Genomic DNA, 144,179 nt, shown 5'->3' on the forward strand with positions numbered 1-144,179 from the left:
TTGATAATTTATAAATATTTAGGATCTTTGAGACAATGAGAAAATGTTATGGGGGTAAATTGATATTACTCTAAAATTTTAGTCATCTCGTTCCTCTTAAAGTCACCCCAATCTATAACCTTTTCTTTGTCTCCATAAACTCATTTAGTAGGCATATATAATGCATCATTATTAAAATCAATTAAGTCTTCCCTAGTAAATCCTTTTTTCACTATACTATCATTATTGCCACCAATTTCTTCTTCTTCTTCTCTTTCTTCTTTTTGTTCTTTGATTGTGGTATATGTAACAAAAACAATAATACATTCTTTGAAGTATTGAGACATGTCAATAAGGCCTTGCACATTTTCATCATTTTCAATCTTTATAAGGTAGTCGAGCTCAATTTTTTTTGGTTTCATACATAGTTGAATGTAGTTTATGATTGGATCAATACGATACTATTCACTCAAAAGTTGGATAAACCCCTCAAGTGTTATTCTAGATGAAATTTTAACCAATTACTTACAACCTCTGTTAACTCAAGGAATCATTATGCTCTTATTTTGATGATAACAAACTAATATGTCTCTAAACATATTGACTAATGATTTTACTTGAGTGTGAGTTTAGATTGCAAGAATTTACCTAATACTCTTGAAGGATTTTCAATAAGGAAATGAAGATAAGACTCAAGTGAAGAATTCTTGAAGATTTGAAGAAAAACTCAAATTTAGGTAGATATATTTGTAATTTGGAGCATTAGTTTTGATTAGAATATTTATTTGCATGCGAAAGCTCACTTAAAAACTTATTCTCATATCTTTCACATTTTGAGTTAAATATTGTTTTTCAAACTTATTGGGTTAAGCTAATTTTTTGTCAAAGTTTATTAACTCATTTAAAATGATGAAGTTTTGTGAACTACATTTTCATATCTCAAAGTTGGTTTTGAAAGAATTTTCAAATATGGGTTAAATTGTCACTTTTCAAAGGTTTAAGGGGCGAATTGCAAGTTTTAAAAAATTCAAAGGGTAAAATGTAATAAAAATTGATTGACCAAATTTGACTAGTCGAATTCTTCAATGGCAACTTCCGAATTATCCAAAAGCCATGCCTTTTGGCTTTCAGAAATTTGCTTGGCCAAATTAAATCTGATCAACCGAATTTTGTTTTGAATGTTCTAATAGCTAGTGCCACATAGACTCCATAAAAGTGTCACATAGACTCCATAAAAGTGTCACATCATATCCGGTTGACTAAATTACATCTCATTGACCGAATTTAACATTTTCTGAAAAACTAAAATGGCTAGTTTTTGTACATAATACTAACTTTTCTCATTTTCCCTTATATAAACTCAATCAAATTTATTTGTAAAGGACTTTTGCCACCAAGAACTATCATATATTTGAGAGTAAATTATTTTTTAGCTATTCACTAGCAAATTCTTTTCTCAATTCAAATCCCTTGCTCATATACTTTGTAATTTCATTTGCATTGGGTTGTACTATGCTTAAACTTTCATATACACTCTTTGAGAGAAATTTTATTTCGAATTTATACTAAAATTCGTACTATAAAAGAGTTCACTCTTAAAGAGATTATAAATTTTTTTAGTGAGAGAAATTAAGCTATAGCATTTGTAAAGGTTAGTAGCACCTTGGAAGCTATTTTATTGTGAAGAAAAGCTTGCTTGAGTTTTTGTCAACCAAGAATTAGTAGAATACTCCAAGAGAGATAGCTTGAAGGAGTGAACGTAGGCCAGGTTGTGCAGAACCACTATATATCGCGTGTTTGATTTTCTTTTCCCTTAAACTTTTACTTTGTGTTATTTTTTTAATTGTATTAATTATTTGAAATATTCTTGTCATTTTCATAAATTGCATTAAAAGTAGGCAATATTCATTAATTTGAATAAATTGGTTTAAATTCTTTAATTTGGTAATAATTGTTTTAAATTGTCTAATTCACTCCCCCTTTTAGACCGTTCGATCCTTCAACCTCCAACATACTTAATTATGTTCTCATCACATTAGATTCATTTTCCGTAGAAACGAACAGTAGCATAACCAACCATTTTAATTATCCTAAAATAAAAAATTTTGAGAAAAAATTAAATATTTATTTTAAAAAATCCATAATAACCATTTATTGATGTATATCCCACCTCTAATTTTTCAACATGTCATTAAATACTCTCATAGAGTATCTAAAACCAAAATAATAATTTTATATATTGTGTAATATCCAAATTACCTTTATATTTTTCTAATATTTTTTTTACTTTCTAATATATTATAAAATATCAAAATACATCATTTTTTTATAATCTATACAAACTTGACATTCTTATAATGTCGTAAATGCCCTCTCATTGTTTTCATATTATATTTAACACTATCATATTTTGTCTAATTTTAAAATACCCCTATATTTATTTAAAATTTCATTTTACCCCCTCAAATATTGTATTATATCGATATGCCTCTATATTTTATCAAAATGTCTTTATATATTCTTAACATTTCATTTAAAAACTTTTTACAATGTTTAATATCAAAATGTCCATAATATTTTTCTAACATTTCATTTAACCCCCTATGATTATCTAACATTTCATTTAACACTTTTATATGTTATCTTGTATCGAAATGCCTCTATATATATTTCTAACATTTCATTTAAAATCTTCTTACAATATTTAATATCAAGATACCTTCCATAATTTTTTAACTTTTCATTTAATACCCTATAATTATCTAAGATTTCATTTAATACCCTCGTATGTTCTCTTGTATCGAAATGTCTTTATATATTATTAACATTTCAATTAAAACCTTCTTACACTGTTTAATGTCAAAATACCTCCATATTTTTTAACATTTCATTTAACTCTTTATAATTATCTAACATTTTATTTAACACTCTCATATGTTGACTAGTGTAAAAATACCTTTATATTTTTTTAACATTTTATTTAAAACCTTCATTCATTATTTAATATCAAAATACTCTCATATTTTTCTAATATTTTTTAATCTCCTAAAATATTATCAAATATTTAAATATCCTCTTTATATAATATATGAACTAAATTTAACAAATTAAATTAAATTTTGAATTAAAATTCGTATAAATATTTTTTTCTTATAAATTGATTTCTTTCGATTCAAATATAAAAATATGAATTTTTTTTCAATGAATCCACAATATTAAATATTAAGTAAAAATTAAAGTAAGAGTAAGTATTTAAATTATGTGAAAAATATATATAAGTGAGGATTTATGTAAAAGTATTGAAAGATAGTTTCAGCATTTTAAAAACTTTTCAGGATACTTGCATTTAAAAGTTTAAAAAGTTAATATTTTTACCTGAAAATAAAAAAAGCTTAAATGGGGATAAAATGGACATTTAATTTAATTCCCCCTCCTAGTATTTTAGAGCAAGGGTTTGGGTTTATACTCTTCCAGAAAACAAATCGATGCCATATTCTCTGTGCAATTCCTAAAAACCTTTCCAAAATAGCAATTATTTTGATTTTTTTGCCATGGGTGTTGAATTAATTTTGTTTAACCGATGAGTTAATAACCTCGATTAGGCGGTGATCACGATGGCACAACCGTCTGTAATACTTGCAACAGCTAGTTATGATCACACAATTAAATTTTGGGAGGCAAAAAGCGGGCGGTGCTACAGAACTATTCAGTACCCTGATTCAGTTCGTCCTTTTGCCCTATAATCCTTTGTTTTTTTTTTTAATTTGTGTTTTTTATTTTCATGATTATAAGTCGCTCTGATTTGTTAATATTTGCCCTCCACATACGGGGAACTGGGTGAACTTGCAATCTGAATTGATTTTAGTGCATTTAAGTGTTCATGCATATTCAATGATTTTATGCTAGTCATTTTTTTGGTATACTCATGTAAACATTGTATTAGGGGAAGTTTCTTGATATAGATGTTTCATATATAAAAACAACGACAAAGCTGCAAAAGAAATATGGAACTTCGAATTAGAATGTCAAACTTTTAGTATTGGATGTAAGATAGGTAGTCATATGGACTATGAGATAGAGCAGCAGACTTGTAACTTTCTTGTACAAGTATAATGTTAACCCTAGATGCAGACACAAAATTTTAGTCATATGCAAGTAATAGACCCTAGTTGGATTCTATGTTTCCAATTTGCACGACGTTCCCTTAAATTTTTCAGCTCTTCCGATCAAGTTTTACTCTCTGTTTTTTTCATTGATTAATATCAAATTTGTTTTGTGGCATGAATGTATACAGCAAGTTAATCGGCTAGAGATAACTCCAAATAAACAATACTTGGCTGCAGCGGGCAATCCACATATTCGATTGTTTGATGTTAACTCAAGCACTCCTCAACCTGTGGGTTTCATTTTGTTTCTGAAGTCTATCCTTTTATCATTTTTTTTTTTTTTTTTTCTTCTTTGACTGATGGGATTGTTCTTTTGCAAAATTGCAAGGTAGGTGCTGAGCTATGATCAGCACACAAATAATGTTATGGCAGTGGGGTTTCAATGTGATGGAAACTGGATGTATTCTGGTTCTGAGGATGGGACAGTAAAGATCTGGGATTTAAGGTAAAGTTATATACCCTACACAGAGAGTAGATGTATCTTTTGTTAATTTAATCATGGTGTTTCTATGCTCAATTTTGGAAGTTATTTGGGCTTATTTGCATCTTAAGTCAAATGCAGGGCTGCAGGTTGTCAAATGGAATATGAAAGTCGCGCTGCTGTTAATACTGTTGTCTTACACCCAAATCAGGTCAAGTATCACTTAATCTCTCCTCTGCCATTGGATTAATTTTTATCCAATTTGTTATTGGTTTCTGGTGGGTGCTAAGAAGTTGTAAAAGAATTTATATATTCATGAGAATGTGGATTATTGTTGTAGTGAGAATTTGAGTATTGTTTCCTGGTAACAAGTTTTCTTTGTTCTGTCTGTTCTGACTGGCTTGCAATCATTTTAGTGGATTACAGTATGTTCTTTTGAAATTTTGATTCAATTCATCTCATGTTTGAAGGGTAAAGTGCCAAATTGGTTTCTCATAGTGTAGTTGTTATGAGGGACATTGGAAATGTAGCTTATAATAACATCTTTGAAATCATACCAAGTAAATGTCAGTAAAATGTACTTGTCAAATATCTTTGAGATGATGATTTTTCTATATTGCTTTGTTTTGATATATGTGAATTTGAATTAGCTGTCACTTCTCTTTAGATCTCTGAACTGTCCTTTCTTTATATTAAGGGGGACTGTCATATAAAAGAAACAAAAGAAAATTCCCCTATATCTGCCTTTCACTATGTTAGAACTTATATTTAGTTAGCCCACAATAGTAGAGAAGTGGGTAGTCATGAAATGAATAAGTGGGCAGATATGAGTAAGAATAAGTGTGAGAAACATGAGTAATTATGAAGGCAATTTATGTAGGTGGTTATAGGCAAGTATAAGCAAGGGATTTCAGAAGGAAAGAGGCAAGGAAAAATTGAGAAAAAATGCAGTGGTAGGGAGACTTCTAGCCTCTCAAAAGCTAGACAAATTAGGGAGAGATTTTGGCCTCTTGAAAGCTAGTAGAATTGTGTTTGGTTTCTGTTTTTGTTCTTTGTAAACATTGTCATTTTTTAGTATAAAAATCTTATTTTCTGTTCCATTTTGTTTGTGTTGTTTGGATTGGTTGTTTGAGGTTAAAAGATTTTTGTGTTTCTAACAAATTGTTATTAGAACAACAATCTAGAGATGGTAAAATCCTAAATGGAGGGAAGAATTGTGGAAACGGAAAATGAGTTAGAATTGGTTAAGAGTGGAAATGTGATGGCTGGAAGACTGACCAATTTGGAAGTGGGATGGACACTGTGAAGGATTACTTAAAAGAGAAGGGAGATGATGGTGAACCAAGAGGTGAGGAGAGACGACAATAGGAGAAAAGCACCTTTGGAACAGTCACAAATGTAACAAAATCATTGCCAGTGAGAGGCTACATCACCTCCTTTGACGAGACAAGAGGAGCATGCAACTGGAGAAAAATGGGTTGTTAGTGAAAGAATGATGGTTATGGCAGTAATGACCAACGATAACATAAAGGGTGGCCGACATGACATGCCTCCCCTGCGTCTGGAATTATCAATATTTATTGGAGAGGATCTAATAGGTTGGATTTTAGAGCAGAATGGTACTTTATGATGAGCAAAATTTTTGATCTAGAGAATTTGACGTTAGCGGTTGTGTTTGAAATGAGCAGCTTTGAACTAGATGCAATGGAGAGAAGATCAATTTTCGTTCACCGATTTGGAAAATCTGAAAAAGGGGACTACTGCAATGTTTTTGTTCTTCATAAGATGGCACACCTCTTGAGGAATTGATGTCACTCCAACTGAAAGACTCAGTGGCAGTTTATAGATGCCACTTTGAACTACTGTTGACGCCATTAAGGGACAGTTCAACGAGCTTCTGTTAAGAGCATTTTCAAATAGGTTGAAAGAAGACATCAAAGTTGAATTGAGGTTGTTAGGGCTAAGAACATTGGAAGAATCCATAGAGCGAGCCTAGAAAATTAAAAAAAAAAAATTGGGTTTAGACAACAAAGCAAGCCCAAAGCCCAACCACTTAAATCCAAAGTCTTACAATACAAACACAACCCACAATCCAATCACAGCCCACTTTACATCCTCCTTTTCAGACAAACCCATATAGCTCTTACCCAAACCAAAATATTTATCACACAAACCGAACTTATCTATCCAAACCTGAGCTCATTTTTCAGTCAAACCATAACATAAGCCAACCCAACCCAATGATTTCAACCCACCCACACCAATTGAAATTGTCAAACCACCATTTGAAAAATACAATCGAGTTGCAAGCCCCAATGAGTCAGTTTTAAATGCAAGGGAGGCATTTTGAAGAGGTTGTCAAACACCAAAATTCAATCAAAACAGAAGAAGAGATTACGTTTTGAGAACTAGGTGGTTTTCAAAAGGGTGCATAATGTTATATATAACTCATATTTAGGTGACCCCACAAGAGAAAAGAAGTGGGCAGTTATAAAATGAGGAAGTAGGCAGTTATAAAATGGGGAAGTGGACAATTATGAAGGCAGTTTTGGGCAAGAAGAAGAGTGGGAAACATGTGCAATTATGAAGACAATTGATGGAGGTAGTTATGGGCAAGTATAAGAGAGGGATTGAGGAAGGAAGGAAGCGAGGAAAAATTAAAAGAAAACACAGTGGCCGGGAGAGTTATAGCCTCACGAGAGCTAGGCAAATTAGGGAGAGATTTTGGACTCTAAAAAGCCATTAGAATTGTGTTTAGTTTTTGTTTTGTTTTTTGTAAACATTGTTATTATTTAGTATAAAAAATCCAATTTTAACTTCCATTTTGCTTGTATTGTTTGGATTGGTTGTTTGAGAGTAAGAGATTTTTGGGTTCCTAGCACACTGCCCCAGTTTTGATGTTTGGATCAAGAATTTGATTCTATTGACTAGGTGTACATTAACTTGACAAGATCTTGATAGCAATGTTGATGTCAGTCATGATGTAATATAGGTTCACTAAGATGTGGCATATGTTTTTTTTTTGTTTCATCATACTATTTTTTTTTATATAAATGTGTATTTATGTCTTTCCGTAAATTTACTTTTTATATAAGTTGTGCTTTTGCTTATTAGTTCAATGTCTTTATATAGGTTTATTTGTGTGGTTTTGCAGACAGAACTAATATCAGGAGACCAAAATGGAAATATTCGTGTGTGGGATTTGACAGCAAACTCATGTAGTTTCGAATTGGTAATTTTAGTTCTTTTATTTTAAACAGTTTTCAAATTCATTTGAGAATCACAGTGCTAAACAGTCAGTACCATATTTAAACTAGGTGTAAATTTCGCAGCCTCTTCTAATAACTTTACAAAAAGAAAACAACTTATTCTTCAATGAAACTTAATACAAAAAAGACAATATGCCCTAATAATGAGTAGTAATTTATGTACTAACAATGATATGTTGTCATGTGATTGGTTGTTATATTATCTCTTATTTAAAATCACTCAATCACAAAGTGATTACTTATCGTTAGTACACAAATTAGTCCTCATTATTAGTACATATAGTTTTACTGAATACAAAAAGGCAGAGGTGGGTGGATCTTGTGTGGATGAGAAACAAATCCATGTGGATTGAGGATTTTTATTTTATCTTCCTGATGTATCTATATGTGTACTGCTATCATATCTTTGGTTCACTGGAATGGATCTCCTCCCATGCAAGAGCCTGTTTACACTAATTTGAATAGGTGTTGAGGCTTGTTGGCCCGTACTATCATTTAGAAAATGGCCCTTAGGTTTTGGGTCTGCCATTGCATTCTATCCTTCTCTAAATAAACAAAAACCAAAAACAAGAATCAGGTATGTAAACACATTTAATAGTAGTATTATTTTCTTCTTTCAATCATTCACACAGCCCAAACAATCATGCACCCTGAAAATGGGATCTACTTGGTAAATATATTGTTTTATTTTATTGGTGTACGTTTTTATACTTATGTATGCTGCTAACCCAGGTGCCAGAGGTGGATACAGCTGTAAGGTCTTTAACAGTTATGTGGGACGGGAGCATGGTGGTTGCTGCTAATAATCATGGAACATGTTATGTTTGGCGCTCGATGCGAGGGACCCAGGTAGTATTTTCATGCAATCAAACATGTGGTATTACCCTGTATATCAAATTTGACTCCTACGTCTCACTATTTACTTTTCTGGCAGACTATGACCAACTTCGAGCCACTTCATAAGCTGCAAGCACATAGTGGATACATTCTCAAATGTCTCCTTTCTCCTGAGTTTTGCGAGCCCCACCGGTACTGTCTCATCATTGCCCATACATTTACTTCTGTCCTATTTAGTTATCTTGCTGTGATTCATTATCACTGTAATAAATGTTTATGTTTCATTTCTAGATATCTGGCCACTGCATCCTCCGATCGCACTGTCAAGATTTGGAATGTTGATGGTTTCACATTAGAGAAAACTTTGATAGGTATTCTTTGAAGTCATTGTGATATAGGGTGTACTCAAGCCACCAGATTTGTTTCTATATGGCTAATATTAAATGTTGATTTTGTTACATCTGTTATACAGGACATCAACGATGGGTATGGGACTGTGTTTTCTCAGTAGATGGTGCCTATCTCATTACAGGTATTTTGGTTGCTTAAATAAAATTTATAACTTGAGTTACTACTAATTATTTAAGCAACTTTCAGTCAGATTAAATCTTAGTAATTACTGTTTTTCTTTCAATTAAACCACACAATGAAGTCTTCCAGTTCTACTGTGTAAACATCAATTAGAAGGAAAGGAAATTAGTTCAGAGTTCAATGTTCTAATGTAACTCTAATCTTTGGGAATGCACTTCCCCTTTTTATTGCCCTTTCTTCAATTTCTAGAAAGTTTTTCATCCAGAGTATAATATTTTGTAGAATTATCAAACCACTCAGGTTCATACTGATGTGGACCTCCACATTGAGAAGGGAGTTTTCAAAATTACAACTATGATATCTACTTCGCGTGTTGATCATTTTGATAAAATGCTTGTATCCTTAATTTATGCAGCCTCTTCTGATACAACTGCAAGACTTTGGTCCATGACATCTGGTGAAGACATAAGGGTGTATCAAGGGCACCACAAAGCAACCGTATGTTGTGCACTCCATGATGGAGCTGAACCCTCTGCATGTTGAACATCATATCATGTTTAGGTTTTTGGGTGGGTCCACATTGGTGATAACAAACTGCACAGATTGTCTGTAACTTGTATTAAAATATCTTTGCTGCAACTGATTTTTTAGTGTTGTTCTGTTCCCTTGTCCGTTCCACCTTCAAGAACTGCACTTTGAAGTTCAATTCCTCCAGTGTACATCATTTGTGATTACAGATTTTACTAGATATGCATATGTGCTGTTCTTGTTTTTGTTATGCGTCTGTTGAATAATTGTGTTTGATTTATTCAGTTGTGTACTACCAGCTTAACAGTTGGACTTTAGGATACTTTTATATAGCAGACAATAATGAGTAGTTAATGGTCAAGCTTTTATTGAATGGAAAGGTAGGAAAATTTGTTTGTTTCTGCTTAAAATTGGAGTGCATTTATCATTGGAACCATCTATATAGGTATCATCATCTACATCTTTGGAAGAAGCATATACAATATGGAAAGGGGTTTTGATTGATCAAAAAGACAAATATACTTCAACTAATATGCTCTTAGGCACGACCATACATAACATGGAAATCACACTAGGAAATAGTGGACAATTAGCTAGAACAAGTGTTTTTGTGAAATTGATTGCAAAAGAAAGAGAAATTGGTCACATTAAAATTACCTTCTGGGGAGGTCGTAAAGTCAAGCGAGTTGGTGGCCTGATGATAGGAGAGTCGATAACTAAAATTTGAATGAATGGCGGTCATAATTATAACGGCCAAAAGATAGTAAAATTCATTGTCGAATAAGTTATGATCTGCATGAAAGGTGTAATGATTTGGGTACTATCTTAGAGAGGCTTGATGAAATAGACATGTAAGCGAAAATGCGAACTATTCGCATCTAGACAAAAAAGACGCTACGAAGCTTTAATGTTCTTTAGATTGGCTTTGGGTGCATTTATCATTGGATCTTTATTTTATCTAGGTTGGTCAAGTTGGGAAATTCTGTTGGAAAGTTCTTTATTTCATAATATTGTTTTTTATTTATTTATATTATCTTGTTACTACTTTAGCTGAGGCCCTTATTTTGGAGTAGTTATAGGATGATTATTTTGATCATCCTATTCTTTAATTTTTTGGTGTTCTTTTCCATGTTTACTGGAAGTCTTTTGTCAGAGAAAACATTCTCCTGATCTTAGTGTTTACATTTTTTTTTTTTGGACATTTTTGGTAACGGGAAATTTTATCAAAGTTAGATTATTTTTTTAAAATTGAATCAATTATATTAAATAAGATAAATTTTAGGTTGAATGATTGTCTCCACAATTTCTTAATTAAATAAATGAAAAGTTTGATTTTAATATATCATTAAAAGAGGGTAAACTCATATATTTTTATATATAATATTTTTTTTAAGTTACCTTGCTAGGAGTTGTCCTCCTAGTTGCCACAAGCAATCTCGCGAGCTCTCAACTCTGTCTTTTCTCAGTCTACTTTTCTTCTTTTTTTCATTTAACTCTGCCCAGAGCACAAAACTCTAATTCCTTTACCCTATTTCTTTCTGCCCGACATTTTTCTCCTGGTTCCATCCATTTTTCGATTCTTTTCCAGTTTCTTCTCCAATGACAAGAATCACTCATGAAGGAAATTCCAATGGTTCTCCTGCTTCAACTATTTTGTCTTCCTCCTATGTTTCCTCTGTTGTGCTGAGTCCCACTCTTCGCAGATTATTCAACATAACATGCATATTAGTCAATATTTTACACTACTTATTGGCTTCTTGTGAAATTTCATTCATTAATTCCTAAAATTTATTAATTTTGTTGTAGTGTGAAGCAAGTTCGTGAGGAGGACACATATCTCTCCGAATAAAAATAAATTATATGGGTGGGTACGAACTGCGAAGTTTCTATATCTCCTCGTCTAAAGTAGAACTATAATCATATTCTAATCTTGGATTTACCAGAGATTTTGTTCAAATGTTGGGGAAAAGGATTAAAAGATATTATAAAAGGTAAAGAAGCTAATCTCAACCATGCATCCTCGTTAATAAACTGTAAGTATATTATTATTCCAAATATAAAGTACAAGATTTAAATACATTGTATAATTGAATTTATATAACTTTGATTTTTCTATTCTAATAGATAGTTTTGTGATGTAATTCTCTAAGATTTGTATCATTTTGGAGATATAAGATTTATAAAACTTTTGGGGTGTGGCTACAAAACTATAGAAGACAACATAAGTTACACAAGCAAAAATCAACCGAACAAAGGTTGTAAATTGACATATCAATAATAGTTAATAACAATTACAATAGTATTGATTTTATTAAGAGAAATTAATTAAAATAAGCAAATATGTTGTCATTTATACGTTTTTAGATCAACCTTTTTATTTTTTACCTTAAGCAAAACCATATTTTTATTCTAATAATACCTTTTTTTCACTTCACTTAGCTAATTTTCTTTCATCGTTTTCATCTTATTTTCACTATTATTTTTTTCTCAACACTCCGACGGTAACACATTTTAGCTGTTTTGTTTGTCATTCATCATCATCATATACCAAGTAAGTTTATTTTATATAAATAGTCATTTGTATTAAAAAAAAAACTGTAAATCAAATAATTTTTTTAGGATAAAAGTCAAAAAGCTTTAATGATGATTTTTTAAAAAGGTTGAATTTTTTTTAGTTAAACACTTACATTATTTATACAGTCAATAGTTTGGGTGTCTAGATCTAAGAAAAATGGAAATCGATGTATTTTCTGGTAAATTGTGAGGTTGGTGGGGGGGTCTGCATTTGCGGGGTTCGCATTTGCTTGGTTTTCTGTTTTTTGTCTCTTTCAAGTTTAAGTTTCTATTTTTGTTTTTGTCTATTATGTTTCTGGGTTACTCAATTAATTAAAATTTTTTGTAGAGGAAAAAGGGTAAGCTAATATATTTGCTTGGATATGGTGGATATGGGGTTAACGGAGTTGATAATAGTTTGAAATATGTTGGTGGAGTTCAAACATTTGTATCAATCAATAAAAAAATAAATTATGATGGATTCGTAGAAGCAATGTGTTCTCGTTTGTGCATTAATTGAAGTTGCAATATTATAAAAATTTATATGCAAAATCCGACCACCTTCAGTGATGTACCATATTTGTTAAAAGATGATTTTGATATTCAGATTATGATGATGTTATCTAAGAAACATAAAAAGGATCCATTATTTTTTACAGTGTTTTCAAGGCCTACAGAAGTCAAAACCAACATGCAACAACAGCAAACGGAACCACAGCCAGGGGTTCAATCATTTGAAGTCATGGATGATGCGGTTAACTCTTTGGATAATATATATGGTGAGACATAACTAAAAAGTATGTATGAAGGTGTAGTATTAAGGTTAGGGTACATGATAAAATAGTAAGACAACAAGAACCTTTGTGGGGTACACCAGACAAATGTTATAAGATAGGTGAAGTTCTAGTAGATAATTTCCAATTGAATGAAGAAGAATATGAAGCATGATGATTAAGATGATGATGTTGGTAATGATGGTAGTGGTAGTAATGATGGTGGTGATGATAAATGTGATGATGTTGATGATGATGATGGTCATAACAGAGGTGATAATAGGGGTGGTCATGAAGCAACAGTTGGTTCAAATGGGTTAGCTGAGGGAAGTTCATTTCATAACACTCCAACAATGAATGGCGAGCCCATTCTTATTAACATACAAGTTCTAAATCCATTTTTTGGTGGTTTAAAGCCCTAAAACGATATGAAAAATGAGAGTATTGCATTACATTCAACTCCACCATGGAATGGGAGAATCAAAGTGAATGATCAATTTACATGTAAACAATTCAAGGTGGCAAGTTCAAACCAAAAAATATGGGATATCAAATGTGCATATGCTCAATATAAATGGAAGACACAAGGAGTAAAATTACAAAACACTGACATTTTTATGTTACAGAAGTTGGAAAATCACACTTGCCCTCAGGATGTCATAATGCCTCACCATAGACAAGTAGATAAACCGGCACTTGGAAAAATATTGTAGTATGTGCTTACTGCAACTAAACAAGTCTATAGGCGAAAAGACATTATAACAGACGTTGTTAATAGGTACAAAATAGATATCTCCTATATTCAAGCTTTGCGTGCTAAGAATTGGGCATTAAATGAGATTAGAGGCTCCCTTGAGGAGTTGTTCAAACAATTGCCAATATATTGTTACAACTTGAAATGAAGAAACCCTGACACTATTACCCACATTGACACCGATATTGATAATCAATTATATTTTGTCTTTATGGCTTTAAGATACTTGATTAGAGCATTTTGGGAATATTGTCATCCCGTCATTTGCATTGATAGATCCTTTTTAAAAAGACGATACTAGGGTACACTATTTGTTGTTGCACGCAAGGATGGAAACAACTAAGTCTATCCTTTGGCATTTGGTATGAGAGGAAAAAAAAAAACAATGACTTGAACCCCTTTTCTGAGAGCGTTATATAGGCACATAGATGATCTTCTAGATTTAGCCATCATTTCCAATAGATATCATGTTATCATTCACTCTATGAGAGAAGTATTCCCAAATACACACCATAGTTAGTGCAACCATCATATAAAAGGCAATATGCATAGTAGGTATAAACAAACAAAACATATAGATATGTTATTTTAGAGAAAAACAAAAGCTAATGGGATATTAGATTTTGAGGAGGCAATGTGTATGATTAATGATGAAAATCTATCAGTGGGTGCTTATTTGCACGGTATTGACTATCGACGTTGGGCTCGTGCTTACTCCTCTGGTCTCTGATATAATATAATGACAACAAACATTACAAAATCGTTTAATGTCTTGGCACGGCAAATGCAAAAATTATCAATTATGATGCTATTTAAGTTTCTACATTCACCATGTAGAATTGGTTTTATACCCGACACAACTTGGTAGGTCCATATAATTTTTCAAAATTTAATTTCTTAACTTATATGTATGTGTACAATGTTGAATTGTATACTTATAATGTTTGTTTGATCATGCAGAGGCTTGCATTAATCAACTCACTTCATGGGCAGAGGAGAAATTAACAGGTCATATCCTTAAACTAGCTAATGTGGTAGTCAAACTAATTACCATGCACAGATATAAAGTGCACAGTGTGGGTCAATCAGTCGTTATGGTGAATCTATCTACTAGGGAGAATAGTTGTAAGAAATTTCAATTGTCACATATTTCATATATACACGTTGTAGGCATGGCTACGTTCTAGAATATTTCTGATTGTTACCAACAAACAAGCAAGTACTATTCAACTGAGTATTAAAAAGTAGTATACAAAGAGTGTATTGATCTATTAGGAGATCCTTTTAAATAGGTACATCCAAAGGAACTTTCATCGTCCTTTTACCCTCAATACAACGTCGACATTCAAGTCAACCATAAGAACACAACAAGAGGCCATCGCAAGGGGAGGAAGTTCATCAACCTATTTGTAGTCAGTGTCACGAGTATTGACATATTCAAAATACTTGTATGAACCCTTTATCTGAGACAAGTAAAGGATGAGAGACATCACGAGCTATTCCTGCATAGCCATTCAAGTATTAATTTGTTTATTATACATTGAATTTGAAATAAGATTGTTTTAAAACAATTATGTTTTATTTGTGTTGTTGCAGGTGTTAAACGTGTGCAAGGATGGGAGAATTTGTTATCCGCCATTGTTATCACCTATATATATAGAGAACCGTGACAATGTGTTGGTTTTTTTTTTTTTTTTGTATTATAAACTTGTTAAACATTCAATGATTATTTGATTGTATATTAACGTTTAAAAAAAATTGGCATAGTTTCCCTTATATTATTTATATTATCCCTGGTATATCTTATTCTTATTTACATTGTATCCAAAAACACACTCCAATATATATATTCAATCCACCCAAACTTCGTTCCATAGCATGATAACATAATAAGCAACAAAATAAATATGCATTGACAATACACCATGAAACAATAAAATAATAATAAAACAATGTATATAAACATCATATATCAATCATTGCATCAATGAGAGAAAATCTTAGACGCGATCATCTTATGCAAACAAATAGTGTCTTTGGCTACATAGTCAAATAGACAACCTGTAGCTAAGTACTTTATCATCATAAGTGTGAAGACTCCACAATCACCTAAGGTCATGCCCTGATGTGGAACATCAGTACATCACACAAGCATGAACGGCCCCATGTTAAGGTCATCACCCCTAACCTCCCAGTAGCTAGTGGCACTAATGATAAATGGGAGGTGTTGATATCATGCCATCATCTCAATGAACCTATCCGTGTAACTTATGAAGTTAACTAAAGAGTTGTATATAGTCAGGTTGCATGTTTTGAGGTTAATTTCATCGAACGCCCAATGTTGACAATCGTAATTAACAAAAATGTATACTTGTAAAAATGATAATAAAAAATTAGTATAAAATAATCATAATTAGAAATGTGTTAGCGTTTGTAAAATGTTGAACATACGTACTACTTTATCAACTTTCATCCACGGGATGTATCTCATATCTTTTATCCGATTTGATACCTATTGACTTATCTCTTCAATGGGATCTAGTAACAGTCGAGGCCGTTGAAAGTTTTCTTGGCTAGTCACATCCTAATCCTATAAAATACGTGATGGCTAACCATCAAAGGATGTATCAACACACGTCTAACTAGCATCTGGGTATGAATGGAACAACATAACTAAGTAATTATCCATATGCTAAAAATACAACAAAAACATATATTATAATTACATTGTTAATAATAACGACACTGCATAAATATAATATATGTTGATAACTTAGTCACCTCATCCATTAGCCTTTTCTTTTTGTGCAAAGCTCATCCTACTAGTCAAGCTTCTTACAATGGCCATGCAAATAAGTTAATGTTATGTCATTACAATTAGCTTTATTATACCACTATCCAAAATTGATATGTGTTCATTGGCTTCCTTCTCATAGTCAGTGTTAACTCACAGGGTCAATAAATGGGTTGAGTAGTAACCGCCCTTTCTTGATAATCTCGTCCTATAATGTCCTATGGGTACCCGACAGAGATTATATTGGTATCTCTACAGGTTTACACTCAGTGACCACCCTATATGCATCTTGACGTGCAACGACATCATTATCACATGGATATACATCATTACTTTGGGCCACCTCAATAATGACCTCAGTCGACTCATCCTATGTTATCATAAAAAATTATTATCATTATCATTGTTACATTTTCAATATTAACCATATGTATATATTTTTTTTACACTAACTTCATCTGTAAGGGTGGCATAAAACATAAGTTGCATTTCTATAACTTTTGTTTCAATCGATATCTATTGTTTTTTAAATTGTCTAAAACGTTGCTCTACTGTATCCATGAACCCGTATAACATTTCCTCAAATTGAACACTTTCAGTAGTTGATATGGATCCAGTATGGGTAAAATTAAGGGATCTTTTAACGGTCTGTCAAAGGGACATCGATGATCAATAGATAGACCAATACTTAGACCTAGCAATTAATGAGGCATTCCATCTAAACATGACTAGACTATGTATAGGTGTGCTTTGACATGTATGGTAAGGAGATTGGATTGCACCGCTAGATTAAATAGGGTTATGGTCATTATTAGATTTTTCTGCTTACCCCATGTATTCCACAACCTCTCTATACCATAATGATTACCTCTCTTTGGTAGATAGAATCAACACAGGAGTGGCAACATCATAATCAATGTATCAATAAATGTATCAATTTTTAAGTTATAACAAATTTATTGCCTCTTTATATTCAATATAAATTAACGTAGCTAAGAAGCCCTAAATATACGGTTAACAAGATCTCACCCTGGCCACTTAAGTGACTTCCATTTCAACATTCAAGGGAACCTATCTTTAGACTTGCAAGCTACGAAACCCCCTAAGTTACTGAGAGTTTCACATATTCATAGCTACATCCATAAAAAAAATATTGTATAATGAAGTACATAATCAAACCAAAAAAGTAAAAGTAATATAACTCTAATTTACAATAATATTTATTTTTAAGGTTACCTAAAATACAATTGTATATCCCATTAATACATAAGTTTGCACTGAAATATTCAGATCATATATTTAATGATCATTCATAACTTCTTCATACCTTTTTTCCACCGTCTGACTTATTGATTCTACTCTCAACTTCTAAGTCATAGTCCCTCATGAAAATCTATTGAATGTATCTCAATCATCAACTAACTGCACACTATGTTCTGATACTACTTTTCGATTATCTGTTCCTAATAATTTATAATATATCAAATTAAATACAACTATTTTAACCGCATCCTCATCATTGCTTCCCCATGACTTAGACATTAAAGTTTTACTGAGAGCACCATAACTCATAGATTTGGCACTTGAAAAGTACTTATCTCTAAAATTTGATAAATCCATTGTTATGTATTTAGTTATACCCGCTTCCCTACTAAACCTTAGTCCAGTCATCATAGCAAACTCAATCGAACTAAATCTACAATCGACCTCATTTAATCTAAACCAAAACACCTCTCCCAACTCACCATTGTTCATTTGCCAAAATAGTACATTATGTAATAAGGTCAAACTATATCCATGCATTTCAAGATTTAAAAAATGTCCAAAACATGTTTGTTTGAATAATATCTTCTGCTCTGAATTTAGTTTTGCCCTTATATGTTTCATCATATCTTCATGACTATGAACATTGATCATAACTCTAAAATCATAAGCATCATGAAATCACCGACCCCTACTTATTCATTAATTAGAAATTTCTACAAAAACAGATTTAAAATGAAATGTTATTCATTAAACAGTAAAGTTTAAAGTAATTAAAATTCACAAGTACAAGAAAACATGACATTCTGTGAACAATGTTGATTTGTGTGACATTACGCAGTTTGCATAGTCTATGTGACATTGCACAATGTGTGATTTTGCACGATTGTGAGACATTGAGCAAATGCGTGATTGTTGGAGATTGTGTAATGCGCGATTTTGCGTGGTTGTGTGACATTGCAGGGTTTGCAGGCCATTACATTGTTTACGAGACTTTGTATAATTTGCTCGATTCCTACAAATTTGCATGATTTTCGACTCAGTTTTCATTCAATCGGTGGCTATACTTTCAGACATCTATGTAACACTATTAATGACAAAACTGCAACTCTAATTACCAATAAATATTATTTATAACATTCAAATACATAAATCAATAAATTTAAGGTTCGAATCTAAAAACCCTAACTGTCACAGGAACCACTACAACCAATGCACATTGTCTAATCCTATTACATTCAATCCAACAACACTTAATGATCAATACCCACAATGGGTTTTTACATCTGTTCAATAAAAATAGGCATAAACCAAATCAACAAAATAGCAAATGCTAACTGACCTCTGAAGCTATTGTCGATGTATTGTCGTTTCCTAAAATTTTACTGCTTGTCGAAAGCGTTATTGCCTGCCCGATAATACTACTAGGATATTTTTTGATGGTTTCTAGTTTGTGGTTTGAGATTTCCGATTTTGGCTTTCACTTTTCCCTTTTTGACTAAAATTACTTTCTTTTTTTAACTTAGTATTTTTAACTTAAGGGTAAAATGGGTATCGAGTTTATTATTTGCTTATATAAGTTAAACTGCTATATGTTGGCCTAAAAATGTATAAACGGCAACATATTTGCCTATTTTAATTAATTTCCCTTTAATTCACCTATCTCAAACCCCATAAAAAACTAAAGAAACTGTATATTGATTCTTCATATAAAAAACATAATAAGTTCTATCAATTTGGATAACAATGATGATAAGGCATGAAGTTATAGTTGTAAACACATTTTTGGTATTACATGAAGCTCTTCAACTGGGAGATAAATAGAATTAGGGTTCGCTTACCAAAATAAAAGAGACTAGAGAGGTTGAATCGTCGTACTTCTATAAAAGCCAAAAGACTTATTCCTACCCAATGATTAGTGTTTTCCCAAATTCCCATCCATTAATTTTGAAGATCTCAAACATCTACTCATTTGTTAATTTTTACAGTTAGTGTCAAAGATAAAATCTTCATTTAACAAAAATATTTAAAAAAATTAAAAATTTATTGCATTTCCCCTTTAAGTTTAAAAATCTAACAATTTTCCCCCTCCTTCAACCCAAGGTTTGAATATTACCATTTTCCCTTTAAGGTTTCGATCTCCTCTCTCTAACAACAATCCTTTCTCAACCATAGGATTTTCTCTCCCTCTCAATCACTCTCGACAATCTCCCTACCCTCTTCATTGGAGACGAAAACAAAATGATCTTTGTCGAAGACAAAGAGCCTTTTTGTCATAGATGAAGATGATTTCATCTTTGTCAAAGATGAAAACGGCTAAGAGAGGGCGATAAAGAGACTAAGAGGGAGAGATCAACCGATCGAGAGGGAGAACACTGATAGTTAGAGAAAAGATTGTCATCGGAGATAGGAGATCAAAACTTTAGGGGGAAATGGTGATTTTTCAAACCTTAGGTAGAGGAAGGGAAATTTTTATATTTTAAAATTTAAGGGGAAATGCAATAAATTTTAGCTTTTTTAAATATTTTTGTTAAATAACGATTTTACCTATGACACTAACTTCAAAAATGAATAAATAGGTAAGTATTTAAAATTTTCAAAGTTAATGGGTAGGAATTTGGAAAAACACTAATCTTTGGTTGGGAATAAGTCATTTGGCCTTTTATAAATGTAATTAATTCGTATTATATCCATAACATAACCAAATGGATTCCTACAACTTTTGGCTTTTACATATAGGCAATAAATAGTCACAAAATGATGAATTTATGATACCTTTAAGCAAATCTCACATTGGCAAAGCACGGGAGACATGTTGGATCTGTCTATACTCTGTTTGTACATCCCACATTATTTAGGGATGAAAAGATTTGATTGGATAAATAGCTTGTGAGCTCCTTAAGTTGTTAAAATATAGTTTGGATTACAAAACTCAAAAACAAAACCATAATGGATTGTGCGTCCAAAGTGGACAATATCTTAACGGTAGGTCAAACTATTAGACCAAGAATGTTACTAATAGTATCAGAGCTGCTCCACGTGTCCTCTTGAACGATGGTAGGGCAAACCTCAACAAGGATAGTAAGTCCTATAAAAGGGGTGTATGTGATACCCTTAGGCAAATCTCACATCGGCAAAGCATAAGAGAAATATTGAGTTAGTTTGTACATTGTCTATACATCCCACATTGCTTGGGTTTGAGAAGATTTGACTGGTTAAATAGCATGTGAGCTCTTTAGGTTGTCAAGATGTATTTTAGATTACAAAGCCCAAAAACAAAACCATAATGGATTGTGTCCAAAGTAGACAATATTTTGACAGTAGGTCGGGTCATGGACTAAAGATATTACAGAATTTCTCTAAACCAAATCCAAAACATAATTTCTCAATCTCTCTCTATATTTCCTTCATTCAATTTCAATATCAAACTCTTTCAAATCTCAATCAAATTTTAATTGTCTAACAACTTAGTTCCATTTGTTTAACAATTTTGTATTTTTTTCAATTATTCTATTTCTTTAGAATATTTTGTTAATGAAGAAATTTAATATATTCTAAATGGAAAAAGTGTTCAAACAATTAGAACAAATTCATTTTTGTAGGTTCAAATAAAAAGGAACAGGTTTAATATAAATACTATATGAGAGGCCTTGTAAAAACAACAGTGAAATTAGACATCTAATTCTCATACATCATTATAAAGATACTCTGATTTAAGAAATTCGAATGGACTAATAAATAAACCAAAAGTCATAAGTGACATTTCAAATCATTTAGAGTGACACTTCCAACTTCTACTTTATCTGCAACTTCACTTGAATTTATTAAACTAAAGCATCTTTGTAATAAAGTATAAGAATTAGAGGTATGATTTCTCTCTTACTTATTCCTACAAGGTCTCTCTTATAATATTTACACTACACCCATTCTTTTTATTTGAGTCTACAAAAGTGAATTTGTCCCCATCGTTTAAACACCTTTTTCATTTAGAACATATTAAATTTTTTTTGTTATCAAGCTATCATAAAGGGAAAAAAAAGTAATTAATGAAATTATAATAACAAAATGGAAACTAAGTTGTTTGACATTAAACGAAAGGTGGAGTAGCAGATAAAGAAAAATTGAGAAGTGAAATTGTTTGACAACCATGCACATGAGTTTCTCAGTGCTTAAGTTGGTGAAGCATATGAGTCCTAGTTGTCTTGGATTAAACATCAAGTAAGTCAAGAAGATATAATTTAAATAAACAAGTCCCAGTGCAAACTAATAATCTAAAAGGAGAGAAACTTCACTATTTTGAAAATTATGAATCAAGAAGGTGACCATGGTATACCTCAATCATAAGTGAAGGATTATCAATATAATTTTCAAGGTACTTTTTCTTGGTTTTGGTAATGTGAAAATAAATATTATTTAATTTTATATAATAATTAAATTAAAAATAATATTTTTATTATTTAATTAATGAACTGACCCAATAAAGGCCTTCAAATTGACCTGACCTACAAGCTCATTATAATAGGACCTTGGCCTAACACAGCTTGCATGTCAGAGTCGTCTTAGCCCAACCTGACATGGCTCATCGTTATCTCTAAAACCAGTTTATATACATAAAGATCTTTATTACAATCTATTCTTCTATGAAGTTTCCTACATAATTCACAAACTTGATGGGCAAGCATCTTTATCAAAAATTGTTGAGTGATGCATCCACTTTGATAAATACTGTGAGTTCTATTGTTAGACCACCTATAATTTTGACAGACTTGTTTTTGTTTTGCCACCACAATGCCACTTGGTTATTCATTATTTTTTCATGTTCCCCCATAAACTAAATTCTCTAGGAAGGACTTTGAGTTTGTTTCACATGTACTCAAAGTGTTCTCTGGTGCTTAGTTCCGTATATACATTAGCTATTTCCTCGTTGGATGGTATGTAGTTGAATTTGACTTCTCCATTGTTCACAATGTCTTTTATGAAATGAATATCCACTTCAATGTGTTTAGTTTTTTTCGTGAAAAATATAATTGAAAGCTAATGTAGTTGCACTTATGTTATCACACCAAATTTATGGAATTGAGCTCTATTTGATTTTTAGTTCTTTCCGAAGTGAGTTAAGCTATGCAATTTCAACTCAGGTTTGTGCTAAAGCTCTATATTCACCCTTGGTGCTTGATTTGGATACCCCTCTCTATTTCTTTTAGCTTCATGCCACTAGATTTCCATTAAACATGATACAATAGCCTTTTTTAGATTTTCTATCTTTTACACCACATGCCCAATCTATATCAGAGTAGGCTTAAATTTCAAACTTTCCCTCAAAGACCAAACTCAATTGTTCCCTTCAAGTACCTTAGCACTTTTTTTTCTCCTTGCCAATTATCCTCACTAAGTTGTTGCATAAATTGACTTTATTTATTTACTAAGTGATGTCAAGTCTTGTGATAGTTACATATTGAAAGGACCCAATTATGCTCCTATATAAAGAAGGATTAGAGAGTTACTTTCCTTCTTCTTGTGTATACTTGTGTCTAGTGCCCATTGGAGTGAGACATGAGTTGCTTAGTTGTTGCATATGAGATCTTGTTAGTTAGTCTTGAATATAGTTACTATTAAACCTCTCGATGTTTTGGTGATAACAAAAACCAATTTAAATTGACTAATTTTTTCAAAGGCATGACTTTAATCATAACCAAATAGACAACTTCTAAAAAATAAAAGTATAAAGCCTATGTATGACCATACACACATAATGCATGTCTATGCATAGTGCAGAATATATCCACGCACGAAGATGATAGAATCATGCATGACTCTGTTCATAAAACAATAATTATAGGCTTCATTAGATGGGTCATGTATGCCCGTACACATTTGTTGTGCACTAGTACATAGTCCATTTTAGGCTATTAACGAAGAAAGGCTTCCCATGCATAATGCCCCCGCACATTTCAAGTCTAAGTCAACATAAGTCAATGTCAAAGCTTTATGCATGTCTGTGCATATGAAAGTTGCACACTTATGCATAGGCTAAAATGAAGACTCATAAGCACGGTCTTTTGAACATCATCACTTTGCATCATCAAAGTCAAAGTCAAGCTTGTTCAAAGTGAAAGTTTCATGCATGCTCATGTATCTAAAACGTGCACACCCATGCACTATTCACATAAGTAGTCATGACGAGTTTAACCTATAAATAATGATGTTGTGCATTATTGTCGAAGTCAAAGTAAAGTCAATGCACGCCTATACAAGGGCTATGTACACCTATACATAGGTGAAAATTTAGTCGTGCATGTCACTATTTATACTCAACATTCATGGTTTGGATTTCTTGAAGGCTTGTTCATATAAAGCTATGTATGGTTGTGTATGAAATATGCATGCATTTGGCACAAGAAAAAATTGAACCGTTGGGACGTCTAACCAAGGTTGACTTCATTATAAAAGCCAGGTTTTTAAAATCGAATAAGTGATTGAACCTATTATCTTACTAGTTCACAGTTCAACTTATTCTCAAATTATTATGAATTTATTGAATATTACCAACCATTTAATACATTTTTGGTACATAAACTATATGAAGTTCATTAGAAGCAACTTTGTAGAATTATCAATAACAACCAAGTATATTTGCTTCCATGAAACATATATTTCAATTTAGTAAAAAAAAAAAAAACCTTCAAAAAAGCAAAAAAAAAAATTCAAATATGTTAATCAAACAATTCGCACTCCATTACAAAGATAAACAAAAAAATCATTTATAAATTTATCATTAATTCAATTAGAATCTTAGTGAAGGCTCCAACCACTCATCATCATCACTATGCTCATCAAGTGTAACCATTTCATCGTTTATAAAAAAGTAATAAAGTTATAATTTAACATAAATTTGAAATACATACGAACTTAAGAAACCCTTTTATTTCAAACCAACCTTTAGAAGCAAGAAAACATGACTCTTCAATATCTTTGGGATATTATTCATCAAGCATATTTTCTGGCTCATCATTATTAAGTTCTCCTTCTTCCTCTTCCTCCACAATCCAAAACTCAATTTTATCAATTGATTGTTAATCTATAAGATATCATATGACTTCTCAAACAATGTAAGGCAATACATTGATATAAAAATATTATTCTCACTAGTAAAATTAATATAAAATATAAACATGAAAAAAGAAATTAATTGTTTATACCTATCTTGCAAACATAATTTGTAATGAACAAAGACAACATCATTAAGCCTTTGGTGTTTCTAGCCTATTTCTTTTTTGCGTGTGGATACGTTCAAATACACTCTATTTTTGTTCACATCCGACAAAAGAAGTTGTGTGGCTTACAATTTGTAATAACTATAACACCTTTCTCCAAAAGTATTATCCTCTAAATAAAGATGCCACTAAATTGAATATTTAAGCATACTTTTATTTCAAAACATGTGGTAAAACTCAAAAATCTTTGAACAAAAACTCATTTATTAATTTTTAAAAAATTACTAAAATGCCCTTTTTTAACAAACATCAGAAGCATACAAAAGGTGTCCCAAACTTAAAAGTCATAGTGTGCATAGCCAAACACATAAAATCAATGGTAATGTAAAAATTGATAAAAAGATGAAATGATGGAAATGCCCTTCTTGACTCTATGCCTATAGATCATCTCTTGTCTTGTAGTCATCATGTCCACATATACCTACACACATAAAAATAGGGGAATGAGTGATAAAACATTTAATAAGTATGAGACTCTATTACTAACTCTTATTTAATCTCCAAAATACCTTTGATCCAAACTATACTATCTTTATCATTCGAAGCTGGTATTAAGCTCTCATATAGATGATGGTATAGTAAATTCTCAAGAACATCTAGGCTACATATCTTAATTCGCGGATCAAACTATGTCCTACTCGATCACTAAGAAATTATTCTTTGAATTCCTATCTAACATGACCATAACTTTACTGAATGAAAACATCTATATCCAGAAGTTAAACTAAAACTAGATAGTAGGTCGATTAGACTGAATCAAATACAAGGATTTGATACATTGGTCATGTGAGTTATCTCTTTGTTTTACTACACCAAAATTGTGTTTCAATTGGGTTTTTCTGCGAGTAAATACCTATTATGGGTATATTGTCCTACTATGAACGTACCTTATTGTAGGTGGTCTAAGAAATGTATGCTCACAATGCCTTCTCGTAATGCCCCTATAATGTCTAGCATGCATGAATCTTGAGTCTTCACTTCGTTCAGCTCATTCTTGCTTCCACCTAAAAATATATCTCGTGTCTTACTAAAACTTATCTCTTAGACACATAAGATATTACTACATAACCGATATCTTTATACTATCACTCGGGATGACCTTTTAAATTCTAGCCTAGTTCCTTTGCTCTTTTTTTTCTTCTGTCGTTTTTAAACGGGCATGTATTTCTTGATACATGAGAGTGTATCCCTTTTTTACTCATACACAGCCATCTTTCTCTTGGTTTTTCCTCATACATTGCTTTTCTATATATATGAGCGTGTAACCTTAATAACACGGGTGTGTGCCCCAATTTGAAGTTATTACACTTTCTTTTTCTATTCTTTTCTTGACCACACTACTTTTCAAGAGTATTTTGCTCATTTCACCTTACACACGATTATGATAAAGATATACATAGGAAGTCCATGTGTTCTAGTTGATCATTAATTGGTCAACAACATTTAACAATCATTAATTTGTCAAAAAACTTGGTCTAAGTTATGGGTGTCACATACAAAGGCATTTGTCACTTATCACACGACTATGTGGCGAATCCAAAAACCAAACCTTGTTCGCTTTTTAGTCTGGTTTATATGTATCCTATTAATACTTTTGCAGATTTGGCACAAAAAAACACTTATACTAATACCATATCTTAGTAATGATCCTTCATATCATGTTTTTAATAATCATTAAACGAAAACTCATTCAAACATATTCATAAACTCATAAGCAATATCATAACTACTGGTGCATATCCATCAAGGCAATGCAACAATTCATAAACTCAAATCTGGAAATTAATGTTCATATGGCACAACAGCACTTTGTCTTCCAATTTAACCAATCAAATGACCTCCAAAACATACAAAGTATAGATCATTGGAAAGGGTATTCAAAGAGCTTTCTAATGGTATATTATAGCAATCACAACTCAACCAACAAGGCATTCAAAACTTGTTTCAAAGTTTGATGACAAAATCTGAAAATGGCAAAATCACACACTGTGAACAGTATCCAGGCATACAACACACATTCACACTTTGGATTTCAAGGGTAACAAGAAAGTTAACCAAGGCATAAAGGAAATTTCCACCAACCTTGGGGTCTTCCACCACCAATTCTTCCTCCAAGATGAATTGGATAAAGGAAAAAGCAACTAAAGAAAAGCTACAAAGCTTTACTTGAATATTTCATTATCAAAGAAGTCTAGCATTTACAAGTGAAAATCCACTTTCATATACCATAGCAAGTGGCGGCAAAAATTGGGTATTAATTTGACATTGAAGCTTTTCCCTTCATTTGATCTTAGCCATTAATTCAATACTAAGGTCATATCATATTAATTGAAGAAAACAACAAAAGGGAATAACTTTTCCCTAAAAGGTGGAACTATGTCCACCAACTAAAGTTACTTGCTTCCCTTTTAGTTGCAATCCAACTAAATGGGCTTCTTGGTATCTTGGGCTTCATTTAAGTGATGGAGGATTGCCTTATCTACTTGGGCTTTAAGTGGGCTTGTAGTTAGCTTCTTGGACTCATTTAAGCTTCCATTTCATTAAGGCCTTGGATGCAAGTAATGAGATTGCACCCAAAAGTAAAGTTGGGCCAAAGTGGAAAGAGCAATGAATCTTTGGGCTTGCATGGAGCTAATTCTTCATTCTCAATGGTGGCTTGAGCCAAATGGAGATTTGATAGAGACTTGGAAGCTAGGGTTGGAGAGGTAGCCGAAAATACATCAACTACGAATCATTTGTCCCTATCTTCAATGTAAATCAACTCAACAAGAGTCATCATGCCATTAATCATTCACTAGTTTATATATATGCTTCATAATCCCATTTCAGTTATAATAAACAGGAATAGATATTGACCAAATAACAACTATCATTATCATATACAAAAATCACTATAAATACTTATACACAATAATGATTAATATTCATATATAATTAACATGATTATTGCAATAACAAATATCATCATCTGAGCATATGGAAATGGTAAGATAGCCTTAACTAAAGCCATAAAATAGTATGCCCTACTTACCTCAAATTTGCAGAAATCAGAATGCTCAAGTAGACCTCTTTCTCTCTAGTTTTTCTCTCACCATAATGCTAAAAACTTATCATCAGATCTGCCACCACAAAGCTGGATGATAAGGCTGGGGTTCTTTTTATCCTCTTTGGGCAACTTATGCATTTAGGGTTGGGAAATAATATTTCGAAAATGCAACAAACATATCTTATAAAATCAAAAAACACATAACCTCGGACATAGGTGTGTATCCAGTATACACAGTTGTGTATCACTCAATTTAAATTTCACGCAAAAATCTCCTTATTTGATTGACATGGCAATGACACACAGGCGTGGCCTTCTCATACATGGTTGTGTGTCACCCAAAACTTATACTTTAACTTTAAACTCACTTAACAACAAACATGAACATATTAAATGACCATTGTGCCTTTGAGGAACACCTATAAGTGTTATGATTGCTCCCCTCTTAATGGAATTTTGACCTTAAAATTCACTAAAAATAGGTCAAAATGCTTCTCTCTCATGACCTTTTCCAAATCCCAGATAACTTTCTCAACTCTATGTTTCCTCTAGAGTACTTTGACAAAATATATCTATCAATTCCTTAACTATTTGACCCTCTTATCTAGGATCTGAACTAGTTTCTCCTCGTAACTTAGGTTCTCAAACAATTGGATCCCTTTGATCCTTGATACATCGAAAGGATCACTAGTATACTTGTGCAATAATAAGACATGGAACACATCATGAATACAATTCATGCTTGTTAGTAACACAAATTTATAAGCTACCTTACCAACTCGCTCCACTATCTCATATGGGTTGATGTACCTAAGAGTCAACTTATCATTTATTCTTAACCTTATCATACGCTTAAATAAGGCTACTATGATGAATAGACACGTCAATTAGGCTGGGTCAAATGGAGGCCCGACCCGAAACACAAAAAAAACTCGGGTACGATAAAGCCCAGCCTGACACGGGCCAGGCTTTGGGCCTTTATATTATACCCATAGGCTGGCCCGGCTCGGCCCGATACTGTTTATAAAAAATAAAAAAATTTTCCTTGCTTCTGCTGCCTTAAGGCAGAAGCATCTGCATCGCAGAAGGCAGAAGAGAAGCAGCCAGCATCTACGTAATTTTTTTTTTAATTTTTAATTAAATTATTTTTTATCTATAAAAACCTATTAAATTTTTCATTTTCACTTTCAATTACAATTATAAATTGGCCAAACGACTATTTCCCACCCAAGGTTTAGCATATTCTCAAATGTCCCCCCTTTAACTATGGAAACACCAAACACCCACCCATGGCCAGTTAGATTTAACAGAACCCTAACTCCTAAAAATTCTATCTCTTTTTGCCCCCCTAAACTTTAAAAACTAACATTTTTTCCCAACCTAAGTTTTAAAAAACCGCAGTTTCACCCTAGGGTTTGGTTTTGAAATCTTCGACGACCTCTCCGGCTCCGTTGCCGACGGCCTCTCCCTCCCGAAGTAACCTCTCCTTCCGACGATCTCTTTCCTCCCATTTGGAGGTCTGATCGACGCCCGAAGACGCCGTGGGAGACGAAGAACTTCGTCTTCCCAGAAGACGACAGAGCCGTCGTCTTCGTCTGGGAAGACGATCGTCTTCCCAGAGGTCTTCTTCTGGGAAGACCACCGTCTTCCCGACGAAGTTCTTCGTCTCCCACAGCGTCTCCAGGCGTCGATCGGACCTCCAAATGGGAGGAAAGAGATCGCCAGAAGGAGAGGTTACTTCGGGAGGAAGATGTCGTTGGCAACGGAGCCGGAGAGGTCGCCGGAGATTTCAAAACCAAACCCTAGGGTGAAACTGCGGTTTTTTAAAACTTAGGCTGGAGAAAAATTTTAGTTTTTAAAGTTTAGGGGGGCAAAATTATATTCTATTTTAGTTTATTTTTAATATTATAGCAAAAATGACGATTTTACCCTTACCACCGTTAGGTTTTGTTAAATCTAACCGGTCATGGGTGGGTGTTTGGTGTTTTCATAGTTAAAGGGGGGATATTTGAGAAAACGCTAAACCTTGGGTGGGAAATAGTCGTTTGGCCTTATAAATTTCTCAAACTTTCAAACTCTCAATCTCAATTATTTTATTATATTTTTAATCTCATTTTATTTTAATTTTATCATTACAAAATATTACAAATAGATCTAATATCAAATAAATTCAATGACAACAGCTGTTTTCCTTCCTGAGGATCTTATTATATATCATAATTTTATTATTTATGATCAAATGGAGGCCCAATTAAGGTCTGGCCTAACCCAATTAAGGCTCGTTATTATATGGGTCGAGCCTTGGGCCTTTATATTTTAATGGGCATGTCTGGCCCGAAGGCCTATTACTGTTTGGATCTCGTGCCCGACCTGGCCCATTAGCCCAATGGGTTGTGCCAGAGCCAACCTGGCCCGGCCCATTGACATCTCTAATGATGACCACTCTATCACTTATACTAAATTCCAAATCCGCATGTCTCTTATCAACATAGCTCTTTTATCAATCTTAGGTCTGTTTCATCCTTTGTCTAATTGATTGGACATTCTTAATCATTTTTTAAGTCAACTCTAGCCGGAAAGACTGTACTAAAGTATTTCTCTTACTTGATTTATCCCAATGTAAAGAAAAACAACACTTTCTACCATAAAATGCCTCATAAGGTGTCATCTGAATTGTTGCTTAATAATTGTTATTATAGGAAAACTCTACTAAAGGCAACATCTCTACCTAACTTACCTTATGATCCAAGCAATAGGTTTTCAATATGTTCTCTAACACCTAGTTGATCCTCTCAATCTGACTATCTATTTGTTGATGATATGTTGTACTAAATGTCATATTAGTGCCCAATGATCTATGTAGACTACTCCAAAAGGCTGAGACAAACCTCGTGTCTCTATCTAATATTATGGTCTCGAGCACACCAAGCAACCTTGCAGTCTCTCCCACATACAATTTTCCTAACTGATCTGTCAGAGTGGCAACCTTAATAAGTAGGGAATGCATTGATTTGGTCAATCTATCAATTATCACCTAACGTGTATTAAAACCACTTTAGTGTACTTAGAGGCTAAAGCAATTTTGATAATCTTTGGTGTTTAACCTTAATTTGTTGGTAAGACACTTAGCAACACACTCACCCATATCTTTCTTCATGTCAAACCACTAAAAACTCTTCCTTAAATCCTGGTACATCTTTACAACCCTAGGATAGGTAGTGTAAAAAGAGTTGTGAGCCTCTTCAAGAATCCTCTACCTCAACTCAATTATCAGAGGAACATACATTTTGCCTCTAAACTTAAGAACACCATCTAATATTTAAAAATCCACCTCGAAACTATCTTAAATCCTCTAGACTCTCTGTCTACACCTGTCATCCTTTAACTTAGTTTGTATTGATGTCTTCCACCAATATGGATTTGATATCTAGTCTGGCTAAAACCCTAATCACAAACTCAATCTACTCTCGATTCAAATTTGCCTAAATCTTTCTTTGAACCATCAACTATGATAGGAACAACTTTCTGCTAAAGGTATATGTTACTATATTTGTTTTGTCTGAGTGTACTTGATATCATAGTCGTAATCCTTCACCAATTCGAGTCATCTTCTTTGTTTCATTTTAAGCTCTTTTTTAGTGAAGAAACATCTCAAGCTATTGTGGTTGGTGTAAATATTGCATTTTATCATATATAAGTAGTTCCTTCAAATCTTTAGAGCAAGCGCTATTGCTACTAACTCTAGATTATGAATGGAGTATCTAGTCTTAAAATCCTTTAACTGTCTTGAGGCATATGCTATTACCTTACCTCGATGCATTAACACTACTCCCAAACCACTATGACATACATTAGTGTACAGATCATAAGTGACCCTATCCTCTAGTAGGGCCAATGCTAGAGCAAAGGCCAATGTCTTCTTTAACTCTTAGAAACTATTTTCACATGTATCAGACTACTGAAATTGAGTTTCCCCCCTTGTAAGAGCTGTGAGAAACCTTATCAACCTAGCAAACCCTTCCACAATTCTTCTCTAGTACCCTATTAAACCCGAAAAGTTGTAAACCTCTTTGATAGTCTTTGGTCTCTATTAGTCTAGTACTGCTTTTATCTTGCTCGAATAAATTGATATACCCTTTATTGAAACCATAAGCTCCAAGAATGTCACTCTACCAAGTCATAACTCACATTTGGAGAACTTTGCATATAGTTGTTTTTCCCTCAACCTCTGCAAGGTAATCCTCAGGTGCAACTCATGCTCTTCATGACTCCTAGAGTACACCAAAATGTCATCAATGAAGACCATAATAAACTTAACTAGGTAGTCATGGAACACTCTATTTATCAAGTCTATGAACACTGCAAGGGCATTAGTCAATCCGAACAACAATCACAACAAACTCAAAGTGGTCATACTTTATCCAAAATGTTGTCTTAGGTATATCCTATTCAACCACCCTTACCTAGTGGAAGCCTTATCTCATATTTATTTTAAAGAACATAACTACTCTTTTTAGCTAATCAAACAAATTATCATCTATTCTAGGTAATAAGTAGTTGTTTTTCACTATTACTTTGTTCAGGTCTCGATAATCTATGCATATTCTCATGAACCCATCTGTTTTTTTAACATATAGGATAGGCGTTTCCCAAAAAAAGTGACTCGGTCTGATGAATCCATTTTCTATTAACTTTTAAAGCTATTTCTTTAACTCTTGTAGTTTGACTGGGCCTATTCTGTAGGGTGCCTTTGAAATAAGTGTTATGCCCAACATCAACTCAATGTTGAACTCTATCTCTTGCTCAAGAGCTAATCTTGATAACTCTTTTGGGTAAACATCTGAAAACTCTCAAACAACTAGCATCTCATTCATACTTGGGCTTGACTTTACCTAACTCACTACATAAGCTAAGAAACCTGTGCACCTCTTAAACTCATACTTTTGAGAGAACACTTATACTCAAATTGTGTATTCAGCCTTGTAGAGACATTTCAATTTGTATAATCCATCTTCAACCACTCTTTCTAGTAGCGTTCTCCACTTCTTGTCCTTGATGTAACAACAATTTTCATGAAACAAAACGCATAAATTGTCGTCATATGTAAGTTGTGATACACTCTAAGAGACTTTTATTAGTTTGAGGAACTACCATGCAATATATTGTTCAATTTCATTGGCATATGTAGAACTAAGTTTAGGAATCCTTTACCATAATGAGTTATGTTCAAGGTTTGGCCATTCCCAACTATTACTTTCCCTTGCCCATTATATTCACTTTTAAGAATCAAGGTTTGTCCATGTACCATCTAGCTTTTATAATGCACTCCAAGGATTGATAGAAATGGTTTGCAGTAGTTGGATAGACTTGGTTTGAGCTCCTTTGACCTTGCTTGCTTAGTATTGGTGGGAAAAAATTCCTATCATATATGAAATAACATACTTCAGCTAAGTGCCCATATTTAAAGCATAATGGCAGGGTGGCTATCTCCTATATATGTATATACACAATTGTTAGAAATTGTTTGATTTGAGTAATAGTTTATTATTAAAATTAAAATATTTTTTATATCACTTATTATATTAATTGAAAATGAGATTATTTTTATCTTAAAAATTAATAAATAAAAATATAATTATAATAAATTAAGATTATCAATACTTAAGATAAAATTAGTAATTAGATTTTCACCTATATTACCTATCATACCACCATTAGTAATAAAATTATCATCTACATTACTTGTCATATTATCATTAGTAATAAAATATTACTGTAATTTTTTATTACTGACAAACCAAATAAGATAATAAAAATAATAAAAGATATATTATCGAGGGAATCTTTCAAACAGCGCTTATATCTTCTCTTAAAAATAAAATACAGAAACTAAATCATTTCCCTTTTTCCTTCATTTAATGTTTTGAATCCAAACTTACCTACTGGATTCACACAAAATTTATTCAAATTTAAACTCGATTTGAATGAGTCTAAAATGAATTTACCCTTACATTAGATAAAATACCAAATCTAGAATAACAGAATATATTTCATAATGAATAATAGCAAGTAAAATAATTGTATAAATTAAAACAATATTATTTAATAGTAATTTTAAACAAATAAATATTACCAATGAATTTAATATTAATAAAAATTTACATATGCAATGACCAATCAGCCTTTAGTCAATGGTGTTGACCCTTGCTGACCCCCATTGATCCATAGATATTTAAAGGTGTTCGACTGTCGCTGAACAATATTTGATGACCCATCACTGATATCTAAGTCTAACCATAGTTTCGACTTTCATTACTAATTCGTTTAATTTTGACATTTTTTCAAATTTATTAGTCAAACAATAATTGAAAATATATTAGTTTTTTTTTTTAATTATTTTTTTACTGGAGCAAAAAATAATATTATGCAATATAATTCATACACTAGATATAATATAATTTTAAAATAACATAATATAATAGGCCAAATGACTTATTCCCACCTAAAGTTTATTGTATTCTTAATTAGTATCCTTCAACTATTAAAAACTTAGACACCTACTCACTATTAAAATTAACAGACCTAATTAAATTTTAAAGATAAAATCGTTATTTAATTAATAATATATTTAAAATAATAAAATATTATCAATTATTCCTCTAGATTTAAAAAACTAATAACTTTTACTTATAATTAAACTTTGAAATGTTACAATTTCTCCCTTAAGGTTTTTTTCTTTTTCTCGCTCCCATTTTCTAGCACCGAAAACCAGACCAAAAATGTCTTCAATACTGGAATAAAAGGTCCTCAAGGTGCCACAAGAAAAAATGCATTTAGAATTTGATTTCTTCAAAAAAAAATAATGGACAGTAATTTTGAGCCCTGCTACAACAACCAGTCTAGATACAGTCTACAAAATTACCATAGTAACCAGTAACCAATGAATTGTTTGCATACAAACTCAGCCATTACAGTAATCAAAATCATAGTTAGAGCTGAGTTAGAAACAGAAACTTACTGATGAATCAACTGCAGGCAAGCCCTGATTTACTGTTGCTTGTCTTGTCTTGACTCTGCAGCCTCGCTGACCTTCTTGGGCTTGGCTGGGGCAACCTTCGTAGGTGTAGAACGCTCTGACTGAGAGAAGAGAATCAAGATGTGCATAAGAACAGTGACAACGGCCAAACAGAATGCTGACACTGCAATACCCCTCCACGACGATAAAAGTGAAGACCACTGGAGAAATTTCAGCACCCCAAAAATAACCAAACATACCCAAGAGATAGCAACCTGATATTCCAATTTAAGATAAATGATTAGTTCATTGAAAGATTCCCCCGAACCCTGACTAAAAAATGGTACTAGATCATTAATTTACAGGTTTATGAGTCTAGAGTCTCACCAATAGCGGTTTTACTGGGCGGGGAATTTCCTGCAGCTCTTGGCCACTGAAAGTGTCTTCTGCATTATGTTTGTCTAAAAGAGAGTCCTTTTAGGCAAAAATCAGAAAGCAATACGATCAGAAGGAAACTGAAACATATATTACTAGCACAACCAGATAATACAAGTTGTAGACAGAAACATCAAGCAAAAGCATACAGCTTTAAGTTGTATAAATAAGCAGCAACTTTTAGCTTTGTAAATATCACACCACCTATTCCTTCCATCTAAATCACAATTGTTCCAAACATCTACAGCGGCAACACAACAAAGGAAGCTGCCTCTTTGAACTAGTTCAATAACACTAACCTTGGCCACAAATACATCTTTACACCATTGGGCAACAGCATCATCTGATTCAGGCAATTCCTTCATCAGATGTCGCTTGATGTGCACATGGACCTGCAAGAGATAAACAGGGATTCAACTTTGTTAAGGAGAAAACCAGCCATTGTTTTTGTACTTTTAAATCATTCAGGAGACACAGATTATAGCATTTTTAAAGCATTGCACAAATGAACTTTTGATTGACAATCTCTTATCTTTGATGCACTCTCCTACCTCCTGACAGATGAAACAAAAATAAACTCTATAAAGTTCAAAATCGAATCCTATCTTGCACATGTAATGCAATCAAAAAAACAAAAAAAATTGATCACATTTTATTACATTTGACAAATTGAATGTCCACCCAAGGGTAAAACTGAGACCTTTGAGTTTAAAACTACAAACTATCGAAAATGCTACTTGAGTTTAAAACTGAGACCCAATCCTACAATCTGAGAAAGCATGAGATGGCTCTCTGCCAGGTTGTTCCCCCAGATAGAATGGATATGCAAACCTCATAGGAAAAAATACCACAGACCCAAACACTTCAATAACCCCTCACGTTCTTCAAATTTTTGTGTGGAGATGAACACTTTTTGACAATTTTTCTGCTTGCCCCAACCAACATTCACTTCATAAGCAGATATCCAGAACCAGAAAAAATGTTAACAATTATAAGGGGACTCTAATCCAAAAGATCTCCTTTCAGTTCTTGTCAGAGCCATCATCAGTGAACACAATTTATGCCCCAAAAACATTATGTGAATTTCCATGCACTGAATAGAAATATAATCGTAGACATGATGTCATATGCCCATATAAGATAAGGAACAGAAATGACAATTTATTTAAGAATAAAATTTCAAAGGCAAAAATTTTTCATTCTACTGGACTATGTTGTACACAGGCACAACTGGGTCATCAAATTCTTTGCTCAAAGATGACACAAGATGTTGAATTGGAGGTAAAATTGTATCTCATGCGAAGCCATGTCAAATAAAATGTAACTCAAAATCATATGTAAACACAAAAAGTTCCCTAATATTGCTTAAGAAGTCTCAATCACAGATGGCTTACCACAGAAGGTTGTCCCTTGAACATTCTGACCATTGTGGGTGCCGGTGAACTTTTAGGAATAGCTACAGTTACATCATATATGGCTGGGACGAATGATCGCATATGGCTGACTGCTGCAACAAATCCCTGGAAGCTACACACACATTAGGCTATATTTTCTTCTCTTTCTTTCTTTTAAAAAAAAAAAAATAGGGTAACATAGAACTCAGTATTTTAGTGATAAGAAAATATGAAAAAAAAAATGGGAAACCAGTTGTCCACTTTAAAAAATAAAAAACCAAAAAACACACAAAGAGCATAAACCTAAGCCACAACAGAATTTCAATCTCTAAAACTAAATTAGAAAAGAAAAGTATCCAGAAACTTTTATGAAACGAGAGACCATAAAAGGCATAAATTCAACGTTCATCCATAGGAAGTCATCCTTGCCTTCGTTAGCTTCTAATAAAATATTTTTTATTTCTCTCATCAGCCAAAGCACAGCACTTCCACAAAACCTTGTCTTTTTTCTTCCCCACCAAAAGCATGTAAACGCCAATCAACAAAGACCTAAATGAGACCAGAACAACTGAAAGATTCCTGCTTCTCCACATTGATGTCACCACAGCTTCAATGCTTTAGAACAAAGAAAGAGATGATAAACGCTTTCAGAATCTTTCTTACATGATACATACTAGTTATTAGATGAACAAGTGTTAGTTGACCTCTGCTGCATGATATCAAAAGTGTGAATCCTTCCATGAGTAAATGACCAAACAACTCCTTTCACCGTCAGCTTAATCCGTGACCATATAAATTAATAATAACTAACTGAATCATTTCTTGGGCTCCAAACCAAGAATTTTTTAAGGAAATTCAATTTCCATGACAACAAATCCACCAACAGCACCACACCCTTTCTTTTATTGCAAGACAGCTCATCATGAAGTTCATACAGCTAGCAGCTTTCATACAAGGAAAGGCTCGATGCATAGATGTCTAGCAGACCTTGGCCTAGCTGATTGTTAAGTCAAAGAATATATTTTTCATCAATGTAATTAAAATGATAAATAACAAACATTTGATAACAAAATAAGCCATATTGGTATCGACATACACAAAAATGATGCCTTATAATAAGGCTTTGTCTAGTCCTGCAAAAAGTTTTGACAATATATATAATTTTGAAAACACAATAGATAATAAGGATTTGTATAGTCCTGCAAAAAGTTTTAATAATATATATAATTTTAAAACACTATAATTATCACAACTAAGGTCAAACTATTACATCATAGATCTTAAGCCTAAAAATTCACCATGTAACTAATCAGCTTGGATTGCACAGCACCACAACATTACATGGCTAGATGGAGGACTAGGTCCATAATTTTTTTTGTTCGTCGAAGTTGTTTTCCCACTTTGGGTTTGGGAAAACTTAACACTAGCCAGAAAGGTTTTAAAAATAAATGGAGAACAAGAGAATTTATTAAAGATAAAGTAGACCAAATTTGACCTTAGTACGAGGAATCAGAACATTTCTAGGAATGGGCAATCCATTTGACACCGCATATTCCTGAGCAGCGAAAAGCTTTGCCTGGGTAAAGCGAGTTCCTTCTACGAAAAGAGCCAACCAAAAGGGTAGAGGGAAGTCTTTTAGTCGTAGGAGACCTGACTGCAGAATAGTGCCAGAAGATTCAGAGGGCACCAACAGTGGTATTCCATAGGGAACAGGAGACACATAAATCATATATAAACGAAGAGGTGTATGGAAAATAATGTATCTGCAACAAGGAAATAACCATGTATATGTAAAGTTGGAGCAAATTTACAAAACCATACCTTTATCGTGCCTTCATCCTTGGCCCAGCTTCTTTCCAGGAAGAGGTACTCAGAAAACCACATTGACCAACCAATGACCTGCTCATATTTTACATCTTTACAAATGCTATGAAAGAAGGAAATTCTTTTCCAAGTGACATTTATATAAATATAGGATAACAGAGCCACCCAAAAAAAAAAAAAAACCTTGTATGTCAAAATAAAAATTTGAACCAACATTTTAAAAACCAACACTTACTGCCAACAAACAACTTCAGCTGCTTACAAATTAGAATGAGGTAAATGGTACTCAAAAGCAAGTGATAACAAATCCAAGGACACAACCAAGATTTTGAAAGGAGATTCTTTTTGCCATCTTATTCCTAGATTAAAACCATGAATAGTTTAAAAGTGTTTCTCTTTCCATTAAGAAGAATAATGACTCGAAAGTCGAAACCGCAAATCATCATTTGTCCAGAACCCGATATATAATGACAGATTGTCAAATTCAAAATGCAACCCATGGCAGAGAATTGAACATAAACATCAACTCAATACAGTTTGTTTCAGTAACAAACTCAATTAAATTACAATATCAAATAAAAAAGGTGCAGGATTAGAACATACTGGAAGAAATTTTGAAGACTTCTTCATTACAGCCACCGCACTGCCAAGGCAACCTGACCGCTGTCATAAGCAAACTTAACAATAACTAAGCAGTAGATACCTCGTAATGGAATATGAGATCAGAAACACTACTTAAATAAATACCATAAGATTTTACTTTGGACTAAAAATAATCTTCAATGCCAAAATTGTCTCATGAGTAATAGCTTATACATAAATTATGAGCAAAAAGAGATGAATTGCCATATATGACAACTCGTTTTTGAGTGTTTGTCTACGTATCCATGCGTATGTAAGATGCATGTAAGCTCCTGATTGCACTGTATATATTACATACCTGAGCCAAAACCCATCCAACAAGCCAATCAATGTCACTTCTGTGATTGGAAATGACAAGCGCATGTTCTTTACCTGGAAATTAATAATTCACAACAAGAACTTAAAAATATGCTACTCAATAGAACTTAGAACAGAAAATAGTATCATCTCCATAACACTTATAAAAACAAAATATTACTTGGATATTTTGAACAAGCTTTTGAGCCTTACCCATTTTTTTTAGTGTTTCTCGATCTGTGTAAATTTTGACCTGCAGCCAGAACAACAAATAATGAGAAACAGATTCTCCAAAGGATTTATATATGCCTCAAATGGTACCAAATTCATTCAAGAACTATCAAATTTGTACTTGACCTTGAATATAAAAAATGAAAGACCAAAAGGATGATAGATTTAAAAATTAAACTAAAAAATACTGAAGTATTCCAATCTTCTTTTCCTTCTTCATTTTCTCCCAAATGACATGATTTAACTGATGTGGTATAATCCAACCATAATATAACAAACTCACATCAACTGGCATCCCTCATCAGACGTGCCAAGCAATAAGACTGCAATATTTTTTTTTGGAAAAGGCAATGTAATAGACTGATAAAAGACTGCATATAAGGACAGATGCAAGCAGTCACCACAAGATGGCAGCATGAACAAACAAGAAAACCACAGGTCCTTCAACAATTTTATAACAGATTAACTAAAACCAGGCATATTCAATAATACCTAAATTTACAAACAGAATCATGAGCCAACAAATCACAATGACGAGAAATCAGCTACTATGAATGCCAATGTAACCATGTTATTTACTATTAAATAGTTAAAACCAAAACTCTGGGGCATCCTTAGCCATCCTACGGTTCCAGGAGTAACCTGAGATCATGCTATCTCTTTGATTCAAAATCCACTGTCCTCATTCCTTTCTCGCTATCTAAAACAAAGCAAACAAAATCTTTAAGAAGCTCAGCTGTTGATCCCATGCCTACATTCATAGTTCTTCTAGTTAAGAAGAACTAAGCTATAATCACACAATGTTTCTCAATAGCACATAATCCCGAAAAGATGCCTAAACTTCCCCATTTTTCTAATTGTATGATTCACATTTAAGATGATGAGAATTTTGGTTTAGTACATATTTGTTTATCAAATGTGATCTTAAAAATATTGTTTAATACTACTTTCAGCTGAAAAGTATGTATGTTTGGCAAATCAACAAACCACTATGTTTTGCATTTTTGCTTCAAGAAAAAAAATATGTCTAAAAGATATTACTATAAAAATAAATATAGTCTAATCTAATAAAGAGAATAGTATTAGCACTCTTGAATGCTTGTTATTAGGTTCTAAAAGGAAATTTCTAAAAATTACTGTTCAATCTGTAATAAACTATTTACTGTTTAGCATTCAAAGAATAGTACTGTACAGTCACCAACCAAAACGTGGCTTGAATAATCACAGATCATTAAATGCTTTTTCTAGGTTAAGTTCAAACTAAAGAGGTCTGGTATGAAATGATGCCAAGCAAAAAACAAGAAATACACGATAACGTGAATATGGGAATAATACACGATTAATTAAAACAAGTAAGATAATCATACAAATTATAAGCTAAAATAATATGGGAATAAGTTAACACCTTAATCCCTGCCCACCAATCAAAGAGCCATATGAGTTCCAACCACAACAATTCCGCCACCTCTCTATTGATTCTCCTGTACAAGCTCTTTGATAGAGGCTTAATCGTAATAAAGCAAGCTGCCTGAAACAAAACAATAACTTATCCCTTACAATCCATGAAATTTGCAATTATAGTCCTAAAACCTATTGAGATAGAAAGGACAATATTCTCATCCTAAACAATGAAAAGAATAAAAAAATAAGAAAAAAAGGCATAATATTGAGCTAAATTGAAGCTTAATCTCTCCACCAAATGTAAAATAAAATAAAATAAAAGTGGAATTTAGTTACAAGTTCGAATACCAAAACGGTTCCAAACAGTCAGATTTAAATTCAACCAATTAGCTGTCTAATCATCTGAACTGGGACCCATGGAGCCTCGAAATTATCGTTATTTCCCAACCCCACGTTTTCTCGAGAAACAATCATACAAAAACAGGAGAGAAACGAAGTGTCTACATGATCTAAAAACCAACCAATCTATCAACAATGAATTCATATCGAGTACAAATAAACAAATAAAAAATAATAATCTGACACTAGGATGCACAGTAAACCAAATCTACAATCTAAAAATAAAAAATAGAAACAAAAAAAAAACCTGAATAAGATTAACAACAAGGCCTGAAATGAAGAAGAGAAGGCCTAAGGGGACGATGACAGCTGCCGCTGCAATTGCCATGGCCTCGGCTAATTTTTCTTTTTTCGTTTCTTCTTTTGGTTTTGTAGAGGCAGAGAGTGTTTATGCAACTACTACAGATTGACAAAATATTTCTGATAAATCTGAGAAGGATTGAAATAGAAGATGAAAAAATATATAGTAATAAAATAATAATAATAATAATAATTAATGCGAAATGGATGTATTGACAGGGAAGACTGGTTTCCCGTCTGAAGAAAATTGATTGGCCCTTCTGTGTGTCGCTCAATTAATTGTCCGTCAGTATAGGTACTGCTAAGGTCGAATTCGGATCTGGATTCGTTTTCAACAATCGGTTCTCGGATTGAATATCTCTCGAAATTACCCGAACCAAATTGGACCGAATTAATATTTTTTAATATGCATTTCAAAATTTAAATTTGATAAAAACATAAGTTATAAAAAGCCCTTTTTTATCCTGAACAAATACAAAGATTTGATTAATTATTTATAAAAAGGAAAAAAATGAAAATAAGACATTACGGCCACACTTCAGCTTTCTAAATTATTAATTATTATAATAATAGGACATTTAATAATTTAAGTATAACAAGGGATCAACTATTTTTAATTGACTGATTAAGGTTAGATTATATTAATAAGAAGGCCAAAAGACTTATTTCTATATAAGGTTTAGTGTAAAAACAAACTTACATTCGTATAATTTTAAAAATTCAAATATCTATCAATCATAAAATTTATGTTAAAAGTTATTGTTAACTATAAAGGTAAATGTTATTAAATAATAATATTAAAAAAATCAAAATTTTATCTAATTCTCCTTTTATTTTAAAAAATTAATATTTTTTTCTTATCCAAAAGTTTAAAATTTTCACTTTTTCGGTTGTTAGGGTTTATTTTTTTGTCACATTTTTCAATAACCAATTGATTTCAACATCGATCGGCCTTCTATGGGTCTTCATCTGTTATTGTTGACAATACCAGATAAGGCTGACGAAGCTCGAAGAAGAAGAAGAGGCTTCGTCAAATCAGCTTCAAACAAGGAGAATTCATCATGTTTTTTATTGATTTGACTTCTTATTTGGACGACTGTTAACAAGAACTCATTCTTTGGCCACGAACATGACAAAGATATGGCCATAAACATGTTCGACACGCGTCAAATCTAAACGACTCATGACGATCCATCGCATTCATGGCTAGAAAACAATGGTCATGTCTTTGTCTAGGCTACAGGAGAGAGTGCCGACAGATGGGAGGTTGGCTAGAGAATGTTGCCAAAGAAGGAAGAGAAGGAATGAAACTCTAAGGGTGAAAAGATAGTTTTTCAAACTTTTAGGTAGAGGAAAAATATTAATTTTTAAAATTAAGGGAGATAATGAAATAAAATTTTATTTTTTAAATATTATTATTTAATAACAATTTTACCCTTGTAATTAACAATATCTTTTAACAGAAATTTTATAACAAATAAATATTTAGATTTTTGAAACATCGTAAATATGAGTTTGTCTTTACACTAAACCCTAGAGAAAATAACTCTTTTGGCCTAATAGGAAATACAGTCTAGGGCTTTTTAACATGAACTTCATTTATCTACTTAAAATGAAACATTTGTGACACCCAACTTCAAAATTTTCACTTAACAATGCACCCATGATTTTAACCAATGCGTTTTGAAAAAATTATATTAAAAATTTTATAATTTATATATTTATTAATTTTTTATATTTAAAAAAAATTAAATATATAAGTATAAAATTTAAACTTTTAAAGTTTAATAATATTTTATTTGTATTAGTTGTAAGTTTTCAAACTCATAGAAGTAATTAATATCAAATTTGAGCTCAACTCAAGAGTTAAACTTGAACTTGAACTTGTTTTATCTTTAATCAAATTGAGCTTAATTTGAGATGAGCCAAACATAATCTACTTGCGATCAATTCACTTGTAGCCCTAAAGAGAGAAGAAAAAAATGAAAGAATAAACGGAGAAAAAAAAAAAAAAGGGAAAAAAATTGGCCGGACCAACCATGATAATGTTTTTATTTATTTAAAATTTTGGAAAGTTAAAAAAATTATTCATACCTCTTATGTTTTCTAAACGGAATTGCAATTTAGGTGTTGTTTTGGAATAGAATAATTTAAGGTGGAAAATGATGATTTATTTTATTCAGTTGGATACTCCAACAAAATTAAAACTATAATTAATGGGCAAATTTGAATTCTGCACCGACATTTGAAAATAGCCAAAAATGCGTGAATAATGGCGTGCACGACTGCAATAATGTTGATAATTATATATATACACACAATTTTCATTACCCTATGACCAATAGTATCACTCCACCTCCTAATTTTCGTTGCCCACTCCCCCTCTCCATTAAATGTATTCTCAACTTTATCGTATGTGGTGGAAAATCCACTATATATATATATATATATATGGAGAGAGAGAGAGAGAGAGAGAGAGAGAGAACATTACCGTGTGCTATCAAAGGTTTGGCAAATTCACGTTCTCATCATCCTTTGAATTCTTAATTTACAAATTTTCGTTCAAAACCTAACTTTGAAAATGAAAGAGTCATTACACATATTATCTGAAACTTTTTTTTTCGAATTATCATATTGTCCCTAAACCGTAATCATTGATAATCTGATTGAATTTGGTGACTGAAATTACATAAAAAGGATGTGATTTCACATTATCACATCGTATGATTTTCCAATGCCATTGAATAATCTATGTCAGCACTTTTTTTAATTTTTTGAAAAGGAAGTGGTAATCACGGTCTTTTATGATTAATTTTATTCTTAGATAATTAAGTTTGAAAACTCAAATTCTTTACTTGTGCACTATTAAAATTAATATAATCAGTTAGTTTTAAGGGTATAATCGTTATTTAATCAATAATATATTAAAAATAATAAAATTTTATCTCGTTTACCTCATTCATTTAGAAATCATATATTTTTTCCTTGGATAAAACTTTAAAAAGTTATATTTTTTTCTTGTTAAATTTCTATTTCTTTGGCAATTTTCTCTCTCTCTAGTGACTAGACTCCATCTTCTACCCCTTTTTTTGTCATCTTTGTCTCTAATAAAGACAAATCATCTTTGTCATATGTTAATAAGAATCATCTTTATCAAAATACAAAGACGATCTGTTTTCGTTAGAAAAGAAGACAATAGAGAATGGGGAGAAGGCAAAGTCTGATCATCGAGGGAGAGAGTGTTTTCAGAGTAATAGAAAGTTGTTAAGGGAAAAAATATAACTTATCGAAATTAAAAATTATTAGTTTTTTAAAGTAAAGGAAAAAATAAAATAAAATTTTATTATTTTTAATATATTACTAGTTAAATGATAATTTTACCTCTACAATTAACTGATTCTATTAATTTTACCTATTTACGAGTGGAACTTTAAATTTTAATATTTAACTGGTATCAATTTGGATTTTTAACAAACCTTAAGTGGGAAAAAGTTTTTGGGCAAAAAAACAAAATACTTTTTTAGGTACTTATCACTGTTTATGTTGCAGAACTAACCAGATTCCCGAACTTTCGAGGATGCTAAATTTGTTGATTTGGTTAGACAAGTATTATAATATTTCATCAACAAATGTTGCGTCATTTTATATGATTCACAACATATTTTACTAAAAATAAGTTCACATCTGAACTGTGTAGGATCAAAATTTGCAAACATTAGTAAGAGTAATTGCCTAGTTGGTCGACCAACAAGGCAGTAATTTGTGGAAGGTTTCTAGTTTCTCTATTTTAGACTACCTTTCTTATCCAACAATCTTCATTTAATTCAAGCTAGTAAGATGGACTAACCAAACATTAATTGCTTTAAAATTCAACACACAATTTTGACAAAGATTTCAAATATGAAAGGAAAAGTTCAAACTCATTCTGATAATATTATAAGATCAAACTTTTTACTTATTTCGTTAAAACCAAATTTAAAAATTTGAGTAATAAAATAGGAGATTTTATATATAAAAGAATATGAATTCAAGTCTTTATGAGTGATATATCAAGATTAAACTCTTGAATTATTTGGTTTAATGGTTATAGGATTTATCCTACTCGATGTGATTAATTCTGTCCCAAAAGGGTGGTCAAAACAAAAAGGGAGATAATTGATGGTTTTTGAAACTGGTGGTATCGAAACTTACTTGCAAAAATCATAGGGTGGGAAATTTTTTATCAGCATGTCACTAAAGTTTTAAAAGCCAACAACCTATCATGTGTAGATTGAATCTTCTCTTCTAGGGCATGTTTTGCTTAATTGTTTCACCAATGGTTATATATTTAGTGCAATTTATATACTCTCCAACTCATTCACTTTCTACTCATCTTCATCTGTTGCTAACCATTACAATGCGCCAGCTTTAAAGCTACTTATCACCATCAAGTAGCCATGACAAAATTGTAAGTAAAATTTTCATACCTTAATTATATGTTAATTGATGATAAAAGTGTTAGTAAATTAAGAAGTGACACTTTATTTTGGATTAAGCCTCTGAAGAAATAATTCAATATCTTTAAAAATCTTTGATGCGCTTGTGAAATTTCTCTTGTAAAGACTAGGGAGCCGTGTGGTGGATTTGATCAAAGGTAAGATCGATAAAAGTTGACCTTGAACTCAAATTGAATAATCAAACTGGCCTTTTTTTTTTTTTAACTTTGAGCTCACCTTAATTTACAAAATTGAGGCTTGAGCTCAATTTGAAATAACTTAATTTAGGGTTTGATTCAAATTAAATTCAAATTCGAATGTTCGAGCTCAATAGAAATAGCATACACAATAACCAAAGTCAAGTTAAACTGACTCAAGAGCAGTTATCAACTTGGCTCAGTTTAACTTGAAATAAACAGTCAGAGCTTGAGCTCAATAAAAAAAATTATTTAAAAAATAATTTTTAAATTTATGTTTTCTATTAAATGAAAATATGAAAAGGAAATTGAATTGTGATGAAAAAGGAAAAAAGCTTATTCATAAAAGGTGAGGTGAATGGTTAGAATTTTTGTCACCTATGTGAAAATTTTGGAATTAGGTCTTTTATTAGAAAATATAATTTTTTAAATAATAATTAATAAATTTTAAATTAATAATTAAATTTACAAAATACTACATTACCAAATTGCGTTACAACTTGGTTGAACATATCAAACTCGAGTCTAGGCTCAACTTGAATCCACTTCTAACGCATAATACTTGCCACATCAATCACCTAGAGTACTAATCAAATTTGTTAAACTTATAAATATTATTGTTTTAATGATTGTATACTTACATGTTAATTTCAATGATGTTGCAAGCATGAAGGCAAGACTAGAGATGACAACGAGTTGGTAAGGATCGAATATCTTAACCCCTATCCCAATCCCTACAAGGGAAACATTTTCCCATCCCCACCTTGCCTTTGATATGGAAATGACAACGAATCCTTGTCCCTTCCCCACAAGGAAAATTTCTCTCTTGTTTCCCTTCTCATCCTCATAGGAGAAATTCTCCACATTTCCTCTCCCCATCATCACTAAAAAAATAATAAATATTTGTTAGATGTCAAGGTATATTTATAATAGTTTAAAACTTTTAAGGGTAACTTAATATGTAAGGGTTTAAACAATATGTAGAAAAGAAGATGAATCGAGAAGGAGACAGATCGAGAAGGGAATGAGTTAGGAATATATTCATCCCCATGCTCAACTGTGGCGATTTTAGTCATCCTTGTCATGATCCACATCTTATTTTTATTAAGGAATCTTTTCTCCATTCGGGAAGGGATGAGTTGAATACCTGATTTTGTAAGTGAAATTGTCATCTCTAGGGAAGACCAACAAACGTAGTTGATAGATTTCTAAATGTCGTACATAGATAAGTGGTTGCAACATTTTTAATGAAAATGCGTCCTCATATATGACGAAAGACAGGGTAGGACAAGAGTTGATGAACTTATGTTATAATGTTATTTTTATTAGAAATTTCTTAATGTGAATTAACATTAATTATGATTTTGATTTAATAAAATCAGATAATTGAATAGTCTAATGTTAATTTACTAATGAACTTGAGTGATTAATAAAAATTAGTCCTATACATTTAAAAATTATGATTTGAGTGGACAATATAAGTATTGGCTTTGAGGTTTATTAAATTTTGATAGAGGGTCAATTAATATACTATAAAATGGTTAGATCTCTACTTCAAAACCTAATGCAATACGGTTGCAATATAACTTACTTATACAAAACTATTATTTAGGAGGTTTATAGAGTAGAAGATCAAATCATATCGAAAGGTAGTCTTGGCAGATGATTTCAACAAGTTTATGAATTCAAATTATATGACAGTTTGGATATTTTCAAAACTTTGAGGTTTAATTAGTATTTTATAATATATGCATTAATCCTAAAAATTATAATTGCATAATTTTATGTTTGTTCGTGCATAATAAATCTTACAATTTCAATATCTAGATGGAGCACAAATGGTTAGAGAAATTGTCGCAAACTTGACGAAGGTAGATTTCTTTTTTGGTGGCTAAAAGTGTGGGTTAATAAAGTCTTTATTAGCCTAACAACAACTCTTTCAGTTGCACAAGAAAATAGGCATGATCGCGATATTGTGCAAACTAACACGGAAAGCAAAAAAGTGAAACTTATAAGATGCAATGACAAACAACTTTTGTCTCATATCACCAACCTTTCTCTCCTATATAAACTGATTATATTAAATGAAAAAAATCCAACGCACAAAGAATAATAAAAGAGATGAATGAATGAGCCAAAAATAGGGACCTAAACATCTACTTAAGAAGCCAAAAGCAATTGAACCAAGGAAACCTTTGCATTGTTATAAGATTGTATATTGGAAACAAATATCAGTTCAAAGATAAACGATTTAAACATAGATGAAAAGGAAATAGATATTCAAATGTTAGCATTTGGAATCAAAACATAAAGATAAGGTTTAAAATAAGCAACAATCTATGGTATTATTCATAATGCTAGTCGCTAAATAGAATGGCCAAAAGACTTGCTCCCACCAAAGGTTTGATGTAATTTCAAAGTCTTGTCCGTTAACTTACAAAAATCTAAACACCTACTCATGACCCAATTTCTGTTAAAAATCTTAATTAGGGTTAAGGATAAAACTGTTATTTAATAAAAAAATTAAAAAATCAAAGTTTTATCACCTTCTCCCCAGGTTTAAAAACCTATCATTTTCCCCCACTAAGGATTGAAAAATGAATCTTTCCCCCCTATGGTTTATAGTTTTTCCTTGCTATTGCTCATCCGATAACCAGAATCGTCCAACCTCCATACTGGTGCTCCTCTCTCTCCTAGACGATGACGAATTGCCGGCTAACTAAAGGTGGGCCAACGATTCATTAATTGAAAGATGAAACAGATTTATGCATTGCACAAATTTGTTTCTTCTGACCGATCTATCCTTCGATCAATGCACAAATCAATCAGAAAAAGAAATAAAGTCTTCATAATGCACATATTTGTTTCGTCTTCGTACCAATGAATCATCAACCCATCTTCGATTGACCAACAATTTGTCATAGTCCAAGAAAAGGAAGAGCACCGATATGGAGGTTGGCTGACTCCACTCACCGAAGGAGTAGTAGCAAGGCAAAACTACAAACCCTAGGGGAGAAATGTTTATTTTTCAAACCTTATGTGGGGTTGAAATGATACATTTTTAAATCTATGGGGAAATATGATAAAATTTTAATTTTTTTAAAAATTTTATTAAATGATGATTTTACCTCTGACTCTAACTAAAATTTTTAACAAAAATTGGTTTATATGTGGTTGTTTAGGTTTTTTAAAGTTAGCGGATGGAACTTTGGAATTACATCAAACCCTGGGTGGGAACAAGTCTTTTGGCCAAATAGAATTATGTGTATCCACTCTAAATATACAAATGAATACATACAAAATGTATTTCATCAAGTAATTAATAGATTTTGAATTAAAAATAAAATAACATTCAATCACATGATGACATACAAGTGTGTACTAAAAGCAAGTATGCATAGCATTGCCCTTTTCATTTTCTAAATTTAGATATTGCATTGCTGGGCAATGGCTAAAATCAACTGCACAAAAGACCACTCTTATAGTCTCGTTCTTGTCTAAACAGCTACTTAGTATACATCCTGCTTCTAAGTTTTAGAATAAGGGTCTTCTATATCTATCTAATTAAAAGTGTCTAAAGACAGATAATGCTACAATCATTCATCGTGATAGCAAGACATCAAATATTCTTCTTGATTATCAATTCGAAGCAAAGGTAGTAGTTTACAATTTAATCCTAGGCTTTATAATTCTCATCTAAATTTCAAATTGAATTTGTGGGTACATCTTTAACCATTTGTATATTAGATAACCTGGCTTGTATATTGAGAAATTCAATTTGCTTTCATCAACCAAGGAAAAGGAATCTTTGTTGTAATATTTGTTTCCAATGGCTAAAATAAATAGGCCTAGTTTTGATATTTCAAACTTTAAATTGATATGTCTCCTAGACTACCAAGATATGTCTAAATGTTTACTAATTATTATAAGGCCAAAAGACTTATTCCCACCCAAGGTTTAACCCATTCTTAAACACCTACTCATAGGATTTTAAAAACTTAAATATTCATCTATCTGTTAAAATTCTCTATTAGAGTTAAAATTAAAATCATCATTTAACAAAAAAATTTAAAAAACAAAAATTTAATCTCAATTCCCCTACTTAATTTAAAAAATTAATAATTTCTCCTTACCTAAAGTTTGAACAGTTATATTTTTCCCATAATTTTTTTATTCTCTAGCAACGGTCTCTGTTCTAACTAACAACCAATCTTCACCAACTCTTCTTTCATTAGATGTCAACACCCTAATGACTGTCTTCGTGGTCGAACAAGGATGAAGACGTCGTCTTCGTCCAAAAAAGAGACGAATATGTTGTCTTTGTCTCTTCAGGTTGGACGAAGACAATTCATCTTCGTTTGACCACGAATATGGTAGATCTTTGGGCATTTGACTTTAATCTACCGTCCCCCTAACTGGACGAAGAAGAATCATCTTCATTCAGCCTGAAGAGACAAAGATAATCTTCGTCTCTTCATCGAATGAAGATGTTTCATCTTCGTTCGATGACCCTGTTTTGTTAGGAAGGCCAACATAGGAGAAGATGATAGTGGGAAGGTTGGCTGACAATAAGAACAGATTCTGATTATCAGAGAAAGAAGAAAAAACAATAGGAAGAAAAGTGAATTTTTTAAAACTTAATCATATGAGGAAATTGTTATTTTTCCAAACCAAAGGAGGAATTATATCATTTTTAGGTTGCAGGTTTTTGTGGTGAAATGACAATTTTAACCCCTATAATTAATGGTTTTGGTTAAGTTTAACAGTTTATAGGTGAGTGTTTAAGTTTTTGAAACCTCACAGGTGAGTGTTTGAGAATGGCTAAACCTTGGGTGGGAATAAGTCTTTTGGCCGTGTTATAATTGCTAATGAATTTTAGTAATTAGGTTTCTAACTTGCCAAAATGTTGTAAATTACAATACTGATGTGTTCGACCAGAGCAGTAGGTTATAAATCACAATACTCATGTTCTACTTGTGTGGTAGGAATTTTTGGATAAGTCACTTTCTTATACATCTCTTGCAATCGGATCATTCATTAGAGGTCAAACCAATTAGACCGAATAGATAAAATTTTTATTCTTGAAATTTTGTCGAAAGGGTTCTCGAACTCACACCTTCTTAGATATAAAACTATTTCACTATCATTCACACTATCCCTTTGAGACAACGAGGGATCTCCTTATGGTTTTTCAATTCTAAATAGACATTTAAGGCAGTGTGTGTTGTTGCATTTGAAATTGGAATTCAGCTGGTTTAGACAAGATAGACTAAATAAAAGTGTAATTTCCTCCAATTATGTTTAGCAATTAATCAATGAGATTGAATACCTAAGTATATAATATATCTTTTCCTTCGCATCATCTTATGTCTTGGCCTTCCATATTCTCCTTGATAAATGAAGAAAGATCTCCGCCGCTTTTACTAGCTAACCAATTCTGTAATTAAACATTATTCCATTATTTTATTTTTTATTATTAATATTATTTTATTTAATTTATAAGGTAATATATTAATTTAATAATTTTATATTACCAATTATGATATAATAAATCATATATGAGTTATTTTATTTTTGTCACCTTATTTATTAAACTATTATCAAAATAATTTTAATTTTATTGCAATTCTATTTATACTTATTAATTTTATAGAATAAAATACATTTAATATAAATTAATATAACAAGTAATATAATAAATATTTTGGAACAATTATACCTAAGGATATTTAAGTAAAATAATATTTTAGTATTATTTTATTAAATCCAACAAAACACTATAATTATTTATAACTACCAATTTTTATTAAACATATTAATAGTTTATATATAATAATTTTTAAGGTAATTTATTTTATATTAATTTTTCATTTTTGATAGAGGTGTCAATGGGCCGAGCCGACTCTGGCTCGACCCATCGGGCTAATGGGCTAGGTTGGGCCCAAGACCCATACAACAATATGCCTTCGGGTTGGGCTAGCCCATTGATATGTGAAGGCCCAAGGCCTAGCCCATATAGTAATGGCTCTTAATTGGGCTTGGTCGAACTTTAATCGGGTCGGGTCAACCCATTTAAATAATATTTTTTAAAAAAATTTAATTAAAAATTTTAAACACAAATTATTTTTCAATTATTAAACTGAAGACGGTATCCCGAATATCTTATTTATAATCTTTCACTTGTGGCAAAGGAATACCATAGTTACATGATGAAAAATATTATAAATTGATAACATAATATAAATAAATTAATTTATATACTGTATAAATTACAAAACATAAATAAAACATATATAATATATATCATTTATCTACTCATTTTCAACATCTAAATCTTTGAATTCTTCAAAAATATCTTCTACCACATGATTTTATATTTTAAAATCAGTTTTGACCCAATCCTTTATTCACATTATTGTTTCAACCATATTTGAGTGTAAATCATATGGTTTATCATTCAACATGCATTCACATGTACTAAAAGCGGATTCTAATGTTATAGTCGACATCAAAGGTATTAGTAGATCTTGAGTCATAGCAACAAGCATAGGAAAATATTCTGTCTTGTCTTTCCATCATGCTGCAATATCTAATTTTTCAGTATTATATCTTTGAACAATTTCTGGATAATGGTCAATATTGATATAATTATAAAATTGACTATAATTCATACTTTGATTGGCAGGTTGTTTACCTTTGCGCAAAAAAGATCATATGCGTGATTTTTTTTGCCTAAACTACCAGAACTTACCTCTGGTACAGAACTTTGTCTAGTCTTTTCATATATTTTGTTCATAAATATTGTACATATCAAGCAAAAAATCTTGAACATAGTCAATAGAATTAACATTGCTATTAATTAACAAATTTTCATTAATAACATCAAATAAATTTTGTAATCCATTAGTTTTTGCCTTAAGATCTAAAGCAGACTGCAGAGTATAGTAAAAGAATTTCACTCCAATATCTTTAAAATTTTTGTTCCATTTGCATACATATATTCTAGAAAATATGATGAGAGTGATGATACCTATATTCTTTAAAAATATCACTTATTTCTACCATACTATATATTATTAAACAAGTTATCGGATAATACATACCTTAGCAATGATCCATGATTGTCTTCAATGGCTCTAATATATTCATTAGAGTTATAACTATTTCTCAATCTTGATCTGTCAAAAAAAGAGGATCCACCGAATCTTTTAATTAGGTATTGAAGTATCATATTATAGGAATTTCATGCTCTTCACATGCTTTTAACATGAGGTATGTTGAATTTCACCTAATTTTAATATCTATTTTTAATTTTTTCTTCTTAACCCCATTGATCTACATAATTGATGATATGTTTGTACTCGTAATGAGAATGATGAAATATATGCAATGACATGTCTAATTACTTTTAAATGTTTTTTAGCCAAGCTAAAGTCTTCTTAAGTTATTAAATTAAAAATATGGCATGCACATCTAATATGAAATAATTTTCTATTAAATGGAGGAGATAAATGATTATACATATATTCAATAACTTTATCATTATCTTTGATATTATCAAAAGTAATTGAAAAAATAAAAATATTAATTTTATATTCCTTAAAAATATTTATCAATGCACGATAAATTGTAAGACCATCATAGGAATATTTTAAATTTCTAAATACAATAATTTTTTTGGATAACTACCAATCAGAATTAATATAATGTGCAGTTACACAAAGATACTTTATATATTGATTTGTAGTAGTCTATAAATTAGAATTTATTGAAATAACACCATTAAAATTACTTAATTCTCCAATAATTTTTAATTTAATTAATTCATAATTTCTCAAGATATCTGACCTAAGAGTTGACCTAGAAATTCTTTTAAATACTGGTTGAACACTATTTTATCATTTATTCTAAAATTTTATCTTCTACATAACTAAAAGGTTGATCAGAAGCAACTATGTACTTGGTTATGTAGTCTCGCATATTTATTTTATCGTATGCAAAAGTCGACATTTCTCCCATGTCTCTGAAACTGCTTGGGCCTCCTGCTGAACTGGCACCTAGACCAACGGATCACGATCGGATAAATGCAATTTGTTTTTGTCCTCTGAGCTCACGTGAAATTTTTTTTACAGTAATCATTAACATGTCGGTGAATATGTCTCATCTTACTTGTACTTGCACATATTAAACAAAAATCACAATGTTTATATATTGTTTGACGAGTTAATTTTTCTTCTATTGTTTTCTCTATTCAATCGAAGTACTCTCACACTATTGATGTTTGTTTTCCTTTTCTCTCCGTCAAATAATGTGAACTTGTAACTATACCACTTTCACTTATTGGTACCCCACCTATTCCACCTTACACATAATCAATAGTATCATCAACACTAGCATAGTAATATTCAAATGGATTGAATTCATTTATAATATTTTGTAATAATAAAATTGAAATAAAAATGAAATTATAAACACAAATAATTATTATTTGAGAATTTAGATAATTTTTTAAAGAGAGTTGATGAGATAAAATGAGATTGAAAATATAATACGAGAATTGAAATTGGGAGATTTGTAAATAAAATAAAAAATGAAGAAAAATTAAATTGCTTTATATAGAAAAAAATAATTAAAAATTAAAAAAAAATTGAACACTGGACTGGCTATTGGCTTTTGCCACAATTTGCTTCTGCCTGGGAGAAACTTGTAGCAGAAGGAAAAAACATATACTTTTTTATTTTATTTTTTACATAGTATTGGATAGGTCAGACCAACCTTTAGGGTTAATACTAAAACCTTAAATCCGATTTGATAGGCTCATGAGTCTAGTTCAGTACGCTATAATTTTAGATTGGGTCTTTTTGTATCAAATTTCAGTTTTGTTTTGGGTTCGGTTTCTATTTGGTCTGATCCAATTGACATATTTAATTTTTAGTAATAAAATATTATTCAAGCTAAATGTACTAGGTAGTTCGATTTAAGAAAGTCAAAGATTATTTTGATAATTTATCTTTTATTATATATATTATTTTATTTGATTCATTTTTAATAATATTGTAATGTGATAGATAATACACGTATAATTTAAAAGATTGCCAATATAATTAATAATATAAAAATATTTTAAAATAATTAAATACAAAGATATTTAATTAAACAATTTCTTAATATTTTTATTACATCAAATTAAATATGAGAATTATTTTTATTAAATATAGGAATAATTTTATTGAAAATATATATTTATAGTAATTTTTTAAATTTTGATAATAAATAATTTCCAAATGAAACTAAGCTGTGACAGAACCTTTCTCACCCACACCAATCCCACAACCGGCGTCAAACCCATCCCAGCATCACAGGTCCTCAATCCCTTTATTCCATCCCCTGCATGTAACGTTGTCATACCCCACTTCAAACTTATTGGTCTTTCATGAACCCGTTTAATCTGACTCCCTGAAACACTTCGCTTTCAGTCGCACGCTTAGTCAAACAGATGATGAGCCTCTTCTCGCTTAAGCTCAACTGCTCCTCCCGTCCCGTTACGGGCCTCAAGGGGGCCGATCATCCCAGGCCCTTTCTCCACCACCACCACTGTCCCAACGTCGTTGCATTTGAACCACCGGCGGCCTTGTCGTCGTTGACCTTGACGGCCAACGAGTCTGCGAGTCGAATCGAGTCGTTGAGTCAAGTTTCTGGCGTGTTGGGATGCCAGTGGGGTGACGAAGGCAAAGGCAAACTCGTTGATGTTTTAGCTCAACACTTCGACATCGTCGCTCGCTGCCAAGTAGGTATTTTCCGTGGAGAGGCACTTGAGAAGTGCTTTCTGAAGACGTCATTTTCGACGCTTCTAGTAGTGCTTTTTCAGATAGCTGTTTTTGAGTGCTTCTGCGGAAAGCTTATTGCACATATGTTATTGATAAAAAAAAAAATGAATTTTTCATTGGTTTACTGATTCAGTTCTCACGTATACCCGGATGAGAGTGTTTTTGCTAATTTCAGACAATAATTTGTTGCTTTTATTGTTGTTCTGTGGAATTACTTGCCATTGTAGCATTACTACTAAGCATTTTTTAACAAGCACTTGAATACATGCAACCTACTGTGAGTTGAGTGAAGCTGGTTTTGGTATTGGGGTTTTCAGTTGTTGAGTTGTTAGGGAAAGTTTGATAATATAATTATGTTGTCAATTGCATTTTTTTAGCATTTCTCTGGGTTGCTGAACAAGGTTTCGAATCTTACTTGCAAGATTTTGTTGTTTCTAGTTGCTGGAATTTTAAGTTATCTTGTCTACTGTGATGTAATTATTGCTTATCACAGGGTGGAGCTAACGCTGGCCATACCATCTACAACTCAGAGGGAAAGAAGTTTGCCCTCCACCTTATTCCTTCGGGTATTCTTAATGAGGAAACTATATGTGTTATTGGAAATGGAGTTGTGGTGCATCTTCCAGGTCTGTTCAAGGAAATTGATGGCCTGGAGGCTAACGGGGTCTCTTGTAAGGGTAGGATATTGATATCTGATCGTGCTCATCTACTCTTTGATTTTCACCAAGAAGTAGATGGACTTAGAGAAGCTGAGCTCGCTAAATCATTTATTGGCACTACCCGGAGAGGAATAGGACCAGCTTACTCGAGCAAGGTGATTCGCAATGGTATTAGAGTAAGTGACCTGAGGCATATGGATACTTTCCCTCAGAAGCTTGATCTTTTATTATCAGAAGCTGCTTCAAGATTCCCTGGTTTTAATTATAGCTCAGACATGCTCAGGGATGAAGTTGAAAATTACAAGAGATTTGCAGAGAGGTTGGAGCCTTTCATTACTGATACCGTGCATTTCATGAATGAATCAATTTCAGAGAAGCGAAACATTCTGGTTGAAGGTGGTCAGGCAACTATGTTGGATATTGACTTTGGAACTTATCCCTTCGTAACTTCCTCTAGTCCATCAGCTGGTGGGATTTGCACAGGTCTTGGCATTGCTCCAAGAGCTGTTGGTGATCTAATTGGAGTTGTAAGTTGATGCTTCATTGGTCTATTATTTTTTGGTTTCTATTACATTTTCAATAGGGAAATGTTTCTTCTCTTCTATGGGAATGACTTCAGCCCAGAATTTATAGATCTATAGCTAGGTTGAAATTGCTGCTTAACCCATATTTCTGCCTTTGCTTAATACCATCATCCTTGTGAAATTGTCAACCGTGTGAAACTTAGAGCGTGTTTTCTCTTCATTAGATTATTTTTGTGAATGTCCTTAATATAAAAGCTGTTTGTATTAACTGTTGTTTGGTTGAGTGCATGATGCTTTTATCTCGAATATGCAAGCTCTGTTCCTCTGGGAATATTGTTTGCTGTTATATATTTCTGAGACATAAAACTTATGTTTTTTGAATTAAATATTCATGTAGTGAAAATGGAAAGCATGTTCAATGTTGCTTTTTAAGGTTCTTGAATGCTCACGGGTATTGCTTCCATGCAGGTTAAAGCATATACTACAAGAGTTGGATCTGGTCCTTTCCCTACAGAAATCTTGGGTCAAGGAGGTGACCTCCTTAGGCTTGCTGGGCAGGAGTTTGGCACAACTACTGGTCGTCCTCGACGTTGTGGTTGGCTTGATGTAGTTGCATTGAAGTATAGTTGTCAAATAAATGGCTTTTCTTCTCTAAATCTTACCAAGCTGGATGTTTTGTCGGAATTTCATGAAATTCAGTTGGGAGTTGCCTATAAACAAGTTGATGGTACACCAGTGAAATCATTCCCTGCTGATCTTCTCTCCCTTGAGCAAATGAAGGCAAGTTTGATTCTTCCTGACTTCAAATTACATCATCTTGCTTTACATGTCGAATTTTGGTAAACAAATATCTTAATGGCTTCATGAGTATATCATTGGCAACTGTGGTTGAAACTGATTGGAAGCCCTCAAATAATTGATGCGATGGAAGAACAAATGGTTGTTGTTTGTTGATTGTCCTGTATTCTTCTGAACTGACCAAACAACAAAAAGAGAATTGATAGCTTAAGTATTTGTTCAGGATAAAGATATTTCCAATTATTTCTGACAATCTTGTTGCAAGTGCAGAGTCGATGACTCGAAGTTATAGGACTTGTTTTTAGAACCCATATTGTTGTTGTGCTGTCCCTGATGACTTTTTCCTTCGTATGTGTACAGGTTGAATATGAAGTTTTACCTGGATGGAAGTCTGATATTTCAAGTATCAGAAATTACTCAGACCTTCCAAAGGCTGCAAGACAGTATGTGGAGAGGATAGAGGAACTTGTTGGTGTACCTGTTCATTACATTGGTGTTGGACCCGGACGTGATGCTCTCATATACAAGTAAAATGACAATTTACTCACATTACTTCAGTAGATTTTCATTTGCTGTAAGTTTACCTGATGTTTTCAGTTTCGGAAGAAATTGTTTCCTATTACAAGAATTTTTCAGGGGGTATTAGTTATATTGAAATGAATTTGATGTAACCGTATGCTTCAAGTTGCAATGCATAATAATTATAATGATTACATGAACAAAATTTGTTTAGCCATTGGAAGCAATTTCGAATATTGTGATTGCTTGGGGGGCAATTATTATTATTATGGCTACACATAGTATGACTATATACTTTTGGTTTATAATTTGAGTATACACATGATGTGTTAAGATGTAATTAGAAGATTTTGAATTAAAGATAAAAGAACACCCAATCACACTATGACACATTATATATATATATTCAAATTGTATACCTAAGTATTGCTCTTATAAGATTTGTTGGAGACTTGTAATTTTTCCTTAAAATTTCGTAGCAACAAAGTGGATGTAACTCTCGTTGGGAGGTAAATTTTATGTGTGATTATTTGTAATCCTTTGTTTGCTTTATTTTCACTGTCATATGGATTTAGATTTGAGTAAATATTATGTATATATATTTTTGATACACAATTTAATATACAAATGATATATCATCGTGTGATTGAAATTTTTTTTATTTTTAATTTAAAATCATTTAATAATATTATAACACAATATCTTTGTACTCAAATTGTGTACTAAAAATGTGTAATTTTAGTTTTATTGCCCTTATAAATTGGTTCCCTCCTAGTCTCAATGACTCACTCGCCTATCTTTTTTTTTTTTTTTTTTAAATAGTTTTCCATTATCTAATGCATGATTTTAATAATCTTTTATTGGTTATATATGAGATATTATTTTTATAGGACTCAACTTATATACCAATAGAATTATTATTTTAGTTCTTATAAATTTTATTCTTATTTTCAATTGTACTTCCTAAAGAAAAACAATTCTACATGAAAATATATTAGAAAAACTCTCACCCTATTGCAAAATTAACTTAACTTGAATTCAGCTTTACAATCTTAAGAATCTCCTACTTGAAGGTAAATTCAATGCGTGTTACGGGTTATTCACTTCCATTTACAACACACTAAGTCTTCATTCTTCAAGTGAATAGTAAAACTTCTCAATGACAACCAACTTCTTATGAATATTAGTATAATTGTGATTTTCTTAAATTTTCTCAAGACTTATAGTTCTTCCTTTCAAAACTTGGTTTATGAAATAGTCTTGACCTTGCATATGTTTTACCAAAATATGATAAATCGAGTTCTTTACAAGATGAATGACACTTTAACTATTACAATACAAAGTGTTTTTATAATTTTGACCGAACTCTTTTCGAAATCGTTAATCATATCAACTCTTTATCACTATAGTCACAATAATGTACTCTGCCCTGTAGAAGAATTGGCAACAATCTTCTATAATTTTTAGACCCAACTAATTGGTCATCACTTATGATACTTTTGTAGCTTTCTATGTCAATAGTCATAGTGATATCTATATTCTTTTGTAGCTCTAAGTTTGTCCTCTTAAAACATAATGTTGAAATTGTAGTTCTTGTCAAATATCTGAAATCCACTTTTTACTTTTCAATGTTAATTAAACAAATTTGATGTTTGTTTTATCTAATAATAGCAGTAGATTGTGTCAAGCCGAAAATAATAATACCATAAAAACACGAGGTTTAGTTAATTATGTCAACTCATCAAATCGCAAAGTTTATAACATGACAATTCGTGGCTTCACAGGTAAATTAAATTTTTACCCATCACAAAAAAAAGAATCATAAAACATAATATAACACTCCATTTGTAGAATATCATACACCCTATAACATAAAACACACAACACCTCTAACTTATAAAATTAAAATTATATATTAATCCAACGGTGTAAATTTACCAACTAAGTTCATCATGTCTACTCAATCATTAATAATGTCACAAAAATAACCAAATACACATCTGGACACCTAAATTCAATATAATCTTTTTTATATTAATATTATTTGTTTGTATTTTAAATATATAAATAAATATATATTTATATATAATATTATATAATTAAATATTATTTTATTTTTAATTTAAAATATTTAATTATATAATAACACATATTAAATGTATACTGGTAAATTTAAAATAAGTTTACATCATTTTAATAACATTCATATGCCCACTTTATCCTGGCTAGAAAACCTAGGACTGTAAATACCCCTCTATTTTGTCAAATTCCTTTATTTTTTAATCTTAAAAATTGGTTATTTATGAACCCAAAGCCGCAAAAGTCCTCCCAAAGGCCCAAAGTAACGTTAATCGGCTGTGCACAGACAACATAACGCAGCAATGGAGGGGAAGAAGACGAAAAGCAAAGCATCGCCTATCTCTCTTGAACAATTCGTCTCTCTTATGTCCCCCTTAATTGATTTAGAAAAGGTTTTTCTTTCTTTCTCTTCCTTTTTATCTCCAACTCATCAAAACAAATTTACACAACTTCATTTTATTTACATGTATCACAGGAAGCTGAGATTTCAGCCTCAATCGCTTCTGGTGCCTCCAGAAACCTTGATACTTCCCAAAAGAAGGGCTCCGCTATTCTGAATCTGAAGTGTGTTGATGCTCAGGTTCTAATCAGCCGTTTCTTTATTTTTAGTTTTCATTACCATACAATATCAATATTAATACTTGTTTCTAATACTTTGATTGTGACAATAGACAGGGCTCATGGGAAAAACTCTTCTTGAGTTTCAATCCACAAAAGCCGAAGTTCTTCCTCCTCACAAGGTCTTCCTTTGTTCCTTTAACTTATAATAATATCTAGGCAAATTTGTTTTGTTTGGAAATTTATATGTAATAGTATTAGCTTCTCATTTCTGCCTTTGTTCAAATGGTAGATTGACCCAACAACTTATTTTATAATGCTCATTCCCAGGGAACTATTTATTTTACTTGTTCTGTCCCAAGATATATGCGTTCTTTATCTATTACAAAGAAACGATACTCTCTAGTGTTTCACTGATGTATAATGATTTTTTTTTTTCAATTCCTGCTTATCCTTCTTGTGGGGTTCGTGATTTTTTGTTTACCTGGTTCAGTTTGGCACCCATGATGTAGTTGTGTTAAGACCAAACAAGGCTGATTTAGGATCTCCTGCCCTTGGACAAGGTGTAGTTTACCGGCTAAAGGTATTTCTGATTTTGAAACGAAATGATGGATGATTATGTTCTTTCTCATGGTTGTGATGATAATTTCGTGTCAATATTGCACAGGACTCCTCAATCACTGTAGCTTTTGATGATGTCCCAGAAGATGGTTTAAATAGTCCTCTACGTTTGGAGAAGGTGGCAAATGAGGTACACTATTTAAATTTTCTCAACTTTCGTCTCTTGATTAAAAGTTCTCAGTTTCTTCCTTTTCTCCAAGATTACTATATTTAGATATATGGATAATAGGTTATTGTATCATTTTTACATTTATATTTTTATTTACCATATGAATTGCCTTCCATGAGCTACAAATTCTTTTATAGAAGTAATATGGAATTTCATTTATTTACTTACTAGAAAGATTACTATGTGCAGGTAACATATCGTAGGATGAAGGATGCCTTAATTCAATTGAGTAAGGGTGTGCAAAAGGGGCCTGCATCTGACCTAGTTCCTGTTTTATTTGGAGATAGGTCACCAGCAGTGTCAAAGAAGGAAGTTACCTTCAATCCATTTAATTCCAACCTTGATCACTCGCAGGTGTGCAAGTGGTGCATTTAATGTTATTGAGCTTTCTAGAAAAAAAAAAAGCTGGTTTTAATTTTTTCTTTTTATATTTGTTCAAGAAAGATGCCATTTCAAAGGCACTATCATCGAAAAACGTTTTCTTGCTGCATGGACCTCCTGGAACTGGAAAGACCACAACTGTAGTGGAGATAATATTACAAGAAGTGAAGCGTGGATCAAAGATTCTTGCATGTGCTGCTTCAAATATTGCTGTTGACAACATTGTTGAGCGTCTTGTTCCTCACAGGTATTTGATACCTTTATATATCAAGAAATAAAGTTTTATGTTAAGACTTGGCTTTAACTACGGTAACTTTATGTGAAGACTTGGCCTTAAATATGGTTAAGAAAAGGGTTAGTGGCTAATTAATTGGTGGTTTTAGATTTATTGTGTTACCAGTACCACACTATTTTTTCCCTCAGCATGGCATACCATCATGGCTAGTATGGGTCCTATGGGATGGCATATATCTCATGATGAATAAAAGCTTTTTAAAAATGATTGAGAACAAAAAATGTTGATCCATTTACAGTTTTTTCTAGTGTTTTATACTTTATTGGTTTGGAGCCTGCATGTTCATACGTGTAGTTGATAAGGTTTCCTTGGCTGCTTATCAGGCAGGAGGAGATTTTCAATGCTAGATCCCAAATGGTTGGAATACAATTTTTATTCATATCTCAGTAGAATAGTAGGTTTCTAGGCTTTGAAGAACATTTTTTTGGTAACACTGATTTGCACCACAATAAAGCATCCAGTGAAATCATTTTTCTAAGCATTCTTAGATAGCTATCTATACCAAGCTTGCTTACATCTTTTAGTCAATTGGACTTGTAAGTAGTTGCTTTGCTATTAGAGTTGGGTATAAGCCATTCAATTGTTAAATATTTATCTATCGTCTTGACCATTTCTACTCAGTCAAACGGACATGTTGCTGCTGTATTTCCATTTGATATATTGGAGATTCAACTTCTTCTCTAACTTGATTTCATCAATTCTTTCCCCTTAAACAAGTTTGAGTGCTAAATGTAACACTACCACTTCTTAATTTAGAGTAAAGTTGGTGAGATTGGGGCATCCGGCACGTTTACTACCTCAAGTGTTGGAGAGTGCATTGGATGCACAGGTACATATAAATCTTAAGTTTTTTTGAAGAAGAAATTGCTTGTCAAATTCTATATTCATGATTGTTTTAAGAAAATTTTTAACTACCATCCCTTTCACGTGATTTGCTGTGCATGTATAACATCCATGTTACAAATTCATAGAACTTTACCCTTTGTCTTCTAGTTGTAAAATATTGTAATGTGGGTAAAGATCAAAATGAAACTTTATTAATTATTTTATGAAGTATGATATATTTAGGGATTTACTTATTTAAGATGGACTATTGCTTATGTGCCTTTAGTATTATTTTCCCAAATTTGAGCTTCTAATGTGAGTATGGTTTTCTTTACTTATTTAAGTTGCTAGGTTATTATTTTATATATGACTTGACCATTATGAAATAGATCTTATGTTTTATTTTTGAGTCACAAACATTGATCGCTTTTATACATGATGAAAAATTGGGACATTTCCTCTTCCTTTTAATCTCTGGTGTTAATGGCCCTCATATACTTAGTGTTTTTTGGTAGGTTCTGCGAGGAGATAATAGTGCTTTGGCAAACGACATTCGGAAGGAAATGAAGGTATAAAACTAGACTTGATAGTGGAGTCACAGTTATTTATGTTTGTAGATTCAAACAAAATGTTGTTTGTACTTTTTGTTGAACTTTTATGATTCATTGTGAGTTTTTATGAGGGAACATTATAGAATGGGTCCGTTATCCTTACAAGCTGCTTCAAGAGCAAGTGTGAAAAGACTTGCTTACTTGATGATGAATTTTCTTATTACAATGTCTGCATGTCTGTTGCATTTGTCTAGACATTAAGTGGGAAGTTGTTGAAAGCCAAAGACAAAAACTCAAGGCGAGAAATCCAGAAGGAACTTCGGACTCTTTCCAAAGAAGAGCGCAAAAGGCAGCAGTTGGCTGTGACAGATGTGATTAAAAATGCAGATGTGGTGTTGACAACTTTGACCGGTGCATTTTCTCGCAAGCTTGATAACACTTCATTTGACTTGGTAATTATTGATGAAGCGGCTCAGGCACTTGAGATAGCATGCTGGATAGCTCTACTGAAGGTAATGGCTCATATTTTAAGCATGCACAGATATGCATTCAAACACGAAAAATATACATACGTATTTCCACTAAAAACTGAAAATTCTCAGAAATAAATTACTTTAAATCTGAATGTTGTAAATTCAGCTTGTATACTGCTGCAATGGATATATCATCTCAACTGGCTATTGTTGTAAAGTTTGGACTTCAAAGATGGTTAATAATTGTTTGTTCTTCTAGAATGTATATCTTTCTTGAACATATATTGGGGATATCAAGATTAATGAAACCTCAATGCCAAAAGTTAATCGCTCATTTAATTTAGTTCAATCTGGCATATGAAACTTGTTTCAGGGTTCAAGATGTATACTTGCAGGAGACCATCTTCAGCTTCCCCCAACCATCCAAAGTGTAGAAGCTGAGAAGAAAGGGTTAGGAAGAACTCTCTTCGAACGCCTCGCAGACCTATATGGAGATGAAATTATGTCTATGCTCACTGTTCAGTATCGCATGCATGAACTTATTATGAACTGGTCATCTAAAGAGCTTTACAATAGTAAGGTACTTTAGTCTTATCTGGATGTTGGCCATGTGTTTAAATCACATGCAAGCAAATAGAAATCAGATGCTTTTGATTGTGCGCATGATAATGTACAGTTATTTATCATGACAGATCAAAGCCCATCCTTGTGTTGCTGCACATATGCTTTATGATCTTGAAGATGTGAAAAGGTCATCATCAACAGAACCAACCCTTCTTCTCATAGACATAGCTGGGTATGCAGTTTATTATTGGAATTTTCTTTAATAATCTGTGGTTGTCAGAGTTGTTTCTGGGATGTTGGTGCCCACATGGACAAAATCACTCAACTTTTTTCATATTTTGTAGTCACAAGATATATTTGTCAGCCAGTTGTTTTCATAACTCCGAAATGACTCCTCTTTATTAAAATGTGAACAAAACTCGGCTTTGTTTCTTTTGATAAGTTGCTGATATAATGGTAAAAGAAACAAAGGCCAAGTTAAATTTTTGTTGTTATTGGTAAGTTAATTCATGACAATTGAAAATAGTAAGTAAAAAGAGTAACTGGTTATCAGATATGAAATTATTTTGTCTGAACCTAATGATAATGAAATAAAATAGTGAAAGCTAAAAAAATGAGTTGATAAACATTTGGGACTTATGTGTTTTAAGTATTTTTAGAATTCTAGTCTATCATGGATTTTTTTTCCAAAAGGATTTCATCACCTGGAAGACTTCTTTTTGGTAGAGATGAAATATGTAATTGGTTTGTATTGATCTGCTTCAGGTGTGACATGGAAGAAAAAAAGGACGAAGAAGATAGCACACTGAATGAAGGCGAAGCTGAGGTTGCCATGGCCCATGCTAAGAGACTTGTACAAAGTGGAGTCCAGGCTTCTGATATTGGAATTATTACCCCTTATGCTGCACAGGCAATTTTTTTTTTTGGTTAAATAATTTTATGCATTCATTACAAATTGACATTGAATACAGTGAGCAGTTGGCAATAGTCACCACAGAAATGATAACATGGCCTTCGTTTACATGCACAAATTCTCATTATATTTTCCCTTATTTTGTAACTGCAGGTTGTCTTACTGAAGATGTTGAAAAGCAATGATGATAAACTAAAAGATATGGAAATCTCAACCGTTGATGGTTTCCAAGGTAGGGAGAAGGAGGCCATTATTATTTCCATGGTCCGATCAAATTCAAAGAAAGAGGTATGTTAAACCATTGTAGTACTAGCGTTGTCTCCTTAGATTTTAGATAATATAAAATCTCATCCAACATCTTTCATATGGAACTAAAAATACTTGAACTCAGTTCTTCAAAAACTTTTCAGGTAGGGTTTTTGAGTGATCGCAGAAGAATGAATGTGGCTGTGACACGAGCAAGAAGACAGTGTTGTCTTGTCTGTGACACCGATACAGTGACTAGTGATGGGTTCTTGAATCGATTAGTTGAGTATTTTGAGGAGAATGGGGAATATCTTAGTGGCTCAGAGTATCTCAATGTATAATTTGCATAGCATGGAAGAAGGCTTCTTGTTTCTCTGAGAGCTTTTGCACTCTGTAGACTATAGAGTATGATTTATAGCACTTTAAAATACTAAAATTTTGATCACAGAAAAAGTCATCTTTTCTGGAACTGAATTTATTTGCTGCTATTTATCTGCAGAGTTGTTGGTAAAATTGGCCCGTTGACATTTCCCATTCATCCCTATCATGCATTGGGTTATTACTCATTCAATAGATGATACGTTTGCCAGTATTTGTTGATTATTTTTTCTGGAATGTTGATAAGTAACGGTGCCCTTTACTTTTCCTATTATAGATTTCCTGCATACAAGGTACCTTTGCTCACAGAATGAAGTCTGAAAGTTGTGGGAAATAGGATGACAACCATAACAACCATCATTGTTCTAAGAATTGAATAAAGCATCCTGGGAAATTCTTTATTAGAAAAGTTCTGAATTTTTATCACTAATGCATGTGGTAGATCATGCTTATATTTGCAAGTCACTAATGCCTCCATTTTTTTTTCCTCCATAGAATCATTGTCTTCGTATTTTGAGTAGACATCAGACTTCGAGTTTAGAGTGTGGTCTTGACTAAAAAGTTAAAAGGTACAATCCTTTCTATTTATTCACTTTACTACTTGTTTGCTGCTTCACATTATTCAAGTATATTGGACGTGCAGAATTTTTCCTGAACTTACTGTTCTTCTGACTATATTGAATGGTAAATGTGGGTAGTCTATGTAAAATTAATGTTAGTATTATAAAATACTTATATCAGATGTCCTCACTACCCAAAGGGGAGCAAAAATTCCAGGAGCATGCACAAATGTAGTGAAAACAAACCAAACTCACACTTTATCAGAACATCACCCACAGACAGAAATTAAGTTTGCTATCGTAACTGCAACAACGAAATTCCCTGTTTCTCACCTTTGTTACCATATATTATACTAGCACAGCAAGTCTTCCTATTGGTCAAGTAAATAAAATTTTCTTATGTTTCTCTGGTACTATAAGATAGAAATATGACAGTCATACCCAACCTGCAGTAGATCTAGAACGAACTAATCTATAGCCTGGTGTTGCTGATACATGAATGTATTTCCATTAGGATATTAGTGCAGCTAACTGTAACTTCAAAATTCAGCTATTCTTTCAGAAGTTCCAAATGGAAGTAGGTGGAGTAACCTCCTCTTGAGTATCATACACTTGGAAGCAACTGGCTTCTGCTCCTTGATGTTCTGTGATATCATGCATTTCAATCAGTGCATCCCAATTGAAACTCTTGTCAGCAAAGGCCGCTAGTTCACCATAATCTTTTGTTGAAGGTTCTGGTAGTAAAGAACACACTGGTGTATCAGTTGTTTCTACTGGACTATCAGCTTTCAGTATGCCTAACTGCTGTAAAAACTCATTTAGATCAATTTGCTGCTTCTCTTCATGATGTCCCAGCATCTTGTCAGATGAAAGTTCCACCTCTTGCTCCTTAACAGAAGGATCTTCCACTTGGGATTTATCACCTTTCATTGGGACCCTAGCATTTGACATGCCGGAAGTTATGGAACTAGAAGAAGAGGTTTGATTCAAAACTCCATTCGTCTTAAGTTCTTGTAGCCTTTGATGAATAACATGAACACTAGGCTGAGCGTTAATGTTAAGCAAGCCACAAGAAGGAAACATAGAAATGAAGTTTTTGGAAGGTATCCATTTGAACTTGTGTGATTTGTTTGGGGAATTAATAGAGTTAGGGTGAAGATGGGGAAGGTTGAGATAAGCATCAGGTCCATATAATCTCCTAGCAGCCTCATCATAAGCCATGGCAGCTTCTTCAGCAGTGGCATAAGAACCCAACCAGAGTCGAGTTCTTTTATTTGGCTCCCTGATCTCTGCAACCCATTTGCCCCAAGTTCTTTGCCTAACACCTCTGTAGTGGCAAGAGGCATTGAGAGGGCCTCCTTTGCCTCTGGTGGGGCCTTTCTTCCATGGCTTAAGTGGGTTTTTTCTGGAGTTATCCATGGGAATTAGGGTGAGTGAAAGTGAAGCAAAAGAGTGAGTGTGACTGTGACTGTGACTGTGACTGTGATTGAGAATGAGTAAGATAAAGGCGCGGAAAATGTAGGGAGTGTGAGTGCAGTTCGATTTAAATGTTGTCACGTTTTGAAAAAGCTTTTCAAGCCCCTTGAGACCGTTAGTCACATAACTTTCAAATCCTTTTATAATTGTTTAAAAGTCAGTGGCATAAACCATGTGGCAAGCCATTACCCATGACATGACAAGCATGATTTGGTGCATAAATATATTTGTAAAGAAATTTTGGAATCTCTCCCATTCTTCTTACAAAATAAAAAATTTTCAAAATTTTCTAATAATTCATAAACAAATAGATACAAAAGGAAAAAGTAGAAATCTCTTCTTATTCATTTGTCTTAGAAAGCAAAATTTCCTCTTTTTTGTAATGTTACTTCTGATGAAACATGGGTTAAAAAGAACAAAGGGTTTGGAGGATTGAGTTTGATGACAGCATATACAAGCAGATTGGCATCTAACTTTAAGAGGGTGGAAAGTAAAAAATATAGTCTTAGACCTAAAACTTAAGAATCCTAGCAGTGTCATAGAACAGTATAAACTTTGGCCTTTCAAGATGAGAATAGATTCATTTCTGAAAATAGAATTTTCCCATTCCAAAAACATTAGGGTTTAGTTTAATGGTGAGAGAGTGGTCTTAGTAGAAGAGAGCCTGCAGAGTTAATAGTATAAAGCAGCTCACGGGACCAAAAAAATAACGTGAGTTTCACTATCACTAAAAACCAGAAGAATGGTCAATAGCTTCATGACTATGTACTTGTCAGATATGCTCTTCTTTACGGGCGACCCAACTCAATTTTATCCATCTTTCTAAAATTCCTTTTAACCCAAAACAAAAATAAAATTATATGACGAATCGCCTCATTGGTTGAAGTGATTGAATTGAAGTGTGAGTGTGTAAAATGAGATGTATATTGAATTGAATTGGGCACCTCAACATTTGAGATTTTCACGAGCTGAATTTCACATGTTCTTCTGCCATTATCAACCTGATTCCCGGGGACTTGCCTTCATCTTTATCTCATGCAATGCCAGCCTCTGTCTCTCTGACCTCATGCATATTCCAAACAAATCTACCAACTGCTACAGGAATTCTGCAAATGCTCTGTCATCGTCTACCTCCTACATCTTTATATCACATGCTCTTATTATCTAGGCGTTCAAATCTATTATCATCATCTGGGCATTTGGTTGGGGATCTATCTTTTATTATTTATAGAGGTCGTTTGGTTTCATAAATTTAAAGATTATCTTAGTAATCTATCTTTTATTACTTACATTCTCTTGTTTAATTTATAAATAATAAACGATTATGGTAATATTTTATCCCCAATGATGACGTGAAAGATAATATAGGTAGTAATCTGATTATCACCTTCACCTTAAATATTAAAAGTTATTGAGATAATCTTGATTTTATTATAATTATATTATATTATATTAATTTTTTGAGAAAAATAAATTTATTTTTAATTAATATAACAAATAATATAAAAAATATTTAAAAATAATGATATTCAAGAGCATTTAAGTAAAATAATTTACTAGGATTCTTTTATTACTTTTAACCAAACACAATAACTATTTATACCTACTAAATTTTATCAAACAAAATAATCATTTATATCGAATAATCTTTTAAGTAATTTATTTTCAAGGCAATCTCTCTATTTTGATAATAAAACATTACCCAAAATAAACGCTCCCATATTATTTTGTTTAGTTTATAAATAATAAAAAAAATTTGTAATCTTCTATTATCAATTATGATATGATAGGTAATATAATGAACAATTTTATTACCATTTTAACCTCAAGTATTAAAAAATTATCACAGTAATTTTGATTTTATTATAGTTATATTCTTATTTTTTAATTTTTTAAAACAAAAATAACTTCATTTTCAATTAACATAATAAGTAACATAAACAATATTTTAGAATAATTATACCCAAAAATATTTAAATAAAATAATATACTAATATTATTTTTATTACATTTAATTAAACATAATAATTATATATATCTACTAAATTTTATCAAATATAAAATTATTTATACCCAGTAATATTTTAAGTAATATATCTTTAATATAATCTTTCAATTTTAATAATAAAATATTTTTTAAACCAAACACACCCAACATAGGATGAGTATATGATCAATCTCATAATCATTAGACTAAATAAATCAAGATTTGATCTTGATATGTGTTTGTTGAGTCTTACACTCAAGACCTCATTCTTGGGATCTCACACTCATACCACTCAAACTACCTTAAGGGTATGTGTGACCTGGTTGTGCCACCTCAAATTTGATTGGCAACTTGTGTAAGATATATGCCAAGATAATCAATGGAGTGTGCAACCAATTGTTAAAAAACTGATTGACTAGGAATCATCAATTGAGCTAAGTCAACCTCAAATGCGACGAGAATTTTATTTGTATCTTACTTGTATTATGCATTTTGTACCGCGAATTCATAATTATTTAAATTACAATAGAATGTGAAATTGAAAACTTTTTGACAAAGTGTTTTTGAACCGAAATCTGGTCAACAAGTTCTATCTTTATAACAAAAAATACGATAATCAATCAAACAGAATGATTGAATGTTATATGATTTATATTTATATATCTTTACAATTCAAACCATAATCTAGATCAAAATAAAATTCAAATAAAAGTTATAATTTGTTCAATTTGATATATAAAATAGTTTAATTTGATTTAAGATTTTATCAAACCAATTTTTTTACATTTTTATTTAGTTTAATTTAAAAAATTTCTCGAACTGAATAATGTATACCCCTATCCACTTTTAAGGCAAGAAAATATGTTATATAACATTAATGTTAATTACAATTTTATACACCAATATTCTGCGATATAAGGAACAATGTCCAGACGCGGGTGATGACAGTGACATGACTAATGCTCCATTTCTTCTGGTACACCTACATTACCCATAATTTTGCACTCCATGCCGGGGACTTTGGGTTACGTCCCACGAGTTGTTCGGCTCAACCTATTAAAAAATAATAAAATTATTAGAATTTTATATATATATATATATATAAAATTTCAGGCTAACTAAGGATATGTAAAGACAACTTAAGGATTTTAGGTTATACCACAGGTCTCGTCATGTTTTGTTAATTGGCAAGTTTAGACACAACACAACCTATGAACATGACAAATCACATTAGATTTGACCAAACACTAACCCATTTCTGTGTCTACTGATGACATTAACCAAAGTTTAATATGTTTGGCTAATCTTTACTTTTGCATTAAAAACTAAATTCACTTGCATAAAAGGAAAAAAAAATTATGCTTGTGGCTTGCAATAGCTTGAGATTAGACAATAAATGAAAACCAATTATTTATCTTCACTAAGGTTTTCATAACCAATATATACAATCAAAAACAAAGTTAAGACATGTCTTTACAAGCTTCCATCCTGTTAGGTTACGTCATATTATCTATAGAAGTGGTCATCAAGAAGGAAAACATAGCTACAATACAACAACAATATCACATCAGTTTTAAGTATACATAACCTCTGACTTTTGGAAGCAAAATATCCAGGGCCCATGAAAAATAAGATTTGAGATGCGGGCATAAATGATACTATGCATTTAAATGCGAAAACCAACCAGGATGGATGGCAACATTTTATTTGGTCCTTTTTCTTTGGGTTGGGCTTCCTTTGCACATGTTTCTCCATTTATCTTTCAGGTCAACTGTCGTACGATCCATCAGAAACACAGAACTACCAAATTCCAAAATCTTCTTCCATGGGATATTTCTATCATTGACACTAGAAAATTTCTCCACCCCCATCTGCACCAGTAGAAGCAATGGTTAACATGTAAAAATACCTGACTAAACATAAGTGATGATAAATGAGAACGGCAATGCTGCATCTCAATGAAACTGAAGATTCCAGATTGGAAATCATGAAGGGAAAAAACAAATTTATTGTCCTGAGTCTGAAGATTCTAAATCATCATGCCCATGTTTCACATTCATCAGACCAGCATATAGCAGCAACATATATATTCTGAAAATTGAAAGCAAATAAATCTTATTTTTGAATTCTTCACTTTCAAAAGAATGATCTTATATACAATGTGAGATGCAGAAGAAGGAAAATCAATAAGTACATTGTTTTTCAATCTGACATATTCATGTAAGTAAAATATACAAACCTTAAGCATCTCTTGTTCTTGAAGTGTCCATGGAACTTTCTTTCTTCTCAACTGAACATTGGATGGGTATGTACTGGTATAAAAAAACATTTAACACCCATTATAAATAATAATGCTATAAATGTGCAAACCACTAGACTACTTTCTAAATAACAAGCACGCATGTGCAAAAATCTACTACCGGAAATGACATGAAAAAATACACAAGCACCATGGATAATGAGAAAACTTAACTGCCTTTCACGCCTACGGAACCGTATGCAGTAATTGGAAAATTCATTTTCTGATTCAGAGGTATGATCTCCATCAACATTAAGAGCAACAACAGGTTTCTCTGGTAAAATACTATTAGCATTATGGAAATCTTCCTTCTGAATTCCTCCTCTGTCATCCAAAGAGGTATCATCAGTGCTCATAGAGGATAGATCATCACTGTCAGACCTACCGTTAACTGGTGCTTGATTCTGTTGTCTTTCAAGCACTGTTAAAGATGGGGACTCTTTAACTAAATTTTCTTCCCCTGCCTTCTCTCCATTAGGAACACAAACTGTTTCACTAATTAAATCTGCCGCTTCTTCTCTACAAGGTAAATTACCATTTGATAATGATGCAGAAGGCTCTGATTGTTGCCTATTACCAATACTTTTCTGAAACAGATTATCATTCACATCATGTACATCTTGATCATCTTGTTTCACTTGATTATGTTCTTGTACGCCGACATGATCATTCTCACAAATTTCCACACCTCCATTTTGTCTTGAATAACTGTGCACTTTCCAGGGCAATCTCTCAGTAATTTTCTCCAGATGCTGCGCCAAGTCCATACACACAAACACAGCCACCTCTTTCCTAGCCAAGGAGGTTTTTTTCTTAGCTTCCAGGTACTCAGAAATGGCCATTGAATATGAACAAAAAGGGCAATAGAACTTTCCCTTTCTATCAAAAATTCCCTGACAACCCAAGCAATTTTCATGAACCACCAATGGGCAATTAGTCGTGCTACAAACTAACAACTGACCATTTTTATTACACTTCACACAAAGGTTTTGTTCTGTCCTGCCAGTTGCTTCCACGATGCCATTACCTAATGAGCATTGAGAGCTCAAGAAATGACTGTTCTTCTTGGCAACATCAATCATCCCATTGTGATACTCATCATCATCCCTTGAAATTTCATCTTCACCACCTTTGGATTCATCAGCAGAATCTATCTGTTGTGCTCTCAATGAGAATGCATTAGTTGATGTTCTGGCTTTGGTATAAAACTTGTGGCTTGCCACATTTTCACCAGACAAAACATTTGACTCATCTCTGATGCTCGTAGAAGGTAATAAACTAGTGTTAAGGGAATTATCTCTTGATGGTTCATTCCCATTTTCACAGGTTGAAGGAATCAAATTCAAATTTTTTGTCATTGTTTGGGCATCAGTGCTAGTTCCATCAACCCCCTGTGTCTTTTCATTATGATCAACATTATCAATACAGGTTCTGCCACTCTCATTTACATGCATCAGTCCACTACTTTCTCTCAAGGAAGTAGACAGTGGATCAATACCACCGATAATCGCCTCTTTCAACTGTTTGCAAACAACAGTAAAAAGCACAATCACAAACAGCTAGACCAGAGTCATTAACTTATAACCCCTTATGTGGCCAAAAGAAAAACAAACAGAGAAACAATTCCCTTTACCTGTTCTAAAGCACATTTAGGCATCAAAGTTCTCTTATGCATAATAAAGGGATGAACATCCCATTTAAATAGCTCTGGTCCAGCCCTTTGCCGATCCAATGTCGATGACTGACAAACAAGAATTTTTCACAATAATAGAAATAAAAAAGTTACTACCAATGTGGTTCTCCCAAAGAAATGGTAGACAATTTTTTATTTAATTTCTTTAAAGCCCACAACTTGATTATTCAGCATCATAAATGAAAATGAAGTATATCACCTTCTGAAGTATGCGTTGAAGAACATCTTCACAGCTTTCTGATAAAGCAAATCCAACTTTCTCCACTAAATTAGAAAGACCATCATTAGAATGTTCACTAGTACCTCCAGACAAATCCTCCAAACATCTCAAAGCAACAATTTCCCTCATATTTTTTGCCAACTCCTCAGGTAAGTCCGCCACCATTTCAACAAAATCTGAAATAATAACAAACCAAATGAGCTCCTAATGTTCAATTTAAACAACAAGAACAAACCATCATATCCATCTTTTAAGCAAATATTTCAGTCTACACATTCTTACCATGTATAATGGAAGTATCTACTTGCTTGAAGCCGGCCAAATATTCAATGATCCAAAACCAGGGAAGCCTCGAATCAGCAGAAGAAAACTCAACCAGAGTACCCATTTTTATAAAATAATCTCAAAATTCCCAAATTTGTTTAATCCATTTTAATACCTTCAGTTGATTAGCAAGGGCTCAATTTAATCTAATTTCACAAACAGAACTGAATGTTAGGATTTACACATGTAAATTCACAAATTGTATAAAAACAATTAGTCCCAACTCAAATTGATTAGAGTTTTATAACCGAAAGCAAATTAATAAATTTTATATAGGAAACTGAAAATTTTTACGACGTCCAACTGTAAATTCAAAATTTTTTTTCATCTTCTCAAATCTTAAGCGAAGCGAAAACAACAGATTTGATGATAAAGTTTGTACCTTGAAACTAGATGAATGGACGTTCGCGGGCTCTGTTTCTAGCGTCTCCTTTTACGATGTCGTTTACCCCCAAATTTTTTGTTCCTAAAAAGGCTCAAAAAAGTTTTCCCCCTCTCGACAAATTAAGCTAGGCTATCCCATATTTTTTTTAATTATTATTATTATTATTATTTTTGTAAGTATACCGAATTTCTAACCAGTGTTATAGAGAGTTTGTTTAAGGACATTAAAGTCATTTAATTCAATAAATAAGAGTGATGCTACTAGTGGTCGTTTGCACTCCGATTGAGTTTAGTATTGTTCGTTCAAACTCAAACTCAATATAAATGTTGCTACGAAAATTACACTCTTGTATAAAGGATTCTAATTGCCCAATTACTTCTAATTGTTTTACTTCCTAAAATTTTTCATATTACCTCATTTTTCTCTAATTCTTGCAACTCCCCATCAAATCTTTCTCAATTTTCACCACCACCATCACGAATAATCACTTTTTCTTGTTTTTTTCTCTTTGTCAACAATCACAACCGGCAAGACATAGAAATCATCAACCAAACAACCTCACAACCCTAAACCTCACATTTTGATTTCTTCATTAGTTGGACTTTCATCAAATATGCAAAGAATTTTAAGACCATGCTCTTCTTGAACTTCCTTTATCCATTTCTTTCAAAAAACCTGCTTGCAATTTCACTAATTCATATTTAATCGATATACTAATTTTTTACGAGATTGTGTCATAGATTTTTAGGGTTTCATCTTTTACAATAATTTTGTTTGAGTATAAAGTGATTACAATGAATATAACTCTAATTAGTTTAATACATTAGTGTCTTTCAAAGGGTATAAGGTTGAAAGCAGAGAGACACTTAAGACTTTAGTAAATGTACAAGCTTTGAGTAATTGAACTAAGATTAATATTAAATTATTTCTATGACACTTCTTTAGCCTTTGAACTAAGATTAATATTACTCAAATAAAATATAATGTAATTGACAAAGATAAGTGATCAATTAGAAATAATTTCTCTCTTGATAAAACATAAAAGGAATTATTAAATAATTTTAATAAATTGAGTAAGAAAATAACCAAAATGACTGTTTTGGCTTTTGGGCAAAATTGTGCAAATACGTTTGAGAGGACTTTACGTAGGTTTAAAGACTTTTTCCATGCTCGAGAAGACCTAAAATGGGAATTTACAATAATGTAAAAATGTTGTAAGTGTGAGAATTTTGCAAAATTATAATAGAATGAATACGTATGATAAAAATATGAATTGAACATATGTAATATAAAGATGATGTTCTTTATTTGGCAATGTGTTGAAAAAGAGGAGGGAGAGTAATAGCATCGGAAAAAGGAGCGAGAAAAAAAAATCTAAGAAAAAAATATAATATTTCAAAGTTTAATTACGAGAGAAAACTTAAGAAATAAATTAATAATATTTTATTATTTTTAATATATTATTAGTGAAATGATATATTTTATCTTTGAAACTTAACTAATTTTACTAATTTTAATATCTCATAAATAAATATTTAAATTTTTAATAATTAATAAATATAAATTTAGAAATACAATGAATTTTGAGTGAGAATAAGCCGTTTGGCTTTAATATATGTGAAAAGTAAGGAACTTGGAAAATTAAAAAAAAAAGAAAAAACATGCTTTAAGAGGTCGGAACGTGCACAAGGAGTATTTTGGTAATTTTTGAGTTTTGGCAAATTATTCTATGGCCGTTCAAATTAGTAAATAGAATGTTTTAGGGGCTCATGGAATGTTTAGGAGTTTAAAAAGTAGTCTTCCGTGGAGTTTCTAGAAATGGGCTTTCACATTTGTCGATTGCTTGAAGATGTGGGCCTAATTCAAAGAAACATGTCGCCTTACAAACCTCTTTGGATGCTCCAATTCCGCCACATACTGAACCACAAAAGTTGGCCCATTTCTGAAAGTGGCAGGCAGCATAGATTATATCACAATATTTCAACTCATTTAATTAGGTGTTGATGTTTAACTGCCCATAAATGGAACCACATGGCTCTCAAGAATCAACATGAACATGACAAGACTTTATGAATGCAGTAAATTAATACACTAATATAGTATCCACCATGTCAAAATACAAAAAATAAAATCCTGAGCCCATCTGTGTCTATGAAAACTATGTCACATCCCACATATTCATTACGTTGGATTTTGAATAGAAATGCCAAAAACAATACAGACATCTCACACAAAAGCCAATAATGTTCATGTCATATTATTAGAATATTAATTAAAATAGATAAAAAAAAATTTCACCTAAACAATTTTGCATAACCTTATCCTCTAGTAATTACCTTTCTTCAATTGTTTTTTTTTTCTTCTACATATCATTATATTAATTGTAAATTTGATAAATTATAAATCGAAACATTCGTAAATTTGTTCTGAAATAGGTCGATTTTTTGTTTAATTGTTTATATGTCTAAATTGGAATGAAAAGAAAAAAACAGATACGAGTAATGGGTATTAAAAAATATATAAATTTAGCTTCGAATGTCAAATATTGTATACTAATATTATAAATACCGGTTTAATTTTTCAAGTGGAAATTCCCTCACAGTGTTAACAAATGAGACCCTTCTGTTTTGTAATATATATTATTCAAGATATTGTAATTAATATTAAAATTTAAACATTCCTAATATTAATAAACTTAATTGAATTTATAGCATTTGAATAGGAAGAATAACTACTTCCCACCTAAAAGTAATAATTTCTAGAGGCTTAGGTGCGTTCGGACCATCAATTTTGAGATTGTGGGTTGAAGCTGGAGACGAAGAAGAAAAGTGTTTTTTATTTTTTATTTTTAAAATAAAATGTGTGTAAATAATATGTATAATTTTATATATAAATAATAATATGTTTTTATATAATTAAATATTATTTTATCCCTAATTAAAAATTATTAAATCATCATATTTTAAAGTGTATTGAGAGGTGTGATGAGATAAACAGCTTTTATAAAAACAAGAAAAAATAATTATTTATCCACTTTAAAATATATAAAATATACATTTTAATAGCGTTTTTGAATTAGGATTTTTGATTCAGCCATTTTCAACAATAGATAGATACTTAATTATTCCAATTCTTTGTTTTGATTAAAATTCTAAATTTAATGAACTTGTTAAATCCTATAAATGAGATCAATATAATTGGAATTTAGTGTATGATTATTACAAGACTTGGTTTTTTTTTTTTTTTTAAATGCTTACTAAAAATAAAATATGATATGGTTCTTACCAATGTTGCCCTTTTGGTAGGTGTTAAAAATGTGGATAAGACAGTCCGGTGGTTGGGAGAAATGTGCTGTCAGTTCAAACAATTTAGATTATTAAATTATGATTATGAATTATAATAATAATAATTAATTATGTGATAATTATTTTTTGATTGTTCGGTATTATATAATTATGAAGAATTGATAATCTTATCTAAAAAATCTAATTATTTGTATTAAAATATCAAATATGCGTAATAGTTTTACTTCAGAATTAGAATTGTAAAAAAATATTAAATCCAATAATTAAAAAGAAACCTTTAAATTATGATTTAAATAATCTAAAAATATAATTATAATTTAAAATTACTTACATTCATAAACATATTATTATTATTATTATTATTATTTAATCTAATAATTTGGATTAAATAAGCTATTTTAAATAATTATGTAATCTAATAATTTGAATTAAATTCAGATAAAACTTATCTTAAGATTGATTCAAATTTAAAAAAGATAATTAAAAAAAAAAAAGATGAATTGAGATTCAAATTTAACTCAAACTCTAATATTTGAAGACAACTAGTTTGAATTATCCAATCCAATCATCTAATTCAACAAATTTATCCTAGTTGTGATTATTATTAATTAACCATCCATCTTCAACAACAACTAAATTCCCCCCAAATTACACAAATACCCTTCAACACAAATGAATCAACGCATTTTGGTTTACAATTAATTACACGCTAAATCTCCTCCTCCCTTATAATTTATTTTTAAATTAAAATTCATCTTTTATTTAACTAATTGGTCAACACCGCAAACAAAAGTCTGCCCTTCTGTCTTATGAACAAAGAAAATAACATCCAAATCCGGTGAAGTTCACCGGCGGCGGTACAGGACCAAAATTAAGAAATGAACCAAGGTGCCTGCCCCCAGCTATATAATTACAAATCTTCAATGTCCAACCATAGATATCTCCCCTACCAAACTAAACACCAACGCAAATCATTAAATTACCTTCTTTTTTCTCACTAATTTCATTATTTTTTTCTTCAGGAAAATTGAAAAACTAAAGATCAGGAGTTACTCCATGGCATACAAGACACAACCTAATGAACAATAAATTATTATTCCTTCAAATTCTCGACTTGAAATTTTCAATTATTCATTCTCTTGCCAAAAAAAAAAAAAAAACCCTAATTTGAGATATGAGAATGTGAGATCATATGAAAACAGAAGAGAAAAACCCTAAAAGTAACAACGGAAAGGAGAAATGAGAAATAAGAAAGAAAAAAAGTTGACTTGCAACCCAAAGAATGCGTGATATACAAAAGGAAAAAAAAAAAATACAATACAGAAGTGTCTACCTTGAAACGTGGAAAAGAGAGTTAAAAAGACGAGAAAAGCCGAGGCGAAAACGAGGATAAGCTCGGACAGTGTAGACGGCGGTGTGGCGAAGGAATTGCTCGATGGTCTCAACGAAGAGGTTGAAGGATCGGATGGGCGGAACGTAGAGAGTCAAAGGGACGGCGGAGAAGGCGACAGCGAAGAATAGTTGCAGCATCTGAATAGTACAAGGATTAAGGAAGGAAGAAGAAGATAATGGGAATTGGATTTGATTTGGTGAAGAAAAAAAGGGGATTTGGATGAGATGGATGTGTTTGATTAATTGATTGGTTGAACAGTGTCTTCTTCTCCTTTCTATATTTACGTTTAAGTCCCCGGTTATTAATTAAAATCGCACTATTTTGAGGACCATAACTAAAAATTTTTGTTTATTTAAAATAATAAAAAATATATATGAAAAAATTGAGATTGTTGAGTTTCAATAGTCAGTAATAAATTCAAAGCTTGACAAAGTCATAATAGGTTACATTGGGTTGATTCTGAAAATTACAATAACAAAAAATACACAAAATTAGTGAGATTCGAGTATAAATATATAATTTATTGGACTTCAAATAAGATAAGATAATTAATTTTTATGTGAATTGTATGAAATATATTTGGCATAGGTCTATGTTCACAATATTACTACTTATATATAGAAAAATAAATTATAAGAGATTTCTTCTTTTTGTTTGTTAGTTATTAGATATTATTAATTATAAAGACTTCAATTGTTAAGACAACTTTTAGAATTGATTTTAAATAGAATCTTTTGATCAGATAATAAGTATCTCTAATTTTAATTGAGAGAATATTTACACTCAAACTTTTATCCAATTATTTTAGATTTTACATGAACAATCAGGATTGTCGCTTGTTAAATGATGATAGATAACTAACATTAAATGTATCGTATACATGAGTTGTGTGTCAATCAAGTCGCTTAAAAGGTTATAATATCTTGAAAGTCATGTTCTTTACTTTAAATTGATGATTGACAAGTGTTTGGAAGCAATTTTAAATGGTAAGAATCTTTTCCCACTTTTTTTCTTGATTGCCCATAAGGAAGTTAGCAAAACTATACGTAAGTTGTAGAGTTTTCAAAAATTTTTGTGTTGTTCTAAGTCACCAAGGCCTTGAAGTCCTTGCATTTCCACTTTGCTTTCTTGTCGATCTTCCTTTGAACTACATTTTTTTTCCCTAAGATCTCTTGTATATTTTCTTTGAAAATGTTTCCTATTTCCTAAATATTTTTCAAAGATTTGAATAATGATAAGGCTCATTGTTATGATAGATTAAACAATTTTTCTTTTAAGGATTCTCTATTAAAGATTTAAAATAAAAAATGTCATTTAGATTGAAGGTTGAAGGTGTTACTTTAGACATATCAACAGTGCATTGTTTTGAGAGCAATATGAATATTGCTCTTTCTCCTCTTATGGAAGTAGAACATTAAAGAAAGGTTTTGTCTCCGCATGAAACTCAATGTATTAAGCGTGTTTGTATAATGGTCCATTCAAAGGATAGATTGCTTTATTGGATGCCATTTTAAAGTACAATGTAATATTGCCTTTACATATAATTGTTGATGTTAAAGTTAATGTTTTATTATCAGTCTTGTTGATAATATAAAATCATATTCAAATATTTAAGTGATACTTATGATAGGCCTCAATTTGACATAACCCATTGACATAATAGATCACGCTAGATTTGATCTAACATGACCCATTACTATGTCTAATTCCTTGTATTGCCCAATTAATAAGATCATTATAAAAGCTATTTATTAATGTGGTTTAACATGATATAATCCATATTAAGTAAAACAACTTTAACAATTATATGATCTAACTCTAAATTCAACACAATTGAAAATGGTTCGGCAATTGGCTAGATAGTAGCTACTTTATGAAACGTGACATAAAACCAACTCAACTGATTACATTTGGTGAGAGAAAAGGCATTGACATAATAGATCATGCTAAATTTGATCTAACATGACTCATTATCGTATCTAATTTTTTGTATCGCCCAATTAATAAGATCATTACAAAAACTATTTATTAGTGTGGTTTAACATAATATAATCCGTATTAAGTAAAACAACTTAACAATTATATGATCTAACTCTAAATTCAGCACAGTTGAAAATGGTACGGCAATTGGTTGGATGGTAGCTACTTTCTAATCTTCTAATTGTAACATACAACGTTGTAAAACATTTATGAAACGTGGCATAAAACCAATTCAATTGGTGACTTTAACTTCACAACATCAAGTTATAGAGTGACTAGAAATGTTAATGGGTTAGGCCGGGCCCGAGGCCCAAACAATAATGAGCCTTCGGGCTAGGCCGGCCCATTGAAATATAAAAGCCTAACCCATTTAATAACGGGCTTTAATCGGGCCGGGTTGGCCAATTTAATCAATATTTTAAAAAAAATTTTAATTGGACACTAAACATGGGATATGCACATTTTATTAAAATAATTTTCACCATGAGAATGTGGGCATGTAATGGGCTATATAAACTTGAAAAGATGGCCCATATAACACTTTATAAAAAACTAGAATCAGATTTTAGGGTTTTCTCCTCTCGCTTGAAGCCTTGAAGGATCCTCAGGAAAGGAAACAGCTGACGTCATTGAATTTATTTGACATTGGATCTATTTGTAATATTTTGTAATGATAAAATTAAAATAAAATGAAATTAAAAATATAATAAAATAATTGAGATTGAGAGTTTGAGAGATTGAAAGTTCGAGAAATTTGTAATTGCAATTGAAAGTGAATGAAAAATTTAATAGGTTTTTATAGAGACGAGATAAATTAATTAAAAAAATTTTTAAAAAAAATTAAGTAGGTGTTGGGAGAAGCAGAAATCTGCATCTCTTCTGCCTTCTGCCAGGCAGAAGTAGATTCTGCTTTTGCTGCCTGCAGCAAGTAGGGCTGGACTCGAGCCGAGCCAGCTTGAGCTCGAGCCCAAAACGAGCCGGGCTCGGCTCGATCGAGCTCGAGCTGGCTCGGGTTGGCTCGGTATATATATTTTTTTAATTTTTTATACAAAACGACGTCATTTTGATCTATATATATATACAAAACGGTGCCGTTTTGATATGAAAAACGAGTCGAACCGAACCGTAACCGAGCCGAGCCGAAAACGAGCCGAGCCGAATTTGGCTCGAGCTCGAGCCGACCATTAAAAACCGAGCCGAGCCCGAGCTGACTGCGAGCCGAGCTCAGCTCGGCTCGAATCCAGCCCTAGCAGCAAGGAAATTTTTTTTTTTTATAAACAGTATTAGACCAGACCGGGCCAGCCTATGAATATAATATAAAGGCCAAGACCCAGCCTAATAGGCCTATGAGCCTAACCCCAACACTCTACAATACCAGACCGAGTTTTATCGTGCCCAAGCTTTTTTTCGTGTTTCAGACCGGGCCAAGCCGGCCCGATTGACGTGTTTAAGAGTGACAGGCATTGACCTATTTAAAATTTTGCTTTGAAGACGATTGCTTATTAAAGAATATCGCTTTACATTATTCATTTTCCCCCTTCAAAAAAGTCTTGAAAACAGGACGAATACCACTTCGCTCATATTCAATTACATTCCCTTCAAAGTCAAAAAAAATATAGAAGCCTTTTCATTGATTGGACTACACATCCATTCTAAAAGAGAGGGGCGTTGAAAGGGCTACGCTTCTTGCCCGATGTGCAAGGGTCAAAATGTGGTTTAGAGAATTGCATTCACAAGAAGCAAAATCAAAGTTGGCTTTGAATAAAGGATCACAAGTTCTACCAAACTTTTATCTTTCTCGGCTTGCTCTATTTTTACTCGAATCAATCAGTAAAGTAGCAACATCAATCTCTTTTGTTAGGTAGAAAATTACTGCCACATCTATCATGTAAAACTAATACACTGCCTATGAAGTAAAAAATTAGTCATTGGGGTAATGTTCTGTACAAAACAAGTTTTTTCAGATATCACAAGTTTAAGAATTCATGCATGCAAGTAATTTTTCACTTAACTTTCTTAAATGGTTGAGGGAAGGATCAGTTGAAGATAAACTTGAAAGCTCAGATCTTGCATCTACAAGTACCTCTGATAAAGTCTCCAACATCTCATCATCACCAGCCAGAAGGCATGTCATTAGCTTCACACCGGCCATCTTTTCCTGATGAAGGGAAAAAATTAAAGAAGTAACAATCTTAGGTTTTCACAGAAGATATGTCTGAGAAAAAACATGATAATACAACGCTGAGAAAGACAAAACAAGAGAGATTTTCTTTTTCTCTTTAATATGAATGAAAAGAAAACAACTCCAGAATTCTCATTTCAAATAGGTCAGTCAGTTTTGAGTTGAAGCAGAGCAGAATGCATCAAGTATGAATTTAACTTATGTAAGAGTGATTTCAATCAAATAATGAACAAAATCATCATTTAGAGACTTGCTGTTAGCATGATCAACATGCGAGAAGAATTGCCTAAAATTTTAAAGAATAAGGGTTAGCTGTGCTCACTATTTTATTTGCATGCACTCATGACTTTAGAAATTAGCTATTAATACAATCAATAGACAAATCAATGGCAAAATCGCTTGATCATCAAGCCACCTTACATGTCTGCACATCAAAGACGTGTGAACCAATATTGGCTTTCAGTTTGGTATCAGTTAGGCAAATTCTAGACAGAGCTTTGAAACTTGAGCTCTTTCTAGCAAAGTCGAAGATGCCCTATAAGTTACATATGAAAAAAGTCTCCAAGGACAATGTAACATAGAATTCAGAAATTTATTTTCCATCTACTGAATTGGTGTGCTTTTAATCTCAATCATTTGGTGAGAGAAGGCGCATTTACAGACAGTATTTAATAATGTGAAAATGTGCAAAACCAGGGATGAATACCTGCTCTGACCCTTTTCCAATAAATTTAAGGGAGAGTTTGAGTAGATCAGATGAATAAGGAATAACTATAGACTTCAGATGGTACACAGCTGAGAAGAGAAACTGGATACAAGCGGCTCTAATCTCTGGGTCCATAATCCCCTGCATTTGACTCCACTTATCAGAGAAAATTACCATAGAATGTGATTTGGTGTAATCACAATCTTAATATTTGCAACTCAAAGCAATAAGAATCTAATTTAGAGACTTAATAAAAATAATACAAAAATGAACTTAAAAAACAAAAATACCTCAACAGAATGAATGAGAAGTGGAAGAGATCTTTCGGCAAAGGCTTTCCTGCCAGAATCTGTGATCTTCTGGCAAGCACTAATCAGAACATTAATCATGCACAGACGGAATGAGAGTGATGCCGGCTCCTCCAGTGCACAATTTTCACAACCCAACTTGAAGCTTGAAATGACTTCATTCTTATCATTTATAATATGATAGATTACAGATGTAAGGACAGAGTTTCTTGTGACAGTATCCCCTGAAAATTTCAATGACAGAGGTCATGTCTGTCCAGCCAACAAAACAAATGTCAAAGAATCATACTGTGGATAAGATACCAACCAGGATTACCACTTTTTAGTTCAGGAGATTGTAGATCAGCACATATAATCAGTGCCAAGCAATCAATACACCCGTGTTGTGCTTTATATACTGAAAGGGGAAACAAGTCTTCATCAATAAACTTGAAAAATAAGAAGAGTTTAAAGTAGCAATTCAAGAGAAGTCAATTAGTTGCCACCTTCATCCCCAGCTGAAGAAGGCCATAACATAATTGCTTCTAACATTTTCCTAATTGCAAGTATTGCAGGATGCTTAATTGAATCCTTTCCTCTAATCTGAAAAGCAAATCAAATGAACATTTATTTTAGTAGCAGCATTAAACAAAGAGATAATGCTTAGACTTAATCAGCGATAGGAAAGTTAAAAGCACAGCAGTGCAACTATCAAGATGATAAATACTGACAGAAAAAGAAAATTACCACTAAGGAAGTACAGACTGAAAATAAACAAGCTTTAATCTTCAGTATGTCCTGAGAACCGGCAGCACTTTCTAATTGCGTGCGAGCAATTGGAAGGAGCACCTATAGGATTCAAAGGTGGGGAGGATTAGTATAGCTCCGTAGAAAAGTAAAAGAACATAATAAATTTAGCCATGGCGGAAAAATAACATCAACATGTAAAGGAAAAAATACTACATTTTCACCTCACAGATTTTACACATCAAGAAATAAGCATATCGAAGATTTGTCCTCAACATCATAGTCCCAGTAAAAGAGTTGTTTGAGAGCTTAAGCCATACAATAAGGAGGAAGACTCAAAAGGCATTTGAAAAGATAGGTAAGAAAGGTAGATATTCTAGCATGGCAACCAAGTTTACAAGAAGCATTAATGCCAAGTGTTGCCTTTCCTTTAAAGGAAATGTTCACAAGTTGGTTTTTTGGGAGGGAAGAGTTTTGAAAGAGAGTGCAGACCCATTGACTAACTCACTTGCATTATCAGTAAATGAAAGGTAAAGTAAAAAGGAAAGAAAAGTGTAAGATCTCATTTGTAATATAAAATCCCACAAATAAAGACACTAAACAAAAAAGTTAAGGGAAGCCACTCTAGATACTTGAGGATGAATGCGGCCACAGAGTTCAGCAGCAAGTTTCCGTACATCTACAAATTCAAACTTAGAGAATGCCCTGAAATTATAGCATAGAAAAAATGTCAAATAATCAATCAGGTAAATGAGTCTTTGATAGAACTTATTCTTGTGGATCAACCTGTTTAGAAGGAAAGCGGCAACACACTGGTGAGCAATGATATCGATTTCCTCTAACAAAAACAAAGCAAACATAAGTCATTCTCACCAAAATTCAGAGAAATGGACTAATAATGCAATTCTAATAGTGGAACCTAGTAAAATTAGCTAAATGTCTGCAAGCATGATTATGAGCACAATATAATATACTCTATGTTAGTATTGGGGAGCACTATATTCCTATTGGATTAAATTTAATGTTAAGCCTCTACCTATCAGAAATTATATTTTCAAAAGAAACAAAGATCCTAACCCAATAGATTTTGCACTTACAGCGTCTTTCAACTATTATACATAGTCTACAGAGTGGAAAAAACAATTTGTTTAGAGAAGGGAAAAAGCAGAATAAGCTTATAATTGTTAAAAAAATATTCATACCATGAAAAGTTTCTTTATTGAGACACTGGCCATACATGGTATATGAATTGATGTCATCAAAAACTCTCAGTGGAAGCAGCTTAATAATAAGTAATGGGCAAAGGCGCTCAAAGAGAGACTGCTGCATTTCCATAGATTCTTCACTTGTAAAGTTTCCACATTCCCATTTGGAGATGCTTTCATCTATCCTGATAAAAGCAAAACAGTAAGGGCATATTACAATTTGCAAATAAAGAAATTATCATATATCTCCTTACATCATTTTATGGTTACACTCATCTAAAATGAAGAAAAACTTTGGTGGAAAATGAGATAAATATCACCATAGAAGTCCACAGATTGTAATCTAAAAGTAAATAACTTGAAACATTTGCTTTTCAAGTATATATCCTGAGTCTCTCATATGATAAATAACGATGTAAAGTTATCCCAAGTCTCTATCCAGTATTTATACAGTTGACAGCCAACTGTTACTGCTGTTCAGCATCCAGAAATAGATATAATTTGGTAACAATTAATTAATCAAACTAGAAAATTTGAATGAACTTATATATTAATTATGAAAAATGAAAACAAGAGGGAAGCTTCATAATGAATTATAAATGAAATTGAACTAATATACTATACTCACATTTTCTGTCCTCTCATCTGTGACAAAACACAAGAGAGGACTAAATCAGCAGCTTCAGCTAAATGTTCACTTATATAACTCAAAAACCTGACAATAATTGCATTTGATGGTTCTGCATACATCTTGTCAATCAACAGCACGATCAAGGATTTCCAGTCTTGAACCTATAATATTTCATACAACCATCAAGCTGAAAAATCTATATACAAACTAAATGCAGAAAAAAGCACAAAATGGGTAACTTAATTGTTTATTCAGATGGCAGAAAACCATGTGGTGACTTTAATATTGTTTTTGAGACATGTCAAAACAGTGTGATGCTGACATTCTTTTACTATAAACCTTGTCATAGGATAATGAACTAGAAAATTTTTAAAAAACATATATATGTAGAAAACTAGAAAAGCTCTGAGTCCATAATTGCAAGTGTTTCTAAAGTTTTGAGAATCAATAAACCAATGATTTCAAAAATACTGTTGATGCTTAAATTCTGTGCTTTTTCTATTTTATTGATTGTGTATCAGACTTAGTTGTTGGTCTCCCACTGTTAGGCAGAGGAATCAGTGAGGTTTGATCTTTGCCCCTTTTCGCGGGTGACAAAATCTGTCAATCTTCAAGCTATGGCCAAAATATATCTAGAGTATGTATCTCTTGAAGGGATGATTGCTAGCAGGATTTCTGACAAGTTCATAGTCTTGTCAACAAGATCCAAGGTCTGAAGAGGATTTCCAACAAGTTTACAGTCTTACCAGCAAGGTCTAAGGTCTGAAAGAGGATTTCTAGCAAGTTAACGGTCTCGGCAACAAAATCAAAGCACCAAGAGAGATTTTTAGCAAGTTCACAATCTCACCGGTTAGTTCTATGGTTGTCGGTGAAGTTTGAGGTAGTTAATGAATTCTCTTGTCACTGTCTCTTATAGAGGTGGTTGTCAATGAGAACTAGGAATGATACCGTTTGTCGGTCTGATCTAAGGTTGCCAATGAAATTGCAGTCAAATTTCGATGTTGCTAGTGCCCTTGAATAGTTTATTATGTTGTGGATCAAAACATTGATAACATTGTTGGGCCAAAGTTAGGTAGTGAATTTGGGCCTTTACACCTCAAAAATTAGCTCAAGGGGTAAGACTTTCCTTCACACTTATAAACTTTGTCCCTAGCCCTTTCCACTTTCGATGTAGGACAACACAACAAATCCTCCCCTTCACACATTGACCATTGATTGGCGCCTTCATCAACCAAATCTCGCCCTCACACATACAGCCATTTGTTGGCACACTTCAACCAGATCTTCCTTGGACTATGGGCCATCTCTAGAAAACTATTGGTTAGAGTTGTTGTAACCTAGGCTCTGATACCACAATAAAAAAATAAGGAACTTCTTGTTCCCTTTGTTTTCATTTCTACTTTCAAACGGTTACAAGTTAACATATATACAAGACTTAGGTTTTTCAATTTTTAACTACCGGTTGCTTATGCTCTGGTAACCTACTCACCTAAGACACATACACACACTTATAAACTTTGCCCATGGCCCTTTCCACTTTCGATGTGGGACAACACAACAAATCTTCCTCTTCACACATCAGCCATCAACTAGCACCCTTCGTCAACCAAATCCCCCCCCCCCCCCCCCCCCCCCCCCCCCAAAAAAAAAAAAAACACACACACATTGGACCTGACACATACAACCATTTGTCGGCACACTTCAACTAGATCTCCCTTGGGCTATGGGCCATCTCCAAAGAACTATTAGGTAGAGTTGTATCCTAGGCTTTGATACCATAATAAGAAAATAAGGAACTTCTTCTTCTTCCTTTTGTTTTCATTATTCTTTTCAAATGGTTGTTACAAGTTAACATATATACAAGACTTAGGAATTTCAATTTCTAACTACCAGCTGCTCAAGTTCCAGTTACTCAACTAGGACACATACACAAACAACCCACTTAAATTAGTTTTTAATAGCATACACCAGTCAATACACTCTACTAAGATTTTTCATATTTAAGTTATGCATCATCACAACAACATGCAGAAGTTATACATGTGAACAATATTTCAATGCATCATAAAGAGGGAAGAAATAATACAAAATGCACTCCTATTGTAGGGTAATCATTCTTACACTTTTAGACCACAGAGGGATCAGCTTCAGCACTCGATCACTATCCACCTTTGATCCTACCATGGTGTCAAAGTAAGATGATCATGCATCAGTAGTCATGTTCTTTCCCAAGAAGGAGAATGAAACAAGTTAAAGTTGAAATGAATGTAACATGGATCAAAACATTATTGATCATTCAAATCCCAAAATGACAATTTTTAATGAAAAGTACATATTCAAGTAACAAATCTAACTTTTTCATAAAAATGAGTAAACAATAGAAAACAAGAATTTGTGAGAATCCAATGTGTAAAAATTGAATCAGTTGCAATTATAGCTTTATCACTGTCGATTACATTTTAGATTATATGCATTGCTTTTGGCACACTATACTGAACTGGCTTAGTTTCTAAGGACTGTATTAGATACGATAGGATTGATAATTTGTAATAACTATGCCTGTTGTACCATTGTATTGCACTAAAATTTAATGACTTATACACCCACAATTAGATAGTACATTTTCAATGATTGAAACAGTAAGTAAATAAACAATAGCTATAGAACATTGTCATGTGGATTATAAGGAAAATTTTGGATGGAAAACTGAGTTAAAGAAAAGATAACCCCAAATCATCTAGCTAAGTGTAATTACTGAATCAAACAACCAAAAATTACCTTCTGCAGTATTAACTGCAATCTCTGGGCTTTGACTAATGTTGCTGCAAGAAGACCAGAGAAAAGGAGAAATAGTAAGCATGTTAAGGTGCTAACAGAATAATTCACAATAAGAAACTGACACTTATAAGAAAGTTATCTAATATCCTTGATTGATTTACTTAGTCAATTGGGGAGAAAAATACCTAAGACAGTCAAGCAGCATAGATATAACTTCAAAATTTTGGTTATGATATTTGAGTAGCCCAATGCAGGCAGCACTAGCAGATGATTGTACTTTGTCGTCAGATGAATAAACAAGACGAACAAGTGTTGGCAATACCAATGAGGGGTCTGCAAGAGGAATGAAACAACTCAGCAAAGCAAAACATTGCAACCGATTATCAACTTAAAGCAACTATAGACTTTTATCCAGCAAGGTAAAATGACACATGTAAATGATTGACTCTTCACAAAAAAAAAAAAACCAAAATGTAGAAAGAACAGAAATTGAAAGTGGATATTGAGAATTGGGACAGTCAACTGGAGAATAAGTCAAAGTAGTTGACACAGTGTAGGAGTGAATAATGGAGATAACAATTCTAAGAAGTCACTTAAGAGTTAACTTATCAGCAAGCTAGCTAAAGTGTTACTGCATGAAGGAATCATAAAAGGAAAATCTTCACCAAAACAACCACCACTGATGACTCTTAAGAGTTAGGTTGATTTGTTGGACATATTCCCCTTTGCATGCCTATCACACAAAATTAAGAAATATAGAAACATATGCTGTTAAAATCAAATTTATTATTAATTTTTCCATCAATTGGTTGTGATATGCATCAATTCAATAGTGGTGAACTTTCAGTCAGTAATTTGATTTCACAACACATGGGCATTTGTACATCTTCATGTTTTCCCAAGAAATATGAATATATCCACCGCATTCTATCCCTAGTGACTAATATTACAAAATGCCATAACTTGCATACAAGATAGACACTAAAAGCATATTGAGACCTAAATGACTATCAAGACTAACCAATCATTGGAAGCAAATTGGATGCTTGCTCACGGATTACAGATTCTTCATCTCCAAGTCGCTCAAGCAAGTGGTTAGCTATATCTTGCCTGCCATGATTATAGGAATTGGATTCACAAAAAGATTAAAGAAATAGTACAAATTTGATCATGAAGAGCTAAAAAGGTTAAAGTATCAAGAAATTACAAAATGGTAACAATAGCAAAGAAGCCTTATACCATGCCAAATGAGAATTTGTGCTATCTGTTTGTGATGATATGGAAATGAGCTCTGATATAACATCAACAGCATTCCTCCTCTGGATAATGTTTCCCGAAGTGAAGCGTTCAAGAACTTCTTTAAGGCAGTGACCATCTGCACTTCTGTTGAGTCATTTTTCATTTTTCAATGTCAGGTTTAAACCCCAAACATAAAATTTGAAGACAAATTGATATAAAGAAGTACTAATAGGTGGAAAAGAGAAGCTATACATGGAGCAGTATTCTGCTATGAGCATAACAACAGCTCTTGCTGCACCATCCCGCTCATCTAGAAGATGAAGCAGCAATGGTAGCAGGGAATCCATCTGTCTGGTATCAGTGAATCTGCTTCCGGATGAATGGTTCTGCCTGAAAAGGGCTGCCTTAAATATGCAAACAACCGCATCGATCACATCTTCATCATGACAGTGAAGCTTCCAAGAAATAAGTAAATAGAGAGATAATGTGAGTTAATCTTACAATAACACAATATGTTCAATTTTAACTCTTAAGCTTTAGACTCTAAATACAAATATGACAAATCATCACTGAACTCCCAATTGTATATAGATAGCTGTATCCAATATAGTCAGTTTCTGATTACGGGAAAAAAAAAAGTGATCAAAATGGTCAGTCTTAATAACATGATATTGACAGAATACTCATCAAATGATGCCAATAATAATTAGCGTCCACCAGTCAGTCTATCAAAAATTAAGCTATAGACACCTAATCTATCAGAGTTGGAAACAAGTGGCAACAGCCATCTCACCTATCCAGTGAAAATCTATTAGTTTGAAGCATATACATAAAGGCCGTAAGCTCAGCCACAAACCAAGCCATTTTTTTTATTTTTACAAGAAACTGTAAAACTATATTTAAAGAAAAATAACAAGTTACTAGTTAGGTTTAAAAAAAAAAAAAAGGACTAGATACTGTTAGGATCCCAAGTGCAAGGTATGAGACTTGCATCCCACATTGGAAAGTATGGACAACTAGTGTGGGGTTTATATGGTCTGGGCTCTCCCATCTCAATAGCTAGCTTTTGAGGTGTGGTTCTCCTAAGGTTCGTATCATTTGATATCAGAGTCATCACTATGTCTCCCAGTTGCAATCGTGCAGCGCAGGTGGTGACGCCGGCATTGCAGTGTTCGCCCGGGGCTAGCAGGGAGCTAGCGCACAGCCAACCAGCGTGGACGCCAGGGCTGTGGGGCGTGGTGGTATGTTAGGATCCCAAGTGCAAGGTATGAGACTTGGATCCCACATTGGAAAGTATGGGCAACTAGTGTGGGGTTTATATGGCCTTGGGCTCTCCCATCTCAATAGCCAGCTTTTGAGATGTGGTTCTCCTAAGGTTCGTATCAGATACTCACAATCAACATAAAAAATCTGTACAAGACAATGGCACAATCTCTCTCAAGGACAATTTTTTGTTCTTTAAAATACAAATGTAGGCCAGAATCCTTCCCAGATTAGATGCATAGAGGGGAAAAAGAAGTTTTGAAACTTCTTTGAAATTGAAATCCAAAGAGAAAAAAAGGCAAAATAAAGGAAGAACCTAGTTTCCTCCATGTAAAACATCAGAGAAAATAGAAATAGAGAGACAGAAACCAAATCATATAATAGTGGGTGACCACAAAATAACAGAGGACCATTTCCTATCCACAGCAAATTGTTTATTGCATATTTGGAACTTTATTTTCAATTAAAAAATTTGAACTTTACTAGGGCATGAATGATTAGTGATATGCACTTTTCAGTAATTAAGTTTATCTCCAACATGAGTCAACCATGCACTCAGCTATTTTGGAATATCAGCTGTCTAGCAGAGACAGATTCAACAGAAAGTAGTGAAAGCAACAATAATGCCCAGTTTATATTAAAGCATTCTAAATATAATTTTAGATTGAACAGATATTAATTTTGCAAAGATGAATATGTGTATTAGTTTCTTTCAGAGGAAAAACAATAGAAAGTTAATTTTCCCCATAATCTCAGGCATGATTAGTTAAACACCTGTGATAGAAGAACATGTGACATCTGTGTTCCATATTCCATCATCATGACTTCAAATTTCTTGATATCCAACCGTCCCAATAAGAGGCAAATGCAATTCAGGAAAAACTTTCTGGTCTCAACACCACCATCTTTTCCATCTGTATGTCGCTCAGAATGGCTGTCAATGTAATACTGCACATGTTTTCCTTCATGTATCAGCAACTTTACAACCCATCAAATAGAACTACAATGACTATAAAACTTTGTCCCTAAATTTTATATACAATTAATAAATAGGCTAAAATAGGATACTGTTTGAGCTAAATTTACAGTAGTCAGCAAGATTATGCATTCTTTAACTTCAATATAAAGAAACAATAGTCAACTGCCACCATAAAAATGAAGGGCCTGGCTGTTGACTAGGAAGTATGCATGGGCAAGCACATTCTTGTTGGAGCTTTTAGCAATCCCTTTTTTCATGTCTACCAAATTACTCTCACATATTCCTTAAATCATGCATAAAAAAAATTTTCTTACAACCAAGGAAAGAAATAACTGAAATTAAATGGAAAAAATTTAAAAGAACTCTGTCTTGCAACACAAAAGATCTATATCACAGTTAACAATACAAACTATTGTTTTCCACTGGGGCAATATATTTGTTGATTTGTGTTATATTAGGAAGGTTATATTGTTGATTTGATTCTGTTATATTATAAAGGATATCAGAGCATATTAGGAGATAATATATTTAGGATTTGATTTGATTTGATTTATAGGGATTTGATTTGATTTAGTTAAGGATTTGATTGATTCATTTCCTGTTATATCTTCTCTGTAAACTGTATATATTGTACTGTTCAGTACTCTGAAATAATAAGAAAACAATATTCTCAATTCATATGGTATCAGAGCCTAGCATTTAAAATTTTTCCGGCATTCTCAACTTAGTTTCCAACGAATCCAAGTCCATTCTCCACTGTTTCTCCGATCACTGTGCTTCTGTTATTTGGTGATCATGTCTATACCAGTGTGATCAGGATTCTCTCACCGACACATCCGTCAAAGCAACATCATCGTTCGACGTTCCACGCGCCTACACCCGCCGCTCAATCTTTCGGTATCTTCCGATGCCGATCTCCTGTTCCGGCGACAGTGCACCGACACCGCCTCTTTCGTTGAACTCAGACGACGCCGACGAGTCCATCTATGGTGAGTTTGCAGTCATCCGACGCCAGAATATTCTGCACGCGCCGACCGTTTTTCTGCTTGAAACATAATCTCCGATCTACTATTCCGACGCACATGGAACTACACCGCCGCCGCCAATCGACTCAGTAGACGCCGGTGGTCAGTTCTGTTGAAGACCCATCTCCACTAGTTGCTCCACGTGCCGCCGGTGATGTCACAGAATAGTTCACACATTCCGAAGGCTTTGTTCACAATTCAATAGTCTTCTGATCAGTTTGTGGGCCTCGATTTCTCCGGATCTTCACTTTTCTTGGTTCCAGAAAGCTTCTTCTATTCTCTTATTCGTGATTCACCATGTCCATTGAAAGCTTCAAACCAGATGAGCGCAGTGGCCGTGAAAATCAACCAAAGTTCAATTATTGTCGCAAATGGGGTCACATCAAAGACAAGTGTCATAAGCTCCATGGTCGTCCTCTTCAAACTACAAATATTGTTCAGACTTATGATTCTCCTATTGACTCTTCTAGAGTGCAGTCTCCACCATCTTTGACACTCACAGGTGCTGATCTTGAAGATTATCTCTGATATCAGAGCGCAAAACAATCTTCATCTTTTATTGCTTCGATTGATCATCCGGGTAATTCAGTTGTATGCCTCACTCACTCTTCTTCTTCCGAGTCATGAATCCTTGATTTTGGTGCCTCTGATCACATCTCTGGTAACCCCCGTCTACTTTCTCACTTTACTAAGACTACTTCCTTACCTACTGTAACATTAGCTAATGGATCTATCGTTACAGCCAAAGCAGTAGATTGTGCTCATCCTCTTCCACTCTTGCCTTTGGAGTCTGTCTTTTACCTCTCTGACTGTCCATTTAATCTTATTTCTGTTAGCAAACTTACTCGTTCCCTAAATTGTACAATTACATTTACTAATAACTTTGTTCTTATACAGAACCGCAGTATGGGTCGGATGATTGGCATAGGATGTGAGTCACAAGGCCTCTACCGACTAGATCCACCTGATTCTGTAGCATGTGTCATCACTGAGTCTCTAACGCTTCTTCACAATCGTTTGGGTCACCCTAGTTTATCAAAACTACAACATATGGTCTCTGGTTTGTCACATTTATCATCCTTTAATTGCGAGTCTTGTCAACTTGGAAAACATACTCGTATATCCTTTCCAAAACGTGTCAATAATCGGGCTGCATCACCTTTTGAATTAGCCCATTCTGATGTATGGGGTCCTAGTAGAGTCGTGTCTACTTTAGGTTTTCAATATTTTGTTACGTTTATTGATGATTATTCGCGTTGCACTTGGTTATTTTTAATGAAGAATAGATCTGAATTATTTTCTATTTTTCAATCCTTTTGTGCTGAAGTTGAAACACAATTCTCTACTACTATTTGTACACTTCGTAGTGATAATGTCAGTGAATATTTTTCTGCTCCCTTTACTAAATTTCTAGCATCTAAAGGCATTCTACATCAATCCTCTTGTGCTCATACTCCTCAGTAAAATGGAATTTTCGAACGTAAAAATAGACATCTTATTGAAACTACCCGTACTTTACTCATACATAGTCATGCACCTTTTCGTTTTTGGGCTGATGCTGTTCTTAATGCTTGTTTCTTGATTAATATAATGACTTCTTCAATCTTGCAGGATCAGGTACCTCACTCTATTTTATATCCTGATCAATCATTGTTTTCTCTTCAACCTCGTATTTTTGGGTGTACATGTTTTGTTCACGACTTATCTCCTGGTCGAGATAAATTGTCTGCTCGTTCCATTAAATGCGTTTTTCTTGGATACTCGCGTCTTCAGAAAGGTTATCAATGTTATTCTCCTACTACACGTCGCTACTACCTTTCTGCAGATGTTACATTTTTTGAGTCTTCTCTTTATTTTTCGTTTTCTTCTCAACTAGACAAGTCTTCTATTACAGAAGTTCTTCCTATGTCCTATATTGTTCCCCTAATAAATTCACAATCTTCAACTAACCAATCTCCAATTAGTGCAGATCTTACACCCACTAGTCATTCTACAGGTGATGACCTTGCTTCTTCTTCAGGTGAGATAGTCTCTCAAAGACCTGGTGCACTCGCTTCCTGCTCCAGAATCTTCTGTCTCTGCGGTCTTACCTCCTGATGATCAATTTCCCATCGCTATTCGTAAAGGTATGCGCTCAACTCGTAATCCTCATCTCATCTATAATTTTCTAAGTTATCATCGTTTATCTTCACCATACTATACCTTTGTGTCTACTTAATCCTTTGTATCTACCCTTGCTACTATTCATGAGGCATTATCTGATCTCGGATGGCAACAAGCAATGGTGGATCAGAATCTGCTCTACATGCTAATAATACTTGGGACCTTATTTCTTTGCCTCCTGGTCATTCAATGGTTGGATGTAGGTGGATCTATACTGTTAAAGTTGGTCCTGACGGTCAGGTTGATAGATTGAAAACGCGGTTGGTTGCTAAAGGATATACTCAGATATACGGTCTTGATTATTATGAGACTTTCTCTCCGGTTGCTAAAATGTCTTTTGTTCGCCTATTTTTCTCTATGGCTCCTATTTGCCATTGGCCTTTGCATCAGTTAGATATCAAGAATGTCTTTCTTCATGATGAACTGCAAGAAGAAATTTATATGGAGCAACCTCCTAGTTTTGTTGCTTAGGGGGAGTCTGGATTGGTTTGTAAACTTCGTCGTTCTATGTATGGCTTAAAACAATCTCCTCGCGCTTGGTTTGGTCGGTTTAGTACTGTTATTCAAGAATTTGGCATGATACAAAGTGAATCTGATCATTCGGTATTCTATAGACATACTCCACACGGACAATGTATCTATCTAGTGGTCTATGTAGATGATATTGTTATTACAAGAAGTGATCAGGAGGGTATTAAGCAATTAAAGAGGCATTTGTTTAGTCATTTTCAAACCAAAGATTTGGGCCTATTCAGATACTTTCTTGGTATAGAAGTCGTCCAGTCTAAAACTGGAATTATCATCTCTCAGAGGAAGTATGTATTGGATATTCTGAAGGAAACAAGGATGTTAGATTGCAAACCTATAGACTCTCCTATGGACCCATAAGCTCTTACCTGGACAGGGGAAGCCACTTGCAGATCCTGAGAGATATCGAAGACTCGTTGGAAAACTTAATTATCTCACCATCACACGACTAGATATTTCTTTTGCTGTCAGCGTGGTAAGTCAATTCCTTCAGTCTCCATGTGATAGTCATTGGGATGCAGTTATTCGAATCTTGAGGTACATTAAGAGAACACCTGGAAAAGGATTGTTATACGAGGATAAAGGGCATACTCAGATCGTTGGGTATTCAGATGCTAACTGGGCAAGTTCTCCATCTGACAGACGTTCTACTTCTGGGTATTGTGTATTAGTTGGAGGAAATCTAGTATCATAAAAAAGTAAAAAACAAGATGTTGTTGCCAGATCTAGCGCAGAAGCAGAATATCGTGCTATGGCCTTAGTCACTTGTGAGCTTATCTGGTTAAAGCAGTTGATCCAAGAATTAAAGTTTACAGAAATATCACAAATGTTATTATTTTGTGATAATCCGGCTGCTCTTCACATTTCCTCGAATCCTGTATTTCACGAAAGAACAAAACATATAGAAATCGATTGTCATTTTGTGAGAGAAAATATTATGTCCGGTTGTATCTCTACAAGTCATGTCAGTTTAAATGATCAGCTGGCAGATATATTTACCAAATCTCTTCGAGGGCCTCGAATTAATTTCATCTGTAACAAGCTTGGTGCATATAATTTATATACTCCAGCTTGAGGGGGAGTGTTGATTTGTGTTATATTAGGAAGGTTATATTGTTGATTTGATTTTGTTATATTAGGAAATATATCAGAGCATATTAGGAGATAATATATTTAGGATTTGATTTGATTTGATTTATAGGGATTTGATTGATTCATTTCCTGTTATATCTTCTCTGTAAATTGTATATATTGTACTGTTCAGTACTCTGAAATAATAAGAAAACAATATTCTCAATTCATAATATTATTATCAGTATTAATACTTGATTAATTTTACCTGAATGCCTGATAAATATTGGTCTAACAGTTCTTTGCAGTGCTTAGAAAATTTGTGATCTTCCAAATGCAGTAACATGCTGTAATGCTTCCAACAAGAAGAAAGTAGCAGTGGTCCAGACTTGAAATTTTTTGAGCCTGTCTTTCATGTTGCAGACAAAAAACAAAAATATTGATGCTGAAGATATTAGGCAAAATAATATAGGTGATATTTCCAGAAGTATGTATTAGGTGTAGGACCTGCCTCATCTTGAATGCCACAATAAAGCTCTTTTAGTTCCTCCAACCACTTGAGAACTTTCTCTAGTCCTTTAGCATGTAAAGGCCGACTTTTTCTGTTCCACTACAGTGCAATAGAAGAATCAGCATGATATTTGAGTTTCAAATAAGTATGAAGTTAAAGTAGGTTAGACAAAGCAATAAATAAGTGGTTTGAGCCATTTACATGTTTACAAAATCAGCTAAAAAAATTTCTTCAAATATTACCTTCCCCAAATCATCGCATGTCTATATTTTATCCAAGACTTGTCTTATTAAGGTTTGATACTCACACCAATAATTTTTCTAATATATTTTGTGTACAACAAAGAAAATTATCATTGGACAGAACAAAATAACAGAGAACTTTCAGGGTATATTGAGAGGTGGTACAAGATTTGAGGAATTAGGCACTCTAAATTCACAAGTCCAAGAACTCTCAGGGATTTACAGTATCCGAAAAAGTACACACATAGAACTATAGATAATTTTTTGTCTACAATATACTCCCTACAGTTATCTAAATCCCACAGAAATATAAATCTCATTTCATCAACAAAAGTATAACTCCTAACAGGACAGAAAGAAAGCATCATATACACAAAAAAAGGAAAAAGAGGGTAGCACATGTAAATATCACTGGAAATACCTTTCAGCCGCAAATTTCCTATTTAATTGTTCTGCTTCTTCCAGAAGAACATGATAGGACCAATTAAAATACCTATGCCGGCAACTGTAACTTCAGGATTACCTTATATTCTTTGAACTATTTGTCTACCCTATGTCATCATTATAATTAAGCCAGAATAAAGAATTACAATCATGTAGGAAAAAAATAACTTATAGAATATTCAAGACACAACCACGATCAAACAGCTATGGGACAATGTAAACAAGGCACATCAAGCAAATAACTAGTAAAGAACATACTGCAAGAAGTCTCTGCACAAGAACTGCAAGGTCTTCCAGATAATCCCAAAGCAAAAACCCCTTGTCCACGTTTGAGAGTTCTGAAAATTCATTTGTTGGCTCCACTTTCTTCTCCTCAGAGGCAGACGGCATAAAGATAACTGGTCGATCTGATGCTTTTGAATTTGATGATTTTTGACTGTCACTTGAAACTTTAGGCTTTTTTGTTAAAGCCTCGGTCAGAGATATAAAACAATCAGCAGCAGATACTGAAAGGCGAGACGGCAACTCAAATCCATTCTGCATATTACTGTAGAATAAATATACACAAGACATATTACATAATAAAAAAAAATGAAACTATCAGATAAATTTCAGCATCAGGATACAAAGTATGCCACTAATCATTTCCTTTTCCATAACATTTACAAATGAACATAACCAGAGAATTATAGATAATATTGCACCACCAAAAATTGGCTTTTATTTTAAAGAAGTATATACCTTGCATTCTCAAACAAAAGAGAAAAGGTACAACAAGAATATATTCTCCCACGTGAAAACAATTTAAAAGTCCCCTTTTAATTAAATTACAATAAATACTGCCAACAAAATAGCACAAGTAACACACATGCTGGATAAATGGTAACAGAAGTATTTCTTTTTCCCAATATGTTGAAATATTAAGCATATCTTATAAAGGTTATTCATTGCAGTTCACTGGTATTACCAGAATAAAACAGTAAATAAAATGACCCTCAATATTTTAGGTGTTAAATAACCACCATGGACCAAAAACATTTAGTTGATACGTGAAGTCCCAATAGTAATATATAAATTTTAACACAGCTTTACAATACACAAGCACATAAACCAAACATAAGCACAACCTCAAATACTATTAAAACCATAACCACAAACATAACTTCTCATAATTTAATTAATACAATAAGGGTTTCAAACATAACACCACTTGGTCAACCTGGCTCTGATTCAAGATTAAATATCACTTAATTAAAAGCATAAGTTCAAATGAAAGGTCCAATACTATTTAAGCTCCTACTGAGAGAAACAAAGATACCCATCAAAATATTTAAATAACTTGCTTCAACCACAAGTTTAGCTACCTCTTCTTTACCATTCAAGGTATATAATGTTATCTAGATCCAGTTCTTCTCTTATAGAGTAGGCAATGTCTCATCTTACCAACTCATCCACATGGTTTTCATCCTTCATGCCTCCACCTCTTGTAACACCTTCAGCTTGAATTAACACCTTGCTTAAACAAAGACTCTTAAAGTGCTCGGCAATTTATTATTTTAATAGATTTTTGAGATTATATTAACACTTTAGTTACTTTGTACTAGGATTTTTTGCTTGGTTTTCTTCCTTGTAAAAGGATCACCTCATCTCCGACGCTACATCCCCAAATTATAGATTAGAGTCCATTCATAGTCAATACAATTACTACCCATTACAAAGCAATCCATGTTATAAATTTCAAATACGAAAAAAATCCATACCAACCACTAGCCAATTAGCACAATACCTTTGTAATTGCAATTCAATATGTGAGACATCAGTTTTTCACAGCATCAGACTTCCCATTAACAGTATTCTTTCATGAAAATAATAACACAATTGAGAGCATTTAATTATACAGAAATACATGTTAGCAAACCAAAGAAGATAATGCGACAAAGTTCAAGTTCATCAACCAAAAAGTAGGAACCAATAAAGCAGATCATACATGAAAGCAACCACTGAACAGTTCCTTCAAATTTCACCAAGCCACTGAGTGAAAATAAAGTTAAACAAGATTAACTTAAGATGAAAAAGTGTTATACCTTCCTTTACATACTACATATGATAACTGTGGAATACAAGAACAAAGAATCTTCAACAATGCATCATACTTTGCACTTATTCCTGTCATAGAAAAAAATAAAACTGGAACTCAAAAAATTATAAAAGCGAAAAGTAAAGCAATTACAGAAAATAATCTTCCTCCATTGTCATTATAAAATAGACTTAATAACAGCAATATAACCAGGAGTGCAAGAAAACCTGCAACTAGATATTCTGCCTCAAATTTGAATCAAACCTAAAGCAAATGTATACCAGTTTTCAACATTTTAATATTTAAAAAAGAAAAAAAATCCCTAATTGGAATTGGGTCCAGTAGCAGCACAGAGAGAAAGAGGGAGAAGAAGAAAGGGGGAGAGAGAGAGAAAGAGAGATAAGTTAGAGAAGAACTTGGGAGAAAGATAATTCATGCCAAAAAAGAATGCAGTAACCATAAATTTTACCATTTAAAAAGTGTTGATCCATTGTACTCCCATTCTCCAAGAGACTGCGCACAAGGATACACCAGCCAAGGGATATATAACGATCATCCTTCCTCATAATAATATTAGAAAGATTCATGGCCAGAACTTGGAAAAGATGTTCATCTTTAAATAACCAATTTAGAAGAATCAGAGCTTGATCACCATGCTTTGACCCCTTGCTCCTCAATGACTGGAATAAGTATATGCACATACATATAATATGAAATACTTATTTACCTACAAAGGACTCTTACAAATGTACAATTAACAGAATGCAAGGTTTCAAAACAACAAATTCTGTTGCTTCATGTTTAGTTCAGCTCCGATTTTCCTTCTGTTTTTGAAAGTTTTTGTAGGTTATGAATGCCAAGAACTAACATTTATTCTCATTACTTTTTAACAAGGCAATAAAAACTATGTGCACACACTTGTAAGTACAAATTGGATACACAAATAATGTGTCATCATATGATTGGGTGATTTTGAATTAATGATACACACTCAATCACATGATGACACATAATTTGTACACTTAATTGTGTACTCAAAAGTGTATACACATAGCATTGCTCTTAACAAAAAACAAACATCATAAATACTTCTCATTATTTAACTTTTCTGCCTCTAATAAATTCATTATTTACCATTCAGTTAAATACACCAAATCATACTTTAACATAAAAACCCCCATATTGAGTTTATAAAAAGTTTGTATCACACAAATGACAATTCCTTAATGTGACTAAACACAATATAGGTAATGGAGAAGCAATCCATCTCACAACATCAAAATAAGCCCCAATCCTATACTTCCACATTAACAAGAACGATATATCCATATTTCTTATATTAGCCCATCTCCTATCAGCTAAAGTTAGTATGAACCATCGAGATTTCACAAGTGGAGAGAATAAGCTCCTAGGTGCTATCATCACTTCAATTATACAAAACCCTCTCTCTAGTAATGTTATTTGGATTAAGGAATATACTACATTAATCAGGTCACTATATTTAACGGTTTAGCAAATACATGAAATTCTCAGTCATGTTAATAAACTCTATGTATCCCTGTCCCAAAGATTAAATGATTAACAAATCAAATTAGAAAGGCTTACTAATTAACATAATTACTCTACAAAAATTTTACAGTACAGATTTGTACAATAACAGCATGAAGACAAGTAAAAATTAAAATAAATAAAAAGGAGGTGGTTTCAATAATAATTGATTACGTGTTCAATCATGGGAACAAGAACTTCGTCCAATGTTTCCTCTCTATGAACCACGTCTCTTACATACTTGTACAGAAACCATAGCGACTCATCTATAGAACCTACAAAAATAATTTAAAATAAAATAAAATCAATTAAACATAGACGAAAAACGAAATCGTACCAAATAAAATGTTAGGAATTTTTAGAAAGGTAATGTTACCAAGTGACGTCGTTTTTTGTTGAGGAGAAAGGCGAGAAATGGAGTCATGGAGCTTTTTAGGGTGAGCAGAGAGGAGCGTGCTCATCACTCTGCCAAGAGTCACTGTAATCATGGATTCAGGCTCAGAAGTTGATTTCCATAGTAACTGTTGTTCTTCTTGTTCTTTTTGCGGCAGCTCCATTGACGACTAAATTAGGTTAGCAATAGCTTGCTCGATAATAATCAAAAGTTAGCAGCTATTCAGGACAGCTTGAGCTTGAATGGGAACGAGAACTCAATGGAAAATGCGAGAAAAACCGCGACTGAGAAGAATTTGGAGGTGAAATAGGGTGGATGTGTTTTGTCGTTTTTGCCCTCAAGGAAAAGAAAATTTTATATTTCGATAGGCCAAATCACTATTTCGCACCCAAGGTTTTTGCAAAGCACCTTCCCTCTTATTAACTATCAAAAACTCAAATACCTACCATCTATTAAATTTAACTATTATTATCAGAGATAAAATTGTTATTTAACAAAAAATTTTTAAAAATAAAAAATCTATCACATTTTCATCCCTAAGTTTAAAAATTAATAAATTCCCTTATCCTAAGTTTAAAAAACTTACATTTTCTCTTAGGGTTTTCCAACACACTGTTGATGTCTAAAAACGATGGCGATGGTGACATTCTCTCTCCCTGCTGACTTCTCTCTTAGTCCCATTACATTTTTTATCGTCACTGATTAACAAAGACAGTTTTTTATCTCTAGACAAAAACGTGATTCATCTTCGTCTCTAACAAAAACATGTCATTGTCGTCTCTCAAATGCTGAAGACACATCTTCTTCATTAGAGAAGAACGATTCATCTTTGTCGACTGATTTCTTCAGTCAATGATGACAAGAAATAAAACACGATCGGAAGGAGGGAGAACACCACTATCACTATCTTCGATCACTGGCAGTAATGGCTAGAAAAACTCAAAGGGAAATGTTAATTTTTTAAATCTTAGATTGAAGGAAATTTGTTAGATTTTTAACCTTAGAAGTAGAAATGTGATAAAATTTTAGTTTTTTAAATATTTTAATAAATAACAATTTCACTCTTAACAAATGGATGAATATTTGAATTTTTAATAGTTAACAGATGAAAAGTTGGGTTTGCACCAAACCTTTGGTGGGAAATAGTCGTTTAACATTTTCATTAATAGCAAATTAGAATTACGTCACAACACAAAAAAAATTATGTAACTTTGGATTATTAAAAAATGAGTAACACTATGTGTATCCATTTTAAATACACAAATAGATACACACTTACGTGTGTTATCATATAATTAAATGTTACTTTATATTTAATTCAAAATCACTCAATCATATGATATCACACTCTATTTGTATACTCAAAATTGATACATATAATTTTATTGTTAAAAAATACCCAGTTATAAAGGGCTATAAAAATTTGGCCAAAGGACTTATTCCTACCCAAAGTTTATTCTTTTTCCAAGATTTTACCCTTTATCTTTCAAAAACTCATATACCCACTTATAGGCTATTAAAGTTAACGAAATCCGTTAGTTTTAAAATTGTATATCATTTCCCCTCTTAAATCCTAAAAATTAACAATTTTTCCCAATCAAAGTGTTCAAAAATAATATTTTCCCCTTAAGGTTTCCAATTTTTCAAATACATTTTTTCGATAACGAGGAAACTTCTTTGGCAATCTCGAAGCAATGTCTTTTACTCTCTAGCGTGTTCTATTTCCGAAGTTGTTTCTTTTCAGTGTTGTGGGGCATCGTCGTTAGAGAACGAAGACAATTTGTCTTCATCTTTGACAACGACATCACATAGCACTAAAAAGAAACAACGTTGAAATGAGGACACATCGAAGAGGAAGAGATATTGTTTGGAGACCTTGGAGAAGTTTCTTCGTTGTCGAAAAAAATATATTTGAAAAATTGGAAATCTTAGGGGAAAAATTATTTTTGAAAACTTAGGTTGGAGAAAATGTTAGTTTTTAGGGTTTAGGAGGAGAAGACAATATAAAATTTTAATTTTTTTTTTAATATTACTGATTAAATAACAATTTTATCTTTAGAACTAGCAGATTTAGCAACCTACGGATAAGTATATAAGTTTTTAAAAGATAAATGGTAGAAACTTGGGGAAAGAATAAACTTTGGATGAGAATAAATCCTTTGGCCTGAAAATTATCCAACAAAGTTCAAAATAACTAATATAGTCATCCAATTATCCCAATATATAAATCAAATTTTCAATCTGTATCTTCCATTTTCAAAATTTTGTCCTATTTTTTGACAATTTCTTGGCCAAAAAATCCAACAAAAGACCAACCACACTCATCATCCAAAATTGTACATATCTTGTTCATCTCTTTTGTCATCTATGGTCTTATGTATCACTCTGCTACGCATGGCTCTTCATCATTGTCATTCTTCTTTGCCATAATTCTTAAGCTCGGTTTCAAAGATTTTAATCATAGTTTAGTGTGAAAAAATCTTGATAAAGGTTAGTAGTGATTATTTCATTGATTCATCGTTTATATTTATATTTATGATATAATCTTGTGTTAATGCACTTAATTTTGGGTTTATGGTTGAAAGTTTGTGTTTTTTTGTGTTTAGAGATTAAATTGTGAATTTGTTTGAGATTCATTGTGTTTGAAGTAAAGCTAGGAAAATGGTGGCCGACCTATTAGCCTAAAACCTCAAGCCTAGGCCCTTATTTTTTGAAATATAGGTAAGGCTACAATCAAATTGAGATGAGTATAGTGTTCTTCAGTTTAAACTTGAGCTTAAGAGAGAAAGTGAGGGCTCAACTTAACCCCAAGTTGACTCAAGAATGGCCAACACATCTAAAACTCACCAAGACTCAACTCAATCATCATATCACTAGCTCACAATAATCCTCAAATAAACAACAACCTACACCAACTCTACACTCTATTTTACTTATTTCACTTTGCAAAATTTACAGTGAGAACAAGTCTTTGGCTGGGAACAAGTCTTTAGGCCTATGAAAAATAAGTGGATCTGGAGGCCCTGCCAAAATCCATTATAGCACTTAACTATGACTAAAAAACAAAAAAGAAAAAAAAAATCGTAAATTTGGTTCAAGTCTTAGCAAAATATACTAAAATAATATCATTTTCATTATTGTGAATGGTATTAGGTTTGAGTTCATTTATGATGGGTCGAATTAACTATGTTTAATTGTTTTCAACAAATGTGAAGAAGCATTTTGGAGCTTTTGAAAGTAACCTCATTAACTTCACTTGATTTAAACAGAACACTCCCTTATGTCTAAAAATTCTAGTTGGATGATGGGCAGCAATGATTGTGAAGTGTTATTATTGGGTTTCGGTCTACCCATAATAAATAAATCTGATCTGATTTATTTTAATTGTCAAGGGTCAATGAAATAAAAATTATTGATGGTTAGACTCTTATTTAAAATCTAAAACTGTTTTTTCTCAAAGGGTGTAATAGTTTTTTACTTTTTTCTTTTCTACACACAAAACCAAAATTACATAAAAATCAAGTATTCCAAAAGAAATATAGTACGTGAGATTGTGAAAATGATTCACATCAATACCTCATACAATATTCAAATGGACTCCATCATAAATTTGAAGCTAGGTATGTTATATTAAGTTTACTGTAATTTACGGAATTTACTTTGACATATTTAACTGTTTTTAACAGTTATGGTCTTATGCCCCTGTAATTCCCATACTCTTCTTTCGGTTCCCGCGTTTTTAAGTAGCGAGCTAACATCCAAAATACGAGGAGTCGTCCCTTGGTTTCTGATTGTTCAGGTTTAGGGGTAGAAGTGGCAGTAATCCATTCCTTATGCTTGGGAATTATATTTAAACCCCTAGTTCCACTAAGGTCTCTGATTGAACATCTAATGCTCCCATCATCTTCACTGCCGTCCAGCAGCAGCTTAATACTTGAACGCCCACAAAACCCTCTTAACCAATTCAGCTTTGAACAAACCTTCAGAAACATTTGCACTCTTCTCCTTTCGTTAACTCACTCAAGGAGCCTCCCTAAAGGCCTACAGCTCCATGCCCACATCATCAAATCAGGTCTTCAAATTATCCCTCTTGTCTCCCACCACCTCATCAACTTCTACTCCAAAACACAACTTCCATTATTATCCCGCCAAATCTTCCATGAAGCTCCCATTAAGTCAGCAACAACTTGGAGTTCAGTGATTTCCTCATTCGCTCAAAACGAGCTTCCTTGTCTTGCCATTGAGTACTTTCGTCGAATGCTCGGTGAATGTGCTCTTCCTGATGACCATATATTTCCTAGTGCCACTAAGTCTTGTGCGATTTTGGGAAGACTTGATGTTGGTAAAAGTGTGCATTGCCTTGTGGTGAAAACTGGGTATGATTTTGATGTGTTTGTGTGTAGTTCTTTGGTTGATATGTATGCAAAATGTGGTGATATAAAGACGGCAAGGAAAGTGTTCGATGAAATGCCTGAGAGAAATGTGGTGTCCTGGAGTGGAATGATTTATGGTTACGCGCAACTGGGTGTGAATGAGGAGGCTTTGAAGTTGTTCAAGCAAGCTCTTTATGACGATTTGGAGGTGAATGATTTCACATTTTCCAGTGTAATACATGTCTGTGGTACCTCTACGTTGCTTGAGTTAGGGAAGCAAATACATGGGTTGTGTGTGAAAACAAGCTTTGAGTTATCGAGTTTCGTGGGTAGTTCTTTGGTTTCTTTGTATTCTAAGTGTGGACTTATCGATGCAGCTTACCTGGTTTTCGAGGAGGTGCCTGTTAGGAATCTTGGAATGTGGAATGCAATGCTAATTGCGTGTGCTCAGCACTCACATACGAATAAAGCATTTAATTTGTTCAAAGAGATGGAAATCCGTGGGATTAAACCAAATTTTATTACATTTTTGTGTGTTCTATATGCTTGTAGTCATGCAGGGTTAGTTGAAAAGGGGCAATATTACTTTGAGCTAATGAAGGAGCATGGGATTGAGCCTGGATCTCAGCATTATGCTTCTTTGGTAGATTTGCTAGGCCGTGCTGGTAAATTGCAGGAAGCAGTTTCTGTTATCAATAAAATGCCCATTGCTCCAACAGAATCTGTATGGGGAGCACTGTTGACTGGGTGTCGTATTCATGGAGACACTGATTTGGCTGCCTATGCTGCAGATAGGATTTTTGAGTTGGATAATGTGAGCTCAGGCCTGCATGTGCTGTTATCTAATGCTTATGCTGCCGCTGGAAGGTGGGAAGATGCAGCCAAAGCTAGGAAGATGCTAAGGGACCGAGGGGTGAAGAAGGAAACTGGTTTGAGTTGGGTTGAGGAGGGAAACAGAGTTCATACATTTGCTGCAGGAGATAGATCTCACCTGAGAACAGAAGAAATTTATCAGAAGTTAGAGGAATTGGGGGAAGAAATGGAAAGAGCTGGTTATGTTGCAGATACAAGTTTTGTTTTGCGCGAAGTGGATGGTGAAGAAAAGAATCAGTCAATTAGATATCATAGTGAGAGACTAGCTATTGCTTTTGGGATGATTACATTTCCACCTGATAGGCCCATAAGGGTTATGAAGAACTTGCGAGTCTGTGGTGATTGTCACACAGCAATTAAATTTATGTCCAAGTGTTCTGGAAGAGTAATTATTGTGAGGGATAACAACCGGTTCCATCGGTTTGAGGATGGAAAATGTTCATGTGGCGACTATTGGTGAATAAATTATAAAACAATTTTGTACTGACCAAATTTTTTATACAGATGTAAAACAGTGAGGAATTTTTGCATTTCTATACTTCAAAATAACTTGAGTGTATTTAAGATCCATTTGTAAGAGAAATTTTAAGCATTTGAGCCCTCTTTTTCTGTTAAAAGTTCCATTCTGTTGTTAGGACTGATGGCTGGTGTTCAGTTCTCACTGAGACTATGTTTGAACGCAGGATGTGTATCCAGTGACAAATTTACTGCACTGCTAAAGTGCCTCTTCAGTGTATGGCTGCCTCTGTTTCGTGTGCACATGCACAGGTTTTCAGTACATATTTGTCATACCGTTTGCAGCATACAAAATGAGTAAAATCTAATCATATTTGGCAGGATTCTTGCCATGATGCTTTCTTCTTTGTCACATTTATTTTGCATGTGTCTCAAACATGCTCTGTTTCTTTGGTGCCACATTAGTATCTTTTGACCGATAATGCTTAGCCACTAAGTTGGATTTGGATGGAGAGCCTGCTTTGAACTCAATTCACCTTCAATTTCCTTTAATAACTTAAGGAATCCAAGCAAAATAATATAATAAAAGAAAAGATGTGGGGATTACATGTTTCAACATGAGTGGTTCCATCATACTCATGATATGTCACCAAAATATGATCCATCTCTGCCTCAATTGAAAGCACCCAAGGAAGGACTTTATCCTTTCATCTACGAACTCATTCCTCAACGGTTGCCTATAACTCTATACCAAGAACTTCCTCAAGATTTTCATCATCAATATCGATATTCATATTACACTTTCATCTTCTTTTTAGGTCACATTGTAATTGTGTTGTTTCCGTATTAATTAGTAAACAATATGATACTCTTTTGCTTAAATAGAGTGAAAGGTTCATCGTATGTTATTTCTTGTAACGCTCTTATTGAAATTTTACCCTTATTTTCTTATGATTGTCATATAAAGATGTGGCGCTTGTTTCATTTTTCTAGCTAACTCTATGAAACTGTAAGAAACAATGAATTTTATATTCTTTTCTTATGATTGTCATATAAAGATGTCCTACATCTTCATCTGCAGGACAGGAACTGCCGAACTAGAACAGGACCCTAGAACTTTCTCAGGATCTGAATGCTGTCCAGAATCAGTATTCTTTCATTTTTCTGAATCCAAATGTTGTTTATTCATTTGCATGTCCTATTACTGAAGATATGAGTGTTCAAAATTCTTTGATAACCGAACCAAATCGATTTTTAAATGAAAAATCGAATTGAAAAATTAGTTATTTAAAAAACTAGTTAGTTCAAAAATATAGAAAATCGGTTTTTTTACTCTATTATTGGTTTGTCTAATTTTTAAAATCGATTAACTAAACTGAATCAATTTTAAAAAATTAATAAAATATTGAACATATTTTCAAAAAAATTGGAAAAAATAATAAAATAGGATAATTATTTGAGATTTGGTTGAAAACAATTAACCAAAAATTTGATTTAGTTAATTAGTATTTTTTATTCGGTTCAAAATCAGCTTAATTTTGGTTCATGATTTTTTTAAAATCGAAAATTCAATTCAGTTCAAAAAATTAACAAACTAATTCAATTAACCAGTTTTGAATACCCACAACTAAAAAACCTCTTATAGGATTAACCCGACATGAAAAAGTATTATGATGATTCAACTATGTGTAGATAGAATCAAAAAAATAACATATGTAAAGGCATTATCACTTTTATCTTTCATGCAATTGCCCAAATTTAACTTCTACATCGTCTGAAATTCCTTATTATAATGTATGTTGACAGAAGAAAGCTAGCTCTGGTGTGGTTTGCTAGTTCATCTTGTTTCACCAATGGCATCTTGTTGAATTATACAGGCCTCGATTCAATATTACTACTGACTAGAGTGAATGCTTCTTCAATTTCCTATAATTTTAACTGCTGAACCTTAAGCTTGAACCGTGTTAACACCAAATCTTAATGGCGTTTTGATACATCTTTTTGTTGAGTTCATGGTGGTGAGCAATTTCTTCATGGACTTGCTGATGCTGCAGACTTTATAGGGAGACTCATTTTACGTGATGAAGGTGTTTAATCACCTAATAAGTCATCTATGTGCTTTGCATGTACATTGGAAAGTGAAGAAGCCCCCTCCAGTCTACCCACAGCAAGTGTAAGGTTCTGTATTCTCGTTGATGAAATATGAATAAAACTATTATACCATCACTAATAGCTTAAACCAGACACAATAGTGGATTATCTCAGAATGTCTCATGTTGGGTGAAATCCAGTTCAATCAGTCGTGCCCACGAATTATGCAGGTCAACTTATAAACATGGCAAGACCTGTAGCACAACTCAAAGTTTTCTAAGCTGTGCCTTCATGGGCTCTTAACAAATCGATCTGTGTTTTTGTAAGTTTGCCTATTATATTATTTTTTATATTTTAATTATTTTTTAATTTTTTTCAGATCATATTGGGCCAGCTCATGGACTGCATCCCAAAACCTGTGGCACGGTTCTGTGGGCGGTGCCACCATAAGCTGTGCCAAAAAAATAATGGGAAATATAAAGGGCTTAATCTGACCATACAAAAGTTGACAAAACTTGTCCACCACATTATATTATATGATAATATTTTATTATAAAAATTAAAAAATTATTTTAAAGATAAATTATTTAAAATATTACTGAATATAAATATTTATTATATTTAATAAAATTTAATAGATATAAATAATTATTATGTTTGATTAGAGGTAATAAAAAATATCAATATATTATTTTACTTAAATATTTTTAGATATAATTATTCTAAAATATTTTTTATGTTATTTATTATATTAATTAAAAATGAGATTATTTTTATTCTAAAAAATTAATAAATAAAAATATAATTATAATAAAATCGATATTATCTTAATAGTCTTTTAATACCTAAGATGGAGGTAAAAATTTTATTACCATCTATATTACCTGTCATATTACTATTGATAATAGAATATTAACGTAATCTTTTATTATTGACAAACTAAACAAAATAATGTAAGTAATAAAAAATATATTATCAAGAAAATTTTTTATTCTTTACAAACCAAACACCCCGTTAAAACATTCAGTAACATGGTCCTAATTTTATCCACTTATTATTTTTTACCAATAAACTATATATATTTATTTTAGATTTACAAATGGGTATATACTTGACATGTGTCATTAGGGAATTTTGAATTAAAGATAAAATAATACTTAATCACATAATGACACAAACGAGTGTATACATATTTGTGTATGCAAAATGAATACACATAACATTATTTTTTACACTCATTATATCAAAAATGGTGTTATATATATAAATAATATACATAAATAATGATATATCACTATGTAATTAAATAGTTTTAAATTAAAAATAAAACAACATTTAATCACATAGTAATATGTCATTATTTATATATAAAATTAAAGAGCAATACTATATGTATTCACTTTGGGTACACAAATATACACATACTCATATGTGTCATCATATGATTGGTTATTGTTTTATTCTTAATTTAAAATCATCCAATCACATGATGACACATATAAATGTATATATATTTGTGTACCCAAAGTGGGTACACATAGTTTTATTAAAAATTAAATATATTATTTATATCATAATTTAATTGTTATATTAATAATTATAAAAAAATATAACAATATAAATAGATAAAACCTCAAGATACCAAAAAAAGAAAAAAAAAAATTACATTCGAAAGTTAAATCATTTATAAGAAAACTATACGGTTGGAATAAGGCGGCTGTACTAGTGTTCTTGGGGGACATTTATTTGGCACCTTATAATTGCTCCGTCCAGTGAGAATTGGCTTCACTACACCAATCCCTACCCGTATTTAAAAAAATTTTCTGATATTTTTCAATTTATTTTAACTTGGCCAAAACTTGTCATTTGCCCATGTAAATTTTAATTGCAAGCAATCGATTTCATATTCGAAACAAAATGATTGCTTGCATCTCTCAAAATGCCAACAATTTGACCAAATACAGTGCAGATTATTTTTTTTCCCTTAATCTGATAATTTTATCTAAGTCATTAGACAGAGAGGATTAGTATAACAATAAAATTATGAATATAATTTTTATGTATAATTTTATATATAAATAACGATAATTTACTATATGATTGAATGTTAGTTATTTTTAATTTTTACTTATTCAATTATATAATGATATATTATTATTTGTATACTATTATTCAACCAATGTGAAAGATGGGGCAATAATAAGGGAAGGGATGGCCTAGGGCTAGGGCTGAAAACAACAACATAACTACTGGCATTTGTTAAGCATTACAGAAAGGACGAGGCATTTATGGTTACCCAAAATGGCAAATCTTCTTAACTTCTTCTTTGAACTTAAACGTACAATGCCCCAACCCACCAAACCTATAACATCCCATCCCATCCCATTAACTTTAATCAATCAAATTAATTAGGATTTGTTGCTTGAAACTTTTTCCCCCACTCCATTCAATTTGAATCATTGATTTTATAACATTATTAAGAGCAATATTATACTTACCTACTTTAATTATACAAATAAGTATACACTTATATGTGTTAACAAAGGTTTAAATCATTTTCAATAACTAGACAAATCAAATCAAACCCATATTCATTTTCATGCTTCAACTATTTGTATCAATTAACAATAATTGTAAACATAGCCTATGTATCTCTCTTTTGCTTGGCTTCTTTTCTTTCTTTTTCCTTTAATCATTTATTTTCTAATGTTTGTTGTGTTGTCTTTTAAGCTTATTGTATTATAAACTCACATATCTTATAAATATAAAAAATATTTGGGTTTCTGTCATAGACCCTCTAGTGGATTTAATTATTTATATTTATATATAGCTAGTGTTTCAAAATAACATTTCACATCAAAAGCTGACTAAAATTCTCTAATAAAATGTTTATCCTGAATAAAATTGATCAAAATCCTCCCCTTAATTACATTCAAAAGACTATGGTACAGGGACTAAGGAAAGGCGCCGAAAGGCAGGGGGAGGAGGCGGACTTGCTTTCAACTTGCTATCAATGGTCAAGCAACATGATAAATGTTGGTATTTCTGTCTGTCACTTCACTTGCAATTATATTTGGCTGGACTTCTTCATGTAATGGAAAGGCATAATTCTTGACACGTGTGGAATTTGAATTTGCTGAGATAAATCCCACATCCCCACCCAGATAATATATATCTAATAAAGGTTTCAATTTAGCATCAGATCTTGCCCACATTCCCAGATTGAAGAATCTTTTGTTTTTGTATAAATGCGGATTTCCACACAAACCCCAATTCCCATTAGTGGGATTTGGATTCCACCACATCACAATTCACAACATCCCATCAACAACTTCATTTTATTGCAATATAAACAATCAATGGAATGAAATGTTGTTGATTACTCAAGGCAACTGACTTTATTAAAACGATAACAACAATAATAATACCAATATAACATAGTTTAATGTTACATCATTACAAAAGGATCATTAGTTTGCTCTCTTCCCCCAACAATTATTGACTCCAAGCTACTACAAAAGAAACCAAATTCCCCTCTAGTAATCCCCAAAAAATGGACCAACTAACACTTCTTGAAATTGCATCTTCCTTCCTAATCTCCAAAGATGATCATGAATATAGCAGAAAGGAATGACAAACCAAACTTTGAGCTTTTAGTTTTCATTGTACATTAACATGTTGCTCATTTTTAGAAGGAAAAAAATATTGAAAATAATAGGAATTTCGATTTGAAGATATTTAAGATTATAATAAAAAAACTCAACTAGCCTAGGCCTTTAGTCTTGTGAGTAAAACCCAGAGGTTTCTCATCACCTTTTTTTCTAGCTTCTGTCATAATAATAAATGATGAAACTAAATTTCCCTTTTCGATCTACTTTCTTCCCCCAACTTCCTTGTTTCTGTTTCTGTAAATCTTACACATCCGCCTTTGACATCGACCCAAAAAAAAGACACATTATTTACCAAAAAAGTTTCTTGTTCACTGTCTCAGGGCCCAGTAAAAAAGGGTTTCAATTTTGCTGAGCCACAAGTTGGTCAAGCTGAATTTGGTCAAGCCATGCTCCCAAAACAGCATAATCAACTGATTCAATTTGAAGATTCATATTCGAACCGTCACTTGAAGAAGGGGCAGCTGGCACACCCGAGACAGGTGTTGCCAGCTGTTCTTTCATCTCGGTTGGAGACTCTTTAACAAGTGATTGAACCCATGACAAATCAGGTTCTTCTCCATTGCCAAACTCAAATGAAGAAGATCTCCTGTGCTTACCCAATTCATCTGTAGTTACGGCCCAATCTGGCTTCCCATTGGAAGAAACCCATTTTGACCAAGAATTTATGGGAGAACCAACAGCTGCAGTGGAGTTGGAACCAAGTTCTCGAGAACTAAGACTACGTAACTGTTGCTGCTTCTCACGTTGGGCTAACAATGACATTCGAGAGCTCAATGGAGATATAGGCTCCATATTCCGAGGAGACATCCTTCCAGATGATGGCACACCAAAAGAGGCCTGCAATAGAGGGTGATCAACATTCTTAGGAGAGAAATTTGTGTTGATAGGCGATAACATGCTCTGCTGCTGCTGGAATTGATTGAGAACTGCAGATTTATGTTTTGGCGAGAAAACAGCAGAAGCCAGAGCTTGATCAGGGTAACGAGGAGATGAGCTCTCAGCAGAAAAGAGGTCATCAAGATTTGATGGAGTTAGAACTTTCAACCGGCCAGAACGGTTCAAGGAATTAGAACTCGGAGATGGTTGTGAGAGGCTGGATAACTCATTAATGAGCTGCTGCTGATCAAAATCTGGGAGCATATTAAAATCTTCTGCAGGAATGTCTCTTGCATTCAGAGAAGATCTCAAGCGACTGGTTTGAAGATTACTTCCAGGGAGATGCAGGGCCGGAACATTTGGTTGGGACCAAGCAACATTTGAGTGAGACATTCCATTAGCAGATGGAGACATTGGTGGAGTGAAAGGTGAAGGAGACATGACAGACACTGATGACGGAGAGCCAGGCAAAAGGCTCAATGCAGCAGCAAAATCCATGCCAGTAGCACCAGAGGTACTTGAGCGAGGAGAAGGGACAGCCGAACCTGTAGACACATACAATGGTCGGAGTTCCTCAGGAGTGTGTGCAAAGAAGCAGACTCTTCTAGCACAATTTGTACCATCCTTGCAAAGCCGGGTTCGATATTGAGCTGGGTGGAGCCAACACTCAAAAACACCATGAGCATACTCACACATATCTCCACGTCTACAAGCCCCCTTTCTGAAATCAGGACAAGGAACACAACTGTAATGAAACTTTCTTGGATCCCTTCTTCGAGCATTTTCCCCTGGGTGCACAAATGGGCACTCAGTCCAATCATGTGAATAGGCACGTGAACAAGGCCGCACCTTGAATGAGTACATCCTGAATTCATCAGTGGAATATATGCTGTTTTTGATGTCTGGGAGAGACGGGTCAATAGGATATTCTTTCTTCTCTAATGCATAAGAAATAGGAGCATCATTTAACTTAGACTTCCTAGGGGAATCCGAAGCAAATGTTGGGGACCCATTTTCAAAAGAAGGTGAAAGAGGTGGTGAATTTGAATTAGATGTAGCAGTTGAAACCCTAAGATTGCGCTGAACCATAGAACCATCAGTTGCAAGGAGTTCTTCAAGAGTCAATCTCACATCCTGCGGCTTAGGAGGAACAACAATAATGTCAACAGGACGATGACCATTTGCATCTACCAAATTGGGATCAGCACCAGCAGCTAAAAGCAGTTTCACAACATCAACAGCATTTAAAGCCCCGCCTGAGGCAGCACAATGAAGGGCAGTGCTGTTATCATTGCCACAAGCTCGATTTACATCAGCATCCGATTGGGAAAGAATCAATCTTATTATATCAATACTACCATATGTAGCAGCAACCATTAAAGGGGTTCTCTGCTCATTAACCATCTGCTTTGAGCCCTTCTGTCTACCATACCATAATCCATTCTCATCAATACCCGATGGATCACGCTCAATAGACCTTCTGAAGCCCTCAAAGTCATTGTTAGCAGCAAGCTCAAGCAAGCTCGCAAAAGTATCATCAGTCTCAACTGTCAAGTGATTCATGTCCATGTTGGTGTGTGTATTTTTGTCAAAGGAAATAAAAGATGGTGTCCGAGACAGTGTCAGTTTCAACCGCTCTGGTCCACAGCACATGCTTTCATTTGCTAGAAATCTAGCTGAAATTGAACACCTCATCCATTAAAATCAACCCATAGAGAAACACTAATTTCATGTATGAACTATAAAGATAAACAGTCTAAATAGCCAAGAATTAAAGGGGAAAAAACACTTAATATAGTGAAGAGAGCCAGAGTTACGCTCCAACATAGATGAGCTTGAGTTGCGACTCTCGATCAAGTATTAAGTGAAATTAAATCTTTGGAGATGTAATATCCCCTATAAGTTTAGGACAAATTGGTTGTAAATAGAAGCACCAAATGTAGACAATAGAATGACTAAGTCACCAGCCATACAATATAATCCGGTTCAACCTCAAAAACCGGAGAAGAAGTAAATATGACTCCGGGAATTTTTTTTCTTAAATTCTGTAAACAACCTGTACTCATTTTCCCTCACTTTCTTGCTTAATCTTTGAAACAAAACAAAGAGTCAAGACACAGATACATATAATCTAAGACTCAACAGCTTACTTTATCCAACCTTCCAAGCAACCAAACATCTAGCAATTGAATATTCAGTATCCAATCTTCTCATTTTCCCCAAAAGAGAAGACTTTCCCCCTAATTTTCCCGTGTTTTTCTCGGTAAACAAAAAAAAAGAAAAAAAAAAAAGGATCAAAACAGAAACAAGTCAAAAGCATCACAATCAAAACCAAAAGAAGAATCAATTACAAAATAGTAAAAGATCTGAAACAAACAAAATCTATATCATTCATTCTCATCATTTCTTAACTAAACATGAAAAATCAAAAGCTCCTCCCACATGTGATCACTCACACACTCATTAAATCAAAAGCATGACTGTCTCAACCACGTATTCATCGATACAGCACGAACACGCACGTGATCATAAGTACATAAACAAGTGAAAGAAAAGCGAATCTTACCAATTCACAGAGAAAGAAAGAAAAAGAAGCCATGCGTACAACTTCACAGATCTAATCTTTGAACCTTCAACTCAAACTTCCACTAAGAGCAATGAAGAGAGTAGAACAAAGCTTTCTTCATCATCTCCATTTCTTAAGTTCTGCCATGAGAACCAAAAAAGAGGAAGAAATTAAATTAATTAAAAAATAAAAAATAAACTTTGTTTAATTTTTGTGTTTTTGATAAAATCGCCTCCCCAATGGTAGAAAGAAAGAGAAAAACTAGAATTATTAAAGACAAGCGCACTGAGAATTTTGATACTCTGTGATTTTTAAAATATTCTTCCACTTTTAAATCAGCCAGTCACATCACGACGCGTCATGTGCCAAGGTGTGTTCTAAGGATAAATATGTTATTTTATGCGTCAGTTCTTATTTGTTCATTTGACGTGGCGACGTTCTGTTGGTCTGTAGTGTGCATTTTAGACAGTATCGAAACGACAACGTAGATGGTGTGTAATAATTTAACCGTGTCTCGGGTCAAATTTTATAGAAATTCAACCCAAATTCACCCTACATGAAAGTTAATTTTGATGGGAGTGATCAAGTGTTGTACGTTTCAGAATTAAATGCGACTGTCGAGTGATCTGGCAGTTCTTAATGTGAAAAATCTCTGAAGTTGTCCAGTTTAAAGTTTGAAAAGTTGAAATACCCTCAGAAGTCTCTGGAAAAGACATGATCATCGCACATCCGAGCGATGATCTTGTGACACGTGTGGTTTGTGATATTATAAGCAAATGCCACGGAGTACTGAAATATAGACCAAGGTTTTAAGTTCCCGGGTAGAAAGGTAACAAAGGTGATGGGTTGTTAGATAAGTCAGTAGAGAGAGGTGACCGGCGGAGCCGGTGACAACTCGCTTGCGGAAGGTGGATTAAACTGGATTTAAAAGAGTACTGGCGTCCGCCTATAGGAGAGAGACTTGAGGCTGTCTGGATTTCAAGTCTGCTACATAGAAGAAGGGGAGCAGGGCGGACTTGAAAAAAGAGTCAATTGTGATTAAATGATTGAGTCAAATCACAAGGGGAGGGAAAGCATGGAGCAACCATTGACACAAATGGAAAAAAAAGAAAGTTATTGTTTAATTTAATTATGAATAAAAATTATTAAGGAGAGCCGATCCTAATTGACCAAAACTATGAACGAAAGAAAATATAATAATTTTTAATTTTAGGATAAGAGATTTATTTATGTGTGATGATGGATACACACTAGAATATTATTAAAGAAATAAAACTTTTTAATTTTATATTAAAATAATAAAACAATAAAAGAATAGCGTTCAAGAGGATGATATGACAACTTTTTTATTAAAAATATATACGTGATAGTTCATGTCACTTGATTGAATTTATATTATATTAATTCAAATTTTTTATTAAAATAGCAATTCGGATTAACTCTAATTTCATTTGTCTAACTAATACAGTTAGAATCCTAGTTACCAATATATATATATATATATATACACACACAAGAGTCGTTAATAAATAAATAAATAGTTATTAAATATTTTCAATAAGAACATTTATATTTATTAAGCATAGACATTTAGAAAAATAATTTAAGAGGACTAATTTTCTTTCTATCTCTCTCTGATGTGCCATTAATTTTTAATTTAACTACTTAAATATTTAGTAAATCTTACCATAAATAGCACAACTCGGACTCGTTGGCAGAGGCAACCCCTCCCCATTTCTTAAGATTTTCTCTCATAATTTGTTATTTATTTATTTGAAAGCCAAATATAATTAATATTATTTTATTATTTAATTAAATAAATACTAAGTTGATTGATGCTTGAAAGTAACACAACAATGAAATTCAACGAACGGAATTGAGCTTGTCCTTGAAAAGCTATGTACAATTCACTTGATTTGGGCAGCATCAAAAGTTGACCGGCCTGGGTCGCCAGAATTTATCCATATCTATTTCGAAAACTGCATTTTTGTTGTATTATATGCTTCATATTTGCCGTCTACAGCTTATTAAATTTAATTAGAGTGAATCACATGTTCACACTCCGGGTTTGGTCTAAAGACACTTTTCACCCATTAAAAAACATAAATCAAGAGAAGTTAGCAAAACTGGTAGAATTAGAGGTGGTTACAAATTGAACCTAGCCCGAATACCCTTTGGTTCAAGTTTTGTTCGAATGAAAAATAGCTCGATTTGAGTTTGATTTGCATTCATCGAATCAACATTAAGAATAATTCAAATTCGGTTTGAATAAAAATAGTTCAATTCAAATTTGACTCGAATTTGTAGCTTAGATTTATTGTTTGGATATGTGATTCAAATTCGTGGTTTGAATTTATGGCTCATTGATAAAACAATGTCATTTAATAATTATTTAACATAATTTGAATCGAGTCATGCACCAAGTTCAAACCAAATAGACCCGTCTATCTAGCTCGCTAGTTAAATCAAATCAAACTCTCTATAACTCGAGTTCAGTTCGGTTTTAAAATGAGTTGAACCTTTTAATTCTAGTTCATATTCGAAGTAAATAAATTCAAACTGAGCTTAGTCGGCTTTTGAGTTTGAGTCAACTCTGTTCAAATCCAACTCTAGGTGAAATATTAGAATTTTTAAAGAAAAGTTTTGGATTTGAATCTTTATCATATTTGTGAAACCGTCTAATTAATTATTTAAAAAAAAAACATCAATCACACTTTTTTACTCAAAATCTAATATTGTTAATGGAAAGTAAACTCTTACATAGGTATAGAAACTAATATCACCATATTACCTTTGTTTGCTTGACTTATGTTATTAATTATTTTAAAACATGGCAAATGATTGAAATATCTTTATTAATTAATTTCTAATTTTATCTCTAAATAATTTGAGAAAAGAGAATGGGGAAAGTCGTTTGAAACAGAAAATAAACTGAGAGGAAGCATAAGAATTTTCAAGTCAAGCTTGCATAAAGCGATATTAGGCATCAAAGAAACTCCTTGGCTCTAAAATGGACGATGAAGTTGATAATGGAACTTACATGCATAATATGATTAAATTGATCGAGAAGACTAAATCTCTTAACTCATAACTGATGAATAACATAATTGTTGACCTTGTTGTTTTGCCTCTACCTATATCTCATAATAAGTTTGTGAATGACTTTTACAAGGATCATAAGGGAGAATTCATGAATAGTATGTTGAGGATGTTGATGGCTATTGAGGTACATATTAAAATGGCTAAGTTAGAGGAAGCTGACATGAAGAAAGAAAACGAAAGAAGCAAGGCCAATGCAACCAAATTTAAATCTAATTCTCTGCTTATGTCCCAAGATGCACTTAACCCCACTCATGGTGTGGATAATAGAGGAAAGATAGTTTGCGTGATGTGATGAGTTTGGCCACTAGAGAAAATGTTGTAAAACCTTTTTCATTAACAAAAAGAGGTAGACTGAGTTTTTAACTTCATGTATGATTTAAGATTGTGTCTCTTTTCTTGACCACTTGAGTCATTAAAACAAGATTTAATTCTCATGTTTGTTTTGATGTATAGGAACTAAGATAGAGTATACACTTGTCGGAGGGAAGGTGGGCCTACAGGTCAGATATGCAATACTTGGTGCTCCATTAGTTGTAGGATATTCATTATAGCCCTCGAGCAAAATGACAGAAATAATATAGTTGTAATGTTGATTTATTTTATAAATAAAACTTTTGAATAATTATGAATTATATTTATTTTGTAGAATTCTTAATTACTATGCAAATTCAATTTGTGGATTTGAATGTGACCTTGGCATGAGAGACTTATTCATGGCTAACACTTGAACCTATTCAATGTTTATTGAGTAATGAGTGTTAGATACGTCTTTTAGACAAGATGCCTACGTTAACCTATCACTGTGAACAATGAGAAGGATATTCAACTGATGAGCATCATCTTAGCGATAAACACCAGTTATCAAAAGTTTTTTCCAAAGTTAACCATTATGTTTTCATTTGGTTTATTGATAATGTCAATTAATATAATTTGTAAATCTCCATATATATAAATGTGAATCTCCTAACGAAATTTGAGGAATTTGAGAATGAAACACAAAATTAAATGATAGAAGTATTCGATTGTTTAGGTTAACCTAAAAAGATTAATATTTAACCATGAAGTTCAAATAAATGTTTGAGGTGTAATAGGAGTCAATCTACCCATCGTGTACTAAAGATATACCTTAGAGAGTGCAACCCACACAATTACAATATTTTGTTTAAAGTTTAGATGTTGAACACTATATGTGTTATATGAATTAGGTCAAAACCTAACTATCTATTTGACTATGGTAATGGCACTAATGTTAAGTAATTAAAATGAATTAGTTGAACCATAAATCAAATAGATATATCTTGTGGGGTATCTTGGAAAGAAAATAAGGATATTGTTTCTTGAGTTCAAATAAGTTTTAAAACTTGTAGCGGAGGTTCATTTAAAGATCATGTTCTCTAGACAAACTTATGGGAGAAAGAAAGAACTCAATTGAGTTCTAATCCATAAGATAAAATAGACATTGAATAGAAGATATGTCATAAGATGGTTTATCGTGGTAAGAAGGTCACTCAAGCATGAAGTAAGACACCTTAGTACCCAAGAATGACATAGGTATGGTGACATACATCATGAGTGCACAAGAATAGTGTTTTTCTCATGACTTTTGATAGGAACACACTAATAATTTGTTATAATAAAACATAAACCTACAATGACATTGAATAAATTCATATGCGTTTGAGGTTGCTACATACCATTTATACAAAGTTTGACACACAATTCTCAATAACCAACCTGTTAGATGAGCTGGTTGAATATGTTAGTTGATAAGAGTTCATTTTTATGAACCCAAACAAACTTTGAGAAATTGGAACATTCTTTTAGACAAAAACCATAAAAGTTTTTGGTTTTATTAAAATAAATAAGAATCATGTGTACACGAAAATACAAAGTGAGAGCGCAATAGTATTTCTTATATTATATTCCGGGAATTTATTAAGTATTAGAAATAAGTCACCACACTTGCATATGGTAAAAACTTGGTTATTTAAGTGATTCTTCATAAAACACTTAGAAAAGGTAGTTTATATCCTTTCGTTCTTCTTGTTGGATGAATAGATTACTAAATTTAAGTTAGAGTGTATATATGAACAAAATGTTGAAGATAGTCAACATAAAAGAATCTAAAATGATTACTTATGTCATTTGATATATGTCTCTCTTCGGACTATGTGTGACATAAAAGTAATGAGAGACAAGATGATTTGAGTTTTAGTAGCACCAACTATCAAAATTGTCATGTACACCATGTTATACACTCAGATTGATCTCTTAGATGTTGCAAGCACCTTAGGAAGACATCAATCTAGTCTAAGTTGGTGTCTTTGGACAATCATTATAAAAAGTGTCCTTATATTCTTGAGTAGGAATGTAGATACTTTCTTGGTTTATAAAAAAATATAGAAACATTACTTGAGGAAATAGTGATGTTAATCAAGGTTTATTTAAATATCAAGTCATATGAATAAGTCTAACATAGTAAGTTTCACATTAGAAACTGAGCATGAGACATTGAGAATGCAAGACCTTAAAAGGTGTGTTAAATCATGGAGTTCAATCTTGAATTTATTATGACTTCAAACATAGATGATTCAGTATGGTAGTATTGAGCCATAACCTTGATTACGAAGTCAAGGTCTCACCGTGTGATTTAGTCACATACTTAAGGGTTTCACTTTAGTAAAAAAATGTTAATCAAAGAAAAGATTGTGGATTGGAATATTGTTGACATTTGTAAATGCTCAATTGCAACATAAGAAATGGTGGGCAAGTACTCAAAAGGGTTTTGTGGCTTACGGAGAATTAAAACATATACACATCATCACAATAAAAAATTGGAAAAAGTATGTGACCTCATACTCGATGAGTAATTAAAGGTGGTGGTAGAAAAAAGATATAAATTAGGGATAGATTTGTTAAAGAAAAAAGCTCATTAATGGGTTGTGCCAATAGCGGTTGTCTTAAGTTTTCAATTTATTTCAATTAAAGCCTATAAAACTTAAGCCTTTATAATTAAATAAACAAGTTAATTAAACAAACACTTGAAACCCAAAAATAGAATCTTTTTTTTTTTTTTTCTAAAGAAGTTATTTTTGTTGGGAAAGAAAATATTGATTACAATTAGCAAATTGTGTATTGTGCAATGGATTTAGAAAATTGACATAGGCGAGATTGTGAGGTCTCTCTCAAAGTCATTTTCATGAGCTTGCTTTGGATATGAAATAAGCACAAGTTCTATTTTCACAAACACAATCACTTGAATGTATTCTTCACTAAGACAAAACAAATAAAGAATATGGTCCCTACCTTTTATTTTCTAAGTTTTTGGGAATTTCCTTTATTTTTTTCTCTTTTTTTTTTCTGCTTTGATCTCTAAAATTAACTTCAAAAATATACAAAATACTCGAATCTTAATCTGTTTACTCAAAGCAATATTTTCTCGATCAATTTCGATAATATTTTGTTTAATTTGGAAATAAAAAAAGAAATAGGGAGAGGAAAAAGAAAATAAAAGAAAGGGACAATTGTTACTTTCATTAATAATAATAAGATGCTAAAATTGACGCTTATCTTGAACACATTGTGGTGGGAATCTGACATGGGAATTTGGCCGGCTTAGGTGGCTCCCTATCAAGGGGACCAAGGTGGGCCATTCGATTGAATCATGGACACTTGGCATTGTTTTGTTGAGTTGACGGCGTCAATCAAAAGACTAATTTTTAGTGTTCGGTTGTGGACTTTCCTACAAAATATATTTTAATTTGGATATTGGAGAAGGCCTATTGTTTTTCACTCCCCCTTTTCTTTGGGCCAAAATCTTGACAAATGTGATGATCTGGGCCGTCCAATAATTCACATACAGACAAGTACTATAACAATTCGTATGTTAGTGGCTATTATTTTTCTTCTTTTTCTTTTTAATTTTCTGTTTACAGAATTAAAATATAATTTATAAATTTAGAAATAGAAAAAATTAATTAAAAAAAAAACATATCAATTATCAAATGATTATAATAATGGAAGTGATGAATAGATGGAAAATTGAAGTTGTGTACTTGTACGTGTGAGCCCATCTCTTTGGGCAATGAAATGAATTTGGGCCTTTGCTAATTAAACTTTTCATGTACATTTATTAGAAAAATAAACTTGAGTAAAACAATTTTATGTATAAATATTAACGTATCATTATATAATTAGATAATTAAAAATTAAAATAAAATAATATTTAATTATATAATAATATATCGTTATTTATATATAAAGTTTATGTATATAGTTTTATTAGTATGCCACTTAGTCATTCAAATGATTATGTATGTACACATATTTTAAGTATATAATTGAGTACATAAATAATATATTATTATATTATTGAATGTTATGTTATAGTTAATTCAAAATTATATATAAGTTCTAATCACTCAAATTATATGTATAAGATCTCCTTTGATCCGAGAGACATGTTTGGATCTCATTTTTGTAAGTTTCATGTCTAATTTCCATTGCGAATTTAAGTTATAGGCATTGAGATCCACTTTCACATGTGTCGTTCATCTATGCAAAAAGGTGAAGAGTTTCTAGAGGTTTATTTGTGCTTCAAAATTTGGGGGCAATTATTATGTTGTTAGACTTTGTCTTAATTAAATATATAAGAGTAACACTGAAGAAGAGACCAACTATATGATAAAAAACTAGATGTATTACTTGTACATAAATTGACCCAAAGAGTGAGTAAAAGCCCAATAAAAATAATAAAATTGTTTCAATTATTTTTAATATTTTCTCAATATGTTATTCTAGTCTTCTACTTTTACGAAGTCACGTTCCAGATTTGTTATCTATCATTAACAAGATAATATAATTATCGCTTATTTTAATCGAATAACGTGATCAACAACTATAATTTAAATATCTATATCTAGTGTATTAGATTCTAGACATGTCTAATTATGTAATTATTTAATTATTCTTTTCTCTTGTCTTACAAATTTAAGTGTAATCACTATTGTTACTATGTCAAATTCACATTAGAGAACTTAATAGAATAATAATGGACATAGTCTTTAAAAAATTCTATTAATAATTATTTACTTACCTAAGACCACGCCACTATTTTTACATATTTCTCAGTGACAAAAGAAGGGTCCCTTATGTAATTTTATTTTTAGAGAAGAATCAATCCTATACCATGCCAAATTACATATAAAGGAATCCAATCCAAGCGTAAAGTCCAAAATAACACTTAGTGAGTGTCGTTATTTTCAAGGTTTTGATTAGGGCATGAGATAAGAATAAAAAAATAATATATGGTCCTCATTATGCGATTTCGATAGAGTTTGAGATTACTTTGATGCACCTAAGTCAAGCTTTCTGAATTGACCCATAAAATCACTTGCAGGCATAAAAAAAAAAAAAAAAAATTAGAAATACCCACAAAGGAAAAAGATATTAGTCTCTCTCTCTCTCTCTCTGTTATTTGGTTTGGGAATTTAAAGGAGAGTCAATTCATTACTCGATTCTCTAGAATTGCTATATTTGTCTTCATCAATAATTTTAGATTTGAATGTGGAGGCAAAGTTTGGATACATGAAATGAGTAGTCTAGCAAGGGACAAATTAACAAAGTAATTATGAAGTAGTGAATTATAGTCATAGGTTAATGGCATTAGTCGTAACATGATTGATAATATGCCCATTAATTAATTAATTATTCATCTTTTAAAAAGTTCTATTTTCAAAAAGTAATTACTTTTTTTTTTTTCCTTCCTGAATAATATTAACTTGTTTGATTTTAAGATTAATAAAATTAATAAAATATTAAAATTTTTATAAAAATAATTTAAATTTGAGTTTTTATCATATTTATAAAATCTTAATTTACTCATTATAATAATAATAATTATAAATTCAATTATTAGTTAAAATATAAGGGAAATTCTGAATACCATCACTAAATCTAACTCATTTTTATTCGTCTTTATTAACAAAGAATGATGATATAATCAAGATAAGCTTAGATTATGCATTTTTTTATGAATTCAAGCATATAATAAAATAATGTAATAGCTGAAAAGCTTTGGATTCTATTTGTAGTTGTCTTGTCAAATAAAAAAGTTTGGGCGATTGTGAAGGTAAAATCATTATTACCATAATCCCCCTTAATAATTTTTATACTAAAATGAGTGATGAGAGATGAGCATCACATATATATTTTTGAAACAATTCAAAAACTTAAATATTTATTTATAAATTTATTAATATTAATTTTTTTATTAAAAATAAAAATAAAAATGTTATTTTATTATTAAACTTTAAAAATTTATATCATTATTTCTATTTCAATTTTAAAAATTAACAAATTTTCATTGTTATCATTTTATCACAAAGACAAAGTCTTCATCATCATCAAAATGAATTAAACGATTCGTCATTTGGACGATGAATGATTGGTCATTCAAATAAAACCTTTGTTATCGACGGATTGCATTAATAAGATGCTATTGTCCATTGTTAATAGCAAAGGAAGAAAATAACTCGATTAGAGCCGATCGCCAGAAAATTGAAGGAGGATTTTGAAATCTTACAGAGAAAATTGATTTTTTTTAAAACTTAATATTGAAAAAAATTATTAGTTTTCTAAACTAAAGAAATGAAGAATGATAAATGACGATTTTACTTTTATTTTTAAAAGAAAATTTTAATAATAGTTAATCTATAAGTAGATATTTAAATTTTTTAAATTTTACAGATGTATATTTATTTTTATATTAAAATTTAGGTAAGGGGTAGTCTTTTGCCCTATAATTTTTTTAATTTTATAATCTCATATTATTATATATTAAAATTTCATTCTTTGTCAGAAGAGCTTCTCAAGCAAAGTCCACATAGACCTGTTGATCCACGTGAATTGCTTTCTTTAAACATATATTAAAACCTGTTGCTGTTTAATTTATAGTTGCCCCTGAAGAAATGTCAACATGTAAAGTCAGTGGATAGAATATTTAATTTCTTCCTGTAGTAGAAGAGCTACTTTATTTGCATGGCTCCTTAGTCCTTCTACCTACCTTCGTTTCTTTATTGATTCAAGTGAAAGCTTTGAAGCAAAAGCTAAAGGTTGGAGAATCGTTTCCCTCTACTTTTCTAGAACCCATACCTCATTGTAATTTTCATTTCATTTTATTGATTTATTTTATTGATTTGTATTTGATTAAGCTTGTTTTATCAACCATCATTTGATTGAAAAAAAGAAAAAGGAAAAGACTGTACAGGGAAACTGAGGCCAAACTGTCATTACCATTGATAGTTAGTCATAATCACATATAAGTTAAATTTTAGAGGTTCAAATTGGATCTAGTCCTCTAAGGCTGACTCCGATGAGTCATCGTCGTCGTCCAATGACCTTCCACAAGCGAAGGGTGAAGGAGGAGATTCGACATTCGACATGCCATCTAATACCATCACCACCTCACCCATGGAAGGTCTCAAACGTTGATCGGTTTGAAGGCACCAAAATGCAATTCTCAACACACACTCTAGCTCTTGATGATCAATTTCACTATCTATTCTTTCATCAACGATTGTAACTGCATTTCCCTCGCTCCATTGCCTATAAGCCCACTCACAAACATTTTCAACTTCTTGACATCTGCCGCTCACTAGAATCAACACCATCTTCCCAAAATCTTCCACATCTTTTGCTGCCGGGGCAAAATTGAATGATGCTTCACCATGAAATATACCAAGGCCAAATTCAGTGACTTTCACCTCAAACTCTTCATCCAACACTACATTTTCACATTTCAGATTCCCATGGCTTACAAACTCCCTGCACTCAGTATGCAAATAACAAAGCGCCCTTGCCACGGATGAGCATATGTTGACTCTCTTTTTCCAGCTCAGTTTCTTACACAGTTTGGAATCTTGTATATATTTTTCTAGAGAACCATTGTTGGCAAATTCATAGACAAGATATCTGTGACTCAACTCGCAACAATAACCCTCCAGCTTGATGAGGTTTTTGTGATGAATGTTCCCTATCTTCGACACTGCACTTCGAAACTTTCTCTCTGCTATAGTTGCATCCATCTTCTTTATAACAATTGCCTGGTTGTTTGCTTGCATGCCTTTGAACATCTTTGGCCCTATTTGGTACTTGAAGTTTGCTGAAAGCTCATTGATTTTACTGAAGGATAACATAACCAAACCCTTTGAGTTAGAGCTTGTAAAAGCTAATGCAGCTTTCCTCTTAATGGACTTTCTTCTTCTGTAAAGGAAAATTCCAACCCCAAACTGAATGACAATAAATACAACTACTGTGCCTGAAGCTGCCCCAATTAGACAAGGAATGCAAAGCCTGTAAGATTGTATGAGTCGATAAGTTGGTGGGGACTTCATTGTGAAATTGAATTTAGCAGCATATGGATCTGAATGCAAACACTTCCTAGTGAAGGATACAGAACTAATTGAGGGGTCTGCATAACCACTAATGTACTGAGTTGCTATCATTCGGCATTGTGCAGTCGAATTATTTGTGAAGGTTACAGCAGTACATTGTGGATTGCGAATGCACGCCAGTTTACATTGCTGTAAACTTGACTGAAAAATTGAATCATTTGCTGGGAAAATTCCATAAAGTAACATGTGCTCATATTCAACCAAATCAGCACCAGAATTGCATTCCTGTGGATTTGGAAACAAGCATTTTGTGCTGGCAACAGGTGTGGACTTAAACAGGCATTGACAGTCAGGGGAATCGGATGCATTGAACACACAAATGCCCTGCTCACCACAGGTTGCAAAGACATTGCACTGATTTTCAACAGCTTGCCACACTGATCTCCATGACTGTGAAGCCTCTACCCATGAATACAACCGCAGATTACCATCTGCATTGAGCCTGAGAAACCGGAATCTGACAGAATCACCATGATCCTCTCCGAAGGCAGACCAAACAGGCTGCAAATTTTGATCCATAAGTTGAAAGGTTCCATTCAAGGTGAGAACAGCACTGAGATTCAAATGGGAAGGGCTTCCACTTTGCCAATAAGCAATACTATCCCATCTTAGTAATAATTGTCCCAGAGAATTCATGTACAGACAATAGGAACTTGACCGGCGATCTATTGTAGCAGGCCTGAGTGTACGAAAGAAGGATAATTTCTGCCCGGGAAGAAGTGTATCCGATGGAGTATCAAAGCTTTGCCAAACCACATCTTTCCCCTCATTTATCAAAACAAAATTGCCATCATCTTGAAGGATAGCTGAAGCAACACACAATTGGCTTGTTTTGGTTGTCCATACAGTGAATCCCTTTGAGGAGTCAAATAAAACCAGTTCCCCATTTTGTGAAAGCTGAAAATAAGACTGGTCACCAACAGTGGCATCACCTCCAGCAACCCAAACTACAGTTTGTTTGGCAGGAGGAATCAATTTGGAATTGTAACGAATCCCAACACTAAACTGGTTAGGCTGATCAGAACAATTGAAGAATCCAAGTGCAAAATCACCGTTAGAAGAGAACCAAAAATCATTTTCCACAACGGAAAGTTTTGAACCCAAGGGAACTTGTGAAACTACAACTCTAAATAGCAACAACCACCCAATAGAGATACACAGGAGGAAAGGTGAATGAAGGAAGAATGACTCCTGTTGAAGCATATTTGAATATGCTTAAAAAGCAACCAAACAACACTGAACACTCAAAACTTCTGCATCAGATCAGCACATTCAGGCAATAAACATGTGGGGAGCAAGCATAATAAGATAAACTTGTTGCAATGACAACTTCAATGCAAATGAAAGATATGAAACACATTTCAATATTAACTAGGCAAGAACAGACTGAGACATTGAAATTTAAAGAATTCAGTGATTAAAATCAAAGAAAGAGCACTGAAATAAATAAAAATGGACAAAAAAACAATTCAAGAGGCAACCAAACATTCACAACTTTGGCACCTGAAAAGACACTCAAGCCACTGGAAATTGAAGAAGCCAGCACAGAATACCCTCTTGACAATAATAAAAAACTCTTATGCTCACTTTTGGGCCCAAAACCAAATCGACATCATAAAATATAAGCATCTAAAAATTTACCCAAGCAGCCAACAGTTTAAAGAGTAATCGATGAAGCAACATGGAATAGCATATAAATTTGACTTAACGATGCTTGGTGACATGAATGACCTGTGATTGAAGAAAAAAAAAAAAATGGAAATTCTCTTTATTATCAAGTAAACTTAAAAAAACAAAAAAAAAAGGATATTGGAATTCAAAGTTAGAAACTTTCAAGCACATGGGACCCAAATAGGCCAGCGATTAATAATGGGGGCCATCAAGTCACTTTCAGAAATCGATAAAGTAGACTCCAGACACTGATACTGCAGACCAATTTGGATTGAAGTTAAAAACTGCTAGTTTTACACGTATGAACTGGGCAACAATCCACCTAGTCAAAGATGAACCTGTTTTTCTTCTTTTATTTAGAGTTAAAAAAAACAAGAAAAAAGAAGAAGAGGGCCAAGCTCTAAACTTTCTGGAAAATACTTTCTCGAAGAAAATGAACATCCCACGTGTGAAGGAAAGCAAATAAACAGTGCATAAAGGTAAATAAAAACTAAGTATATAATTTTTAAGTATAAATAATAATATATCTTCGTATAATTATATTTTATTTTATTTTTAATTTTAATTTTTTAATTATATAATAACATAATTATTATTTATGTATTCAATACTATTATAAAAAAAGAGAGACAATGTTAGTTGTTTGTCAATATGTTTAAATATATAAATAATTTTTCATCGTATAATTAAGTATTAATTTATATTTAATTTAAAATTATTTTTTTATATATTAACACATAATTTGAATATTAAATTAAAATTTCAAAATTATATACTTATAACATTTTTCATTATTTATACATGCCAACATAATTTTAATTTATATTTAATAATTTTTTAAATAATAATATTATTAATAATAAAAAATTATTTAGAAAAAACAGATTTTAGTAAGTTTCCTTTTCTAACTAGAATCATATCGCCACTAAACTCATTCCTACAAATGAATTATTTTTTAATTTCAATTTTTCATATATTTTCTTTTATTATTTTATTATTTTATTTGTTTGAGTTTCGACGCATAATATTGAACACTGCTCATTTAATTTTTTATATTATATTAATTTCTTCCAAATAAAACTTGAATACAATGGTTTTTTTAAAATATAAAAAATTTAAATATAAATCAATATCTTTTTAATTCACCTTTTAATATAAGTTAAAAAGAGTAAAATTATAAGGACAAACTATATAAATTACTATGATAGTAAAAAAATTAAATAATTTTGTGTAATTAAAAATAAATTAATAAAAAATAATTGTATATATAATTTTTCATGATAAAAAAATTTGTGGACACAAATGATTATCATTATCAAAGCTTAATGACTATGCAGGGGTCTAAATCCAAGTGTAATTAATTAATTAATATAGTCAACATAGGCGGATTCAATTTCAACCAAGGCCTGTCAGGGCCCACTGAAAAAATTTGAAGTGACCCGAATTGGTTTGACACAAAAAATGTGAGTCCTGTTGGTGCATGGACTTAGATTGTGTCTTAGACCATAGGATAGGGCCTACAAATCGATCCGGTGCTGATATATTGAAACTATGAAAAATTATAAAAAATAAAAAATAATTAAATATTAATTAAAAATTAAAAAACATTAAAAATTATAATTTAATGGATTGCTCCATCAAAATACGTGAATTGACTCGTTAAGGCTCCACAGAAACATAAGCCTTAGCACCTTGAGTCATGCTCCAAACCTGAATTTTTGTCAAAATGACCCAATATGAAGGCACCAAATGACAAGCCTTGATCAGACCTAATACGTGGGTTCAATGAATCGCATGAGATCAATTTTAATATAGTCTAGTCCGACCAAGGATCGCCTCTAATTTTAACTAAGTCTTTGAATTGATTGAATGTTGGATTGTTCTTCCGATAAATACCCCTAAGTTGCACATTTTACAATATCTTATATTTATACAATTGTCTAACTTAATCAAATATAATTTTACTTATATCCCTAATTTTTTTTTAATTAAAACTCTTTTATCCATTATTTCATTTTTAAATCATAAAATTAAAAAATCATTATTACATACATATAAGAATATTAATTTGAACTTTAAGTTTTGTTATATTGAACATCACAATAATAGTGTTGTTGAATGTTTAAGAGTAGTTAAACTAGATATCGTATGCTATAAGAGTAAACAAGATAAAGGGGTTAGGTCGACATGCAACTTGACAAAGATCCTTGATTTTTAGTCTAGCCTGCCAAAGTACAACTCGCTATTGTAGCAAATTGTGCTAGGCCCACGGGTTATCTAGATTGTGCTGCCAGCCTAGAGTTTAGGTTCGTGAATTGGCCTAACATGTTCCATTATTGTAACGAACCGTTTCAAAAAAAGTAATTTTTTTTTCAAAATTTTATAACATTCTGCAGGTGGTGAACATCTTCTATCAGTCCAGGCCAACAACCGACCATTAGACTCCAAAATGTTTTAATTTTTAAAATTTTTTTCCTATATAAACCTCCTCCCCCTCCCAAAAATCATACAATCTCAACTCAGTTCTTATTCTCAATCTCACAATCTCTCAACAATTTCATTCATCAGTCTCTTATTTTCAAACTCTCTCAATTCTTAATCAATATATGTTTACGTATAACAATTTAGTTTTCGTTTGTGTTACAATTTTTTCAATTATTATTTTTCATTTAATTGAAAATTACAAATGGATTCAAACTTAAATGAGTTTAATCCATTTGAATACTTTGGAGGTGATGATATTGTTGATGAAACATCTAATGCATTGACATGTGAAGGTGTGTCAATCTCGATGGGAAAAAAAAGAAAACAAAAATCGATAGTGTGAGACCACTTCAATCAAATAGGATAAACGAATGAAGGTAGATTAATCCGACGGGTAATATGCAAACACTGTAGTTCTTGTTTGACATGTACCAATTCAAGCAACACCGATTATCTTTGTTGTTATATTAATGAATATTATAAAAAGATTCCACACGACATAAAAGGACAACAACAAATTACCTTCAGTAGATCACGATCGATTAGCGACTTTAGTGCAATAGGTGGTCTAAGCGATTTAGGGCACGTTGGAGAAATGACGAATTTCATTTACTATCAACAAAAAATAAGAGACTATATGACATGTATGTTGTATCTTCTGACTAACTTTTGGTTCAGACATATAGACATTACGTATATGGTCACTTTTGTGCAAAGGTAAGGAAGATGTAAGTTAGCGTTTAAATTATGGTGAGTTTTATAATTATATTAATATTGATCATTATCTTGAAATTATGAATCAATATGGTGACAAATTCGATGTTTTAGCATAGTGAAAAACACATCAAGACACTTATCTTATGTTTTCTGTCATGACATGTGATCTACTAATACCACTGGTGTCTATTTTAGCATCAGAATTAACTTTTAGTGCAAGTAGATGCATGTTGGATAATGAACGATCAAACCTATACTCTGACATAGTTGAGATGATCAAATGTATGAAAGATTAGGTGACAACAAACTTCAAATTACAAAATTGGGTTGTAAAAGATATATTTGAAGAATTCAAAAATTTAGATATTGAAGATGACTCATAAATTGAACTTTTATTTGTATATTGTGTAATAATGTACGTGAATTGATTTGTATTATCTTTCAATTTTTCCAATCATGTAATCACAATATTCCATCATCACATATAAAAGATTATCAATAAAAATTTTGAGGTACTGTTTTCGGTTTTAGTAAGTTGAAAATGATTTTTATTTCATTTTATATAATTATTAAAATAAAAATATTTTATTATTTATTTAACGGGCCGACCTGTTAAAGGTTTAGCATGACACGACCCCTTAAAGAATGGGTCATGTCATAAGCCTTAGTATGGATTGACTTGACTTACAAGGCTTGCTACTATATGAGTGTTGGCCTGACACAACTCTAGACACGGTGAGCCACGCTGAAGCAAGCTTGGCCCAACTTGACATGGGCTATTGTTGTGTTTATATAGGAGTAAAAAAGAGCTAAGCAAAGTACCACTTAATTAAAGCTTGACTTCATGGAACAAGGGAAGAGCTTGAACTTAAATTCATTAATCCACATAAGGTTAGAAGCACATTCTAATGGGTCTTGGATGATGTCTTAGGTTTTACTATGTTACAGGTTAACAAGACCTATAATTTGGTAGGCCATGGTCCAACATGGCTTATGGGCACAACTGTTTGCATCGAATATGACCCGACATGACTCATAGGTGTCTATACTACAATTATTCTTTAATTTCATTAATTCCGCACTTTTTCTAGGCAAATAATTCAATTATAAGATTTGGATCTACATGGCTTATGCACACACATGTTAGCATGCAACATCAAATGTCATATTAATCCAATAGAATCATAATAAAACATAGATAAGATATTCACACAGGATTGTCTATATAACCTTTAATAAATAAAAGCAATATGAAATAAAATTCTTACCACTATAACAAATATTCAATTTAGAGAAAATTTTAATTTTGTCTCAAAATATTATTTTTAGAGACAATATTAAGATTTCATCCCAAAACATCTCACCAGACACAAACTTAGTAGGTTTACCTTCAAGTTTTCAACTTCAGTTGTTATTAATCTTTTCAGTATCTTGACCTATGAGACAAGGGTTTTTTCAATGACAAAGGGAGCTCCCTTAATGGCTTTTTGTTCCACCTCTCGTTCTTTGGTAGTTGTAGCATTAGCTTCAAACCAAATATAAGCTAGTAGCAAACTAAGATAGAAACATTCAAACATGAGCATACAACATTTTTTATCATTAGTTCATCACATGATGAAGTAAAACCCCAAACTTATTCTAAAATTGCCTAAGTATCCCTAAACACATAGGCAATGGTGTTACAATTTATCAAGTATTATCTAATATTTTTTTATAAATATAAAAATAATGATTGTATTTTTAATTATTTCATATTAGATGTATATGTCATTCAATGAATTTAATAGCTTAAAAGGGTTTAAGCTTAGTGAAAGATCAAATAACATTAGTTATACATGTCATCGCTTACATTTCACTATCCCTATCATGCACATAAATATATCATAATTGGTGTAAACAAATGAGGCTAAAAAGAAAGAAATTAAAAGTTGAAGTTAAAACTAGGTGGAATTCAAGAAATCTTATGTTAAAACATGTGGAGAGTATGAAGTAGCTATAATATGTTTTTTCAATACCTAACCAAAAGATTATGATAACTCACTTTTTTTAATTGAATATGATTGGAACATTGCCAATGCTTTAATGAACATGTTAGAGCCCCTGAAGACTTCCATTAATTAGAGCTCAGGTATGTATTTCTTACCACATGTTTAATTTTATATAGTATGGTAGATATTAATGATTTTTTTTAAAGAATATATGTATCATAATGTTTTTCAAGAAATTTTTAGACAAATGGAAAATAAATTTAAAAATATTAGAAATGTGTACTGGTAGTTTTTGCTACAACCACCGATTTAGATCTTAGGGCTAAGGAGTACAAAACTATTTAAATTTTATAAATGAAAATTTGTTACAAACAAACACTAATAGAATAGAAGATATTCAAGATTTTTTATTTGAAATGTATAATATTTATGAACATAAATATGAAAGGACGTCATATACTCTCGAATTGGAGGAAAGTTTAGTTGGTTCAAGCATATAGACTTTACATATATGGTCAATCTTGTGCAAATGTAAACAACATGTAAGTTAGAGTTCAAATTATGGTGAGTTTTATAATTATATTAATATTGACCACTATCTTGAAATTATGAATCAATATGGTGATAAATTCTATGTTTTCACATAGTGGAAAACACATCAAGACACTTATTTTTTGCTTTCTGCCATGACATATGATCTACTAATGTCATTGGTGTTTACTGTAGCATCAAAATTAGCTTTTAGTGCAAGTAGATGTATATTAAACGATAAGCAATTGAACTTACAATTTAACATGGTCGAGATAATCATGTGTATGAAAATTGGGTGATAACGAATTTCAAATTATAAAATTAGGTTGCAGAAGATATATTTGAAGAATTCAAAAATTTAGACGTTAAAGATGACTCATAAATTGAACTTATATTTTTATATTATGTAATAATATAAATGAATTGATTTGTATTATCTTTCAATTTTTCCTATTATGTAATCACGGTATTTCTTTGTCACAAACAAGAGATTATCAATAAAATTTTTACGATGCTGTTTTCAATTTTAGTAAGTTGAAAATGATTTTTATTTCATTTTATATAATTATTAAAATGAAAAAAAATATTTTATTATTTATTTAACGGGTCAACCCGTTAAAGCTCTAGCATGACACGACCTCCTAAAGAATGGGTCGTGTCGTAGGCCTCAGTGTGGGTCGACCTGACCTACAAAGCTCGCCACTATGCAAGCATTGGCCTAACACAACTCGTAAACACGAAGAGTTGCATTGAAGCAAGTTTGGCCCAACTCGACATGGGCTACTGTTGTGTCTATATAGGAGTAAAAAAGAGTTGAACAAAGTACCACTTAACTAAAGCTCGACTTGATGGAATAGGGAAGAGCTCGAACTCAAATTCATTAATCCACAAAGGGTTAGAAACACATTCTTAGGGGTCTTAAATCATGTCCCAAGTCTTATTATGTTATAGGTCGACACGACCAACAATTTGGCAGGCTATGGTCCAACATGGCTTGTGGGCATGACGGTTTGCATTGAATACAATCCGACACGACTCATAGGTCTTTGTACTACAATTATTCTTTAATTTCATTAACTCCACACTTTTTCCAATCAAATAATTCAATTATAAGATTTGGATCTACATGGCTTATGCAAACGCATGTTAGCATGTAGCATCAAATGTTATATTAATCTAATAGAATCATAATAAAACCTAGATAAGATATTTGCACAGGATTGTCTATATAATCTTTAATAAATGAAAACAATATGAAACAAAATTCTTGCTACTACAACAAAAATTCAATTTTAGAATAATTTTAATTTTATCTCAAAATATTATTTTTAATTTCGTTCTAGAATATCCTACTAGGCACTAGCTTAGTAGGTTGACCTTCAAGTTTTCAACTTTAGTTGTTATTGATCTTTCTTATATCTTGACCTATAAATCAAGGGTTTCTTCAATAACAAAGGGAACTTAGTTAATAACTTTCTGTGCCACCTCTCGTTCTTTGATAGGTATAGTATTAACTTCAAATTAGATATATAAGCTAGTAGCAAACTAAGGTAAAACCATTCAAACATGAGCATACAACATTTTTTATCATCAGATCATCACATGATGAAGTAAAACCCCACACTTATTCTAAAATTGTGCGGCCATCCCCAAACACATAGGCAAAAATCACAAGCCATCAACAATAATTCGTAGCTAAAATCAGTAGATGCTATCACTAAAAACCACTGACACAACCTGTTCAATACAGCAACAAAAGGGAGAAAAATCAAATGAACCAACCTAGATAATTAAAAAAGTTAACAAAGACATCTCAACATAAATAATCCTACATATACAAATAAATTATATGAATTTATCTATATAAGTTAAGGTATTAGCATCTAATTTTGTAATTTTGAAATAAAATTAAAAAACAATCATATTATTTAATCAAATGCTACCATTTAAGTTTGTAAAAATAAATTTATATAATTTAATTATACTAATAGTTTTATTCTTTCAAACATGACCCAATAGAATCCACTTGTTATATATATGAAAAAGTAAGCTTCCTTTTTATCAAAGGGTTGGAAAAATAAGTAATACTATATGTACTATTTAAAATACACAAATAGATATATATTTATGTATGTTATTACGTAATTAGATATTACTTTATCTTTAATTTAAAATCACTCAATCATATGATGATACATATTAAATATATATTTATTTATATACTTAAAGTTGTTACGCATAATTTTAGTGTCAAAAAATTTCCAAAAAAAAAAAAAAGGAAAAATTCAAACTTTAAACAAGCCCAAATAACAAATTTTTTTTCTTTCTAATAATGTATAAATCAAGCCTCAACAAAACATAACCCACTCAAGTTTTTATAAACAAAAAATGCGGAAAAAAAAAATCAACATTAAAAAAAAAAACACTATCCTTTTAGCCACACAAGTTCTATAAATGAATCCCTAAAGCCTATCAAAGAAAGCTCAAAACTGCATCTATTGAGCCCCGCGTTTCATCAAATTAAAAAAAAAAAAGCCAATCAATTAATTAAAAACCACAAAATCCTGCCAAAAAATGTGTGCATATATATATATATATATATATATATATATACACACACATACACACATATTGAGAGAGACAAAATACCTATATATATAGTTAGGAGAAGGCTTTCGAAAGAAATTGAATGAAGGGTGAAATAAATAAATAAATAAATAAATAAATATATAAATATATAAATATATATATATATATATATATATATATATATATATATATATATATATATATATATATATATATATATATATATATATATATATATATATATATATATATATATATATATATATACACACACACACGTACATACACGCATATTGAGAGAGACAAAATACCTATATACATAGTTAGGAGAAGGTTTTCGAAAGAAATTGAATGAAGGGTGAAATAAATATCGTAATTGTTGAGAGTGGGACCCCACGCCCTTTCGGATCAGAACCTTGATCTGGCGCCTTCGACCGGCTCGGCCATCTTAGCATGAGACATGGTGCTTGAAAACACGATTTTTATTTTCAGCTTAGTTTAATCCCATTTAATGCTGTGATCATGTGGGGAGATTTTGTTGAACTTAATACTCGAGGAAAGCAGCTGGAAATTCAACAAGAACAAGAGATGTTGATATGAAAATAGAAATACAGTGAATGTGCTATTTGAGCTCAAAGTTTGCTTTGAATTGGCATTAGAAGATGATGCATGGGGTTTTGAGTCTTGATAATATAAAGATAAACCAGAACTTTTATTAATATACAAACTCGATTACACTGCCTCAACTCATTCACACACGATAATGTGCTGAATACATCTGATTTATTCACCTGTTAATCTCCAGATAAAATGCCAGAGCACTGAACTTTATTTCTTCTTCTACAACTACTTCATGCATATTTTAATCTTCCTCTCATCGCCCTGAATCTGATAGGGTGAACGAAATTGACAGCCTTGCATGGGTGAAATGTTGCACATGCGAGGCAATTCACTGGCAGTCTCATAAACTTCCTCTACCTCCTCACCCATAAACTGCCCCTGTTGCTGCTGCTGCCTCACCATTTGCTCCAAATTCTGGCACCTGCAGCTTCTGTCGACTTCCTGCAACTCCTTTCAGCATTGTTTGAAGCAATCTTGTCTCTGGTTACAGCGTCCTCCTTGGCTGCCTTTGATCTCCTGTTGCACGTACATTTGACAGTGCCTGAATCGTTGCTACTGCTCAAACTGTTGTTGGGATGTCTGTCCACGGCTTGAGTTTTCTTCTCCAACCTCCACAGTTGAGAGGGAAACGGAGGCGTTGGCCACCAGGAGGAGGAGTGTGAAGGCAGGTAGGAGGATTATGAGCGTTGCCATTGCCGTTGAGGTTTGAGTGGAGAAAGTTGGGGTGTGATGATGGACTATTTATAGGAGAGTTTCCAGATTCAAATTATAGCTGGTAAGAGTTTATTAACTATGTGTTTGATGGACTAGGACCTAAATTAATATGATGCAATAGTAGCTTGTTTGACTGCAAAAATAGAATCCAAACATGTGTCTACAAAACTTCAAAAAGATAAATTTTTACTACAAAAGCATGAGTTGAGGATTCAAAAAGGCTTATCAGACTCTCAATTATGTAGTCGCATTAAAGTTTCATGGTGGATCTGTGAATACAACTAGCTTATGAAACCTCAACAAAAATTAGGCGAGCCAATGGATTTTACCTTTAATTTTGTTGGTTTTGATCCCAACCCTTTTCTCTAAGCATTTGGGTGAATCCTTTGAAGCCTTCTGGTCAGTAGAAACGTGTCCTAAAAAATGACAATGTTAAACTTAAATCTCATACATTTTGAGAGCCCTCAGTCACTTGTTTATGTTCAACCTAATAGATGTGGTGTTAGTGCTCTTCCTCATTTCTATACACCTGCTCAAAACTATGGAAACTTAAATGCGACACATTATCCTAGTCAGTCTAATCTAGATGACAGTAATAGATGAAGAGGTTCTGTTAGGGGCAAAGTCAATTGCCAAGTTTGTGGAAAGACATTCCACATTGCACTATTGTGTTACCATCAATTAAGTACTAGTTATAACACTCATACCATAGTTCCTCAGTGCTACCCATGACCTATAAGTGAAGGAGGCCCTCAAATGAATAGGAATTCATTTACTGCTGTTACACTGAGTATGGTACACCATCTGTTGTAAATACAACTTCATCATATACACCACCATCAATAGTGACTGTACCTGTCTCACCAACTCCAGCTTATACTTCATCATACTATCCTCTTGGTTCCTTTAAGAAGTCTCCAAATATGAATTGTAAGGCATACTAAACATAGGAACAAGTATAGTGCATAGAATGCGAATCTACTATAAAGTCAACTTTACAAGAATGTTTACAAAACTCTCTCTTTTGGTACTCCTTTAACAGTCTAGAGTTATGTCTGCTTCATGGCTTTGGAGCAATTAATTGTCACACCCATAAGAATGCATTAAGGGTATTTTTGTTATTTCTTATTTTAGATTTGAATTGTGCATATTTAATAAGTGTAAGAGGTCTTGTATGGTTGTGTACAATAGGAGTGCATGCTCATTCATGATTTGAGAATGGTAGAATGGTCATTTCACACATGGCGCATAAAATGTTTGAGTTTTGAAGGATTTACAACTGTGTATGGTGGAGATGTATGCCCATACATCCAATAAATAATGAACAATACTATTTGGCTGCAATGTACGCTTGTGCATGAGAAAATGTACGATTGTCCATGACATTTGAATTTTGGATAAACATGTTTCTGATAATTGCAGGGCATGATCTTGGCCATTAAATCACTTGTACATAGACTCTGCATGGAGGCTGCACGGTCGTGAGTAGTGTACTTTGGCCAAAATAAAAAGAGATGGTGCAAAGGGTTAAAGTTATTTGTTACTTCTCATATTTCAGAGCAAAGTTGAGTAGAGAGAATCAA

General features: G+C 32.4%; 10 protein-coding genes and 1 pseudogene across 20 annotated transcripts; 4 read left to right on the forward strand and 7 right to left on the reverse strand.

The window, feature by feature from the left end:
• The first annotated feature begins 3,414 nt into the window (after nucleotides 1–3,414).
• On the forward strand, nucleotides 3,415–9,981 carry LOC123198151 (target of rapamycin complex subunit LST8). The gene is made up of 10 exons (XM_044612784.1): nucleotides 3,415–3,701; nucleotides 4,274–4,375; nucleotides 4,478–4,590; nucleotides 4,708–4,777; nucleotides 7,721–7,798; nucleotides 8,568–8,684; nucleotides 8,770–8,864; nucleotides 8,964–9,043; nucleotides 9,145–9,204; nucleotides 9,619–9,981. The coding sequence occupies exons 1-10, from the start codon at nucleotides 3,594–3,596 to the stop codon at nucleotides 9,744–9,746; spliced, it is 951 nt and encodes a 316-aa protein (XP_044468719.1). The 5' UTR covers nucleotides 3,415–3,593; the 3' UTR covers nucleotides 9,747–9,981.
• Nucleotides 9,982–35,001: 25,020 nt separating this feature from the next.
• On the reverse strand, nucleotides 35,002–42,446 carry LOC123197826 (1-acyl-sn-glycerol-3-phosphate acyltransferase 2-like). 2 transcript variants are annotated; one of them, XM_044612244.1, is made up of 11 exons: nucleotides 42,074–42,426; nucleotides 41,432–41,554; nucleotides 40,009–40,048; nucleotides 39,797–39,870; nucleotides 39,460–39,519; nucleotides 38,854–38,931; nucleotides 38,528–38,686; nucleotides 37,033–37,158; nucleotides 35,938–36,030; nucleotides 35,591–35,677; nucleotides 35,002–35,478 (listed from the first exon to the last, which is right to left on the reverse strand). In XM_044612244.1, exons 1-11 carry the CDS (start codon nucleotides 42,152–42,154, stop codon nucleotides 35,236–35,238), a joined length of 1,164 nt encoding a protein of 387 aa, XP_044468179.1. In that variant the 5' UTR covers nucleotides 42,155–42,426; the 3' UTR covers nucleotides 35,002–35,235. The 2 variants fall into 2 exon arrangements, with proteins under 2 accessions (XP_044468179.1, XP_044468180.1); XM_044612245.1 differs by lacking the exon at nucleotides 38,528–38,686 and having other exon boundaries at nucleotides 42,074–42,446.
• Nucleotides 42,447–56,206: 13,760 nt separating this feature from the next.
• Nucleotides 56,207–59,338, forward strand: LOC123198239 (adenylosuccinate synthetase 2, chloroplastic-like). The gene is made up of 4 exons (XM_044612908.1): nucleotides 56,207–56,585; nucleotides 57,119–57,811; nucleotides 58,277–58,588; nucleotides 58,967–59,338. Exons 1-4 carry the CDS (start codon nucleotides 56,295–56,297, stop codon nucleotides 59,135–59,137), a joined length of 1,467 nt encoding a protein of 488 aa, XP_044468843.1. The 5' UTR covers nucleotides 56,207–56,294; the 3' UTR covers nucleotides 59,138–59,338.
• A 2,096-nt stretch (nucleotides 59,339–61,434) lies between these two features.
• LOC123197973 (DNA-binding protein SMUBP-2) lies at nucleotides 61,435–67,780 on the forward strand. Of its 4 annotated transcripts, none has more exons than XR_006497948.1 (16): nucleotides 61,435–61,596; nucleotides 61,680–61,784; nucleotides 61,876–61,944; nucleotides 62,256–62,345; nucleotides 62,430–62,513; nucleotides 62,742–62,906; nucleotides 62,993–63,180; nucleotides 63,985–64,057; nucleotides 64,569–64,622; nucleotides 64,859–65,116; nucleotides 65,451–65,657; nucleotides 65,770–65,873; nucleotides 66,407–66,551; nucleotides 66,708–66,842; nucleotides 66,965–67,205; nucleotides 67,456–67,780. XR_006497948.1 is itself a non-coding variant. In XM_044612518.1 (15 exons), the coding sequence occupies exons 1-15, from the start codon at nucleotides 61,507–61,509 to the stop codon at nucleotides 67,139–67,141; spliced, it is 1,944 nt and encodes a 647-aa protein (XP_044468453.1). In that variant the 5' UTR covers nucleotides 61,435–61,506; the 3' UTR covers nucleotides 67,142–67,392. The 4 variants fall into 4 exon arrangements, 2 of the variants coding, with proteins under 2 accessions (XP_044468453.1, XP_044468454.1); XR_006497947.1 differs by lacking the exon at nucleotides 67,456–67,780 and adding an exon at nucleotides 67,300–67,392; XM_044612518.1 differs by lacking the exon at nucleotides 67,456–67,780 and having other exon boundaries at nucleotides 66,965–67,392.
• Nucleotides 67,781–67,973: 193 nt separating this feature from the next.
• Nucleotides 67,974–69,188, reverse strand: LOC123197974 (dehydration-responsive element-binding protein 2F-like). The gene has a single exon (XM_044612520.1). The coding sequence runs from the start codon at nucleotides 69,155–69,157 to the stop codon at nucleotides 68,297–68,299; it is 861 nt and encodes a 286-aa protein (XP_044468455.1). The 5' UTR covers nucleotides 69,158–69,188; the 3' UTR covers nucleotides 67,974–68,296.
• Nucleotides 69,189–72,049: 2,861 nt separating this feature from the next.
• Nucleotides 72,050–81,096, reverse strand: LOC123198000. Of its 4 annotated transcripts, XR_006497950.1 has the most exons (9): nucleotides 76,120–76,276; nucleotides 75,696–75,883; nucleotides 75,393–75,589; nucleotides 75,134–75,241; nucleotides 73,675–75,020; nucleotides 73,441–73,513; nucleotides 72,886–73,072; nucleotides 72,361–72,410; nucleotides 72,050–72,254 (listed from the first exon to the last, which is right to left on the reverse strand). XR_006497950.1 is itself a non-coding variant. In XM_044612570.1 (8 exons), the coding sequence occupies exons 2-7, from the start codon at nucleotides 75,799–75,801 to the stop codon at nucleotides 72,905–72,907; spliced, it is 1,998 nt and encodes a 665-aa protein (XP_044468505.1). In that variant the 5' UTR covers nucleotides 75,802–75,883; nucleotides 76,120–76,276; the 3' UTR covers nucleotides 72,050–72,254; nucleotides 72,886–72,904. The 4 variants fall into 4 exon arrangements, 3 of the variants coding, with proteins under 3 accessions (XP_044468505.1, XP_044468504.1, XP_044468503.1); XM_044612570.1 differs by lacking the exon at nucleotides 72,361–72,410; XM_044612569.1 differs by lacking the exons at nucleotides 72,050–72,254; nucleotides 72,361–72,410; nucleotides 76,120–76,276 and adding an exon at nucleotides 80,761–81,096 and having other exon boundaries at nucleotides 72,587–73,072.
• Nucleotides 81,097–84,576: 3,480 nt separating this feature from the next.
• On the reverse strand, nucleotides 84,577–105,116 carry LOC123197869. 3 transcript variants are annotated; one of them, XM_044612350.1, is made up of 24 exons: nucleotides 104,803–105,116; nucleotides 104,601–104,701; nucleotides 103,348–103,558; nucleotides 102,886–102,967; nucleotides 101,060–101,348; nucleotides 100,112–100,214; nucleotides 99,873–100,009; nucleotides 94,613–94,786; nucleotides 92,828–93,030; nucleotides 92,576–92,719; nucleotides 92,358–92,446; nucleotides 91,522–91,669; nucleotides 91,337–91,380; nucleotides 90,680–90,735; nucleotides 88,556–88,719; nucleotides 87,925–88,112; nucleotides 87,509–87,560; nucleotides 87,355–87,427; nucleotides 86,723–86,824; nucleotides 86,482–86,578; nucleotides 86,313–86,393; nucleotides 85,979–86,220; nucleotides 85,689–85,829; nucleotides 84,577–84,958 (listed from the first exon to the last, which is right to left on the reverse strand). In XM_044612350.1, the coding sequence occupies exons 1-24, from the start codon at nucleotides 104,981–104,983 to the stop codon at nucleotides 84,776–84,778; spliced, it is 3,285 nt and encodes a 1,094-aa protein (XP_044468285.1). In that variant the 5' UTR covers nucleotides 104,984–105,116; the 3' UTR covers nucleotides 84,577–84,775. The 3 variants fall into 3 exon arrangements, with proteins under 3 accessions (XP_044468285.1, XP_044468284.1, XP_044468283.1); XM_044612349.1 differs by having other exon boundaries at nucleotides 86,304–86,393; nucleotides 99,873–100,013; nucleotides 100,116–100,214; nucleotides 104,803–105,115; XM_044612348.1 differs by having other exon boundaries at nucleotides 86,304–86,393; nucleotides 104,803–105,115.
• Nucleotides 105,117–108,584: 3,468 nt separating this feature from the next.
• LOC123197441 (putative pentatricopeptide repeat-containing protein At5g52630) lies at nucleotides 108,585–110,658 on the forward strand. Its single transcript, XM_044611754.1, has one exon. The coding sequence runs from the start codon at nucleotides 108,712–108,714 to the stop codon at nucleotides 110,524–110,526; it is 1,815 nt and encodes a 604-aa protein (XP_044467689.1). The 5' UTR covers nucleotides 108,585–108,711; the 3' UTR covers nucleotides 110,527–110,658.
• Nucleotides 110,659–115,973: 5,315 nt separating this feature from the next.
• Nucleotides 115,974–120,011, reverse strand: LOC123197877 (zinc finger CCCH domain-containing protein 30-like). 2 transcript variants are annotated; one of them, XM_044612371.1, is made up of 2 exons: nucleotides 119,727–120,011; nucleotides 115,974–118,832 (listed from the first exon to the last, which is right to left on the reverse strand). In XM_044612371.1, exon 2 carries the CDS (start codon nucleotides 118,811–118,813, stop codon nucleotides 116,624–116,626), a length of 2,190 nt encoding a protein of 729 aa, XP_044468306.1. In that variant the 5' UTR covers nucleotides 118,814–118,832; nucleotides 119,727–120,011; the 3' UTR covers nucleotides 115,974–116,623. The 2 variants fall into 2 exon arrangements, with proteins under 2 accessions (XP_044468306.1, XP_044468305.1); XM_044612370.1 differs by having other exon boundaries at nucleotides 115,974–118,836; nucleotides 119,727–120,009.
• A 10,090-nt stretch (nucleotides 120,012–130,101) lies between these two features.
• LOC123197453 (G-type lectin S-receptor-like serine/threonine-protein kinase SD3-1) lies at nucleotides 130,102–133,026 on the reverse strand. The gene has a single exon (XM_044611767.1). It carries the CDS (start codon nucleotides 132,482–132,484, stop codon nucleotides 130,178–130,180), a length of 2,307 nt encoding a protein of 768 aa, XP_044467702.1. The 5' UTR covers nucleotides 132,485–133,026; the 3' UTR covers nucleotides 130,102–130,177.
• Nucleotides 133,027–142,107: 9,081 nt separating this feature from the next.
• On the reverse strand, nucleotides 142,108–142,575 carry LOC123198091 (annotated as a pseudogene).
• Between the last annotated feature and the right edge of the window lie 1,604 nt (nucleotides 142,576–144,179).

This window comes from Mangifera indica, chromosome 15 (genome assembly GCF_011075055.1).
Source record: "Mangifera indica cultivar Alphonso chromosome 15, CATAS_Mindica_2.1, whole genome shotgun sequence".
Classification (NCBI taxonomy): Eukaryota; Viridiplantae; Streptophyta; class Magnoliopsida; order Sapindales; family Anacardiaceae; genus Mangifera; species Mangifera indica.

Excerpts from the sequence above, each read along its gene's own strand:
- LOC123198151 (XM_044612784.1), top strand. The coding sequence starts at position 3,594 with ATGGCACAACCGTCTGTAATACTTGCAACAGCTAGTTATGATCACACA. Across the intron at positions 4,376-4,477 it reads ACTCAAGCACTCCTCAACCT|GTGCTGAGCTATGATCAGCA; the intron begins GTGGGTTTCATT and ends ATTGCAAGGTAG. Across the intron at positions 8,685-8,769 it reads GCTCGATGCGAGGGACCCAG|ACTATGACCAACTTCGAGCC; the intron begins GTAGTATTTTCA and ends CTTTTCTGGCAG.
- LOC123197826 (XM_044612244.1), bottom strand. The coding sequence starts at position 42,154 with ATGGCAATTGCAGCGGCAGCTGTCATCGTCCCCTTAGGCCTTCTCTTC. Across the intron at positions 38,932-39,459 it reads AGTCTTCAAAATTTCTTCCA|GTCATTGGTTGGTCAATGTG; the intron begins GTATGTTCTAAT and ends AAATATGAGCAG. Across the intron at positions 35,678-35,937 it reads AAGATGTATTTGTGGCCAAG|GACTCTCTTTTAGACAAACA; the intron begins GTTAGTGTTATT and ends TTTGCCTAAAAG.
- LOC123198239 (XM_044612908.1), top strand. The coding sequence starts at position 56,295 with ATGATGAGCCTCTTCTCGCTTAAGCTCAACTGCTCCTCCCGTCCCGTT. Across the intron at positions 56,586-57,118 it reads ACATCGTCGCTCGCTGCCAA|GGTGGAGCTAACGCTGGCCA; the intron begins GTAGGTATTTTC and ends TGCTTATCACAG. Across the intron at positions 57,812-58,276 it reads TTGGTGATCTAATTGGAGTT|GTTAAAGCATATACTACAAG; the intron begins GTAAGTTGATGC and ends GCTTCCATGCAG.
- LOC123197973 (XM_044612518.1), top strand. The coding sequence starts at position 61,507 with ATGGAGGGGAAGAAGACGAAAAGCAAAGCATCGCCTATCTCTCTTGAA. Across the intron at positions 61,945-62,255 it reads AAGTTCTTCCTCCTCACAAG|TTTGGCACCCATGATGTAGT; the intron begins GTCTTCCTTTGT and ends TACCTGGTTCAG. Across the intron at positions 66,843-66,964 it reads GATCAAATTCAAAGAAAGAG|GTAGGGTTTTTGAGTGATCG; the intron begins GTATGTTAAACC and ends AAAACTTTTCAG.
- LOC123197974 (XM_044612520.1), bottom strand. The coding sequence starts at position 69,157 with ATGGATAACTCCAGAAAAAACCCACTTAAGCCATGGAAGAAAGGCCCC.
- LOC123198000 (XM_044612570.1), bottom strand. The coding sequence starts at position 75,801 with ATGGGTACTCTGGTTGAGTTTTCTTCTGCTGATTCGAGGCTTCCCTGG. Across the intron at positions 75,021-75,133 it reads CTAAATGTGCTTTAGAACAG|TTGAAAGAGGCGATTATCGG; the intron begins GTAAAGGGAATT and ends GTTTGCAAACAG. Across the intron at positions 73,073-73,440 it reads AAGAACAAGAGATGCTTAAG|ATGGGGGTGGAGAAATTTTC; the intron begins GTTTGTATATTT and ends CTACTGGTGCAG.
- LOC123197869 (XM_044612349.1), bottom strand. The coding sequence starts at position 104,983 with ATGGAGCTGCCGCAAAAAGAACAAGAAGAACAACAGTTACTATGGAAA. Across the intron at positions 90,736-91,336 it reads TGCAGTTAATACTGCAGAAG|GATCAAAGGTGGATAGTGAT; the intron begins GTAATTTTTGGT and ends ACACCATGGTAG. Across the intron at positions 88,113-88,555 it reads CAGATGAGAGGACAGAAAAT|GATAGATGAAAGCATCTCCA; the intron begins GTGAGTATAGTA and ends TGCTTTTATCAG.
- LOC123197441 (XM_044611754.1), top strand. The coding sequence starts at position 108,712 with ATGCTCCCATCATCTTCACTGCCGTCCAGCAGCAGCTTAATACTTGAA.
- LOC123197877 (XM_044612371.1), bottom strand. The coding sequence starts at position 118,813 with ATGTGCTGTGGACCAGAGCGGTTGAAACTGACACTGTCTCGGACACCA.
- LOC123197453 (XM_044611767.1), bottom strand. The coding sequence starts at position 132,484 with ATGCTTCAACAGGAGTCATTCTTCCTTCATTCACCTTTCCTCCTGTGT.